The 125,682-nt window shown below is 37.2% G+C and overlaps 1 protein-coding gene across 4 annotated transcripts; it reads left to right on the forward strand.

The window, feature by feature from the left end:
• Positions 1-36,240: 36,240 nt before the first annotated feature.
• Positions 36,241-107,002, forward strand: ACVR1C (activin A receptor type 1C). 4 transcript variants are annotated; one of them, XM_057505562.1, is made up of 9 exons: positions 36,249-36,528; positions 64,391-64,621; positions 81,197-81,436; positions 85,782-86,012; positions 88,234-88,401; positions 89,972-90,128; positions 91,894-92,018; positions 94,099-94,229; positions 94,784-95,196. In XM_057505562.1, the coding sequence occupies exons 1-9, from the start codon at positions 36,471-36,473 to the stop codon at positions 94,871-94,873; spliced, it is 1,431 nt and encodes a 476-aa protein (XP_057361545.1). In that variant the 5' UTR covers positions 36,249-36,470; the 3' UTR covers positions 94,874-95,196. The 4 variants fall into 4 exon arrangements, with proteins under 4 accessions (XP_057361546.1, XP_057361545.1, XP_036740168.1 ...); XM_036884273.2 differs by lacking the exon at positions 94,784-95,196 and adding an exon at positions 97,867-107,002 and having other exon boundaries at positions 36,251-36,528; XM_036884275.2 differs by lacking the exons at positions 36,249-36,528; positions 94,784-95,196 and adding exons at positions 63,368-63,809; positions 97,867-107,002.
• Positions 107,003-125,682: the final 18,680 nt, after the last annotated feature.

A 125,682-nucleotide genomic window follows, 5' to 3' on the forward strand; every position in this document is an offset into this window, starting at 1 on the left:
GTAGCACAGATGTTGGGGTTTGCTTATTTTGTCAATGAAGAAAATCTAATTCAAATGTTCTCTTTGGCCACCAAGGGCAATGTTCCATTTTAAAAAATTTGAGGTCTAATTAACACAAGGCAAAATGCATGGCTTTTAAGTGCCAATTTTAATGATTTTTTTTCACCCGGATCAAAATACAGAACATTTCTATAACCCTAGAAAGTTTCAAGGCCATCCTTAATGGTGTTTTACAACACTGATTGCTGAGCCACCAAGGAGCTTGCTTTGGGTCGTTTTCATCAGGATGTCCACACCTGCGTGTCAGGACTGATCTTCACAAAGCTGCAGCTCTCTCTCAGTCAGGACTGGTCAGTTCTGGAATCAGGCTACCCTCCTGACACATGACTGCATTAAAATCAATCCAATCACCTTCAAAGCCAGACTCCACCCACCCTCGAAATTTGAACTTCATCTGAAATTTGAACCTCAGAGGAGACTGTAGCATAAACTAAGAGAACATCAGGCTTCGTTTCTCTGAGGAGATGGTCTGCAATCAACCAAGTTTGGATAATATGCTACGTCTTCTCTCTTGGGATTCCAGTTGAACAGTGGTGTATTAAAGGTACTGAGAAGTTCTGTGGTTTAAAAAAAAACACTAACCTATGTCACTCAAAGGAACTCAACCACAGAATGGTTCACTCATTTTTTTTTTTAACTCTAATTTCCAACTTAACATTTGGAAAATTGAACTCATTATTTTGTTCCACAGACTGGCTGTCTTCTTATTCTAACTTTCCCAGTGTGATAAAATTACTTCCTCAATTCTCCAGTTTCAAAATCTTGAAACTTCTATTCCCTATAAAGTCTTTCACAAAAATGCTATTGATTCTTCAATATCCCTCAGAATGTTATGTTTTACCCATTCTCTTTATTTCCCAGAAAAGTCTTAAAGGTACTTGAAGGAAACGGCTTCAGTGAATTATTTTTAGATCTCCTTCAAACCTTATAAAGATGTTTACTTGTGAAGAAGGTCAGGCTGTCATCAATGCTCCTCAGCAAATTTCATATGTTCATCGATATTGCTGCTACTTGTTAGCTACAGTAGCGGCTTAGCTAATGTAGCAAAGAGAGCCCTGGAACACTGTGGGTTAAATAAGATACTACTCTGCTCTCATGTGATAGTCCGGTCAGCCAAGCTTGCCTAGGCAGGCATGCTCTGTGAGGACGTGCAGGGATCCAGATTTCTTCTAATCATAGTTCCACTTGCCCCTCGAACATGGTCCTCATCCGCATGGTTGAAGCTGTGTCATGTCATGTCATGTCACTTACAGCCCATGGGAAGAGGAAAAGCCAAAGACCAAGAACACAGTTCAAGTTGAAGATGACGTGGTAGTGGCACACATCACAGAAACTGGCCTAAACTTGGTCACAAGGTCACATCTAGCTGTGACCAAGAAGACTGGGAGATATATTAGCTAGCTTCTTGGCCATGTGCACAGGAAGAGGAGTAAAATAGATCTTGGACAACTAATATTCTGACATACTATCTTCTGTGTTCTCTGGCCACAGAATATTTTAATCTTTCATTCATTTCTTCAACTGTTCATTCATTCATCCAGTCATTTATTTATGATTACATTTATTCATTCAGTCAACATATGTTTAAGTGCCTACCCTGTGTTATCCTGACAGCTTTCTTAATGAGGTCCTAATGAAATTTAATAAACAAGGAGCATGTTAAATCCCCTAAATAATTTTGGGGACACAGTTTTGAAATAGGATTACTTAATCTTTCTTAAGAGTTGGTTACTTTGGACGAGCTCTCACCCTCCCAGTGCACCAAAGGAGTCTACTCCAGTGGCTGGGAAATGCTGTTTGGAATGAAGCTTGCCGAAGGGGTGGGTGGAAATACTTTGGACGCATCCCTTTACTCCTTCTGAAATATGAATCATTCGAGAGAATAAAATGGTAGGCCAAATTCTTTAACAGCAATATCAAAGTATTGTTTCCATTTCATGTTCTAATGTCCCTTCCCCAGGAAATTGCTGTTTTTTAATTGAAATATTGTTGCTATACAATCTTATATTGGTTCCAAGTATATAACATAGTGGTTCAACAGTTACCCATATTGTAAATTACTATTTTATTTGCTTCCAGAATCTGTCATCTGTTGCCCAGGCTACAAGGCATTGGCCAATAGCTACACATGATTTAATGTAAGTGATTTGTCAAGACAGACACCCAGATGTTTCCAGGTCAAACAAACAGTCATATTCTGCTCATTTTTGAGGGGAAACTATTGATGCACAAAGGATGAAACCTCGTATTCTCATCTACGCATCCTCATTGCCTAAGTTAGACGCTAAGGTTGTCTCTAGCAAATCTGCTCCACTCTTGGAATCTACATTTGCACAATGAGGAACCACTAGTAATTAATTCTGTGATGTTAGTAATCTCCTTTGAGCACCCGGACCCTCTTTTTCTTTCTCCTTTACTTCCATTTCCCCTGTTCTCTTGTTTCTTTCTTTGTCAAGGCTTGGCGAAGTCCATGCCACATTTTCTCAGCACTGAGCCACTAACCATTATTGTCCAAACCAATAAAACATGACCATTGTGTGTAGTGGCCCGCATTTGAAAACATAATCCACATTAGTAATTACCATTTATTAGATACCTCATCTGCACTGGGTCCTGACATGACGTGGCACGGAGTAGGCCTACATCATTATGTGATGGTGCTTTACACAGATTTCTTCTAGCCATCCTTACCATCCTGAAAGACAGTTTATCTTCACTTTATAATTAAGGAAACTGAGGCACTGACAGGGTAGTCTACTTGCCGAGGTCACAAGCTAGAAATGTGCCTGAGAGTCTCTACTTACGAAATCTGATACCAAAGGAGTAGTTTTGTTTTTTAAGGAGTTTCTTTCTCAGTTGCACTTAATGTTCAGTGTTCACTAGGCTTCTCTTCTAAGTTGTTTTATTTTTTTCTGCCCAATCAAAAGTTGTCAGAGATCCTGATACCACACACTATGACCTATACAGGAGATCAGCATAACACACTGAATCCAAACGTTCCTTCTGACCCAGCAAACTTGTACTTTTCTAAAGGTGACGAGGTTAGTAAAACAACCGAGGAAGAAAAGTGGAGAGAGGAAGAAAATCATAAACGTCTTCTTTCCTTCCATCCATCCTCTCTTCATTCTACAAATATGTAAGGAGTCTATTACCTTTCAGGAGTTATGCTTAGCTTGGGGCCACAGCAGTAAACAAGATTCAGTTCCTGCCATCAACGGCTTCCAGTCCAGTGGGGAATACGGCAAGGAAACAGCTAACAATCCAGAGAGGAAGTGCCGGGAGGGAATTAACTTGGGCTGCTCTGGGAACATACAAGAGCATCTCTGATGCAGACTGTGGGGACAGAGAACAGCTCCTGAGCTTGCCCCGACAGGCTCAGGACTCTGCCCCACTTCTGTAAGATGCCCAGGTTGGCTCGCTGCCTCAGCAGAAGTTCTAATTCGAGCCTGAGTGGGACTCCTGCTGGGGATCATAGGGTGCCTGTCAGCAATAGATGTACAATAAAGAGCCTACTAGGTGCCAGGCTACATAGATACCTTTTATAGACTATGCATTTAATAAATGATAACTGTTCATAAAGGAATTCACTCAACCAAGGATGCTTATCTAAGAGGCAATAACATGTAATATGTCTCAAAATAAAGGAAGTTATCATTTTTTGCATGCCTTCGGAGCCTGCGAAGTTCATATCTGCTTAGTTTTAGGCCACTTTCTTTTCTCATACTGCACATTTTACATGGGAAATTTATGGTCTTAATTACCACCTGCCAGACAATGACCATCCAAGTGTATGTCCACCCTTTTCTCATGTATTTCAGATCCATATATGTAGCCAGTTGACTGTTAGACATTTCTATTGGGAGATTCCACAGCCTCTTAAACTTAATATGTACAAAACTTTATTCATAATCATTCCAACAAATCTAAAATGGCACTTGTGCTTCCTTAAGGACTGGTACCACTTATGGGCTGGTACCACTATAGTCCATTTGCTCAGAGTGGAGACCAAGGATTCATCTTTGACTCCCCTTCCTTCTTTCTCCTTGCTATGTCCCCTAATAGTCAACTTCATCATTCTAAGTCCTGCAGATTCTAAGTCCCGAGTACTGTTTGCTATAATGCAGTCAGAATAATTGTTTTGAGACACAAATCTGGTTAGGTCACTGTTTGCCCTAAATATTTAACAGCTTCCCATTGCCCTTTGTATACAAGCATATCTCCTTCATATGGTTTATAAGTCGGCTGACCATATGTCCCACTTTCCCAGAATAGTTTCAGTTTATTGCTGATTATTTCAGCATAATTATTAACAATTCCTCCTTTCCTTCACACATGTTTCTGCTTTGGTCAATAGATTATAATGTCACCCTATTTATTAGACTTCATTATTTGGGTTTTGCATACTTGTCTAGTCTTATCTCTCACCATCCTTGCTTAAATTCTGTTCCAGTCTCAGTCAACACCTTTCAGTTCTTCTGACATACACTTTCTTTTGCTTCCAGACAATTGCCAATACTCTCCCCTTCTCCTGGGCTACTTTTCAACTTTCAAACCTGGCTAATGGCTGCTCATTCTTCAGGTTACTGCTCAGTTCAGTTATATGTCTGTCCCATCATCTCTCGGAGCACCAGTATGCCTGCCCTCATGGTCACTGAAGCTTAATTATGTATATGTTTGTCTGAAACCATCATACCATAAATTCTGAGGGCAGGGATAAGGTCTGTCTTGTTCATGTTTTTTCTAGGAGTTCCTGTTGTAACTCCCAGTTACAAAATAGATGCTTAGTAAATACTTTGATGGGTAAATGAATGGATGTGAGTATAGGAGAATGCCTAGTAGAGTATTAACACTTCTAGGCTATCAAACGTAGAGTGCATAAGTTCAAGGGGTTTAACAGCTAGCAAGGCAAAGGGGCAGATCATTGGTGTTACTTGCACAGTGGATCTTACAGTCCATTGTGTGGTTTTACCTGTATCTACAAAAAGCTGGTGGTTGGGGCATAAGCCCACAGGATATAAATTTGCCCTATTCCTTTCCCATTCTCTGGTCCCTTATTCTGCTAGGGAAAACCCCAGGTGAGCATAAGGCAGGTTATATGTAATATTATGAAGTGATAAGGGGTTTAGTACTCATGCATCTCCACCTCTCATGTCCAGTCTGTTTAGGGCACCAGGCTAGGCTGCTGAAGGGAATTCCACATTTTCCGTGAGAATATTCAAACACACAGTTTTGCTTCCTGGTTGCTCTCTTGGTTGTGTTTTAAAAGTATTTTTCTTTACCTTGATTAGGCATGGGTAGAGCAGGGGTTCACAAACTATGACCTGTGGGCCAAATCTAGTCTGCTGCCTGTTTTTGAAGTGTTATTGGAACACAGCCAAAGACATATACTGCCTATGGATGCCATTGCTATGATGGCAGAGTTGAATCCTTGCCACGGAGACCCTGTAGCCCACAAAACCTAAAATAGTAACTGTTGCTTTTCAGTAAAAGCTTTCTGACCAGGTCTGTGTCTCAGTTTAGGTGATCTTGCGATGAATGTTAGAGCTTGCTACTCCAAGTGTGGTCTGCAGACCAGTAGCAAGAGCATCAAGAAATTTAGTATGAACAAAGAAATCTTCAGTCCAACTGCAGACCTACTGAATCAGAAACCATTTTAACCACATCTCCAGGTGATTAATGTGTTCAGCAATGTGGGGGAGCACTGATCTAGGTGCCTTGGGAAACTGAGGAGAATCCCCCAAAGAACTCACTCTTGAGAAGGCATTGCCGCTACGATGTACAGAAAGTTTGGACGGTGGCTTAACGATTATGGGTGTCAGGAGTACCACTGTGCTAACAAGCCATGTGTCTTAACCCCAAGGCATGCAACCTTAACAACGGAATCTTAAAACTCTGAAAACTGGCAAGGTGAATATTTTGAAGCCAGAGGGTATCCAAGCACTTCTCAAATCATACCATAAGGCGGCCACATGCTTTCACTCTGAAAGATGCCAACCCTGAGCAGTTTTTGAGCCTGAGAGCACTTTCTGGTAGATGAGTGATGCTGGTCAGAAGTGGTCGTTATTTTATTATATGCCTTGGTTCCCCATTTTATTGTAATGACAAAAATTCTCTCTGTCCACCTACCTGACTGTTTCTGATTTCTTTTCCCCTGTGGCTGAGCTGGTACTAATAGCTTTGCAGAAGACAGATCTGGTGAATTAAAAAAAATATGTTATTTGCAATCCATGATTTGTTTTGGTGGCTCCTTAATGGGAAAAAAAGTCATGCCAAACAAGGCTATTTTTCTATTGCTCTTGAGACATCACACTGGGGGCGATTCCTGGAACCCTGCAAGAATCATATTAAGCAGAAGGACAGCCTGATAGTGCCTATTTCAACACAAGAAATAAGTTGATTACTGTCAAACAATGCTTCTACGTGAGTGCCTGTAAGAGCTGTAGAATGTTCTGTAAGTTACTTGGTGAAGCAGTGAATGGGTGGGAAGGCAGTGAATGTTTCCAAGAGCACACGGTGTTCCTCTTATGAGCAGGAGATGTGTTGTGTTTACCCTCCCCTAAACAATCCAAAACAGAATCTCGAGTCCCGGATGCAGAGCGCTCTCTCGCCGTGGTCAATGAGCAGTTCCAGCAGGTCTACCTTGGAAATTTAATAAATGTCATAGGTCCATCACTGAAACATTTAGTCATAGTGAGGAACGTGTAAGAAGTTGATTTTGTTTGTCTATTTTTGCTGCTGGTGCCTCACTCAAGATTTTTATTTCACTAGCCTTGGGCTCAGAGTCCTTATAAAAGAGGAATACTTTCTACACTCTAAATGCATTAGTCTGTTAATTTGAATGAAAGTACACCTCGTACCTTTGCAACCTGAGAAGACTAGTCCCAATCACTTTCAATTCCCAATATAACAGGGGGAAGGGTTGGTTTAGAAACTGATTTTGATGTCACCTTTTTCTGCCCTTACTAAGTTCATTTCTACAGCTAGTAAATAATAAATGTGATTGATGTTGATGTAATTTTCTTTATTTCATTTTCTCATTGTCCTGATGCAGGTTCAAACATGTCAGCTAAAATAAAAATTGTGTCTAAAAGAAAAAAAAAAAGAGACTTGGATACTCCAGAATGGATATTCAGGCCCTTGACCTATGAAGCTGGTTATAAGGATTCATCACTCTAGTCACTCAGCTAGGCAGGCCTAGAGATGCTGGCCCAAGGGGGTTTACGGACCTAAACTTCCACTGTGTCCCCGAATGGCTCTGTGCCCCACAGCTCAGGGAGCAATTAGATTTAAGATGCTGGACTATTGCAAATTGTTCTCATCAAATCCTTTGCTGTTATAAATGTAGTCTCCATATCTGCAGAATGGAGATTACCTATAAATGTTTCCCTCTTTGAGGGAAAGTTCCACCTCCTCTTCCTGCGGCAGGCTGTTCTGACCCAGATAGCAGGACAGGTGGAATCATGCTCTTTTCTCGCCTATTAACTCACCTGAAAGTACCTATGATTCTAGTTCAGGGAATGGCACCTGTTCTGGGCAGGCCCTGGGTCAGGGCATGTTCTTTCAGTTACTCATTACAGTTCCTCTGTGCAACTGATATTATTACACTCAATTTACAGATGAGGAAACAGATTCACAGAGGCTAAGTATTTTAGCCATTACACCGTGCTGCATTGTGTCACGAGTGAGTTAAAAAGACCTCCTTTATTTATTCATTGTCAACGAGTAATGATTAAGGCAATTAATAGGTACTATGTATGCTAGGTGCTGTATTCAGTGCCAGGAATAAAAAAGTAAATGAGTGACTATTTTTCCCTCATGGGGCTCTATGACAAATCAGAAGATATGGAGTTTATTTTTCATTATGCATTTGAGTTGTTTTCTAAAAAACTCTTTTGTTGCTCCTTACTTGGCATTAAGAGCGTGCTTGCTATATGGCCCATGCTGAGCAGGACCTGTGTGAACTGGCTCAGGCAGAACCTCTGCTCTTTGAGTGTGTATATTTCATAACAGAAATAATAGATTTGATCTGTATCAGTAGCAGTCATCGATGCTGTCAAGAGGTTATCGCATCCTCAGTAATAATGATGACATGACGAAGCTGGTGATGGTGGTGATGGTGGTAAGGATGGTGATGATTTTATGAACTGGGCATTATGAGAGAAGATAAAGTAAAAATATTCATATATTTTTTGTGGAGATGATCAAAGAATTGTAAGTCAATGACAAACATGCTCATTAGCGACACCAACTCACTAATTCGAGATGCTCAAATTTTGAAAAATAGCATCCATCCAATAAGTAAAAATGAACCTCTGTGTTCCCATAATAGAAGTCACTGAGTCTATTTACTAAAGCTCATATATTTCATTTGCAGGAAAATAATTCAGGTCTTCATGTTGAGCCAATGTAATCTCACACAGAATTTTAACATGATTGGCTATCTGCTTGCAGTTTATAGTAAATTAAAAACGGAACTTGTTTATCCTTGGGCATTGGATGGACAAAAGAAGACATCAGATTACCCCCCAGAAAAAAACTTACAGTTTTGCTGAGGGCTGATTTTGCCCTCCTGAGCTGGAAGATAGTGTAGTAAATGAGTTTAGTAACACTGAAGAGTTAAAAGCAATTTTGACTTTCCTATAAAGACCATGAGTGATTTTAACAATCTGTTTTCCACATGATCGCCATACATTTTGCAAATAGCTGTATCCTTTACCCTTTTGTTCCATCCACTCTCATCTCTTAGCGGTTTGTGTGCGTGGACATGGCTCCAGCGTGCTGATCACAGCTCCAGTCAATTATTAACTACAGGGCTTCTGCAAACCAAAGGAGAGTGGCTTTTAATCTTAGACTCCCACAGTTTAACAGGGACAGGGACTTGAGGTGGAAAACATTAAGCTAGAGTTTCACCATCTTTTGGCAAAAGAGAACTTCCTGGAGGCCTGCCGAAGTTGCTTCATGTTGCCACAGAGGACAGTTTTCCTAACCAAATCAGACCACCTGGGCAGAGGGATTATGGGTCTTGGCATTAAGAACTTCGTTTCTAGGCAGTACATAGGTTACTTTATTGTCTAGTGAAGAGTCCTTTTTTAGTAGAAGTATGTGACTAAATATTTCTGAGAGTGAATTTATAAAAGAGTACCCAATGGTGGCTCTGTTCTTGAGGTAAAAAAAGAGAAGAAGTAAAAAAGGGTATCAGAAGGACATCATTCTGACTTTTTGAAGAATCGTACTGTTAGTTGCCTAAGGAAATGTGAATCTTTGAATCATAAGATGAAATATTAAGTGTTTGTTTTTCTTTGAATGATGTAAGAAAGGGATATGTAGTTTTCTTGCCACTTTTAAGAATCCTATGTGTGGAATTCAGAATCTTGACCAAGTAGAGTAAGAAAAATGTGGAGAGCAAGAAATAGAGGGCAGATGTCTTGAAGTGCATTTACATGTTCTACATGCAAATCCCATGTTTTCTTAACTCACTTAGATGAGTTGCCCACTCATCCAAATAACTGGGAAACATTCGTCCCTGGGTCAGGAGGGTGAAAGAAGCATCGTATGAAGAAGACCACTGGGTAAGAACAAGACAAGGAATAATAGACTCAGCACCACTCACAATAAGTCTCTATGTCTAATAAAAAAAGCTTACACTTGATTGTCTTTCAGTGCCTATACTTGAAATCAAATGGTCTGGCTTAATGTAATGTTGTATTTTAAAGCAGTTAATAGAATTGGGGATTAACCTACCCAATGACTACATGTCTAAGGCACAAATGGCCTTTGAAGTGGTAAACATAGGTGAGACTTCTATTACAGTTTTTAACTGAGTTTTTCCTTGGACCACTATATATGGTTATGTTTTGCATTTTCTAGGATTTTATACAGTTTGCAGATGATATGAATATTTTTACTTTATCTTCTCTCATAATGCCCAGTTCATAAAATCATCACCATCCTTACCACCATCACCACCATCACCAGCTTCGTCATGCCATCATTATTACTGAGAATGCGATAACCTCTTGACACATATCGCTCATTGATGACTGCTACTGATGCAGTATAGTAGATACTATTATTATTCTGGTTTTCCCAATGAGGAAACTGAAGCACAAAGAGTTAGTCATTTGCCCAAATTTACACAGTCAGTGCATGTCCCTGAGCTTAGTCTCTTAAACATTATTCTGTATTGTTGTAGACCTGGTGAGACTTAGGGGAAATTTGAATGTTAGCCCTTTATTTTGCAAAATGAGGAAACTAAGGACTGTAGAGAAGAACTAACGTTCCTTTGGCATTCAGCCAGCTCTTGACAGCCATTTTTTAGAAGTCACATTTTCTGATTTTTGGTACAGTCATCTTTCTAATATTATAATTTTCTCTTATTTTCTTAAAAATACAATCTTCACCAGAATGTTCACCTCATAGGGGAAAAAAGGGGAGAAAGCAAATTTCTTTACTCTTCCATAAATAAAATGTTTGGTAGGGGTGGAGATTTAGCCTGTTGATTAATATAGGATTTTTGGAATATTTTTATATTCATTGTTACCTGTAAGGCCCTGTTAACCTGGATATTATGTAGATGGCATAGAATATCATTCACTTGAAGCCTTTTAAGGAAGGCACTTTTTTTCACCGATGTCCTTAATTATGAAGGGCTGTAGTCTGGCATTCTTGCATCTGTTCTGTTTAATATCATTTGTAAATGAGTCATGTTGAGTTATACTGCAAAAACACATATCCATTCCTCATATCTAAAACAACAAAGTTAAACACCCACATCCTTGGAACAAGGTGGTATGGCACTTGAGTAACTTTGAATAGGTCTTGATTTGCCTTCTTTAGTCCTTGGAGGATTTGACATAAGCTCTTGACACATATAACTCATTGATAACTGCTAATGATGCTATACAGTAGATACTATTTTATTATGGTTTTTTATAGTAGATATTATTATTCTCACCTATGTTTACCACTTTTAAGGCAACATGCGCCTTAGACACTTAGTCATTGTCATTAGGTAAATTAATCCCCAATTCTATTAATTGCTTTATATATGACATTACATTAAGCCTAACCATTTGATTTCCAGATTGAGTTCTTTAGTCACATGCAAGATAAGTGACTTTTTTTGAAAATGAAGACTCATCATTGGATAATATCTTAAATACAGCTAAAGATTCAAGTACACAAAAGAAGAGTGGAAAACATGCTTTCTGCCTATTAATAGCTGGCATTCCACAAAAGTCTGAAAATGAAGATCTCATATGCTAAGGTGCTCTGTAGCATTTAATTGTGAAAACTTTAGAACATAAGCTTCCTTATAAACTCTGTTAATTACAGACAGAATTTCTGTATGAAAGTGAATTAATTTTAATTGCTTTTTATTGTCGGGAATTTAGATTATGAAGTACCCAAAGGACTTCATTATGAGGTAGCTTCACTTATAAGTATGGCATCAATCCACCCAGATTCAAACTTATGGGTAAAACACTCCCTTGGGATAAGGCAGATGCCTCAAGAAGTTGTATTCATAATTATTTAGAGCAACTGTTTGTGATTCATGAGCTAAGTGGGGTTATTTTCCTCTGGCTCAGCAGACCATCTGTAAATTAGCCTGACACTGGTCTTCAAAAGAATAAATACATAATAAAATTCTCTGAGTTAGAATTGAGGCTGTTTTCTTAACTGAATTTGAAGTCTCAGTGCTTTGTTTTTTTTTTTTTTTTTAAACCCAATCAAGTACCTTTTAAGACTTTTATCAGAAATTTCTTTTTATTGCGGTCTACTTGTTCACTATAGATTAATTTAACATATAAAATTTAACAAATAATTAAATATTTTTCATTTATTTGATATACATTTCCTAGTGTATGAATATACTGAGTATGTTCAGTAGAAAATATGCATGTCTAGGATACTCAGAGAAAAATTTTAAAAATTACTATGTAACCATCAGTTTCCTGACTTCTCCATCCTCCAAATACAAATAAAGTCTCAATGACTTTAATTACGAAGAGCACATATATTTAACGATAAATGTAACACATGACCTTGTACAGATCAAACTATTAACAGAGAGGTGAATTAAAAAACGAGAGTGATTATCCACTGTTACCTTGTATTTCTCAGGTATTCATAGAGCGCAAAATCCCAGGCCCTCTTTTACAAACATACCTAGATGTGTACATATATTCACATATAGGTAGTTTTTGTTTTATAAACATTGGGATCAGATTATACTTATTATGTGGTGACTTGTATTTTTTTAATCTTAAAAGTAAGCAACCATTTACAAAGAAAAAATTAATGTTCTAAAAACTGCATACTATTCCATGCAATACCTTTTAAAAAATAATTTCTTTGTTGATAGATACTGAAGTTGTCTTCAACATTTTATTTCTTTAAAAAACTCTTCCTGTTGAAGATATCCTTGTAAATTTCCCAATACTGTCCATTAATTATTACAATTTTAATAGGTAACATTTAAACTTGATTCAAAATTCAAAAGGTACACACAGTATATGACTTAAAAAACAAAACCTCTCTTCCAATCTTATTTTGCAACCATTCAATTGACTTCCTTTTCTCATGAATATTCCCACAGATTTTCTCTATATGGGTATATGTGTTGAGGGGGTGTTGTATACAAAATTTCCCCCCACATATGCTGCCATAATCAATATGCTCCTCTGGACCTTGCTTTTTAACTTAATAATAGAGCAGTCTAAGATGTTTTTTTTTTTATTGACTCTGAAGTATTCCCTTCCTTGGATACAGCATAATTTATTCACTCTCTTAAATATTAAATAGTCCCTTACTAAGTAGTTTTACATCTTTGCTATTACAATAAAGTGAATATCTTTTATGCATACCATTTTTGCAGGATCATATATCTGTAGTATCATACCTATGTGTGGAATTGTTGGATCAAAGAGTGTGTGCAATTTCATTTTGAGAAATTTTACATTTCAAACCTCCTGTATAGAGAGGTTGTAGCAATACACTTTTCAACCAACAATGTATGAGAAATATACATTTTCATAATTCACTTTACGTAATGCATTTTTCCTTAAACTCTGGCCAATAGAGAGTTTCTCTCTCTCTGTTTCTCTCTCTCATGGCCAAACTGGTTGATGAAAATGTAACTTTATTATGATTCTGTTTACTATTCTAAAAACTTACCAGCAGGGCTGAACAGTTCATGTGTTTAAGAACCACTTGCATCATCTTTGCTATTAATATTTATCTTCCATTTTTTTCAATGTGATTCTTGGACTCTGCTTACTGAGTTATGTGAACACTTTACATGTAAGGTCATTGGTCATTGATTAATGCTGTTGGTTGCAAATTCCCAATTTTTGGTCATTTTTGCAATGCGGAAAGTTTTTATATTTACATAGTAGAATTGATCATCTATTTTCAGTAGTTTCTGAGTTTTTTTGGGTATTTAGAAAGTTCATTTCCTCTCACAAGTTGTTTAAAAAAAATCACTTGATCTTAGTACTTTTATGGATTAGTTTTTTTCCCACATTTAGATCTATCCATCTGGAAATTATTGCTTCTTTTTTGTATCAACTTTTGAATCTACTTATGATGATTTAGCCCTCAACTTACATGATATAACCCCTACTGACTAGATTTGAGGACCAGCCACTGCGCTATTCTCCTTAGTTGTTTTTTGGATATTCTCAAAGGGTTATTTCATGAACCACCTGAGTGTGAAGCAGGATAATTCTTTAGCTATAATAATAGCCTCTGGACTGATTTTGTTTAAATTCTGGCTCTGCTATTTATAGGGGTAGCACTTTCAGAAAAGTGAGTAGATGCTGATGGTCATAGTAACAGTAATGCTTACATCATAAGGTTGCTGGGAGTTTTAAATGAGATGATATATAACATCATGGTACACAGTACTTAGCAATGTTAGGCATTATTATTATCATCCTTATTAATGCCATTTTTAATAATTAGTAATAATATTCTTATTATTGTTACTATCTATGAAGTCAGTTTGTCAGGTAGAGAGAGTCCCACTGAGGCAGTTTCCCCTGCTGATCTGGACTGGACTGAGTGATGACAAAGATCACATAGTGGGAACGTTATTGTCTAAAGTGCTGTCTCTGGACATGTTGCACTTCCCAAACCACAAGACTTAAGAGCTGGATTATGTTAAAAGGTAGGGAAAGGGCCTGTTCTCTAATTGTGTGCACTGTTCGTTACCACCTGGGCCCTGTAGAGCCTTGCTTATGTCCAGTGTCCACCAAGCTTTTCAAGAAGGCTGAAGACCCACATTCATCTAACTATAGTCAAATCCAGGCCAATAGACCTCTTGAGTAACAGGTGTAGAAAATTAAGGACAGTAACTTTAAAACCCTGAGTTAAGCAGAAACTTCTTGGGGATTCACAAAGTTCAGAAGGCATAAAGGAAAGCATCAACTAATTTTAGTAGTTAGAAGTTGAGAATTTCTATGCAATAGATGTCAAAGCAGAAATAAAAGATAATAGTTAACCTGAAAAATATTTGCAACACGTATACATAGAAAGTTAGCCTTAATTTCTAAAGATTTCATGCAAATTAAAAAGGAAAAAAACAATTTGGTAGAAATAATAAAAATGACAAATGGTTAATAAAATGTGAAAGATACCCAAATGCAAATAAAAGCAGAGATATATTTTTGCCCTTTAGGTGAACATTTAAAATATTTATAATCACCAAGAGCATGGGGACTTTGCAGGTTGAATGCAATTTGGGAGTATCTAAAAAATTATACTATACATACACTTTAAATTGGAAAATGCCACTTTTAGATACCTTTTCTACATACATGGTTGGACTGAGATATATGGTTAAGGGTACTAAGAGCTACATCATAAGGAAAAAGTGGAAATAGTCTAAATATCTATCAATAGAAGAATGGTTGATATGGAATGCTATATAAAGGTTAAAAATCATGTGGTGAAGTCTGATAAGGACAGATTTCCTAAGCATATTATTCTGTGAAAAAGCAAACTGCTGAACTAAACGTATAGTGTAATTCTGTAAGTGATAAGAAATCCTCCAGACAAAAGTATACATAGTATATGTAACTATGTAGAGAAATGTCTGGAAACACTCTCTCCTAATGTCCATGTAAAGCACTTCTGAGAAGGAGAGTGGGATCTGTGCGGTGGAGGACAGTAGAGAGGCAGGGGGGAAAGAGGGAAGTGAGTTCCACTTTTCCTTATCTACATCTCTGTTGTTTAAAAGGTATACAACTTGACTGCATTCACATGTACTTTTTAAACGAAAACTGTAGGAAAAAAACTCCATCATGGCTATCCTTACCCAGTTCTGTTTGCCAAGAAGTTTAATGGAATGATTGCTTCTGAAACCTCACCTAAGGTAATTTATATTTCCAGAATACAATTGGAAAACCAATTATGAAATCACAAATAATCCAGGCATATAACACGATCACTCACGAACCACTGTATTTAAGACTGGCCTCGCCACAGCATATATTTTAAGATAATGCCGAGGTCCTCATTAGAGCTGGAGTCAGGTTATAATGAGGTGATTTCACTGACAAACTGCCCCCAACTCCATCCTACTAAATTCTGCACTGCAGCAAGTAGTGTCACATTGCAGATGGACTTTCTCTGCTGCAATCCTACTGAACTTTTGCTCTCTAACATATAGGAAAAAATAGTGGCAGAATGAAACTTCCCTGGTATCATGAAAATTGTGAACCTGACTTAAAACAGTTGTTTGGCAAAGCACAGGGACATCATTCATCTTTCTTGAAATTTCATGAGAGAGAGACAGATGCTCTAATACCCTTGAATTTTCTGCCTCGAAGACTGGCTTTTTGGCTTGTCATTTGTTTTCCTGCTTTTGACAAAGACAAGGTCCAAAAAATCTCTCCCTTTCCCCTTCTCTTTACATACTATCCATGTAAGTAAAACAAAAGTGAGAACAGTGGTCAGCAGCAGCAATATTCATCTGCAAGGGCAGGGAGCCAGTGGGGAATGGAAAGGGCTGTGACAAAAGGGTCAACGCATGGCTCACCCAAAGGAGGAGGCTCGGCTCAGCTCCCGCTGGTTGTTACCATGATACAGTGGAAGCCTAGTGTTGCAAATTTTCTAATTTTTAAAGAGAAGCAGAAATTCCTGCTTTTATGTGATTTTCCCCAATTTTTAAATGTTGGGAAATACAAAATACACATACAAATATATATAATCCTGAGCAAAACCTATAAAACATATGGAAATAGGTTTAGCTCATGAGCCACCATTTTGCAGCTTGGCTGCATGTCATTCCTTTCGTCCTGAAAGCTCTTCATCATCGGTTCTCAAACACAGCAGTGCCCAAGGACTTCCTGTGCAGGTTATTATAAGATAAATTTTAGCCGAAATCAACAGGCAAAGAGAGGCAACAAAGGGCCAGGTAATTTATTTGAATGCCCCCTGGCAAGGTTCTGCAGTCTGGCTATCACAGGCTGGGGAAGTCACGCTAAAGTAGACAGGCAGCGAATTTTTAAAGAAGGTAGGGGGAGGCAGAGCTTAGATTTACAGCGGCGAGGATTGGCTAGCCTAAGGCACACTTTTCAGGTTGGGAGGGGGCAGCAGCCGGGGACTTTGGCACGTGATCGGTGTCCGACGTGCTCACCCCTCCCCTCAGTGCCTTCAACCTTAAATTTCAGCCTTTGGGTCATAATGGGCAACGACTTGATCTGGCTACTTCTGCCTGACAAGGGGCGTCGTTGGGGGGGGGGGTTTCATAGCATGTAGTTACATTGCTCTGACTGCAAACATCTCACCCTGCTTTCTTTAGAGGCTTTCATTTCACTCCGTCTAAGCTTATGGTTTCTGTTTAATTTTCTCTTCTACAGATAGAGACTCTAGCTGCTGCCAGGGAAAAGGGGCGATGACCGCTCTGGCTGCGTCATGCTGAGAAGGGGCACAGTAAAGGGTGCAGCTAGGTCTCTATCACTGGTCAGTTGAGAGGGCCTCAGAAAGTTGGCGCTTTTATTCTGGAAGGACAAATTTGATGAGATTAAGAATGCATGGCTAAATATGAGAACTAGAAATATGAAGAGTTTGATTGAGAATTATAGCCAGGTATTATGGGGAAATTAAAATTCTGGATTGAGTTTACATCTCAATGACTAGTATTAAGATTTAGCATAGATAAGACTGCATTATTGAAACAATACTTTTCTCTAAAATCACCCTTATTTTTATTAGAAGTAGCTAGATTTAGAAAATAATTAACACTTGGCTTTATTATTTGCATAAGTGCAGCAAGAAGAGTAATTGATTACATAGGCTCTTTTAAATGTGCTTTGCTGGACTTTTTTTGGAATTTCAGATTGAACTTTTAAAGGCCTCTTGAGGCCAGAAAGCCAAGCCAGACTTGCCATCAGGTTTTGCCTGCAGTACCTGTAGATTTGGGTGAATTCTTCTTTTCTCGAGGTCTCCAAGACATCCTGAGATTCCTGCACCTGCCAGGAAGTGACCTTCCTTACTCACCTGGTAAGGCTGCTGGGAACCCTGTAAGCAAGGTACCAGGCCAGTTCTTCCAAGGGGCTTTGTTGGCTTTATATAGTCAACCTTAGTTCCTTAAAGCTGTTCATATCTGAGTTTATGCATGTGTCTCTCAGGTATAACATTCAAGTCAAAGCCTTGGTAGTATAACCTGTGTTTTTAATTGGTCTTCTTACAAGGAAAGTAGGTTCTTATTGAACTTATGCAAATAAACATACTGCCATGAAATATAAAAATAGTCACTGAGAGTTTTTAAATTCTGGAGGGATCAGGTAGAGAGAAAGATAAAAATTTCAATTCTGCTTATAAAGGCAGTCATTTACTAAACTGTTGTCAGCTTAAGAGAAAAAGCTTAAAACACTTTATCAACAACATTTGAAATAAAAAGCCACCGAATCATCTTCCTTAGTTTACTTAATCCTATGTAACTAATACCTATTCTGCTGAAATCTAGTTTTTTTCTAGTTTAGGAGTAATAAAACAGTGAGTATAGATGACAAAAGACTTACAAATGACAATGGTTAAAGATCTGAAGAGAGCTTACTGTAAGACGGTTGTCATAAGGAAATTTGGATATTTCTGTAACACAAAACATTTAGTAACAAAGTTTAGCATCATTCCCTGTGACAGTGCCTTCTAGGTAATTAAGCAGGTAAATAAGCCAAATTAGCCAAATATTTTCCTCAATGAGAAAAATTCCTCTGACATGTTCCAGGGGCCCTCTGGAAAATATCAGAGTGAACTAGAGGTAAAAAGCACCTTTTTGAATTTGATTTTGGGAAGCTGTTAAAAGTTTTAAGGCACTTGCTTAAATAGTTACTCACATTAGACAAAGCTACACTTCACTTTAAGCATTTTTCTTTGAAAGATTTAACAGATACCATCAACTTAAATGACTTTAGATAAACTTAGGCAGCTGATAACAAGGACATGCCTGCCTCAGTCAAACTCAAATTAGCATTAATGCTTAACATTTTTTATCAGATTTCCTGGAAGTTTTAGAATGCCTAATTTTCACAAGCATTTGTTTTTAAATCAATTTTTATTAATACCATCCGGAGGTAGGAAAATATTTCTCATTTACACACCTAGACACACAAACATACAAACTGAGACACAACAACTACAGTCAGCAACACTTTTTACACAAAAACATATACACAGATAGACAAACTGATATAAAGACTTGAGTTACTGATATCTAATTGCTTTGTTTTTCTTCAGCTTCTTGTCTGTGGCTTCTGGAACTAGAGGGCAGGAGGAGCACGTTCTTGTGGGGGAAGAGGGTGGTGAAGGCGGAAGGAGAGGGGGAGGGGTGGTGCAGCCACTGGAAGAGGAGAGCAGGACAACGGCATGGTTGAGAATGCTGGACTTTAAGGTGGAGGCGACACGTGGGAAGACAAAGAACTTAAAGATGGTGGTGGAGAGAGGGGGAGGGGATTGCGAGCTGAGGGAGGTGGGCGACTAAGGTTTTCTGGCGGATCAGAAAAGGAAGGACTGGGCAGAGTAAGAGGCTGACAATATTTAACTGGAGATCAGGCCAGGAGAACCTGAGTCATTGAACAGTTAACATAAAGGTCTGGGCGGGGGTGCAAAGTCCAAAAAGCCTGCACATATGGGATTTCACTCTACTCTCCACTCTAGAGGCAATAATTAGTTAAGTCGGTGAGGAGATCAAAATCGAAAGTTCCCTCAGGGGGCCAGCGAGATTGGTTGTCCAAGGGATACTGAGGCCCAGCCTCAGAGTAAAGAAAGACTAGCTTCCATTTGTGAACTTCCTGGGACAAACACAGAGTAGCCAAATTAGAAATGGGACACCGCAGTGGGGTCTGAGCCTCTGCTTTTGAGGGCTGGTTCCCCATGTCTGCGCCCACTTCCCAACTAATCCCGCTGAGAGGAGTGCCCAGCGTCCCAAGTGCACCAAGTCAGGGGAGATGGCCTGGGATCCTGGGTGAGGGAAGTCTCCCCCACCGCAGGGCCAGGGGCGAGTATCCCGGATACTCGCAGTGGGTGGGCTGAATGCCCAGACCTGGACATATGCACGATTTCTAACGGACCAGGTGAAATGGAGTTAGGAAGGGAAGCAGACCGGGGGAAACTGAGGGACTCACCGGAAAATAGGCCACGCCGCGGAGAGCAGGCTGACGTCCCAGGTCGGGGAAGGAGGGGGCGGAGCCGCCGGTGGCCGTTTGGGGCCCCGCACTCACACTCCTTCCCGGGTTTCAGTACCAAATGTAAGATAAATTTTAGCCAAAATAAGCAGGCAAAGAGAGGCAACAAAGGGCCAGGTAATTTATTTGAATGCTCCCTGGCAAGGTTCTGCAGTCTGGCTATCACAGGCCGGGGAAGTCACACGAAAGTAGACAGGCAGTGAGTTTTTAAAGAAGGTGGGGGAGGCAGAGCTTAGATTTACAGCGGCGAGGATTGGCTGGCCTAAGGCACATTTTTCAGGTTGGGAGGGGGCAGCAGCTGGGGACTTTGGCACATGATCGGTGTCCGACGTGCTCACCCCTCCCCCCAGTGCCTTCAACCTTACAGTTATGACCAACACAGACTATCAGGCCCCACTCAGGGTACTAAGTTTGAAACTGTGGTTTTTGAACAAGCTCCCCTATTGAGTGTGTACAGCTGGCCCAAGAAGAGCTACTGGCTAGCTGTCCATCAGCTGTCATTGGCATGTGGCAGCCGGATGCATCCTGAATGCAAATCCCAGTCCATGAATCGGGACTCCCTAGAGCGCCGATCCGAGGACTGCCGGCCTGTGACAGGTGCAGTGGGGAAACACCAGTGATCCTCCGGTGGTGTCCTCCTTGGGCAGAGGCAAGGGGCAAGGTGGTACCTGTACAGTTTCTGTGCTGACCATGACCCACTGACAGCATCTATACTTTAAAAAATATTTAAATCCCTTCATTAGGTGGCCCCACCCTCTTCTCTGATCTCATCCTCCACTGTGTCCTGCCTCCCATGTGAGGAACGTCAAAGTGTTCCTACATGCTGCTTCCTACACGTGTGGCTCCGTCCCATTGCTCTGTGGCTTTCTTTCCCCAATCTTCCCTTTCTGGCTGACTGCTACCCTCTTTTTAGGGTTCAGCTTGGACATCTTCCAGAGAAGGATGTTTCTGATCTTTTCTTTTATTTCTAAATGGAACAAGTGCCTTGTGCTTCCTCGTAAAGATATCCTGAGAACACTTCCCTTGTAGCATGTTTCCTATTACTGACATGATTGGTTCACACTTGCCATTTGCTTCCTAAACTGGAATCTTTTCCATAGTGAATATTTTATTCATATATGTATAAATGTACAATGTATTATCAATTATATAATTAAACTATATCTGGTACTTTCGTGGTGCTAAATTAATATTTATTAAATTGAACTTCACCATTTTTATAATGTATAACCTTGCAGTGTATACATTTGTATGGGGACTTACCTTTCTTCCTGAATTATATCTTGCTTCAGGGTAAGGTACCTAGAAACATAGATGTTTCAAAGATGTTAAAGTATAAAAATACCTTAGAAATTACATGACTGATATATTTCTCTTGCAGTTGTATACAAGAGGAAAATGAGGTTAAGAATGAAGGGAAGACCAGGTGGTTATGCTTGGTTTCTGGAATCATACTGCCTGGGTTCAAACGCTGGCTCTATAACTTCCTAGTTATGTAAATTTAGCTGTAAATTCTGAGCTTTAGTTTTCTGATATGAGAATGAGGCCAGTAATATGAAGACCCTAAAAGGATAATATGTTGGTCCAGTAAGATAACCTCTTTTTAATGCTTAATAAAATTCCTATCTTGTTGCAAGGACTAAATAAATATCAGCTGTCATAATAGGCTAAGTAGTTTGCCCCTGAAATGCGTGGTAGTTTGTGGGAGAAACAGAAGGAGCATCCAAGACCCATGTCTTCTGACTCCATTCCAGTTACTTCAATAGTACAATTAATCCTTTTTGATAGCAGACTAGACATTTCCTAGTTCTCACATTGGCCTAGCCCCCAAACACGTAATACGTAGCATATTTCTTAGATGAAGATGTTTTGCTAGAGCCTTTAAAGGTAAGTGCTAGGTAAATGGAAGGTGTTAGCTTTCTCTAGCAAAAAAAAAAAAGTTTAGACTAACTGAATAGACAAATTCTTTTTCTTGCACATAATATATTATGTAAAGCATTTACATGGCCACTGAGTACAGTTTGAGCCAATTTTTTAACTGTAGTTTTAAAAAAATTCACCCAAGGTGGATTGATGGGAAACCTGTCCGGTTGTGTCCTCTCAGTGATACTGTGCTTATAAAATAGGGAGCATTTGCGAGTCTTTGCTAAAATCATGACAATCATTTGAGCTATAATTATTGTGAATAGTGCGAATAAATTATTCTTCTAAACGTTGTCTGTAGCATGTCATACTGTTGACATTCTTATTTTCAAATCAATTGTTCAGGATTCTCATTAGTCTGAAGAAACCAAAGAATATTTTACCATTATGGTAAGGTCACCAACTGTGCATCAGCTCTATATAGAATGTTCTGTTTGGTGTAATGTCTGGCTTCTTTTCCCTTGTCTTGCCTACAATATCCTCTATCTAGGCTTCTGGACATTATTTCATATTAGCTGTACTCACTGGAAACTGATTAGTTTGAGCACATGGTTTTGAAGAGATATTTCAAATTAATCAGTTTTAACAGACAGCATCAATGACTGGATAAGTCAAGCTTTGATACAGACAGAAATCAGTCTGCTTTTACTGAAAACAATAATGTTCAATTATAGATTTAGATCAATGTATGGTAAGAAACCAGATTCCTTTTTAAAAGGGGTATATGTTATTTGTGCAGGGTTGAGACTGGCATGGAATCCTGGTTCTGTATGAGAATGTGATCTACTAAACCAAAAGTCAGGACTGCCCATCTCCAATTTCCCCGTTTATGAGTAAGAACTGTGTCACATGCCAACCACCAGACCAATAATTAGCAAAGGGGAGTGGCTTGGACCAGTGAAAATCCACCCCATGGGGCTGGATACATTGCAGTTGGCACATCAGAAAGAAGGGAGTAATGTAATGAATCGTGGGGAAGGAAACAACAGTGTGTGCTACCTCACTTCTAGAAATCAATTCAAAGAACAGATCCTACACTAGGGTGATGAGTGTTATCCTTCTGTACCAAGGATGGCTTCCTAATGATAGGCGTTCATGTCCATTAACAGCTTGGAGGATAGTAACATAAAAGCTGTAGCTATTATGTGATAATAAGATGTATCCTATTTAAAGACTGTTCTAGTATCTACTCACAAAACAGATGTTTTTAGGGACACTTATTATTTCAAGCCACTAGCTGGTACTAGTTAAGGCAGAAGTTTTTGTTAACAGATAAGATTAACATTATAGCAAGTGGTTCAGTAAAAACTAGCTGTTCCCAAACCTGGCTATGAATCCAAATAACATGGGCTTTAGAAATTCCAAGGGATTGTGGGATAGATGAAGAACATTAGTGTAATAAATGGAATAGTCCAAGTCATTTTGTAATTTGAACAATAAAAAAGCTTACAGACATGTTGTGCCCTACAAGTTTAGAGTAACAATATGTAAAACAAAACACACCTGCCCTGAGCACATTGGTATTCTTAAAGGGTGAATTAAGTGTAGTCAGATGTGACTAGAAACCTTCATTAAGGAAATGGAACAAACCAACTTGTGTTTGTCTCTAGCCAGTGGTTTTTAACTTTCTTGGTTCAAGGGCCTCATTGAGAATCTGAACAAGGTTATGGAATGTTTCCCAGAGATGCACATTTGCATATTCATACAGTGTTTTGAATATTAATAACCCCTTCTCTAATGTTCTTGGTCCTCTTAGAAAAACTGAGGTAGCATAACAAATAGCTAACAACACTTACCATTAATTGAGTCCTTACCAGTTTTCCAAGTTCCACCTAAATCTACTGAATTAGAAGCTTCAGGGGCTCAACAATACACAATTTCGGGAGGTTCCTTCATTGTGTCTGATGAAATTAATTGAGTCCCTCTTGATTAATCAGAGAAAAAAAGGATTTATAGTCAGACATACTTGGGTTAAAAATAAAAACATTACACTCGGTGAACAAAGTCAGTCATTTAAGTTCTCTGAGCCTTGGTTTACCTCACCTATGAAATGGGCAGGGTCTCTGTTCTCACAAAAGCATGGTAAATATAAAGTGAGCTAATTTATAACAGCATCAGAGCACACCCCTTGCATACAGTAAGCACTATAAATACCTGTTCTTTATCATAGGTACTCATAAAGGGACTGATCTGTTTGCAGCGAAGATGTCCCAATATCAAATAATTATTTGAGCTAACAAATTCATAGCTGTAATATTTACATTAAATGTTAAAAACATCAATTTTGATACTAAGGGAAAGATAAAATAGAAATGGTATGAGCTGGAAGTGGCTGTATTTGAGCCACATAACATATAAACACATGGTCAAGCAAAGCTTCAAACAGCAAAACTCACTGGCTCCGAGGTCCACAGGGCTCATTTTTGCTCCAATCTTAATTTTCCAAGGCTTTTGGAAAAGTTTCAAATTCCTAAAGCTTTTACATTTTCATGCCAATACAGTAAATTCATGGATATGGAATAAGACTTTTTCAAGTGCCCAGAATGGTTCTGAAATGGGGGAAAAAATGAAACAAATTATGTCTTACGTCTGGCAATAAACAAAATAGAATCTTTGAGCCTCATACAGTAAACCCTGTGGAGGAGAGTTAAGATTGGGAGATTTATCCTGATCGATTGTTTGGTCAACGACGACAAAATATTCCTATTGCAAATGGTAGCTTTAAAAAGGGCAAAGGAAGGAGTCCGAGATAGACAAAAAACAAAGCATGGGGGACCTGAGGCATGAGGTGAAAAAACTCAGGGAATGGAAAAGGAGAGAGTAGCCCAAACCAGGAGAAGCAGTGATGACTGCTGGCAGTTTTGGAGGGATTTTAAAGTAATTTTGCACAGTTCAGTAACTTACCTGGGAGGTTTTCAATCATTTCTTATGCTAACCCAACTTTGACCCATTCAAGGACCTCTGGGGTGCATCAGGCACATTCAGGTCAAGGGCGGGGTGTCCAGAAATAGAATCAGATCAATAAAAGAGCTTAGTGACATGTAGTGGCCCACGGGGTCACTATTATTTCTTAGAGAAATAACATATAAGACAAATATGTGCCAAGAGCTCATGAGTGTCCTCTCAAAATGGAGACTGGGGAACAGTGGCTGTGAGTTGGTACCTCCGTAAAGAAAGGAGCTAACTTATGTTTGCCTTTTTGGAGTGGTCTTTGCACTTCTTTTTTCATGGACCCCATTATAAATCTGAAAAAAGATTATATGTATCCTGCTAGAGAAATAGTTTACATTTACATGTAAGCCTAGTATTTTGTGGATTGATCACCACTTCTCTAATTTTCTTAGTCATATAGGGAAATGGAAACAGCATAATTAGTAATAACAGTTTCAATTAATTATTGATTAGTTAACTAATGACAACTGATAGCTACTGTTAATCAAGTCCTTACTATGTTGAAGACATTGGGCCAGGCTCTCTCTATGCATTATCTCTTTAATCCTCACCTTGGCCATGTGAAGTAAATGATATTATTGACCCCATTTTATAGACGAGAAAACTGAGGCAAGTTAAGTAGCTTGCTTAAAGCTCCATGGCCAGCAAGTGGCAGGGCCTGGAATCAAATTGAAGTCTATTTGATGCCAGAGCATATGCTCTTAAGCACTCTCTCACACCACCTCTAACTTATAATATGATTTTTTAAATAGATTCCATATTCCAACCTGGGCTCTAAGTGAGTAGTGAAACTTTTGAATTTATGTATTACATTTTGTATATGCTACATTGTGTGTGTGTATGATGTTTTCCTGGAGATCCATAGCTTCCATAGATTCCCTTAGGATATCTTATCTAAAACAGTAAAGAATTAGTCATCTAGGTATGCCAGGTTTTAGCTTTGGATTAAGTTTGGCCATCACAGAGCCACCCACATATGTGGGCCACCCAGACCATCTTCTCTCTTCCCTCGCAGAATTGCTGTTATTGAATAGTGTTTGGCATTATGTCTTAGTCTTGAATTGAAGAATACTACCTGAAAACATCGTACAAAATCTGCTATAGCATTTTACTTAAGGGATTTTTTGAGTATATTTTAAAAGAAACCTTTCACTGTCTTCTAAACAAAACCCAAGCAAGAATACGTCTTTTTTATGTATAATAAAGAATGTAATGGTGCATCCCTTTATGCAAAAGCTATTATTTCTGACTCAAATCTTCAATCCAACTTTAGTACCTGTGGAGGGGTTATTGGCCCACGTGTTTTTTGCCTCTTAAGTTTCTTCAGTGATAGTCATCTATCCAATTTGCATTTTCCCTTGTATTTGTATTTGTGTGTGTATAAATATACATATATATCTCATATATTTATGATTATATACATTTCATTCATATGTTCATGAACAAATTATATTCATATATATTTTGTTCCATGCTTTCTTGTAAGGCATCTCAAATTCTATATGGAACACAGAGGAATATAAATTGAAAATTTAACTTTCTCCTTCCTTGTCTACTCTCTTCCTAAAAAGAAGTAGAGATTCAAAATCTTGCATAACTTTGTTCCTTAATACCTTGACTTCAGAGATATGTGGAAATGTCCCCAGTTAGGGCAATATAGCAGACTAAAATAATACAGTTTTACTGATTAACTTAGTATAGAACTACATCTTGCTTCCCTCCTCCCTGACAAATACTTAAATCAGGCAAAAATAGATTTCTTTCATTCATGATTAGATTTTCTGAGAAATGGCTGTATTGTAACTATTTCATGCTGTGAATTAAATGAAAGCCTTATGGCTTAAACCCCAGATTTGAAGGGGCAAAGTTCTCCTTCAAATGTGTATACTTGAGTAAATGAGTGTGAAAAGTCCCAGTCAAAAGATCAATACACCAGCACAGGCCAGTTGTTGTTGGCGAGTACATAGTGTCTTCTATGCATAGAGTCAACATTTTTATAAGGTAAGAACTTTGGATTTTCTTAAGCAGTTATAATAATTGGTTAGTCTAAACCTTGGCGGTCAAAGAGGATGATTCTTGAAAACATTTTAAATCAGGATGAACCAAATGTGAGCTTTGCTGGGAGACCAAAAAATTAGGAAAAACCTCAATAGAGTTTCACTGGATGTTTGGTCTAAAAACATGTATCCAGGAAATGTTATCCACAGGCCTTGTTTCATTTACTTCCTGCAGCCCAAGTGAGCTCTTATATTTTTGCTTCTAACCCAAACCAATCTTCTGAAGCTTAGACCTGTGTATCTATTGACTCCTCAGCTCTACTTGGCTGTTTCATGCTCATTTCAAACTCAGTGTCCCAAGTGGAATTCCCACACATCCGACCTGACTTCTCAGTGTTCCCTCTCGAGTAAACGGCATCTTTGTCCACTAGTGCAGACGTCATAACCCTGGGGAATACCTAGAATACTTTCTCCTTTCCTGCTTCTTCCTTTCTCCTTCCTTGTCTACTCTCTTCCTCAACACAGTTCCCTTCTTTCCCTCTCCCCTGCTCAAGTTGGTTCCTGCCAAAAATCCCACAGTGCAGATGACTGAATAATCCTTCCAGGTAGTGACCAAGATCTCACTCCTGCCTAGGCACAGCTCATTCTCTACATTAGTATCAATAGTGAATTTTAACACTTCAAACTGATTAGATCATTCCCTTTCTTGAAATTTTCCAGTTATTTCCCATTCCTTTAAAAATCAGGACCCAAATCCTTAATGAAGCCTAAAAGACGTCCACTTGATCTGAACCTTCTTCAGGCTCATCTCCAGCACTTTCCACATCTGGCTACATTGGCCTTACTCAAGTTCCTTTAAAACCAAGTGCCTTCTTGCCTTGAGTCCTTCACATGCATGCACACACGCTCACACACACACACACACACACACACACACACACACACAAACACACCCCTACACCTAATTTCTGCTTTGCCCAACATGGTTCCTAACAGAAACTTTCCTTGCTGTTCTGAAAGATTCACCACATCATAATTGTTATAGTACTTTGTATTAGCCCTAATACTTACAACAATCTAATTAACTATGAACTAGTTGTTCAAGATCTTTTCTTTTGTTTGGCATAAATTCCAAAAGTGGATGACATCTCTCTTTTTCATTCAATATGCCCAGTGTCTGCCACAGTGCATTGTATGTGATAGGTATTGAATAAATTAAGTGAAAACCAGGGTGCCACCTGCATGAGTTAGCTGCAAAACGCCACTTTAAGTAGTTACATGATTTTACCTTGTGGAAAGTATTAAGAATTAATGTTACAAACTACTCTTACTTCATTTTGAGAGAAACCATTTCTAAGCACAATTTTTTGTAAAAGCTTGGAAAGAAGAGAATGGGCATTTACATTTATAGAGTGCTTACAAGGGACAAGTATTTACAATGCTTTCAATCATCCAAGTGATACTAATTCTAACGTAATTTTCTCACAATAGCCCATTGAGCATTCATGAGAAAGGAAATGCAGACTTACCGTGGCTGCAGTTACATAGTTGTCAAAGAGCAGAATGGCACGAATTCAATGGTCTCAACAAAATAAGTCCACTCTTTTGAAACAGCAAGGTCAAATTGACTTCTTATGTATTATAGGACTATGGGATGACATATTTCATGTTATAGGTATTTAATAAATATTTCTGAATAACTGTGTTGATTTATTTATGTTTTTGTTAGTAAAAAGTATGTTGGGATCTAGGTCTGTTGGACTCAAGTGTCAAGAAACCTTTATCATCACATATGGTCACTCTATATGGAATGAATGAAGAAAAGACAGCTATTAGCAATAGTGCTTTGATATACACGCAAAAGGTATATTAATGGCCCAGAAAACTTAAAACATAAGTAAAATGTTGGGGCTTTGTGGAAGTAGTCTTAATCAAATCAAGATAGAAAATAACGAAATTTCTATCTGTTTCTATGCCATGTGCTATCAGATACTCTGACCTCTGAGATTTATCAAAGAGTAAAAAATATTCTTGCTCTCCATTTCACTTATCTCAAGGACATAAGAGCTTGCTAGATGTATCTATGTTATAGCATGACATGTTCTAGGACCTTGAAGAAGCAGATGACAACTGTTACCCATTTCTCTATTTTATTTTCTGGGCTTGTTCTCTAAGAGACAGCTGTAGCAGGAAAATGGGAGGGCCGCCTTCTTCAGGAAACCCATCTTTGATGCTTTGATTGCAGACTTGACTGTCAGTCATCCACCAAGAGGTAAGTTTGGGGCTGCAGTGAATTAGGTCGCTAACTACTGCATGTGTGTATGTGTGTGTGTGTGTGTGTGTGTGTGTGCAGGAATGTGTGTCTCTTTTGGTACTTTTTGCACTGGATTCTGATACACTTCCCTTGGGAAGTGGTAAGGCCACACCTGTGTGGGTGGAGTGAGGGGTCTCACTTTAAACAGATGGATATTCCTGGACTCAATGACGTGGTGAAGAAGATTCTTGGAAAAGATAAACATGTAGAAAGTGGGTTTAGAAAGGCAAGAGAGAATGTCTGTTGCTCTCTGGGGTAAGCCTCCCTTTGATAAAGATGGCCTGTGCTGACTAGGCCAGAGGAAGATAAGCCTGGAGCTGGGGACAAAGCCTCTCTAGGAGGCCCAAGATAAAATATGAGCAAACAATGTTTTATGAATTTTGTTGCCTGGCTGTATTTCTTATCTAGGTTTGTTTTTTCACATGTGAGCCTTAAGTGGTGCTTGTTTAAATGTTCCAGCCTTGTTTCAACTCTAGTACTAGAAATTTAGGGACCGTTGTGTTCCACATTTGAGCAAGATTATTACAGGGTGAACATTTTCTTCTATGTGTGTCCCTTGTGTCCCCAACCTCTAAGTCCATTTGTTGGTGGCAGAATTGATTATTGAGATGTTTATTCATCCACCTCTTCTCCACATGACAATATTCTCTCCACTGAAAACTCAGAAAATATTAGACTTGATTTATTGAGCAAGATTCTGGTCTCCTAAGAGGAACAGCCTTAGAGCGTTCTTCATGGTAAGATTCCAAGTTTTCCCATAGACCTCAGATTTCCCCTTAATCAGATTGCTATTTTCTGAAAATCATTAAGGAAAAAATGTCTTTCTTCAAAATAAAGCTTAAAGACACAGTATTCAAATACAGTGCTAAAGCAGTAGCCTGATAGAATTTTGTTCATTCTGAAACACAATTTATGAACTAAAAACATAGGATTTCATAACCTTTCTTGTTTGAATGGGAGGAATGGGTTGGATATTAGGAATATTAGGAGCTATTTGTGTAGGAAAGAGGGAGCAAAAAAGTGGGAAATAAGACAGGCTAGAAATGTCAAAGATGAGCTGGGGTTATTTTTCCTTTTTTCTTGGAGTGAGGCATATTTACTTTCATCTCAGGCTTGAGTCCTTTTGCTCTGTGCGGGAAGTGATAGCTATGAGCCAGCTTGGTTTGGAGTGACGGACCAAACATGGGATGACTTTCTCCCTCAACCACAATAGAGTTTGTTAAGAAGAATCTGATCCTCAGAGAGTTAATGAACAGAGGTATCATTGTATTTTACATCTCTACACAAAAGATAAGGAAAAGGTGGAGAAGTCATCTCAAGAGAAATGGATGGGTTGATAATGATGTGTGAATTTCTAAGAGCAGAGACACACTTGGGGGCCCTTACTACAAGCCCATACCCTACTGGGAACAGGGAAGTAAAACTACTGGATCACATAGACAATTCGATTGGAAATTTTTGAATTTGGATTTTGCTGAACTCTCCTGGCATCCTTCTCATCTCTCATGGTTGCATTTCTGGAGCTTCTACAAATATAGTGTTAGTGTGGGGAGAACAGAGGGACAGATGGAAGTACACTGGAAAAAGCAGGTTTAGGACAATATGATTGAGGGTTTTAAAGGCCATTTACTCATTCATTCGACAAGTCTTATTGAGTGCTTATTATGTGTCAAGCTGATTTCAGATATGTGTTAGAACTGCCAGTATTAGAAATGGCAATATCTCTTATGTCAGTGATATGAGCATCTTTGTGCTGTAAAAAGATTCTCCTGGCTGAAGGGTCGATGGGAATAGATTGGAGAGGAGTGAACCCCAAGGAAGGGAGACCAGTTATGAGGCTTTTTTGACATTTCAAGCAAAAGATGGTGGCGATCTTAAGTAGGGTGGTGGTAGTGAGGTGGAAGGAAAAGAAAAAATTGAGAGATTTATATAACAGAATCCATAAAAACTGCTGAGTAATTGGATGGGAAAGGTGAGAGAGAGGGATAAGATAAAGGAAAAAAAAAAACCAAGGTATGGATAAGCAAGACAGGAGGAAGGGTTGATTTGGGGAGCAGGTTCTGTTAAACACATGTAAGTTTTGATCACTTTTATAGGTTATATAGGTAGAGATGATAGTAGGACATGCCAATATGGAGTACAGGAACAAGATCAAGGCTAGAGACAGATTTGGGAGTCTTGAGCACATAACACAAAATATGAACACTGAAGTCACAGAAATGGAAGAGACCACCTAGAGAGAGAACAGAAAGATGGGCCAGTGCAACTGTTCTCAAGGTGTGGTTCATGGAGCCCCAAAGGCGCTCAAGATCTTTCGGGGGATCTTCCAGGTGAAAACTACATCTACTTCATATTAAGATGTATTTTGTCTTTTCCACTCTCATTCTGGCGCAAATGTACTATGGAGTTTTTCAGAGGCTCTATGATGTGTAATGATGTCTTTGCTTTGAAGGCTGGTGGAATGTGTGCCTGTGTATTCTTACGTTTGAAGACCTTCTTGATTTAACATTCCAATTAGTAAATGTCGATACATATAACCTACATAAGTAGAAGCTCTTTGGAGTCCTAGGAATTTTTGAAGTTCATGATATCAAAAATGTTGAGAACCAGTGTATAAGAGAATTCAGCTTTGATTCTGTAAGCGAGGGTGATGGTTAAAGATTTGATGGCAGGGAAAACATAATCAGAGCCACGGTAACAGGAAGTTGTTCTGACGGCAGCATTGAGGGTACATGATAATGGGGATAACATGAAATTGTAGAGGCAATTTTGTTGGTAATTATGCCAACTCAGGCATGAAGTTACTAGGGGCTTGGAAATAATAGTGTGAATGACAATGGAGAACACAAGAGAAATAAAGTAACTTTATTATTGACCGAATCTGGATTGCTATCTAACAGATGAAAGGAGTAAAAGACAACTGGAGCTAAAACTCTGTGTTTGGGAAAGGTCTTGCTTCTACTACCATTTTAAGCACTAGAAGAATGATCTTTGATATCTGATGAGGATTCATGAGGCAAGCATTGTCCAATAGAAATAGGAGAGCCATATCAATAATCCTAAATTCTTTACTAGCCAAATTAAAAAAGTAAGAGGGTGAAATTAATTTCAATTATACATTTCATTTAACCCAGTATATCCAAAATATTGTCATTTTAACATATAAAAAATACAAAAAGTTATCGAGATTTTTTTGGGGGTACTAAGTCTTTGAAATTCAATGTATAACTTACATATACAGCTCATATCCAATCAGATAATCATCCTACTAAGTCATCTTACTCTTTCATCTCCTTATGACCTCATTCCAGTAGAGTATAGTTGTAGACTCATTCTAAGGACGTGATCCACGTTGTGGTGACTTGCTACTTGGACCTGAATCTCTGACCTGCCTTTTACACATAAAACCTGTATTAAAGCAGCTAATCGGTTCAGCACACTGACATTGGTACATGGAAAGGAAAACAGATAAAGTTTGACTTACATGGAAAGATCCTATTAATAGTAATAAAAGGATATGAAAATCAGTGAAGGGGCAGCCATTTTGGAAGATGGTACAAACAGATAATCTAGGTACTTTAAAAAGACTTTAAGCTTTTAGCACTGACAGATGAGCTAAGAAACCATTTGATATCCCCCATTATTCATGTCCACAGAAGTGTCAATATTTTTCTTCTTTATGAGACCTGAGCTGCCCCATGAGGTAGACACACAGAAGGTATGTATTGTAGAATCTCTATAAAGGTCCTAAAACATGTAACTGTTTTCATGAAATGGGATTAACAAAGAAAGAAAAAGAAAAGCAGAAGAAAAGAAGTGAAGAGATTTGCACCGCCTAAGCAAAGATTTCTGGGACTCAGAGCTAAGATGAGCAGAGATGAGTGTGTCATATACTTCTTTAGGGAGAATGTGAGTTTAAGGAAGGAAAAATGCAGGTAATGAAAAACGACTGGACCTTGAGAGTACAGAGCAAATCATCGAAGTTTGCCCCCTCACCATACGCTCATTCTACGTTAAGTTCATGTTCCGGGGCACAGTGAGAAATTCAGACGTATGGCACTAGAGATTCTGGGAAAGACAATAATAAAAGAAACATGTATGATAAAAAAAACCCCAAATGACCACATCCAACAAATAGTCATTTTCAAAGTTCAGTTATTACCCACATTTATTTGCCTTATTGATTTGGTAGGTTATTCTGCAAACGTTTAAAATCTTCTCAGTTTGAAGTCCCTATACCTGCTTCCCTTGGTGATGTAATACTCATTCACCCAAAGTCTGTTTCCCTGATGGGTTATGAACTCCTCGAGTATAGGTTGCTGTTGTTTTCCTTTGATTATGAGAATCCAGGAGTCATGATGTAATGTTGCTATGGTAATGAATATGCACAAATAGATGATTAAGGGTGGGGGGAAGGTTAAATCTTGAGAAACACATTTGCATGTGAATTTATTTCCAGTAAAAGGAAAAAAAACTCACTTGTAAATTTTTTCCTGTTATGTAGAGAAAACATGAAAGATGTGTTATTTTATATCACATCTTCAGCAATGCATTTGCTTTGCTTATAGTAAATAACAGGGGCCAGTCAATGTTCTCTAAAGAGTATTTTCTTAATAATAGTTCATTTATAAAGATACTGGATTAAGGCTTGATTAATTTCCATAGGTGTGCATGTGTGTGTGTGTGTGTGTGTGTGTGTGTGTGTGTGTAATAGAGTACACTCTTTTAAGTAAAAATCGGGACAAATTAGAAGGGTGAAGGTCTTTGCTTGGTTGCTATGAAGGTGGCACTAAGGATTCAGGCACGTCAGAAATATTTATAATAGCTTGAGAACATACTTTGCCAGTTATTGTGATTCAAGACATTGAGGATGGTTAACTCCTTATTTCAAAGCTTCCCTAGTGTTGATGTTGGAAGAAGACGCACAAGAGGACAGAGTAAAATGGTATTTGAAGATGAAGTTTAAAATACTCTTACAGATTAAGAGTATTTTAACATATTAACTGCTTTTTGTTGTGTCAAAGAACTTTGCACCAAGAATTCAAAAGATCCTGATTCCTTTATTGGCTGGCCATCTGTTAACTGGCAAGGCACCTAACGACTCTTTTTTAAATAATGCCTAAGACAAAGGTAATGATGCTTGCCATCTGGTGAGAATTCATCAGACCAGCACTGTTCAATAGAAGCAGAATGTGAACTACAGATGTAATTTAAAAATTCCTAGTAGCCATATTAAAAAGTAAAAAAGAAAAATAAATTGAGTAATTTATTTTATTTAGCCCAATATGCCCAAAATATTGCCATTTCAACAACATAAAAAATTATATCACAAAATATATCATCATGATATATTTTACGTTCTTATTTTGTACTAAGTCTTTAAAACTTAGCATGTATTTTATAGCTGTAACACATGTCAATCAAAGCGTTGGGGTGTGGGATGTTTGTGGGACATTCAAGCATGACAGTGACCGTCCTGAGGCTCCAACATTTCAAGGGCTCCCTGTCCACATGTGGCTAGCAAATACCCTGGTGGGCCATGTACCATCAGACTAAGAGGACAGTGTTGAGTTGGTTTAGAATATTAAAGTCATTCAATTTCAGACTTCTTGGGATAATAACTTTGTGTTCTCTTAGAAGACGAGAGCTTTCCAACGTGCAGGGATGTTGTTCACTGCATTCAAGAGACAAATACACACGTGGAGGTAAATACTTGACATTCATACCATGAGGGATGGTTTCACAGTGCTTTCACATTCACTTCCCCTTTCAAACCCCAGTCACGGTTCTGAGAAATAGGGTCGGATGAAGTTCCATTTACTCTTGAGGAAGCAGGCCCAGAGGGGACACTAAATCCTGCTGTTTAAGCTCTAAGTTTCATGATCCAATGGTAGATCACAGCCTAGGCTTCAGTTGTGGAATAATAAGCAAGGCAAGTCAGCCAAAATATGTGTCCTAGCATTTTCTTGCCCTTTTTTTTAAAGCTTCTGTGTTGTGGGTGTCTGAAAGGGCTCAGGCTTGTCCCACATCTCCATTTGTTTGTTTGTTTGTGTGTTTGCTTGGATCCGGAATAAAATTGGAACAAAGTCTTTATGCTTAGGAATGTTTTGATTTATGCAAGAGGGTGACGGTGGGGGTTGGAGCCTCAGGCCTGTCACTGTCATGCTTGGACGTCCCACAAACATCCCACACCCCAACGTGTTGATCCTTTGATGGTGAAGTTAATTGTATACATCATTTCACCACAGGTCTTTCATGGACCTCGGAAAGAATACTCCCCGTTAGAGCTGAGCTGGGTGAATAGGCAATTCTTACTCTAAAGCAGTTAATTTATATGACAATCACTTTTCCAGGAACCTCCTAACAGTTGCAATAACCCCAGTACTGACTCTTGGCTTTTTGTGCTGTTCTGGTTAAAACTCTTCCACTTACTTTAATGTGTAGGCTACACACATGGACGGAATTCACGCTAATTTCTATTAATTGGCAAGGCTGCTTTTATATTTTCAATCACAATCCACATGGGGAAGCAGAACCATTCAATAACGAGCCTCCAGGGAATTAAACAATACTGAAGTTTCTACTATTATTTTAAATCATTCGTCTCCTCTCCTTAATCCGAGGGAATGATCCTCCGCGCCCCCCACCCAAGTGTCTCCGCACACCACCACCACACCAGTTTTTCAATCAATGAAACTGTAACTGTTGAGATAGATATCTTGCAGAGAACGGGTCCTCTGCCCCCAAACCTGGCGCGAGTGGCCCAGCTTTGGTCGCCATTCACAGGGTCCCCAGAAGGCATCAGAGAAGAGAAAGTTTAAGCCCAAACTACAGATAGCTAGGGCAGTTGGACAACTGATTATTGCCAGGGTTGAAAGAGAAGGTGTCCCTCCACATACGAGCACGCAGCCAGGACCTGGGGGTGGGACAAACCCAGCAGGAACACCCGGCGGTGTCTCCTGGCTCAGTCTCGGTGAAAACCTTCAGAGGTCTGGACTGCCAGCGAAGGTCAAGCGAGCTGGCCAGGTGGACCTTCGGGAGAGACCGCAGAGCGGACAGCCGGGAAGCAGCTGCTGCAGGGTTCTGTTTTCCTGAAGCCTCTGTCGGGTTTCCCCGCCACCCCGGCCCCTCTTCCGGTGTACGCAGCCCTGGGGCCTCCACCCAACCCGCTTTCTTGCCCCCAGCTCCGCCTTGCCCGCCCGCCGGGCAGCGCCAGGCCCGGGCGGCGGCGAGAGGGCGCGGGGGGCGGAGGCGCGGCAGGGGCGGGCTCCGCCCCCTCCGCCCCCTCCGCCCCCTGCCTGCCTGGCGGCGGGGCCCGGGGCGGGCGCGGCGCGCGAGCCCGCCGCGGGGGGTGCGGGATGGGGCAGGCGCGGGAGGGGGGCGCCCGCGCGGGTTAGAGCCAACCGCGCGCCTGCGAGGGCTGCCGGGCTGCGCTGGCCTCCCTCGCCCCGGGAACTTCAAAGCGGCCCGCGCCGCCCCGCCGCCCCGCCGCGCTCTGGGGGCCCGCAGCCCCGGCGCGGCCGCCCGGGGGCCATGGCCCGCGCGCTCCGCCCGGCTCTCCTGCTGCTCGCCGCCGCGGCACTCTCTGCAGGTGGGACGCGCGCGCCCGCCGGGGTGGGGGTCCGGGGCGGTTGCGGGCGGGCACGCGGTGGGGGACGAGGGCGCTCCGAGCAAACCGACCTTCCCCCGGGCGGTGGGAGGCGCCGGGTGGTGGAGGCGGCGCGGGGTAGGGCGCAGGGTGGGCGCCTGAGGTCTGGCGGCCTTAGGGGTACACAGGTGTGCTGGAGGTCCCCAGGAGGAAGGAGAAAGCGGCAGGGACGTGGGGTGTGGGGGTAGGAGTGAGGCGGATGACAAATCTAGGGGCAGGTTGCAGGGGAGGGAGTAGGTGACTGTGTGTGGGTCTGCGCAGGGCTGGGAGTTGGGTGGCACCGTGAGTTCACTCTCCAGTGACTTCGGGGACTCTCTCTGCTGAACCCCGAAGAGCTGAGAGAAGATTACTGCGTGGAGGTGGTGGTGGGAGGGTGACGAGTGGTGGTGGCGATTCCGTCTGAGTTTCAGGAGGCAGGGATCCCTCAGGAGCCGCTGGTGCCAGGCTAAGTAGGCGGGAGTGGGAGCTTAAATCTGCGTGGTTTGCAACGTAGATTGCTTTCGAGGTACGATCTTTACTGAGAGTTGCAGGGAAAAAAAATTTTGGCTCACGTCCCTGAGTTTTTAACAGGTCTATGCCTTGAGAGTCTAAATACAGCCTTCCGTCCAAACTAGAAAGCAAACGTATCATTATAACGTTTACTGGAACCTGGGGCAAATGCATCTTTGGTGAATAGTAGTGTTCTATGATGAAAAATCCCTTAAAGTCTGTTTTCTTTATAACACTATCCTGGGTTTGGGAGACCAGGAGCAGATTCCTTGGTAACTCACTCTTAAAACGTTCCAATCAGACATTTAAGACATTTGCATATAAAAACCTGGTGTTTTTCTAGAGACTGTGCTTTGTCCGAAGCTGATTTCGATGCATTTTTGATTCCCCAGATGACAATCTGTTTGACTTTAACAGCTATACTCCAGAGTGGGTAGTTTTCCTTTTAGCGACATGTGCAGGAGAATGTTTTGAGTACTATGATTGCTGGCATGTACAGACTCCAGTATTTCGGGTGGCTTGGGGGAATCATTAAAAGCAACATGCAAGTGAAAATTTGATTATTGGAAGTGATTAATTGATACAATGTGAGGATTAAAGCATTTTCAGTTATCTTTGAAAAAGCACAGCCTTTTAGGAAAGCAGTTAACCCAGAGACTAGCTGGAAGATGATGGTATAAAATGAAATACTGACATTCAGAGTTAGTAAATTCATCAATGGTAAGAAAATTGACTGTGGCAAAGTCTTTATAAGAAATTCACATAAACTCCACTAGCTTGGAATACTCAAAGTATTCTTTATGATTTAATAGAATTTACCCCCCAAAAGCCTTAAAGATATCACAGTTTTGTCTGGACACCTGTGAAATTTCCTCTGGAGGCTGTCTGTACAACCCTTTTTATTGTAGGGAGCTAACTTTGCTGCATTAAAAAAAAAATAGACTTAATTTTTAAAAAATCTAACTTCAAAGGTATATTTTGTTTCATGGCAGAAATTTTAGAATATTTCAGATATCATGAGCATAGCAACTGCAGGAAAAAATGCCCTGCTGTGTTCTTAAAAAGTCATGGAGACTTTTGACATTGAAATGTGCAAAGAAGAAAACAAAATGCATCATCATTCATATTTGATCGTTTCCTCAAATTTTGAAGGCTAGGAAAAATGCTTGATATGGAAATAATATGTCAACATAGTAGGGAAACAATCAAAATTAAACTTTTTACAATGAGCTTTTTTATGTCATGCAACTGTTTTCAAATATCTTTTAAAAACCTTTACCCTCTTTTGTATCCCACAGGAACAATGTTTAGTGCTAACTACTTTTTTTTTTCTGAATCTTAATTTTTATACAAATTTTTGATAATTTGGAAGAGGGATTCAAGGTAGTTTATTATTTATTTATTCTTTAAAAAATTTTTTTATGTGAGTACCTGCATTATCTTTGACCTCCTTTTACAAATTACATTGTTAATCAGATTGGTCATATGAAAAGTTTTTGCTGACATGTCATATGAAAAGTTGCTACTGACATGATGACATAGAAACACTGTGTGACGGAAAACTCCACCTTCCACATTGGCTCTGCTGAGCACCAGGCCTGGGACCTTAAATATCTGAAGACATCGATAAACTAATAAACCCTTTTTGCTTTGGCTGCTCTTCCCTAGCACGTCTGTCACCTACAGCATGTCATGCATTAACAGCAAAGTAGAAACCATCGCTCTCTGATAAGCATCTCAGAGGGTAACCACAGATGGAAATTTAGAGAAAATATTTATTGGTCTGGACTGGCTAAAAAATTAGACTGCTCTGAGTTGCTATAATTACCTAGTTTCTGGGCTCCTGGATATTTGATAAGAAAGAACTGACATGACCTCACACAATTTATTCATGTGTGCTGCGATTTGGCTATTATATGGATTTACACATTGCCTTCTTTACTGATTTCATCAAACTCCTTGGTTTTCTGGTTGGGAAAGGATTATGAAGAGCCTGGAAAGCTAGCTGCTGTTACTTTAAAGTGAAAAACTCTGTTTCGTTTAATCATCAGGGTGGGATGGGGGTTTCAGGTAGTGAGCGCACCAGGTACTTTAGGCTGTGCTGGAAGTGAAAGTGAAAGCCTTGGGCCAACTGAGTTTATAAATGCAAAAGATGTTGCCACCTTTGTCCTTGTTTGAGCACAGTCATTTATTGGTTGATCGACACAAATGTGGCAAGAGGCTCCTGGTTCCAAGGAAGAGATTTCTCTGGCCCAGGACAAACTCTGTGCAGAGGTCCTTGGGGGTGTACTTCTTCACTGACTGTAAAGCTTCCAACTTATCTGACTTCAAACTTACAGAAGCATAAAATAGAGAGTGCCTTTAATTTGCTTCAACCATACCAAAAAAAAAGAAAGGATCTGGGATGTGAGAGAGAGAAATGAAGGGTGACACCAAATGTTTGACCCAAGCCAAGGACGAATAGACCCTTCAGTGGTGTGAGGCCATTTGCAGGAGGAGCAGGTATGGGAGGTGTGGGGAACAGTAGCAGGTGGCTGGGGCTCTGTTTTGGATATGCTGAGTTTAAAATGCCTATTAGACACTGAGCAGGTATGTCAAGTCAGCGACTGTTTTTTTTTGGATGTGTAGTTCGGGGGATAAGTCTGGGCTGAACATAAAAAAATCAAGAGCCAAGAACAGTGTATCTGTGAAACCTAGATTTTCCATTGCTTTGGCCATCTGTGTTTTCAATTTTTCACAGCTGATAGTCAAAAATCTCAAGGTTTATCTTTACATTGTTTAAGAAACTGGGAAAATAATGGATACCTTCATAAGCGATACAGAAATGCCACTTTGCAGGGACCTAGGAACTCCTGAGCACTGCCTTGTCTCAGCTGTCCCTTCTAGTTTAAGAGGGGCACTTGGGGATATCTAGGAAACGGGGACAAAATAAAGAAAGTGACTCTTGTTACTTGGTAATTTAGTGCCAAATTCCTTGGTAGAACGCTAATATATTCCCATTTTCTAAACTTTTAACAATTAAACAGCTTAAGGGTAAAGAAAGAGGGGCCCTGATAAATCAGAATTCTGGATCCTGACACTAAGACTAAAAGGCCATGCCATGCAATGCTTGGCAAAATGAATCCAGAGCGCCAGAGCAGGCGACCTCTGCTTCCAATACCTTAATTTGTCCAGCCTTCAGGCAGCTTTGATGAGTTCCAGGCAATAATCTCAGGGGCCACTGCTAAGTGAGGAAAAGGTGGAGAGTCTGTGGAAGGAGGTGGCTCGTTCTCTTATACATGGAAGCAGGTCCTGCCTTTCCCACACTTGCTATGGAAACGAGGTAGAAACTGAGACCGTGATCATGAGCATTGTGTTTTCTGTGTCCTTTGAATGCTGGATCCCTAAAGGATGGGGGCCTCTCCGTTCCCCAGCATCGGAAGAATACAAATCACTACTCCTCTCACTTAGGGATCCAGTAAAAAGTAAAAGGGAGGGAGGAGGTGAGTAGGAGTGTGAAATAGAAAAGGGAGACTGCATTTCCAAACACTGCAGTTTTGCAGGGGAGGCTTCCTTGCCTTACCTTGTGCCTCTTAAATTCATCTTCTCTGGCCAGTGAGGCTAACAAGCCCTGCTCTGTCCTGATTCTTCACTTTTTCTCCTCTAGAGTAACTTCCCTTTTCTGTTGTTCTCTTCTGCCTTTTTAGAATAGGTAGGTGAATATACTGGGTCTTTTGAACTGTTTTAAATTAATCCCCTCAAGAATTCATGGGTGAATCATTCAGAATGACTCAAGAGTTGGCTTATTTATTTATTTTTTAACAATTTAAATTTGCCAGTGACTTATGCATCCCAAATTAGATCAATCTACTTTTTCATTAAACTTTTTCACATCAAGAAATGATTAGGATGCTCTAATTTTGAAAGTGAAACATATAATATTTTCATCTAATCTGTTTTATCATCCACATCTCGTGATAACGTAAAATGACATAGACACCACATCTCTGTCTATGTTGATTAAGTTTCTTATAAATTTTCATTTAACACCATAATTGACTGAAATAAGTAGTCAAAAACAGGATTAGAAAAGAATGTAATCCATCAGGATCTGGACAATGATCATTTTAATGCAAAATGTTTAGTTTCACAAATGAATGCTTATTTAAGAGATGTTAACTCAGAGGGTGGTAATGCAGATGAACACCGCTTTAAGGAGCCAGATTGTTTTAAAACAGAGCCAAATATATTAAAGAGTATTAACTCATCACATCTCACAATTTTATCTGATGACATTTTCCTGGCCTGTTTCCCCTAAAAGTGTTTTTTTTCTCCATGCCATGATTGCTCTTCAAGAGTGAAGATCTATTCAGTGAATATATGCCTGCTCTAATGACCAAAGTAACACTGCATTCTCAGATTCCACGAAGAATCTGTAGTGTGTATTTCCAAGAAATAGTACACTAAATGTGAAACACTGAATAGAGAATAATTCTATGATTAGCAGAATATTCCTTACAGGATAATAAATGCATGATTAAAAGAACCTCTCTCACTTTTTAATCTTTACTTCCTACAGTTGTTCTCTAGCTATATAATATTAACTATACTATATTAAAAGGCATTGCTTTTCTGCACAGAGAATAAAGTTAACTTCATTGAAATAATTGGACCTATTTAAAAGTACTGAAATTTATTGTGCCGAATCAAGATGAAGATGCTCCTTTAGAATTGATGTTACTGAACTCTGCTGTGGGTATTTGTGGATATTGGCCCTATCATAAAGGTCTTCAACATTGCCTTATCATCTTTTCAATATTTATAAGAATGGCAGTGCTGTCCCCTCTTATATTCCTGACATTGGGTATTTGTGTTTTATTTTATTTTACCTTGATCAGTCTAGCTGGAGGTTGATCAATTTTATTTTATTTATTTAAAAATTATCATAATTTTTATTTATTATAAAGTCTATGGTAATAATATGATGGTTAACAATGATCAACAATAGACATTTGGACAGCATTTATTTTATGCTATATACAGAATACATAGTCTCTAAAACATTTTTACTTACAATAACTCATTGAATCTGTATACCCACCTTACTGTGACTATTTTGATATATTTTTATTGATGTATAGTTGATATACAATATTATGTCAGTTTCAAGCATACAACATAGTGATTCAGCTGTTATCTACATTATTAAATGCTGACCTCAGCTAGTGTAGTTACTATGTGTCAACACAGAAAGATGTTACAGAACTCTTGACTATATTCTCTATGCTGTACTTTCAGCGCTGTGACTAATCTATATTATGTTGAGATTTTGTGTCTCTTTATCCCCTTCACCTATTTCAAACACCCACCCAGACCCCTCCCCCATGGTAACCACCATTCCCTTTTCAGTGTCTATGAGTCTATTGTTTTGTTCACTTCCTTTTGTTTTTAGATTCCACATATAAGTGAAATCATATGAGACTTGTCTTTCTTCACCTGGCTTATTTCACTTAGCATAATACCTACCAGGTTTATCATGTTGCAAATGGCAGGATTTCAATTCTTTTTTATGGATGAGTAATATTCCATGGTATATATATATATATATCCATTCAGCTATTGATGGATACTTTGGTTGCTTCCATATCTTGTCTATTGTAAATAATGCAGCAATAAACACAGGGGTGCCTATGTCTTTTTGAATCAAAGATTTTGTTTTCTTCAGGTAAATTCCTGAAAGTGGGATTCCTGGGTCATTTAGTCATTTTTTGAGGAACCTCCATATGCTTTCCATAGTGGCTACACCAGTTTACATACCCACCAACAGTGTAGGAGGGTTCCCTTTTCTCCATGTCTTTGCCAACTCTTGTTATTTCTTTCAAATAAATAGCTTTGGGTTTTATTGATTTTCTCTGTTCTTCCCCCATCCCCCCAATTGTTTTCTGCTCTTATCTTCACTATTTCCTTCCTGTACTTACTTTGAGTTTAATTTGATACTTTTAATTCTAGCTGGTACATTAGATCGAGTTGCCAATTTTTTCTTAAAAATTCAGATAGTATGTATTTTAGGCTTGAGGGTCATGCAGTCTGTTACAACTACTTGATTCTGCCTTGTAGTACAAAAGCAACTATAGATCAATGCATAAGCAAATAGGTGTTAATGTGTTTCAGTACAATTTTATTTAAAATGGGCTAGCAAATGGACTGTAGTTTGGTGACCCTTTCAGGAATCATTCACTTAAGACCTTTCTTTTCTAATACAAGCATTTAGAGCTCTAAGCTTCCTCCTAGGCAACTGTTTTAGTCCATGCATAAAGTTGTGCTATGTTGTGTTTCTGTTTTCATTGAGTCAAAATATTTTCTAGTTTTCCTCAGGATTTTGCTGGGACTTGTGGGTTATTTAGATGTCTTTTGTTTATCTTCCAAATACTTGGGTAATTTTCAGATTGCTTTTGTTAGATTTCTAATTTCAGTCCACTGTGGGTAGGGGTATTGTTGGTGGTGAAAGAGCATAATCTTTGATTTTAGTGTTTTGAATTAATTTTTACTTGTTTTAGAGTCTGCCATGTGTCTGACCTATGGAATGTACCAGGTGTACTTGAAAATAATAGGTATTCTGCTGTAATTGGGTAGAGTGTTCCATAAATGTTATTTATGTCAAGTTCCTTGACAATGTTATTAAAGTCTTTTATATCTTTACTGATTTTCTGTCTTTTTATTTTACTAGTTACTCAGGATTGTTGACATCTTCAATTTAAATGTGAATTTGTCTACTTCATTTTTAGTTTTTCCAATTTTTGCTTCATGTATTTGAAAACTTTGTTAATGGGTACATATACATTATGATTATTGTGTTGCATATTTATCATTAGGAAACCTGTTTTATCCCTGGTAATATTTATGATTATGACATGTACCTCTTTATCCCTAGTAATATTCTTTGCTTTAAAGTCTACCAATATTAATATGGTCAACCCTGCTTTCTTTTACTTAATATGTGCATATCTCCTTTTTTACTATTAATATAGTTACTCTAGCTTTCTAGTGCTGCGTGCTTGTATATCATAGATCCTTTTATCATAAACTATTATAATCCTTATTATGATCCCATCCTCTTATTATACTTATATGGGTATATATGTACACTTGTGTACTTAGATATGAATACATTTATATGTACATATAAACTTACATGTACACATATATATTTATTTAAATTATTTTTTTTGGAGACAGCATGTGGTTGGCTCCTGCTTTTTTATACAGTCTTACATACTTGTCTTTTAACTGGAGCATTTAGACTATATGCATTTAAGGTATTTATCAATATGGTTGAGTTTAAATTTGTCATCCTGTTTTTATGTTTCTCCTTTTATTTCTTATTTTTTGCTTTTGTTCAGTTTAACTGAATGTTAGTATTCTATATTATTTCTACTATTAGTTTATTAGCTACCTCTGTTCTATTTTTAGTGATTGCTGCAAGATTTATAATATCTATCTTTAAATTATCATAGTTTTGTTAAGAACCTTACTATCATATTCTTCCATTTGCATAGTTGTCCTTTACGCTGTTAATCTCATATATTTTACTTCACTTCTAAACATTTTATAAACCTTGAAACAAATAGTTATTATTTTGACTTTAGATGCTTAACTACCTTTAAGTGAATTAAAAAATTAATGTAGTATTTTTCACTTACCCACATATTTATCATGTCCATTCATTGCTCTTCATTACTTTGTGTAGATCTGAATTTACTTCTGGTGTCATTTTCCTGCAGCCTGAAGAACTTCTTTCAACATTTCTTGTAGTTCTTATGGCAATGAATTCTAATTCATTTTTGTTTGCTGGGAAAGTTTTTATTTCATTTTCATTTTTCTGTAAAATTTTATTATTAAACTTCATATACCAGAAAGAATTTTAAAGTTATCACCTATATGTCCACTAACTAGATTATACATTATACTTGCTTTATCATATATATATATATATGTGTGTGTGTGTGTGTGTATCCATTTATCTATCCCTGTTCATTAATACATATTATTATTGATGCACTTCTAAATAAATTACAAATACCAGTATGCTACCTTCTAAATACTTCATCAAGCATATTATTACATGAATTCAATGATCTGCTAACATTTTTCTTTTTTTGATGAAACATTTACACATATGACATTCACATTTTATTTGTGCACTCACGAGTTTTGAAAAATGCATTCACTTGTCTTTGTGAACATATTAATGATCAATATCACCACAATGAGTCTCCTCATGTGCTTTCCAGTCATTCCTCAATGCTGTATCCCCAAAGTCATCTGCTGTTATTTTTCCACCATACATAGTTTTGGCTGTTGAGTATATTTTTTTGTAAATGCGATTTAGGTATATTTGTTGATATTGTTGTTCACATCATCTATATATTTACTGACAGGGGTGTGTTAAAAATATCTAACTATACTTGTGGATTTGTCTTCTTCTCCCTTCAGTTCTGTACTTTTTTTCATGTGTTTTGAAACTCTCATATTAGGTACACACCCATTTACAGTTGCCATGTCTTCCTGATGCAATGACTATTTATTATGAAATGTTCCTCTTGATTTCATAAATACTTTTAGTCTTGAAGTCTGCTCTAATATCAGTATAGTTCTGTCAACTTTCTTATACTTTATATTTGCATGTATATTTTCCCCATCCTTTTACTTATAACCTCCCTGTCTTTATATTGGAAGTGCATCCTTTATACATAACATATAGTTGGTTCTTGTTTTTATCCTTAATCTATATGACAATATCTCCCTTTAATTCAAGTGGTTACACCATTAACATTTAGTGTAGTTGTTGGTATGGATTTAAGCCTTCGTCTTGCTATTTGTCTCTTTTCTTATTGTTCCTTTGTTTCTCCCTTTTCGTCTTCTTTTCAGCTAGTCACTTTTTTTAGTATTCCAATTTATTTCTATTACTGATTTCTTAACTCTCTTCTAATTGTTATTATTTTTTTAGTGGTTGCTGTAGAGCAAAGTGTATTCTTCCTTAAGTTAATGTTCATTTTGAGTCAATAGTGTACTATTTCTTACTTCACTCTTTACACCTGACACTTCATCCTTCCTATTTATATCCTTCTTTATCCTGCGACACCTTCCACTTTAGTCTAAAGACCTTATCATATTATGATTACATTTACCAATAATATAATTATATTAACCTTAATGAAAAATTGTGAGATACACAACTAATTGAGAAAAAAATCTTACTATGGGACAGGGCATTCAATACAAACTGATTTAGATATGCTGCAGATGTGGGAAATATCATACAGGGAATTTAAAATTACTGATTAAAAGCTGTAGTGGAAAATGTGGAAAAAATCCATGAAGAGATGTGGCATTTTAGCAAAAAGAGCATAAGAAAATGTCAAATGGAAATGCCAGCTATGAAAACATGTGAAAAGGAATGTTCTTGATGTTCTCATCTGATTCGATACGACCAAAGAAAGAAACACGAACTTGAAGATGGATCAGTAGAAATTATATTATAATTCTGCAATTATGCTGTTATAAAGTCAATACATTAAAGTGGGAGCTGTCAGAAGGCAAAAAGGGAATAGCGAAAAGAACCAAAACAGAGCATTTAAGTGGTGTGAGACAATCAAATGACATGTGTATAATTGGAATCCTAGATGGAAAAGAGATGGGGATAGAATAAATATCTGAAGAGATACCGGTGAATAATTTCCCAAATAAAATGAAAGACACATCACCAATCATAGGCCTCAGTAAAGCCCATGCATGATAACACCTCTCCTCCCAAACTGCACACCATAAACACATGTATTAATTGATGAGATTCAAAGATAAAGAGTAAATCTTGAAGGCAGCCCAAACAGACCTATTACATACAGAGGAACAAAATTAAGACTTACAGCAGACTTCTCATCAGAAACTATGCAAAATGAAAAATAATGAATTGATAACTTTAAGTGCAGAAAGTTTGAAACTGTAAAACTCAGTCTTACATTCCACATAAAGTTATCTATATTTTTGTACAGATAAAAACTGTGAGAATTCATTGTTCCTAGATTTGCCCTGCAGAAATGTTAAAGGGAATTTTTCAGATAGAATGCATGTAATATCAGAGTGATGTGCACAGAGAAATAAAGATCTCTGTAAGTGGCTAAAATGAAGATAAATATACATTATATTTTTCCTCAACTGTAATAACTCTAAAAGACCATTGACTGTCTAAAGCAAAAATTGTAGCAATGCTCTTTGAGTTTATAGCATATGCATAGATAGAATGTATGACAGACTTAGCACAAAGGATGGGAAGGAGGAATTGGGAGCATGCAATTGTTAAGTTTCTTATATTACATATGAAGTATTATAGTATTATTTGACATTGTACTGTGATTAACTAAAGAATCATATTTTACAATTAAGGGCAACCCCTAAAATATTAAAAGTATAAATTAAAATATTAAGGTATAAATAAAGACCCAGCAATGTATATAAAATGAAATAAAAATATTCAATTAACCTAAAAATATGCTAAAATGGTAAAGACATTAAGCACAGATGAAACAAATAGAATGCAACTAACAAAATGGTAGATTTCAATTCTACCATATTAAAAATTACATTAAATATAGGTGATTTAAATATAGCACTTACAAAACAGATTATCAGATCAGGTAAAAAAAGCAGTACCTAACTATATGCTGGCTATAGGAAACTCACTTATCAATATAAGTAATGTACTTTAACTATAAAGACACAAATAGGTTAAAAGTAAAAGTGTAAGAAAAGTTTTACCATGAAAACACTAATCATAAGCAAGCTGGAGTAGCAATCTTAATAACAGAAAAAGTAGACTTTGGAAAATAAAATGTTGTAAGTAATATACCATAATGATAAAGGAATCACTTCACCAAAAAGATATAATAATCTAAGTGTACAGAGCTTTGAAATGTATGAAACAATTGATACAGAACTGAAAAGAGAAATATAAGTCTATAATTATATTGTGAGTCTTCAGCTCTCCTCTCTAAAAAGGTATTAGAACTAACAAGTTCTAGTTCAAGTTCAAAGTTGCAGAATACAATTAATTCAAAAGAATCAATTGTATTTTTATATAGTAACAATGAAAAATTAGGAATTGGAAAAGAAATGAGCCATTTACAATAGTACCTAAAAATCCACGAAAAGACTTATGTAAAAATCTAACAATATATGTAGAAAATATGTATGCTGAAAACTATAAAGCACAGTTGAAAGGATTTTCTAGAAGACATAAATAAGTGGAATGGTATGCTGTGGTCACAGACTCAAAGGCTCAATACTGTTAATATGTCATTTGTCTCCCAATTGGTCTATAGATTCAGTGTAATCCCAATCAGTGTCCTATTCAAATTCCAGCTGGGATTTTTGCAGAATTCACCAAGGTGGTTTTAAAATTTATATGGAAAGGCAAAGGAACTAGAATAACCAAATCAATTTTGAAAAAGAACAGTTATCCTCACAGCAACTGATTTGAAGCCTTACAAATTTATAGTAATTAAGACAGTGTGTCGTTGGCAAAAGGAGAGGCACATTGATTAAGGGAATAGAATATAGAAACCAGAAATCAATCCATACATATATGGTTAATTGATTTTTTTTTTTTTTACAAAGTTATGAAGGCAATTCAGTGGAGAAATGGTAGTTATTATTCAACAAATGATGCTGGAGTGGACATCCATAGGCAAATGAAAGATAGGAAGGGAGGGAGGGAGGGAGGAAAGGAGAAAGAAAATAATAAGAAAGAACCTCAAAACATGCCTTGCATGTCTACAAGTGTTAGAATGGACCATGAACCTTTTAGAAAATTTGAAGCTTTAAAAACTTCTAAATGAAAACATAGAAGAAAACCTTTTGATGTTGGGTTAAACAACATTTCTAAATGAGAGCACCAAAAGCATAATCCATAAAAGATGATATTGACTAATTGGACTTCAAAATTAAAAATGTCCATTCCTTGCAAGATGCTGTTATGAGAATGAAAAGACAAGCCACAGGCTGGGAGATAATATTTGCAAGATACATGTTTGATAGAGCACTTGAATCAGCATATATCAAGAATTCTCAAGACTCAATAATAAAGAAATAACCAACTCAATAAGAAGTGGGTGAAAGATTCGAAAGGATATAAAGAAGGTATATGAATGGAAGTAATCACACCAAAAATGTTAAGTTTCATTAGTCATTGAGGAAATGCTTACTGAATAGATATACCCCTGCATATCTATTTGAATGGCTGAAAGGAACAAACAAAAACCAAAGATGACATGCCACGTGCTGGCAGGAATGCCAACTGAACTCTCATACTTTACTGGTGGGGAGGTAAAATGGGTAACCACTTTAGAAAACACTTTGGCACTTTTTATATAAAGTTAAACATATACTTTACATAAAACATAATAATCTCACTCCTAGATCTTTCACAAAAAGAAATGACATTTATTTCACCTAAACATCTACATATTAGTTTTCATTACAGGTTTATTCCTAATCAAAAACTGGGAAAAGAAAAAAACAAATGTCCTTTAGTGAATGGATAAACAAACTGCTGTACATTCATTCAGTGAACTACTGATGTATGCAACAACATGAATGAATCTCAAATATCTTAAGGAAATGAAGAAGCCATGGTAAAAGCTACATTCATTTGACATTGTGGAGTAGGGACAGAAAACATCATTGCTGGCTAGGGACTGGGATGGTGGGAAGGGTTCTAAGAGAGTGGGGGGGGGCAGGGTGATTGAACTTGTTGTCAAAACTCATAAAACTGTACAATAGGAAGGACGGATGTTGCTGCATATAAATATCTCAATAAACTGGCCCACCTCCCCAAATTGGAGGGCATGTATGTGAGCTAAGTCTTCTATAAATCAACAAGTCAGCAGATGTTTTAAATTGGCTAGTCAAGAACGAGTGATATTTTTAGTTAATGTCTTAAGAACAGTACCAAAAATAGTTAAAAGCACCTCTGGGAGGTGAGACTGGTGATATGTGGGTCACTAGGCAGATGCTTTTCATTTCAGTTCTTCCTATGCTTTGTTTTTTAAACCATGTGCATTTACAGCATTGATGAAAAAACAAAAATATTTAAAAATCACAAATGATTTGCTTTTGTTGTGTAACTCCTATGTAAATAAGGGATTTCTGTTAAAATTGTTTTGTGTTATCATCTAGTTTATAAAATGGCATAAAGTAGATAGAAATGAAATTAAGTTAGGGTAACTTAGGCTATGTTTGATTCATTAGCATGGAGTAGTGATTTCTTCTCTTAACAAAGGAAATTGCAACTGAGGGACATTATCCATGTATAACTAAAGTATAACTAAAGCCCATTGTAAATGCAGCACATTACTCACCTGCTCCTTTCGGAGAAAGCATTTGGTTCAATTTGAAAGGTCATTTATCACCTACAAGGGAGCACTTATGGGCTGCTTAGACTCTTTTTGTTAGTTTACTATAGCATTAAGTTTGCTTATGGAGAATTTTGCTTGCCTATGCAATCCATACACAGGCTCATTAAGGCACTAACAAGCCTTATTTTGCTGAGTCAGGTTAGAGGTACCCCTTGTTCTGTACGGTGTCCTGCACACAGTGGGCGGTCAGCGTTTTCCTGATTGTCTTCAACGCAGTCGGGGAAGGCTACTATGCCTGACCTATTTTGACCCTGTTCCAAGAAGAATTGAAAGATGAGGGGAACGTTATGGAAAGTTCATCAGGCTAGGCTTGTCTGTTGATTTATGTCCCAGAGATCAGGTTAGTTTCCAGTGCAGAGTGGGAGGCATTCTGTGATAATCTGATACTGGAATCTCAGGGACAGCCCTGCTTCCAAATATCCTAGCCAATTTTTAGACAGTGAATTCCAATTTTTGGTCTTAAAAATGGAGTTGCTGTAAGCTATGGGGTAAGATGGCAGTGCACATGTGTGTGTTCACCAGACTTCTCCATCAGTTAATTTTAAAGTCCTATGCCAAAGAGATGACTGAAGATATTTTTATGCTATCCTCAGTGACTCTTTGTGAATACGATATTTCTATTCATTCACAAGAAATGACTTTAACAAAATAATTTGTTGTTAATTTCTGATTATAGCATTAATATATGTTCATTATAGGAAATTAGAGAAAAGTGTTGTAAAATCATCTTCAGTTTTATACCTAAAAGATAACCACTATTAATAGTTTGATGCATTTTCTTCTACTCTGTTTCTCTGTACTTTACATGTAAATTGAGATCATAACCTATGTTATTTTATGATTCTTTTCATTGAATATTTACAGTGTGCAATTTCCATCTTAATTAAATATTATTACAAACAGTATCATATGTACTGTCAAAATTTACTTAAACATTTTGATTTGGGAGATTTAGTTTATTTCCATTTTTTACTTTTGTGAATAAAACTCCAAAATGGGAATTTTAAATAAAATGTTCCCCTGAATTTTTCATACAAAGGAAGTGGAACTACAACTCATAATTTTTCGGACTCTTGAGACAAAAACTTCAGGTTGTAATCCCAGAAGTTTGTACCAACTGATACTCCATGAACTGTGAATAAAGATAAAATTTCATTGATCACTGCTTGCCATTTCTGGGTGTTATAATTTACAAAATTATTTCCAACTTGGTAACTGGAAATAATGTCTTTGTATTAATTTTCCATTTTTAATCTTAATGAGGTTAAACCTTTTCATGTTTATTCAGTTTTGCTGTCTCTGTTCATCTACTTTGTTCAGTTTTCTATTGACATATTTGCGTTTCCTAAATTTATTTGTCAGACTCAAGAAATAATTGGTTGAGAAGGGAAAAAATTAATGTGGTAACTCATATGAGAATTAATGTTCTAGATACTGCTCCTCTTTGATCATGCTCAGATGCCCAAGTGTTGTTGTTTTTTTAAAGAAAAAACAAAAATGTCTGTTTTGCTTTGGAGGTGCTGATTTACCACCTTAGTGTGGCAGTGTCACTACCAAAGAAAAAGTTAAACAGAGCCGGAGAGGGTTGTCAGAAACACTGCAAGTTATTTTTAAGGAGTGTGGTTTGGGCCTTGAATGTTGAGTTCTGAACAGCTCATAACCTGTAATAGCAGGAGCTTAATTTTTAGTTATTTTTTTAACATCTGCTGTATGTCCAATGTTTTGTCTAAAATATCTCTTAATCACATACAAACTCTGTGAGACAGGAATATTATCTCTGCTTCACCAGTGATTAGCAGTTAGGGCGGTGGTGTAACTTCACGTGTTGGTCTAACACAGCTCAGGATTTCAACTACAGATGGGGTGTGTTCCAAAGCACAGCATCCTCGCACTGCTACACTTGCTGAACTCCAACAATATTAAACTCAAATGAACAGAACTATGAGAATTAGGTTTTTGGTAATTTCTTTACTGTAGTTTTTTTGTTTTGTATTATTTTGTATGCTGGCTTATCACAAGTGAAGCAGCAAAACTCACTTTTATGTCTTGAAATAAAATAGCTGCTATTAAAAGAGCAGTTATTTTGTTTAATAATGCTTTGATAAACAAGGAAAATGTAATTCCACGGAAAGCCATGTAACCCACCTTCTAAAGCAGCTATGTTAATCTTACAAGTCTGAGAATTATATATTTAAAAAAAACCCATAGATTTAAAAATTTTGTCCCCACTTCACAGCTGCCACTCGCACCTGTCTAGTTTGCAGGGGATGTTGTCCTTTTTTATGCCTGTAGCTCAATACGAAGTGTTCATATTATCCGACCTAACCTTTGAGTCTTGGGGTCCACGTTGGAAAGAGGCCCAGCTGGAATCAGCCTTCAAAACTTCCCTTCTAAGCCACTTGCCCTCCTCTTCCCCTTTCAACTCTTCACTTGCTGCTCTATTTTTAGTTAGATCAGCTTCTTACTTTGGGTAGTTTTCTTTTATTTCTAGATTGAGAATTATCTATTCCTTAACATATCTGATCATATAAATGCATAACTGTGGATCATGATAGAAATTTCTGACAAGTGAACCCCTGAGAACTCTTGAGGACTTTAACTTTTCAGTTTTCTTCTCTGTTTTCCTTCTACACTTGAGACATTTTTGCCTCTTTTTTCCATGTGCATATTCTTTCAGCCCTGTTTGACTGGTACTCTGGTCTCTTTTCTTTACTGGTTAGTTTTAATGGCCTCCTTTGAACAAGTTAGAGCTTCCTTAGCTTTTGAAACCTTGTGTCCTCTATTGACTTTGTATTTTATCCCATTTTTCCCAAATAGATTGACTATATCATGTGATCCTCTTCTCCTTTTGTCACCAGATTTTCTGTGATCCTCTCCTATTTGGTTTCTATCTTCTCTATTGCATGGGGATTGAAAACTCAAAACCCGACTAATTTGACTTAGTGGACATTGAAAGTATGAACACAGATTATTTACTTCAGTCTTTAAGAGACTGATAGAATCTTTGCTTCAACAGTTTTCTTTGTGAACTATGATCTAGGACAACATCTTCTTTGTTCTCTGGTATGCAGTTGCTCGTGTTGCTCCTTCTGTTACTGCATGGTGGCCTCTGATGCATTCATTTCTTAGGGTCATAGAACTTTACAACAACAGTTAGAGATCACCTAATTGAATTCTTTCTTGCACAGATCAGTTTGAGGGTACAGATGCCTTACAGGCCACATTAATAGAGCTAGGATTAGAATCCCAGCTCTCCTAGCTTGGACGCTAAGTGCACCAGACTGAATCAGAACTTCTGCTCTATTTTTTTCTTTGCACAGGTTCATTTCTCCATGCAACAGAATAGCAATCTCTGCTTATCATTACAAGATGTTGCTGGAAATTGTATCCTTCAGAAGCTGGTCACAATTTCCCATGCAAACTATATTAAAATTACATGGAGTGTTCCTGATCAAGAGTTTATATCATCAAGTAAATCATAGATTTGACAAGCAATATATTGAACACAGGGCTGTAATAAATCAAAAAGTGTCTGTTATCCCCCAAGTCCTGTAAAATAGATCTAAATGTTCAGGTTAATCAAATACAATGTTAAGATCTGTGCCCCAGTATGGGTGCAAGCATTGCAAGATGAATTTCTGGCAGGTGATCATTTTCCTACCATGAGCTCACTGAGTTGAGCTCAGAAGGCCCAACCGTTCCCTAAGCAAGGAAGTCCCTTGTTAGTAAGACAACTGATCTGTCATAGTACTAGCTTACTTTGTGGCTATTATTATTCAGCTTTTTTGAGTTTTCCAGAATATCCACACTGAGTTAAAAATAGCACTGGGGAAGATCGCTATTTCCAGTTTAGAACCTTCCTCTATGGATTGTGGCCACTGATTGTGAATAAAACAAAATACAAGAATGGTTGGACAGAAAGTTCTACTTTCTGATGCAGTTAGTCCCCAGAGTAAGTTCGTATCAGAAAGGACAAAATATGTAACATTATAAAAAACACTTATGTAGTTCAACATTTGCAATGTTTAGAAGATATTTTTGATCTTGGTAAACATTCAGCTCTGAGATTTATGTCCTTCCTTCCTTGGTCAGTATTATAAGAATAATTTCTTTCTTGAAATAATGGCAATAGAAGGTGCTTTTTTCTTTTTCCTCTCATCGTTCTTTCTTGGGAAAGCAAAAATGTAATTTGACTGTTGTTTGAGCATCAGAATTAATCTTGAAATTTAACTGGCCAGTGTAATCCCCAAATCTAGTAACCACTGTTACCAAGTATGATTTTTATGTGACTACTAACATAACGGCTACATGCCCAGTAAGACCAAAATAATAGGCAAATTGCAACAAGTATGTAGGGCTTAATTATCGGTTTTTCTTCTTATAACCTGGAAAGGCTTCACTAGCAATGTTTGGAAAGCTGGAATCTTTTGGTGCAAACAAGAGAGATCTCTCAATAAATTCAGACCTAGGAAGCAGTGGCTTTAAAGTCATTCTCCCAGGCAAAAGTGGTGATATTCAAGGGGGCTGGAGAGCAGAGGGCCACTTTTCCAAAAAAAAGCTCATTCTCCACTGCACTGATTTGTTTCCAGACAAGCTATACATTTTATTTCACAGTCTCAAATAACAGATAACTAAGGGTATGAGATTATCATGTTTTTTTTTTAAAGAGACACAGGTTTTAAAAATGCTACCCTAGAGTTGAGGTCTTCCTGTAATAAGTAGCCTGCAGCCTGTGTGGTTAGATGGTACCTGGGTGCATGGAGAAAGTAATCAGGGGGTGAAACCTGCCAGGGGCTAATGGAGTTCAGACTTCACTCATGCCAATGGTGACCCGAGGAAAAGGCTGAAAACTGACCAAAGAGGAGGCAGAAGGTCCAGGGCCCCTGGGGGAAGGCACTGAGCCCCAACCTGCAATTCAGGATTTTGGCCAAAACTTCTCTGGTGGCAGCAGGAACCCATTGGCAAAGTGGGAGCAGGCCAGTGCCCATACATTTCAGTGCCTCAATGGGAGACATTGCCTCACTGCTCGGTGGGTGAGGACTATGATGGCTCCTCCATGCTGGTGAGGGTTGGCTGGAGGGTCTTTGAGGACTGCTGAGAGGGTGAGGTGGGATTGGTACTCTGAACGGAGGAGGGAAGGGGGCTGAGGATGGTGCAGAACGATTGTGTTCCTCAAGACTCGCCTAAAAGATGCCTTCCCTGCCTGTGTCTTCCCAGCCGCAGCCCCCATGTCCCAGAACACAACGCGCACATCCCTGATGCATTGTACCACATTAACATAATGCCCTTGAACTCTACAGTTCTTTTAGGGAAAGGTCTTTTCTCTTTCTTACCTCCTTCTCTTCCTGAGCTCTTACATTGTACTTGACAATTTGTAAATTCTTGGGAAGGCTAATTTTGTATGTCAATGTGTCTAGGTCATGACACTGGATACTTAGTCAAGCATCAATCTGGACGTTACTGTGAATGTATTTTTTTAGATGATAATAAGATTTATAAATCAGACTTTGAGGAAAGCAGATTACTGTCCATAATTGGGTGCCTCCTCAAAGCAGTTAAAGGCCTTAAGAGAACAAAACTGAGGTCTCCGGAAGAAGAGGGAATTCTGCCTCCAAACTGTCTTTAGACTTGAGTTGAAACATAAACTCTTTTCTGGGTCTCCAGCCTGCCAGTGTACCCTGCAAATTTTGTAATTGTCACCCTGCACAATCCAGTGAGCCAATTCCTTAAAATAAATTCTCTCTGTCTGTTTACATATATGAAATTATACACACACATGCACGCACATCTATCCTATCGGCTCTGTTTCTCTGGAGTACACTAACTTACAACAATCTTCTTTAAATAATGATTTAAAACATTTTTGCATGTGAGGAATTTACCAAAAGGTAATTCCTAATCACCTGCCAAAGAGATTTATGTGTTATCACAAGCCACAATGAAATTCCACGTGAACTTAAGGGTTAAACGTATAAAAACAAATCAGAAAAATGGATGAGGGTTTGCCAAGCTTGGAGGCAAAGGAGAAAAGTGTTAAGTGAAGGACAGATAGATACAATTTTCATCTATTACAGGATTTTAATGGGAACATCATTATGCATAGGTACGATGTGAAATATATGATGCATAGGTGTATGTAAAACTCCATAGAGAGATAGTTAGAGAGGATGCTAACAATAGCCATTTTGGGGATATGGGATTAAGGGTGACTGATTTTACTTTCTTTCTTTATATTATGTGCATTCTTTTTGGCAAGGGGTAAATATTTTTTCAAAAAGAATGAAGATGGTACATAGGAAAAAAGCAAATAAATATGGAAGTGGGAGAAGTTATTTGTAATGCATATGACAAAGGATGTCTGTCTTTATAAAGAGCTCTTTCAAATTGAATAGAAATTCACCAAAAAAGATAAACAACAAGGACAAAAATCTAAGAGGAAGTCCAAAGGAAATGTTTGAAAAAAAAAACAACCTCAACCCCATTAGTAGGGAAATGCAAATTAAAATAATATGCAACTTTCATCTATTGTAGTATTAAGATTTTAGCAAGAATATCTAATGCTGACAAATGTATGCAAAATTGGTACCTTCACACAGGGCCAGTGGAAGTCTTAATTGGTACAGATTTTCTGGAAGGGTATTCGACAATGGCTAACAAGAAGATCTGATGTTGTAATACCACTTCTGGGACTCTAGCCTAGGAAATTAAATTTGGTTAAAGATTAATCCATAAAGATATTCAACAGTGTCATTTAACTGCAAAAATTGGAACCAACGGAAATGCCTGAAAGTAAGTAAATGCTGCATACTGTTCACTTACTCAAATGATAGGTCTACAACTACCATTACATGACTATAAAGAAGAGATTATAAAGCTCATGGTATAATCCCAACAGAATAAAAAGCAGCACCTATAAAGGAGTTTATAGGTAGAATTCACCTCTGAAAATATACCACAATGAGAATAGTTACAGGGTGTGAGCCTTTTTTTATGTGTTCGGCTATTTTTCATTCTTCTGTACTTCGCAATTTTTTACACTTTTTCATTTAATACTTGTTAGGTGTTTATCACATGCCATACCCTATTCTATTTGTTAGGGATATCATTATAGGTAGGACAGGAAAAGACCCCTGCCTTCATGGAGTTTCCATTCTATTGGGGCGGATACAGCCAATAAGCTAATTACAGATCGCAATAAATACCAGGTAGGATGGGGAGTTGCATATTTACCAAGTTTCATCATTTGTGGAGATTTCTCTGAGGTGTTGAAGGTGGTGGCTCTGAAGCCGGAAGAATTCTGAGAGGAAGTATGTGACCGACAAAGGGAACAGGCATAGGGAAGGCCGTGAGGTGGGAAAGAACTCATCATTTTGAACTATAAAGGGGAGATCAGTGTGTCTGGAGGGCTGAATTGTAAAAAAATGAGGTTCCATGTGTGGAAAGAACCTAGACCTACTAGTCTATTAGGTTATGAAAACAATTGTGGACTTTATTTTATTCTAAATATAATCAGAATCTATTAAGCATTGATCTTCTCTTACCTAGAAGGTGGCAATAATTTTAAAAATCCCAAGACTGAGGAACAGTTTGATGAGGAACTATTTAAGCTACCAGTGTAAGAACGTAACTTCTCAAAGGAAGTAAGCATTGTGTGGAAGTGTGGCAGAGGAAATGTGTGCTGTGATCAGGAATACTTTTTATGTTACCATGATGCTTAATGTGAGACCCCAAATCACGTGCTTTTCTTCCTTCCGTGGCTACAGTCAAAGTCTAAAGTTGGTCAGAGGACTCCAGGCAGTGTCCTCCCTAAGGAAACAATGTAGCCTAAGAGATGCAACACTGCTCTCAGAAGCAGTCACTATGGAACTGCTACTCTGCCAGCCTCCTGCCAACTCAAGCCTCGCCTTCCAGAGGCAGGAAAGAAAAGGCTGGTCTCTCCCATCTCAGAATTTTGCCACATTTTCATCTTTCAAAGGGACATTTTAAGAGAATTCACACACATAATTTGGTCATCATGCTTGTAGATTAGGTTATATCCTTTTATGGTTCATTTGCATTTGTAGGAGCTTAAAGGCTAATGCTAATAATAGTATTTTTGGAAAAGCCCTTCTTTGAAAAGTAAGCCTTCCAGTTAATAACTATGCTGATATGCAAAAATGTTAAACTCATCATTTTTCTCTGTTAAAAAGTTTCAAAGTTGCACTGAAAGCTTTATGACATTATGCCATCATATATATTCTTACTGTATTAGTTACAATTTTGAGGCTATATGTAAATGAACAGAATTCTAGCCAATTTTAAACTCTACTTTTTGTCAACCACTTAAACATTATTGGGAAATGTTTCTGTTTCTAGTCAGCGGGATCAGATGGCTAAGATATGGTGTTCTTTTGAAAAGCTTTGGTCTGGTGTGTGCCATTTCTGTGACTGTGTATATACTGTGGCTGAGGGATTAGCCAAAAGTCTGGAAGTCTAGCCTAACTCAGAGAGGCTGTGAACTTTCCCTTCACTTCCCCAACATACCATACTGGAAAAAGCGTTAGATTCTCATGTGACAAATGTAGGATGAAAGAATCATCTTTAATATCAACAGGAGTTTTTGTGGAATTTTAAACAAGTAGGATCCTCTCGTCCACTGAAATATCAGTGTGAATTTGAGAGTGCAGACTTATCCTTTGGGTGCTTTTATTTCTAACCTCTCTTTTATCTATCACAGTGAGGATAACCCTAAAGTTTCTTCTACTGAGAACTGAGACATGAGCTCAGAGCAGCAGAGGACTCTAAAATACTGAAGGGGTCTTTAGAAATCTTGGAATCTACTTCCTTATCATGTTAGGGGAGAGGCTGAGAAGCTTGTCTGAAGTCTTAGGTAGTTTGTGGTAGACGTGGGCTGAGACCTCAGATTTCACTTATTGCTGCCTTTGGACTGAGGACATTCAGAATGGCTAGTACTAAAATATTTCAAAATGTGCTCTGTTCTTCCTAATTTGAACCTTCCATCTGGACGCAAGATGCAGGATAGATGCTGGATAGAATCTTTTTGGGTGGTTCCAGTCCTCGGGTATAAGGGAGAGACCCTCTTGAACAGGGAACACAATTGCCACTTGGCCCAAAGGAACGATTTTCCTTTGCCCTGGACGTATTCTCATATTTTTGGAGTTCTGAATTTTCTTGGATAAAACCTGACAAATAGAATTATAAAAGTTGGATCTTTATGGAAAACTCCTTTGGCCAAAACGTTTACATTTATATTACCCACATTTTACTAATGCTGCTTTCTTCCTCTGTTACATTTTTCCTTACCATTAAGAAGGGCAAATGTTTTGAAATGACCGCTTGACCGGAAAATAAAATTTTGAAAAGGAATTGGGAGGAAAGAGAGATCTTTGCTGGGTTTTTCTTTGACGCTGACTGACTTTCCTTCACATTCCCTGGTGCTAGTGGTCCGGCTCTTTTCGGTTGCTGAACTTTTTATTTTTATGTTCAGCACACTGATAACCTTGAATTGTTCCCTTTTAATTCAGAAGCCTGCAAATGATGAAAAGATTACATATTCAGCAGGTCGAATTTGAGAGTTTTCTGAATTTAAAAAAAATGTGTTTAATAGCCTGCTCTAAAATTAAGGAAATGGAATCAACTTAGGTCTGGGAAAGAGGAAAGAGGATTTGTCAGAAATTTATGTAAGGCACCAGTCAATAGATATATTAGCATATAGACCTAAGATGTAGGATACCAACTTATTAAAAATAATATTTGTGTAATTCAAAACAACTAATATTTCCCAAACAAATATATGACTTTTTAAATAAGAATAGAACATACATGCAAATCGGTGAATCTAGGGTTTTTTTTTTGTTGTAGTCTTATGAGTTTTACATTTCTGGACACCAGGGTGTGCTTGCTATCACATGTAACCATGGATGAAAATTTATTTTCTGGTTGATTAGGAATGTGCACATCCTTTGGTTTCATGTGGGTAACAGATGTCTTGTGGGTAACAGATGTCTTGGCTTTTACAGACTAATTGGCAAAAAAGGTGGGGAAAGAGGATAATTAAAGGGGTGGGAGGAGACACAAGAAAAGTGCAATCTTCCTTGTGGGGAAAAATCTAATAGACCTCCTTATTCCGGGTAATTACCTCTTTCTTCAACTTCATTTGCTGTCCCTTTCCATATGATTCAAGTACATTAAAATGGGAAAGTGTAAAATAAAGAAACATAAGGCTGGACTACTGTCTGCTAACAAATGGATTTATCCTGCCATGGAATATTCTAGTATAATTGGCTCAATTTATATCAGTTTTTGCAAAAAAACAAAATATGAAAGCATAAGTCAAATTACTAAGGGCAACTTATGTTTTAATTGGCAGCACAAAGGTTTCTATGTTGAGGATGGTTGATATAAATATGGTTTAATTATATACCAAATATGACCTTAGAGTGGATTGGTGGGATATGAAAAATGCAAGACTGAATATGTTCTCTGTTAGATATGTATCTTAGGTTCCTTTTAGTTTGCTCTTTGTTCTCTGTCAATGCTATGGTACTGCCAATCCACCTGGAATAAACGAGAATATTTAGCAGATGTTTGAAGCCATTATCATCAACAAATTCTTAATTATATCAGGGTTTTCTGTTGTGCAACATTTAAAAGTAAGGTGGCATTTACTATGTCTTGACTTCGTCACCTAGGTGTTTATTATTCTACTGATTGGTTCCTTTTATTTTAAACTGAAGGAAAGTTTTATAGATTGTTAATCATTCAATGTCCACATTATTCCTTGATAAGAACTATTATGTAATTATTTTTACAAGCAGCTAACAGTGCTTTGAAGACAGAGTACCATGTTAGGTACTTCAAGGTTTATACCAAAAACAAAACAGACAACCTGAGAGGTAAGGTTCTTTATGCTAGCAGCAAGCCACCTGATGCTGACTTTTGTTTGACCACCTGTCTTCATAAAAAGTAAGTAGGGAGAATTTGTTTTAAAAATATCAACTGTGTTTCAAAATGTAAGTAGGACAATATGGATCACAATCGCAATCGTCAAGTGGTAATTATTCATTTCTTTCTTGTGTATTAGCATTATATTTTATTCACAATTGCTAGAAACTGGTGAGGTGGGAAAATGGTTTCTGTACCTGTGTTCTTTTTTTTTAAATACCAGCCTTGGTAGGATAGAAGCAGCATCACTTGAGCAGTCTAATAACTGCCATGTTAGCACAGTCACTGGATCTGGAGCCTCATGTCATTATCTGTACAATGGAGAGAGTGACAGCTCCCCCAGTTGCAAGGGGAGTCTTACAAAATGATAAACACACATGAAGGTACGTGTTTAATTGTTGAGTGCTTTCTGGTATCTTCACTCAGTGGATCCACAGTCCTCAGTGACTTGACCTGATTTCCAGACTGGACTTCTGTTGGAAATAGAAAATCCAAGGAGACTCTGATGAGGAGTCTAGGTAGAAACAAATGGTTTTGAGATTGTAAGTCAGGTGCATTATTCTTCCCAACTTCAGCTCCTTAAAAAGATGAGGATGAAGAATAACCATAGTGGAGTGAATTTCTTAATTGTCAAAGAGCTTTCCACATTTTGTAATTATACAGTTTCATGAATTTTAAATTCAGAGTCCTAAAATGGTCGTAGTCTACAAGATTTTTGGACCCACAGCCCTTACCCTAGTTCATTTCCCATTTTCAGAGGATGGTACTGAGACTCTGCAAGGTTAAGTATCTTCTCCAAAGTTGAGCAGCAAGTTACTGACAGAGCTAGACCTGGAGCCTTCCTCTTTTCCTGAATTCTTTATCTGGACCATGGCCAGACTCCACCCTGCTGTGTGACTGTCTAGGATCTAACCTGGGCCATTAAAAGAAGAGAGCATTCAGTTCACTCAGAGAGCAGAAAGAGAAGCATTTCTTTGTAATGACTTTTAGATGGTCTGTGCACCCTAGTTCACTCAGCCCTTCCTTTTATAGATTACAAATGTATTTTGCTTATTTGCATAGGACAACTAGATTTATTTCTTCCAGTAGGAGAAGACATAGGCACTAATGTTTACAATGCCTCCTATGTACCAGGCATTGTTCTAAGACTTGCATAGATAACTTATTTATCCTCCACAACAGCACTTTAAGGAGGTATATTCTTCTTCTTAAATCTTTCATATAAGGAAATGGAAGTGCAGAGGAGCTGAGCAATGGCTAAGATTCAAAGCTAGTATAACCAGGATGTGAAGGCTTTTGTCAGATTGGAAGACGCTAGAGAGGCGTTCCACATCAGAGACATCTAGGCAGACGGCTCCTCAATATATGTGCTCTCTCTTATGCAAGGAGTAACAAATTATTTTACAAACAACTTAGATTTTACCTATCTGTCAATCAGTGTAGATGATAAGATTCTGCCGAGGCACATAAATATCAGTAAGTGAATATATTTGCCACAGAATCACCACTGGAATAAACAGAGGCAAGAGCTATTGTGCCTGGTTCAATGTTGATAACGAAATAGTATTTTGTTTTATGATTGTTATTTCCCTTAACACATAGTAATAAAACTGTTTGCAGTGATGGTATTTTACTGGCCAAGAAAAATTATCAAAGGAGATAATTTCTGTTGATCAATATGTAATTTGTTCTTTCTTCTTATACACTCGGTTATATAGGAATATTATTCACATTTTTATATTGGTATTTGAGATTGAATATAAAAATTATCATTTATGTATCAAATAGTTTACAGGTATAAAACCAGCTCCAATTTGAGTAATTAGCAATTAAAAGGCTTTAATTTGAGTAAAAATGATTTTATGTAAAACTTTGTACATTCAGATGATTATGGGGAGCAGTTATGATTAAACAAAAAGTTCATTAAAGTAATAATACAAACAGCTTACTTAGTAGTGTACTATTTTAAAACAATGTAATTTAATAAAATTTGAATAAATTGCTCACAACCATTGGATTCTTCATGTGGACAAATATTTTACATAAGAAGAGAGAAATACTGCACCACTTTGAACATGAATTAATGTGTGTGTGTGGGGGGTGTGCAGTAAATGGAGGATGTTGAGGAAACCTGTGCAGTGAGCAGATTAATTTAGTAAAGTCTAATTTTTAAAGTTTTATTGATAAAGATAAATAAAAATCTACTGTTCTGCTTTATGGAATAGATGTGTTAGTTCAAGAAAATTGCCTGAAGGTCATGGTCTATGTTCAAATGACTCATTCTAAGATGTATTCCTTGGTGAAGAGGGGGAGGTACAATCACTCATCAATGCCTTAAAGGTACTATGACAATAATAAAAGGGTTAAAGTATCACAAAACATTACGTAAAGAAACACACTGTTTTTTGAGCTTTGTAAATATGTATGTTAGGTTTGTGTTTAGCACATTCACCTAAAAGTTTAAAGGAAAAAAGGTAAATGAGCAGAGCACACTGGATGGTTTGGTTACATAGCTGCTGTAACCACACTTCAATGTTCCACAAGTGATGGTAGAAGGTCCCTCCAGGTTGCTGTGTTACTATCCTGGCATTTCCTAAGATCTGTTGATTTAGGAATGAGCTGAATGTGCATAAGAAGGAGGGATTTAGACCATGGACAAGAATATTGTTTTAAAATATAGTAGCAACTGAATAAATTCACAAAAATACAAGCAGTCATAAATGGTGACCAGACAACCTGTTTAATAAAACACACGACTGAGGGAGTAACAGCATTAGCATTTGTGCATCCAGTGCTCTTCGTTTAAACCCTTCAAACTCTCAATTTTCATTAAGATCGAATTTCAACACTCAAATATTATGAAATAAATTGGTAGGATTGTATCTTCTGTATCTTAAAGCTTTTTGCCTTCCATTTTCCAGGGTTGAAGTGTGTATGTCTTTTGTGTGACTCTTCAAACTTTACCTGCCAAACAGAAGGAGCATGTTGGGCTTCGGTTATGTTAACCAATGGGAAAGAACAGGTGATCAAGTCCTGTGTTTCTCTCCCAGAGCTAAATGCTCAAGTCTTCTGTCACAGTTCCAACAATGTTACCAAAACTGAATGCTGCTTCACAGATTTTTGCAACAACATAACACTGCACCTTCCAACAGGTAAGGGGTGTGTTTTCCTTCACTCCAGGTTTAATTTTACTTTTGGGAAATGATGTGCATGGTAGAAATCAAACTCCTTTATGTTTCTTTAAATAAGAAAAGCTGTTTTACAGTTCTCTCCTGTTGTTGACTGGTCCAACTCTAGCACCTCGCTGAGATTGATTTTTTTTTAATTACACAAGACTGTCAAACCATTGACAACAGTATAATAATTTTGAAGAAATTTGTCCATATGAATGGTATTTTTTGAAGTGATTGATGGACCTAAAGTAAAATATAAATTTTTATTGATTCTTTTAAAGGAAAGAAATTTAAGTGTATACCAAGAAAGTAAGATGTAAAAGAGCAAAACTAAAAATAGTAGATTACCAACATTTATGGAGACAGTCTTTTAAAAAATTTTTTTATGGGTACTTTCTGCATGTCTCCTTTGCCCACACTCAAGTATAGCAGTCATTCGGGATAGAGGTAGAATGGAAATTGACCCTTTATTATTGTACAGACATATTCCCGTCTTTCCCCAATTTCATGGAGTTTTACCTTAATCTACTGAAAGTTTTCATCTCACTTTTTATCAGTAATCTGGAATCTGAAACTTTGGGGGATATTAAAGTGCAAGTAATTCAAATTAAAAACTAATTTATGACATGAAAATGTCCTGTTGGTGAATTTTCTTTAATATTTATTAGTATAGTAATAATTCAGTACTTATTCATACGTTAATATCTATACATAGATACATGCTCTTCCTCACACATTAACTTTTTAAGGTTCTGTTATCCAGTCTCTGGTGTTCACGTATCACCATAGAAATATTCCACTGGAGTTCTTTTTCTGTAAATTAGCTGCTCCCCCTTTTTACTGAAAAACATTTATTTTATGCAGAAACTTGACATCATTACCAGAAATCAAAAACCAGTTTACCTGCCATAAATCGAAGATAACTATGAGATTAAACAAAGACATCTACAACATTCCAGTTAGGTATTTTGTGTTTTCTTTTTGTTTAAAAAAGAGAAGAAAGTGGTGTTAAAGATATCCACATATGAAATGAAGCTTTTTGATAGATAATCAGAAAAACTAGGAGACTTAGAGAAGAAATCATCTTGTGATTCAATGTATTTAATATCATGTTTAGTTACTGCTCCAATTCATGTCAAGAACCTTTCATGTACCACCCCTGGTACTTGTCCAGTGGAACGTGGAAAACTGTATTCTAAAGCATTATCCTGTATATTGCACCCTCAGGCGTCAGACTTGGTTTACTTCATCCTCCAAAGCTATTTGCAGTCTTGGACTTCAGACTATACTTATTTTCTCTGTCTCAGAGCCCATCAACTTCCTTGGTTTGGTAGTGATCTGGCATCTATTCTGGACATTTTTTCCCCATATATTATCTTCCCTGGCTATCTGTGGATCAGAGGCATCCTGAAGTGGAGTCTTGCTGTATTTGATGCTGATGTTCCCATGACCAAGATCCAAAAGGTTGATGAAGAGGAGGGGAGTCTCTGCACTTGTCTGTGGCCATGGCCCCTCTCCCGTGTCTGCGCAGTAATGGATTATCTGTAAGACCCCATTCAACCAGTCAGCAGGGGTACAAGACAAGACTTTGACTGCAAAAAGGTCTTGGAGAACAAAATGATTCATATGTAGTTGGGCAAATTAAAGGCATTTAGTGCAGCTAGAATGTAGGTCCTTCCCAGGCTAACTATAAATTCTAACTGCTAAGAAGCCAATCAGGAACTAGTTTCTTTTTGAAAAACCAGTTTTATTGAGGAATAATGTAGGAACAGTGAAATGCAAACATTTTAAATGTACAGTTGGATGAGTCTGACACATACATACACCCTTGTTAACACCACCACATTTCCATTACCTCAAAATGTTCTTGGTCAATCCTAACTTTCACCAGGGCTGGACAACTGTTCAGTTTTCTATCACTGTAGATTAGATTTACTTTTCCTAGAGTTTCACATAAAAGGAGTCTTATAGAAGATATTATTTTGCACTTGGCTTCTTTCACTCAGCATGTTTCTGAGATTTATTCATGTTGTTGGGTATATCAGTAGCTCATTCCTTTTTTTATTGCTGGGTAATACTCTGTTGTATGGATATACAGTGGTTTGTTTACCCATTCACCCACCAGTGGATATTCAGCTTGTTTTCATTTGGGGGCTGTTGCTAACAAGGCTGCTATGAGTGTCCATGTACAATTCTTTGGATATATGCTTTCTTTTCTCTTAAGAAAATCCTGAAGGGGAGAGTTATTAAGTCATATGATAAGTATATATTTATTTTATAAATATAATCTCCCAAATCGTTTTTGAGCTGCTTGTACAATTTTACATGAACTACAGAAATGAATGATAGTTCCAGTTGGTCCATGTTTTTGTCAACACTTGGTATAATCAGTCTATTAAGAATCTCATTATTATTTTAATTTAAAACTTTTCCTTTTAAAAGGCCTTTGAAAACTTCCTTATCCATTCATTTTTAATGCTAAATTGGATTAGATTTAAGTCAGATTATTTCAGATCATTGTAAGCAAGATTTGATATAGATCAAATATAAATTCAAACATTTGCCCTTAAAAAATACTTTATTCTTTGACATTGCATGTGGGTTTAATTTTTAAGAGTTGATAATTATTCTTGATAGAAGTAATTTTATAGTTTGGCAGAAATATAATATTAGAAAACTTGCTCCCTTCCCTGAAGTTTACTGAAGTTGATATCTTTGATGTCACTGGAGCAACCTTCTATGTTCAACTGTTATCACAAATATTTAGAGCGTTTTTTTTCTATGTAAAACTTGAAGGCAATAATCATTCCCCAAAACAGCCATTTATTCAACTCATGCTTTGAGTTCATGTCTCCACTAACAGCAGATATGTTATTTTCAAAGAACAAGAATTGTACTGAATATTTAAAAATTAAACATAGACTATGCAATATATAGTGTACCCTCTCTAATTCCTTCTTCCTATGTATTTTTAGACTAGATAAGAATAGCTATCTTCAATCCCACAAATATCTGCCCACCTTTCTGGATGCTACTTTCTTGCTCTGACTCTAGTGACCTTTGACCTCTGAAGCTTCAGAAAATATCCCGTACAGAAACTCATGCAGATTGTCAACTGTCAGTTTCCTCTGAAATTGAGAGAAACCACTTTAGTGGGAAAAAATTTACCTTAAAAGTAAATGATATATTCTTACCTCTTCAGGAATATTTCCAGTTCAAAAATAAAAGACCTATTTACACAAATTAGTGTGTGTTTGGTGGGGGTAGGGGTGTGAAGGGGAGTAGAGGATACAGATCCAGGTTAGGGTTAATGAAAAGTTCCATTCATATTGGAAGATGTTTTGGGTGTGTGTCCCTATGGTGGGTTCTGTCTATGATTTTCTAATAAGTTCTCTTCAGTTCTTCTCACAATTCCTTCAATGATTTTGCGTAAGTTGGACCTTCTGTGTCTACTCTCCATGTCTCTTAAACTCTTTTCCCCATATTTTAAAATATTTGAATCTCTGATAATTTCACTCTCTATAGCTTCTGTGAGTTTGAATCTGCTGTTTAATATTCTGCTAACTCATATTTTTGATGGCTACTTTCCTTGTGTGTTTTGTGATTTTTGTTTGTGAGCTCATGTTTTTGGGAACCATATCTGGATGAAACTTTTGATGCCTGTGTTTAAAATATGTTCCTCCAGAGATTTACACTAGCTTCTGCCAGGTATCTGGGGGGTGTACTAAGAGAACCCATTCTGCAGTTTGATTAGGTTTGTTTTGGGCCAACACATACCATGAATTCTGGCTCTAAGCCTGCCTATGGTGCACATTTGTGATGAGGAACTCTTAAATTCAGAGATTTAAACATTTTTTTCTGCTATGCTCAAAGTCAAGATGAGACAGACAAATAGATAAGTATACACACTGTTTCTCTCTGGAGAACACTTTCTATTTTGTTTTGTTTTCAGTGTAGTACCATTCATAGTTGCCTGATTTATGCAAGGATCTCTGATCTGACCTTTCACTATTTCAGGAGCCAGGTTTAATCTTCTGACCTTGTGATACAATCTGGTAAGCTAAGCACTTACCACCAAAAACTGGTAGATGCCCTTAGAGTAAATGACAGCCCCAGTACTCGAACACTCTCTGGATTTGCACTTTATTTTTGGCTGCTGAGCAATTCATTTATTTTCTCATCAGCTTAATCACATAATGGAAAAAGAGTTTTCCATTTATATTTTATTCAGCATTTTTGTGTTTGCCATATCAAGAAGGGCTTCTGTGGACATCTAAAGTGTAACTTGGCAGAATTGGAAATTCCAGGATAGTTTATTTTTGAAATGATGCTGGCATATTATCTATCCATCTGGAGGAAAACAGGGCTGTACTACAGTGTCATACCATATACAAAAATAAATTTACAGCTTGATTAAATATCTAATTGTGAAATATAAAACAATTTAAATGTCAGAGGAAAATTTAGAAAAAAAAGATTTTCATGACTTTATAGTATGGAAGCTGTTTTTAAGTAAGACAGGAAATCCAACTGTTATAAAAGGAAAAGACAGATATAATTGACTACATGCAAACTAAAGTAAAAATGAATAATAAAAGATAACAAAAACAAGACCAAAAATAAACTAAATATGGGATAGAAATATGTGTGGCATATATGACTGGAAAAAAGCTAACTATTTAAAAGATAAAAAGCTTTTTGTGTGTGTGTGTGTGTGTGTGTGTGTGTGTGTGTGTGTGTGCGCGCGCGCGTGCGTGCATGGGGAAAGGGAAGGAAAGGGAGTGCTAAGTGAAAGAAAATGGGCAAAGAGACAACAGAAATTTTATAGAAGAGAATACTCAGAGCACTAAACTATGAAAAGATGTTCAACATCACGAATGGCTGTAGAGATGCAAATTAAAACAATCATTTTTTTTTACTATTAGATCAGCAAAAGTTAAAAGAGTGATATCGGTGATGTTTTTAGCTAAAAGTGTCAGAACATTTGGTAATAATATAAACAATAAGCAAGTTTACTGCCTCAACATGACAGGAAATATGGAAGTAGTTTGGTTCTATGATTTGTTAACAAGGAGACTCAATAATGGCACAGCGTACTTGCAGATTCACGTTATGTGAATCAGTGAACGCCCTTATTATTTAAGACGTTATTATCTAACTTTCTGATACTTTTTCTCTCATGTGTGTTTGCTTTTTCTAATAAGGAAAATATTGGGTTTTGTATCAGGGATCTCAATTCAATGAAGATAAGAGTCAAGAAACATGTTTGCCCAAATTGGATCGTCTAATAGAAACCACCATGTTTAGCAGAGATACCCAAGTCTCTTTCCTCATTGCAAGTTTAAACCAGATATAAACCCACCTCCTTCTAAGCTCAGTGAGGAGGCTTGGGCTTATTACTTAGCAAAGCAAGGAAAAAAAGAAATAAAGCCAACAACAACCTAAAAACAAACAAAAAACTTTGTTCCTGAGTTGCTGTGAACAAAGCCTGGCCATCACATGGCCTTAGTTTCCATTGATTGCGTGGTATAGGGACTTTCCAGAGGAAAAACTTTCTGTAAGATAATCCTAGATTCTGAGTGCCCTCCCCTACCCCCACTGCCTGCCAGAAGAAAGTACAAACTCTCTAGAGGAAATCGCTTGGACATTAGGCCTCAAAGAGACACAAACACTTTTGCAAGGACATGAGCGGTAAATAATGAAAAGTAAGAACCCTGGGCACACCAGGGTGTAAGACAGCATGATCATGAGCCAGAAGAAAAGAGTACACAGCAGAAACAGATCACAAAGGTTTCATGTATTGGAATTGTCAGACACTAATTTATAGACCAAATGTTCTTCTAAGTTAAAAAAAATATAAGTCAAGTTTGGAAATATTTTTAAGGAGTAGGAAATTGTAAATATGTGACCTACAGATTTGAATAATAACAAAACTATTTAAAATTAAAAATAACAAAAAATTTTAAATGGATAGGTTTCACAAAAATTGATATACAGCAACTATAAAAAGAATTAGGGCTCAGAAACACAAAAAATTATTTTGTATGCAGTAATATAGAGAATACATAATGGGAAATATGAAAGAGGATAACAAATAAAGCATAAGAAGGTTTATCACGTGGTTTTGCAGAGTGGTCCATAGGGGAGCAAAAAAAATAATTGGGTAAAAGCAGTATCTGCAGAACAAACAGCACAGAATTTTTCAGAATTGATGAATACCAATCTACAAATGCAAAAAATTCGGTGACTATCAAGAGGAGAAATAAAGAAATCCAAACCTTGACCTGGCATTGTAAACTACAGAATGCTAAAGACAAAGGAAAATCCCAAAAGTTGGCAGCTGAAAAGGTAAATGAAATTCAAAGGAGCTACAGAAGAATTGATACTGTGTTGTCAATCAAAAAATGTAAAAAGAGAAAAAGAACTATATCATCATCAATATTCTAAAAGAAAATAACTGGTAGCTCAGAATTCAGTACCCAGTAAAAATATCTTTAAATAATGAGGCTAAGGAAAAGGCATTTTCAAAGTAACAGAAGTAGGTGAATTTGACATTATCAGACTCCTTGATAAAGGAATTTCTAAAGGATGTACTTCAGGCAGAAACTAATACCAAAGTTGTGGCATGCAAGGTGGGAAAAAAGGCAAAGAAAGTGATAAATATGAAACTAATTCTAAAATTCATCAATCTGCAACAATTGTTTCTTGTGGGGTTTTTAAAAATAAGCAAAAACAATTCAATATAAAATAGCATATTATATATGTCAGGGGAGCAGTAAAAATAAAGGGCCTTTTTTTTTTTTAGGAAGAGGTTGAAGATATTGTTAATCTTTATACTTTGAAATGTACCTGTTGTCATTTCCAAGTTACTTACAAAATAATAGAATGTGGCTGTGTTCCTTCTAAGCTACAATAGTGAAAAATGGAACAATAAAAACAATCCAAAAGAAGTTTAAAAATAGAGAGAGGAAAGCACATAACAGATGTGACAAAAAGAAAGCATCCAAATATGTCAATAATAATTAAATGTAAATAATTTAATGTAAATAGTTAAAAAGAAAGATGATCAGATTGGAGAAGACAAATCCAATCATGTGTTAAGATTTATCTAAAATGAAAGTTTATAGAAATGTTGAAATTATTTTGATGGAAAAGGTATGCCATGCTGCATATATCAAACACACAAAAATGTTGGTTTATATTAGTAGCAGACAAAATAAGCTTTGAGGCAAAACAAATAGAGTTGACAAGAGTCACTCTGTAATGATTAAAGTTCCAATTTACCAGGGATTCCTGATAAATTTCAATTTCTGGGTACTTAAGAACATGGTCTCAAAAATAATGAAAATATTTAAACATTCTTTTTCTAATGAAAAAATATAATGAATCAAAAGTCTACTATGACTATAAATCAGGATTCCAAAAATATCTAGTTTCTCCCAATGCCCATTTAATAGCAGAACCTAGACTTTTGGCTGGCTGAATGGCTGTCCACCTAACAGACCATATTTTCAGTCACAATATTTTCCAGTCAATATGTGTCCATATGACTAAGTTCTGTCTATGAGATGAGCAACAATGTTTTGGAGAACTTCTTAGGGGACTCATTAAAACAGGAGTGGGCATTATTATGCCATCCTGCATCATACTGCCTGGATGTAAAGGCTGGAGTTGTGGCAGCTTCTTTGGGCCATGAGGATGATGGTGGCTACACCATAGGGATGGCAATACGAAACTGAAAGAAGCCTGTCTAAAAACTTCATGGAGCCACCCTGCTACCATTGGACTGCCTATCCTCAAATTTCTTTTACATGAAAGAGAAAAGGAGATTTCTATTTGTTTTCCTCTGTTATTTGTAGCTAACCCAATTCTAATGAACATAGAAATAACAAAACAGGTTGTCCAAAGTTTTGCAAGCTGGCAGATTGTATCTGGCCCACAGATAGGTTTATTTGATCTATGGTTTCTGGAAAAGAACAGTGAATTTATTATGTTAAAAATTAAGTCTTCATATAAAAATCCAGGTATCTGGCTTATCTTGAAAAATCAGATTCGGTGTCCTTGAGGCCTTTTTCATGCCATCTGTCGGCTGAAGCTGAAGCTGGGTGGCCCCTCCTGGGCACGGGCTTCCCCTGGTTCTTCATTCATTCAGTGTGTATGGAGTTTGTATCCACTGGCCTAGAGTTACCACTGTCAGCATTTCAGCATATTTCTGTTTTAGCATACTTGAGTTACTCTGTTCAATACAATTTTATATTTTACTTTTCTCCCTTATTATTGAAACACGTCTTTTCCTTTGTGAAGGAATCACATTTTGTTCCTCGATTCTTTCATTGCTGGATTGCATTTCAGTTTGTTAACAGAAATGATATCAGAGACAGGCTCAGAGAAATGGCTGTGATGGTAGATAACATCAACAGCACTCTAAAGTCTTCCATAAAAATTCATTCAGGATAAGGTCAGGAAGCCCCAGCCAAAGAAGCTGTTTATTTATTGGGTTAGTCATCAATCTGCAACAATTGTTTCTTGTGGGGTTTTTAAAAATAAAAAACAATTCAATATAAAATAGCATATTATATATGTCAGGGGAGCTGTAAACAAACCTACAAAGGTTTGTTTACAAAAAAAAAAAAGAACCTACAAAGAACATCATTCTCAGTGGTGAAAGACAGAAAGCTTTTCCTCTAAAATCAGAAACAAGGCAAGGATGTGGCTTTCACCACTTTCATTCAATATAGTAATGGAAATTTTAGCCAGAGAAATAGTCAAGAAGAAATAAAAATCATCCAAATGGGAAATGTCTTTTGATGACAGATTAAGAAACTAATGTCTGCTTGCATGCTTGCACTAATTGCCACCCTTCATTGGAAATAGAGTATTTGATAAAAACATTCAAGTTCCACGTACCTTTGCTCCATTTTGCTACCAAGGTATACAGTGCTTGTAAATGTAGTAATAGTTTTTTATTTTTCCTTCCAGATTTCAATGTACTATTTTAATAATGCTATTATATTTTTTGCTTTTCAAACAATTGGTTTCAATAAAGAAAGTTCACACACAACATTAGACTGTGGATGCTTTATTAACCTCAGTACAATTTCTATCTTCCTGTTCTGTTCTCTGTTGTGTAAACAGAAAAGGGAAAATTGATTATATCAGTTAAGGTGGGTGAACAGTGCATATTGGTTAGGTACATGTCTAAATTAGACTTTAAATCAAACTGAAGGATTGTCTCTGAAGGAAGATGAAGTACCAAAACATTAGACTTTACCAAGTATTAATTTTAAAGCATTCCATAATTATAAAACCTGTAGACTCAGTATTATTCTTTTGGTACTTTAAAAGTCTTGTCATCTTCAATTCTTTAAAAAAATTCATTGTTGTTTCCTAAGTTTCTTCTAGTTTTCTAATTTGAACATAAATCCATTGTTCTAGCCAGTGTAAGGGGACATCTGCGTGCTGAGACAGACTCATGGGACCCCTTGTGGAATTGTTCTGCCATCACATGAACAAATCCATTTATATCTCATTCTCTGAGGATTCAGTGCACACCTGGCAGGTGTGCCAGATAGAGTTTTATTTCTTCTCTCAATAGCTGAAAGGTGCTATGATTTTTATATTCCGGAAAGCGCTATGAAACATAAGCATACAAAGAAGTCAAATTTGTGCTTTAAAAGTTAAATAAAGGAAGGATTTCTTATCTCAAGAAACAAGTACGTTGATTTCAATTAGGAAACTTTGTTCATAGGGATGCAGTGGGAAGTTACAAGTAAAATGTATAACCAAGTCTAACTTAGGGTATTTTATTATGTAAGCTCCTACTCTCTCAGTTATGTAGCTCTGACATTTTAAATTATTTTAATTATTCTGAATTTAAATTATTTAAATTAATCTGAATAATTTAAATTTATAATAAATAATAAACACTAGTTTAAATACTGAAATATTTTGAGGGGTGATTATGATGTAGAGGACAATCAAAATATGACTGTTCCAAGTAGACAAACTATTTTGTGTGAATGTTTTTGCTATGGGAGAATTGATATTAGTGTGAACTTCAGGACAGAGAAGAGTAACTTTTCCCTTGTCAGTATTTTTAAATGCCTTCTCTGAACAAAGTTCTGCTGTGAGCTGGGGACACAGAGACAAAAGATGTGAGTACTGCATCCTTAGAACTTCCATTTTTCCCAAGTAAAAGATTGGTTTAAGTAAAGTAAACTAAAATATCTGGAATAATTACTGTCTAATTTCCTTACAGATATATACCATTAGAGGACATGTCTTTTGATGACAGATTAAGAAACTAATGTCTGCTTGCATGCCCTGAACTAAGAAAAACCGTGGAGCCTATTTAAATTCTCCTCCCTGTGTTTTATTAATCTCACTTCTGCTTGAGTCAAAGTTCTTCATACCTTTTATGCCAAAGATTATATTCTTAAATCTAACATTCCTATCTCCTTCAAATATAAAAACAGTATTCTTAAATGCAGATGCTAATGGACACAGAAGATTGAAGCTTCTCAGTGTTGCTCATATACTCGCACAATACCAGCGGCACAGGGAGAACTGTCCAGGAATGTTTTTATGTGGGTGTGACCTGCCTGCCATAAAATGATGAAATCAGGCCAGATGTAGACAGTATATGCAAATGGCCATTTACAGGTGGAGCACCGAACAATGGAGTGGCCTGTCAATAGCTCATCTGATTCAGCTAAGCGGCAGACGCAATTCTCATGTTATTTCTCTCACTGTCACTGCTTGGTTAACTCTCTAGGTTAGAACACATTCTGCTCTTCTTCAGTACCTGAGATTCATGTTGATCAGAAATGATCTGTTTGACATGATTATTTTCACTCCGTGAAGAAGGTAGATCACTGGCTTTTCCTTATGGTGGAACATGTTGGAAGGAATCTAACATAATTAAATCCTAAGTGGATTATTAGTTATAATCTGATATCTGTAAGGGTTACTGTGAAGACGCAGTAGGTTAGAACAGGCCTCAGGTGGTGAGGGGCTGCCTGCAGACAGTGAGTACAGAATTCCATGAATGTTAGATGAAACCGGTGTTTTGTGACTTAGCAAGTCAGATACATTCTACTTCACGTGTGTACTCACATATGTAAGGGCAGTTACACACTCTTATATTGGATTTGTTCATCATGAGTGGAATTTTTCATGATGATTTCTTACTTACCTTCCACTTCCCTTGATCTTACATAAATTTTTCTCCATATCTTTAGTTGTGAAGTTGCTTTGGAACTGTTCCCTAGATGGATCATGTTTTGCTTAATGGACTTTAAATCCCATAGGGGTGTGGACTGTGCCTCACTTTCTGGCATCTCCTCCAGAGAGTTGTTTGCAGTGCAGTGTTGTACAGAGCAATCTATTTGGATCCTTTGAACCAATTCAGTAAAACCAACAAGACATCAATTAGAATTGTATTTTCATTACCATCAAGCAAATGCTGGAAACAGTAGTACCCACATTTAAGGATGCTTTGAAATGGCAGGTTAAAGGAGGTTTATCATGAAGATTTGGGAAATTTCTCATTTCGCATGCCACTCTATTTTTGACAAAATAAATTATTCCTGTTGAGCTAATTAACAAGGTAGCTTTGAATGTCTTAGAGGTAATGTATTCTCTCTTCTGTTTTAGCTGCATGTATTATTTCCACATTTTCCCCTAGAAACCTGTGAAATAAACAAAGGCACTTTGATTGAAGTCACAGGCCTGTGTCATAAAAAGTTTATAGGGTGGGTGGATGGATGGAACATCACCACTGCCTTCAGTGGGTCCTGGTGGCATTTCTTCAGGTGCCAGGACACAAACAGACACGTCAGAAGGTGCCTCAAGCACCATTGTCTTTTTTGGTTGGTTTATTACCTAAGAACATTTTAAAGCCATTAGCTGGAGAGAGAAAGGTTTCCTTATTTTTCAGCTGAATACTTAATATTTACACCTTCATGGGTTCAACCTTGCAAAACTGTATCTTTTCACTTGGGCAAAGCCTTTAATAAAAGAGAGAGGGATGGTTTTAATATTAAATAAATTACTCTGGTTCTTTAGGGATGTTGTGGACCCTTTTAGATTTCTATAGATACTTGCTCAGCAACTTCTGTGAAGGAAGCACCAACCTTGTAAAGTTTCACGAAAGTGCACTTTGTCTGGATGAAGATTTTCTTTGTCTGAATTCATTTTTAGGTAGTTGTCCCGCCAGTATGTATCTCTTCAGTTACTCTATCCTCAAATAGTTTCTATGCCTCACTCCTAAATGTTTTAGTTTCTAGTCAGCTGAATGTCATTCAAATATGGAGAAATATGCCTTTAAATGGAATATAGGTATTATACTACAAGTTTGTTGTACCAGTCCATATGAGTTATTTGAAGCAATTGATCAAGTCCTTATTTCTACTTTGTTGTAAGGCATCTACTAATAGCATATACTAAGGAAATGAAAATTAAGTCAAAGGTCATATAGAGCTCATAAACACCAGTAATTTTGCATACTTTTAATACAGAGAAGAGGTCAGCAGGGAAGGAAACATGGGGATCATGCCCACATTTTCTTATCTTATCCTTTTCATCTTGTGGAGTTTGCCTTCCTAAAGCCAAAATAGGAAGTGGCGAGGAGGAAATGGAATTCGTGAACTTTCCTGGGAGAAGCTCAGACGTTTAAAATAGTTCTGAATTTTATTTGAGTGGTGGCCACCATCACTGACTTTCACCATCACTTGTTCTAATCAGGTCTCTAGGGAGAGTTGCAAAATTTCCAATTATTTTTTATTCTTCCTTTCTTCGTTCTTCCTTCTGCTTTCTATGTTGCTGTGCTTTGTCTTCTATTACCTTCTTACTTTCTTTTGCCTTTCACACAACTCTCTCCAGCTATGCAGGATCTTCTAGCCCATGCAGGTCAGCATTCTCTTGTCCCTGCCTGGTTAGTATTTCTCCTGCCCTGTCCTGGTTTCATGTACTGTAGAGCTTATAGAGGGACACATTTGTGAACTAGGCTCTCAACCCTCTGGGCTAGTGCTTTTTTCTCTTTTCCTCCATCCTCTTCTATTTAATTTTCTAATGAGTGAAAAAACTTGAATTAGCAATACAGCACTCCCCAGACCTCAATTTTGGGATTCACATATTCTCCCATGCATTCTTATTTCCTGGAGAATGCAATTCATTTGGCACAGACAATCCCAGAAGTTGGAAATTATCAAATAAGAATAATTCTCCTATGATAAAAAATGTGAAGCCTAATAGAAAAATTAACCTGCCTTCATCAAAGTTAACTTATTAAAATGTATTCTGAACTGCACTACTGTCTCCTTCTGCCAGGACTCACTGGGTATAAGCTACAGTTTTTATTCATTTGTCCCCTGTAGAGATTACAATCAACATTTGGTTTAGAAGATAGTTTTACAAATGTTGCTTTAAAAATTGCTCAGTGTTCAAGGAGCTCTTTCTGAATGGTGTTGCTAGCTTTCTTTCTAGCTGAGTAATCTTTTCTCTTATTAACTCATATCAGTAGATTTGTTCACAAAAGTAGAAACATTGCCCATCTGTAATAAACATCCCTGAGAGCAGTAGCCCTTACTAGAGCACTGCACTTTTATAGAGATTATTCTATTTTTGGGGTTGCTGACCTTTTGCTTCTTTATTCGTTGCCATGGTGATGAGCTGAGCTCTACTTAATAGAGCATTACTAAAATGCAGACAATCAATAAGCTTTTCAGCTGTGATGTCTATATTGATAATTCCTAAAAACATACATCAAAATAGAATTTACCCCAATAAATGTATTTAGTAGTGGAATTTTATTTTTAAAAACATCTTTAAATAGACGTTTATGTAGGTTGTAAGTGATTAAGTGCTTTCTGTGTCTTTCTTAGATTCCTCAATACCATTGTGAGGATTCAAAAATAGAGATTCAACTTGAAATTTAGATTTGAGAGATCATTGTGCAATGGGTAATAAAACTCTTTTGGAATAGTGAACTTTAGAAATTGCAAGTCCCACGGTTAATGTTTTCTAAAGCAAAGTTGAGTCAGAGAACTCTCAGCAACTTGCTGAAAGAATGCTCAAGCCCAAGCTCTCCTCATGTGCACCTGTGCAACTTGTAATGCTTCCAGAGGAGTCCTGAAACCCTCAGGAGAAGGGAACTGGGTGATCTGCCAGAAGTCACTGGCAGAGTAGAGAGCATGGATTATGTTCATTTCCAAAGTTCAGTTAACAATTTGAAATCATTTCCTCCTTGAGAGTAAACAGACTAACATTTTCAGGATTATAGTGAAACTTCTGGGAACACATTTTTGAAACATTCGATTCATTTTTCTTTATGATTAAATCATACTTGTTTTCATATTATATGCAAACATCTTGGTTGATGTACTGTAAGTAAAATGTAAGCACGTTTGATACAATAAGCTCTCTAGGATTGCCATTGCAAAGAAAGAAGTCTAAAAAAGGTCCTCATTCACAAGGTCCGTTATCACTGTCATTTGTTGAGATTCTAAGGTGCAAGCATTGCTCTATAGCTTTCCATACGTTGTTTCTAACCCTCTCACTGGCTATGTGCAGTCACCTGGGAAGGGGGGATTCAGTGAGCCCAAGGCACAATAGCCAGTTATCAAGAAAGTGGCTGCCTTTGATTGGAACCTAGCTTCTCTCTTTCCAAAGCCTGCATTTTTCTACTTCTCCTTTATGTCTGAAAACTTAAGACTCCAGAATTCTTTTCCCATGTTCTATCCAGTACTCCTTAAGGTTTATGAAAAACAAAAATCAACATCCTTGATGGTAAGACTTGGGAATAAAATTAAATTGATGCTGAACATGTCTTTAGTGAATGAGAAGAAAATGAACTATGTGCTCATTTCAAGTGTCAAAATAACTTCTTCAAAAAAAAACAAAACAGGAAGTTGTCATCATAGTTTTTTCATGCATCACTGTTTTTTTCTAAACTAAAAATATTTCTCTTCTAACACATAGGAAAATATGCATTTTAGAGTTGAAGAAATGTGGTTCATGGTTCAGTGCAGATGTAATACTGTTAAAATTAAACTTAGAAAGTTCTGATGGTAACTACCCTTATCATGGTGAGCATTTTGTAATGTATTTAATTGCAGAATCACTATGATGTATGCCTGAAACTAATGTCATATTGTATGGCACCTATACTTCAAAAAAATTGTTAATAATTTAAAAAAAAGTTTTCTTAGGTGCAATGTGAACTTTAAAAACATTTGGCTATATGTTTTAAAATTATGTCCTTGTGTTATTTGGTTTCAGTGATCATATTTATCTTTCTAAAATTCTTATCTTTTATGTATCAAGTACCAAGCTAGTAGAACTTAACAGTGGTTCAGCTATTTGGTAGCTGTTTATTGGTCATCTACCACTGTAAACACTGGGAATATAGTTTGGGGACAAAGTAGGCAAATTTCTTCCTCTCATAAAACATGCATTCTTTGGAGGGAATCAGATAATAAATAAATGAATATATGATGTGCCAGGTTATGATAAGGTCCAGGAATTAAACAGGAAAAGTGTAAAAGGGTATACAAAGTGAAGGGGAACATGTGACTGCGGATAGGACACGCTGCTGGCCGCCAAGATCGCCTTCTCCTGCCTGGATTATGGCGTTTGGGTTCTTCTTGGTGTCTTTTACTTTTGCATCTCTAGTGTTTATTGACACAGTGGCCACTCAGAATAAAAGATTGAGTATTTTGTCTGTTTCAAACCCTATGACAACTTCTACTTAGTTCACAGTCCTCCTTTTAGCCTAGAAGACCTCGCGTGATCTTTCTCTAGTCCGCCTCCCTGGCCCCATTTCCTTCGATCTTCTTCCCGTTCACCACGCTGTGGGCATGGGTTGTTTCTGAACACCCCAAGTGGGCCCGCTCCTCAGGGTCCTGCCGAGAACACGCTCTCCTGACACACCCACCCTGTTGCTCCCTGACACCTCACTTACCCTGGCCACTCTATCTAAAGAGGCCTTAAGCATTACTCTGTATCTCTTTCTTGGCTTTAAAAATAATTTTTTTCTTCATAGCACGTACCACCTCTTGCTTTTATACTGCATGTCTGTCTGTTTAGTGTGTGTATGGGAATCTAGGTGCCAAGGGAGCAAGGGTTTGGTTCTCTCACTTACTTCTGTATCGCCAGCACCTGGGATAGGGGCAACACACTGCAAGAGCTCATCAGTTATGTGTGGCATGAATGAGTGAAGGTGCCGTGAGGATGAAATGCTAAAAAAATGGGGAGAAAACAGTAGAAAAGTATGTCAAAGGCTTTGGAGGCTTTCAAAAGGATCCTGTGTTAGTGCTTTCCGTGATCCAAAACTTCTGCTCTCCGTGGTCACCTGGCATAACCATTCTTAGCTGCAGCCCAACCTCAATGCTCCTTTCCCATCTTTGCTTATGCAAAGAGAGTCTTTACTAACTAACGAAAGTGTGTAGCTAGCTGCTCCTTATAGAGGTGAGATTTTAGTGATTGCATTTCCGATTCCTAAAGTATTTTGAGCGGGATTATTTATGGTCCTTTTCTTTCTTTTTCTACCTGAAGCATCACCAGATGCCCCCAAACTCGGGCCCATGGAGCTGAGCGTTGTTATCACGGTGCCCGTTTGCCTCCTGTCCATAGCTGCGGTGCTGACCGCGTGGGCACGCCAAGGTCGACAGTGCACGCACAGAATGAGAAAGAGGCAGAATGTGGAGGAACCCCTCTCTGAGTGCAATCTGGTAAATGCTGGGAAAACCCTAAAAGATCTGATTTATGATGTGACTGCCTCTGGATCTGGCTCCGGTATGTGCCCATTTTTCAGTCAGAAAACTCTTATATAAAAACAAAATGAATTTTTAACAGACAAAGGCCCAAGTGTTATGAACCGCATCATTTAAAATGCTTGATGTGGTATATGGTAAGCTCCGCTGTGGAATATTGTTTTAGGATTGATGAAGATTGTTTTAGGATTGAAAAAACTGTCTCATTGCCCTAAGAATGAAGTCTTTCTCAGTTGCCTTTTGTGACTTTAGTTATTCAGATCCTCGTTTTCAGAAGTCTTCAGAATTTATTTCTGAAGGAAGAAAGTCCCTCTTCTCTCCCTTCCCTCCCGTTATGCTTAGTAAGAGTCACTGGTGCTGTCTTGGCGATGTTTGGGCGTCACCAAAGAGTTACTGTATTTAAGGAGTTGAGTTCTGGGGAAAGGTGTCAGTTATGCAAAGCTGTGTTCTTAGAGCACCTTTGCGTGTAGTTACGGAGGTCTTTGGGATCTGTAGGTCCCTCCTGGGATATGTGTGTGAAGTTAACAGGCTGCTGCCCAGAGATTAAAATCAAGAAAGTGTCCCGACAGCGCAGAAACTGCGGATGGGAAGGGGCTGCCCAGCACTCCTCTGCTGCCTGTGCGATGACTCGCTTCGCCTTTAATGCACCTCCAGAGCCCCTGGTGAGACAGTTCAACGTCCCAGGCAGCATTATGGCCTAAATGAGCTTCCCTCGCAGCACAGAACCTCTGAGGGCTATTTGGGTTTCCGGGGACAGGGCAGTGAGTTTCCACTGCAATTACCAACTCCCTAACATGGAGAAGGCTCCCTGCTATCATACGCTTCTGGAAGTCCGGTCAGCACGTGGTGTGCAGAAGTGTGAACTTCAAAAACCCGTGCATCCCCTCTTGCTTTGAAGGATCATTAAGGATGATTACCTTAAACAGATTTTGAGGAGCTCCAAGGGCCTAGGGCCTTGAGGGGCATCCAAGCAGGCACAGTAAGGGGGCAGATGACAGAGGGGCCTTGGTATCTAGCGAACATCCACATTTAACAAAGCAGCTTTGGACTCACCAGGAGTCCGTAAAAGAGCCCAGCTAGTTTGTTTCTTGTGGGGGCAAGATCACTTGCTCTCTCTCTTGCTGACCAAAGTTTTAATGTTTGTGCTATCCCTGCACAAAGTAGGTGGCATGTTTTCAAAGGTGGAATATTGGAAAGAATGTCTCCAAACCGCAAAGTTTATAAAACTGAAATCCAAATTAAATTATTGGGTAGAAAGCTGACATTCTTTCTTTTAAAAGTAAAGCTTGTTTGGATTCAATGCTTTTTCTTTCCTTGAGTATTACATTTTGGGGCCTACTCGCCCTAGTTTCTTGAGTACTAGCAACTTACTAGGGACAGAATATAAGCATGGAGGGCACTGACTGGTGCCAAGTTCCTTGCAACCTTATATGATTTCTTTAAATGGTTCAAGTGATTGAAGAACCATGTATTTAATCCCCACCAAAATATTTTAGTTCTTCTTGAAGATGTTAGGTTGAAATGTGTCTTTTCGAGGTACTCCTTGAATAGATTTAAGATGACCAAAGATTTCCTATTCAAATAAAAGTAGTACAGATATTTTCCTTTTTTAACTGTAAGCTGGGTATTCAGTTTGAGCAAATAGTCATGAGATAGGGCATAAAATAAAAAATTATTGTTCAGTTTTTTTGGTGTTCCTGTGCATCTTTAAACCTAAATCTGGATTTATTGACTGCTAGACTCTTTCCTCTTTAAGAAGATCCATCTTAAAAAGAAAGTCATAAATGTCTGCAAACACAGATGATTTATCTAATGACCAATTTGAAAGAATTTTCAGCACTTTTTCCCAAAGCCGGCTGCATCGGTTTACAGTGCCCACTGGCTGAAAATATCTGAGGGTGACACTGCGTTCGATAATCAGAGAGCACGGGTCTGTCTGCAGTAAGGAGGCTGCCACCAGAGCTCATCCACAGAGAGGAACTGAGGCGGTTCTCTTTCCCCTCTGCTTCTCTTATGTAACCAGCGACATTAAATAAGAGGCAGTTTTGTCAAATGTTGAGAAGCAAAAATGGTGAGGCTTATCCCTGACCTGGTCGGGGACAAATTTCAAAGAGACACAATGCCTGCAAGACAGAACAATAGACTGAGAGTTTGTTGCACTATTTTGGAGAGGGGGACCGGTGACAGGGGGCTTCTAAGAGATGGCATAAGTTGCTCCTTTCCTTCGGTGATGTAACACTTCTGATGGATAGTGACGTTACGTGCTGTCAGACAGGCATCAGTTTCTACCACCTCTGGTAAAATAAACCTAGAGGGGGAAGGAAAGGCCATCTATTGTCCAGTGAGGTCTCTCATTGTATAGTATAGGAATTAGATTATCTTGGGTGGTTGCCTTGAAAAATACTGAAGCAGCTTTTATTGAGTTTTACTGTCTCGACTTAGTGGCTGTGCTGAGACCCTTAGATGATGCTGTCTTCCTTTGTCCATGGGCTGGGGCATTGATCATGCACTTGATCAATTTGCAGTTTGAAAACATTGCCTTATCTGGTTCTCTAGCCAACTGTTGTGTTGTTGTTAGTAATGGTTGTGAATATATGTGTGTAAGACGGGAGGAGGTAGGAGAGAGATTGAGGTTGCAGTTTGCTGTAATAATTGTTAGTACAACTTTTATTGTTTGGTCAAGTGGGAAACTTGACTGACGCCTGCAAAACTAGTTCTTGTGGTTTGCTGCTAGTAGTCTTCCAAACGGGAGCGACTGCAGTTGTGTACAGTGAAGGGTGAGAGCAGGGTTAGAGCTGTGGGTCTGCCTCCCACTAGCACCGTAGTCCAGGGCCCATCTTTGCTTACCACGGGGCCCAATTTTCTCATCTCTAAAATGAAAAAGTTGAATTAGATTTCAGAACTTTCTGGCTGTGGGGCTTTGTGACTAATTGTTGAGACCCATAATAGCAAACCTTAGAGTCTGTGCTTATTTAGGCACAGTGGGTGGTTCTCATGAAGATGAGAGTGTCTGAATAAACTGTGGTTCATTTCAGGAGCAGAGGCTCATTACAGGGCTGTTGGTATGAGGGTTTCCCAGCCATCTGAGCACAATGACAATAACTAAACATGACTTCCCAGAATAAATTTATACTAGAACCTCTCGAACTATTTTCCTCTAATTAAAAGAGTAATAAATACCCATTGTAGAAATTAAGAAAATCTACAAAACTGGAAAGAAGAATATCACAGTTCACTCTCATTCCATTACATAGAAATAATTATCATAGCATTTAGCATATTTCCTTTTCTGTCTTTTTCCCGTGCGTATTTTGAGTAGCTGGGTTCACTTCTTTAGGTGGATGGAATTTACTGTTCTGTTTTCATTTAATATTATAGCAAATGTATTTTCCCATGTCATTAAGAAATACCTCTTCTTAAGCAGCGTCATTATTAATGGCTCCAAGTAATCAATCTTAAGATATAATATTAAGGGCTAACCATTATTGAGCATGTAATATGCTAGACATACTTATTGATTCTTATATTATCCCTATGAGATAGATAATATTATAATCCCCTATTTTTCAGACAAGTAATCTGAAGCTCAGAGAAGTTCAGTAACTTGCCCATGGTTACTATGTGGCATAACTGAAATTTGAACTCAGGTCTTTCTTATCTATGGTCTTAATCTCTGTACTGTACTTAACAATTTTTCTATTATCTGACACTTTCCCTTATATTTCTTATAAACCATATTAAATGTAACAAACGTTTTGGCATGAATTTTTCTGCATTTTGCCTTGAATTTTTAGGATAGGATTCTAGAGGTGGAGCTGCTGGTACAAAGAATCTACACATTTTACATGCAGTCAGAATACATTTTCTTTCATTTTTTTTGTTCCTTGACTGTATGCTGCTTTTAGTTACTGAATTTGATTCTTCACTTTATAATTTTCATTTGTTTTTCTAAAATTTACAAAGAATTATTCTGCTTCCCCACTTGCACTAGGAACTATACATTATATTTTAGATTTTAACAGCTTATATATTTTTTAAAGTTTTATGTATTTAGTAACCTGACTGGCTTTAATGTGCAAATCATGGGGATATGTAACAGCTCTGGAAAGTCACCTATCTGCAACAGCAAGCTGTGTTCGAGAAATTTTTATTTGTGAATATGGGAAATTCATGTTAAGAATTTAGAGTATTTTTAGCATGCCTTGACTTTAAAGTTTGGTATAATAGTACTTGTATCTTCAAAATCAGTTAAAGCTATTAAAGTGCTTAGATGTTTGCTTTTGTGTATTAAAATAATGGCCATCATGACAGTTGTTTTCTGGCATTTACTTGTTTTTAATCACAAATTCCATGTTTTCTTTGATCAGGTCTACCTCTCTTGGTTCAAAGAACAATTGCCAGGACGATTGTACTTCAGGAGATTGTAGGAAAAGGTAGATTTGGTGAGGTCTGGCATGGAAGATGGTGTGGGGAAGATGTGGCTGTGAAAATATTCTCCTCCAGAGATGAAAGATCTTGGTTTCGTGAGGCAGAAATTTATCAGACGGTAATGCTGAGACATGAAAACATACTTGGTTTCATTGCTGCTGACAATAAAGGTATTTTCAATCTAATTGGGTTCAGCAAGTAAAAATGCCATGTCTATTGTCAGATAAGAATAAATAATTTCATTGTTTTAATAAAACCTACATAAAAGTCTAATTTCTTTCTTGAGGAAAGAAAATGCTTTCCTCTTCACCACAGATATACGTACATGACTGTACAATAAAGGGCAAACAAGTGATTTGAAATCATGATGATGCTATAGCTAGGTGATATTTAAAATACTTGATGACTCGTATGACACAGAAACCAACAAGTCGGAACAGAAGCTTCAACTGGAATGGAGTTCTGGGAGAACCCTGCCATGCTAGGTGTTACCTCTTTAGTTGCTGGTTCATGAAGAGATATGGAGGCATCTTGGGAGAGGTGGGAGAAAGTTGCTTTAGGTGTCTAGGGCAAAGGAAGGTTATTGGAAACTTTGGATAGCAGCTGTTAACCCACCAGGACAGAAATATTTCACTGTTTCAGTAATTGGGGATTGGATATGAAATTGGTGGATTACCTATGCTCACTTTTTTCTTTTTGCATAGCTTTTACTCATTTGAGTAAGTGTTAGTTCCCTTAACCAAGGGAAACAAGGCACAAAAGTGAACTAAACTTTATCCAGTCAATATATTTTAATTGAATCTGTTATACTCATGAAGAACTTTGGTGTGGTAGAAATAGTAACCTCTATGTAAAGAACAAATTATCTGTGGATATCAGGGAGCCACTATTACCTAAGAAAATTAAAACCTCTATTATAAGCTTGATCAGAAAGCATTAGATGGCAAAAGAGAAGCTTAGCATCATTTTTTAGCATCATTTTTAGACTTAGTACCTTTCTTTGCCATAATTATGCATGCTAATGATTTGTCTTTTCTGATTTGCTAGGTGTAAACTGAGTAAAACCACAGATGACCTTTAAAAAAAATTGCCCCCCAAAATTTTAATTCCTTAAACTTTGAAAATACATCTAGACTCTTGAAAGCAAGATATTTCTTAGTAAACGAAGAGCTTTTTTCCTTGCCAAATACTGAGATAACGTACCTACTGGTCAGATTAATTAGCATCGTTGACTGTAGTTATAGGGCTCATCTTGATGGGGCTAATTTAATCATGACATTTATTGGCTTATGAAGCAATAGGCACAGGAGAGATCACCCTTGAGTCTCTCGTCTTCAGTTTAACTGGTCTCCCTCTGTCAACGGCTTTCTTGTTGATGGCTTTGTGTGTGATTCCAAATGGCCTCTCATGTCACTTTCATCCTCATGCATTTCTGGATCTTCTGCAACAGTTGTAGTTTTTCTTTTTCACCAACTGTCTGACAAAGACATTGATATGAGAGGACAAAGCTAGGCCCTGGTGTTAAGCAGGGAGAGCGGTGTGAGTAAGGGTTAGTCTATATGTGGTAAGTATGTTAGTGTCCTTTATCACATTATGTTGATTGTTACATTCCTAAGAAGTTTTATCACTACTGGGATTGGAAATTAAATATTTGGATAATGAGGAGCTCTTGTACTTAAAGCACTTGGTAGAATAAATGCTTAACAATAGCTATTGTAGGCATTTTCAGAAGCTAAAGCTAAAGCTAACTCTCAGGACTCTAATACCTAGAGAAGTTTTAGGCTAATTTCTCTTCTGCTAAAAACCTCTAAAAGTTGGATTCATTTTTTGCTTGGTGTGGTGAATTATTTGACAATGTCTAGTAACTGTGTTTGGCTTTTAATATAGGCTTTTGGGGAAAAATAATCAATTTCATATTTTGAAAGGTGAACAACATGAACATTCTTAGAATATTAGAGCATTTATGATAGTAATAACACTGTGTGTAAATTTGTTATAGTTTTGTTTTTTATTGGAACAATCTTTCTTAAAAGCTCAGAGTAATTTATAACACAGCACTGAGACTCAATGCATCTCTCAGTAGTTTCTCTTACAATGTGGTTATAACATTGGTAATATGATCATGTAGAGGGAACAGGAAAGGAGTTGTGCAGTTACGAGAATCACTTCCCCCAGCTCCTATAGAGAGGTGGGTACAGATACCACGTTCTAGGGTATCGTCATCTTCAGGAATGCATTGAGAGTTTTTACTTTACTAAATCGACCTGTGAGTATCGGCCCTGAAGGGTTTAACTTTGTTAACAGTATATATTTAAACACTGACATTTGTTAAAAGTTCTGGTTTCTTTCTCCTCATATATTTACAGCAGCAATATACTTTTTTCCTGTTAGATAATGGAACTTGGACTCAACTTTGGCTTGTCTCTGAATATCATGAGCAGGGCTCCTTATATGACTATTTGAATAGAAACATAGTGACCGTGGCTGGAATGATCAAACTGGCACTCTCAGTAGCCAGTGGGCTGGCCCACCTTCATATGGAGATTGTGGGCACTCAAGGTATGTGGGTTTTTTTTCCTCTAATTTTTTTTTTTCTTCTTGAATAGGAGGATAGAAACACTAAGTTATAGTTTAGTGCTTAGTTGTATTTTAGTTATGACAGATAATTGACAAATGTAAAGAAACACCAAGAGTACTTTATAAAGCTGAAAATGCTGTCATGATACGGCCAGTTCTCATCTACATCCTCATCATTTTGTACGTTATCCATAATAATATTTTTATTCCTAGTGGCTCCATCTTTGTCATTTAGCAACTGTACCTGGGAGATCTTGCCTTGGTGGCAAATGCTTTATATTCAGTGAATATAAATAATTTACATGTTTACCTTTGATAGTTTAAATAATTGGAAATGGTAATGTGATTTTAAAAATTCATCCTCATCATTTTGTACGTTATCCATAATAATATTTTTATTCCTAGTGGCTCCATCTTTGTCATTTAGCAACTGTACCTGGGAGATCTTGCCTTGGTGGCAAATGCTTTATATTCAGTGAATATAAATAATTTACATGTTTACCTTTGATAGTTTAAATAATTGGAAATGGTAATGTGATTTAAAAAATTATATATCATGTATTTGAAGGCCAAATAATACGTCCTATCTTTTCTATTTATTGAGTTAATAGATTACTGGCTCTAGAAAATCATTTATCTAGTCAGGGCAGTGGCTCTGAAATTTGGATTTATGATCCCTTTAAACTATTCAAAATTATTAAGGACCCTGGAAGTTTTTGTGTATATGGGTTCTATCTATTAATATTTACCATATTAAGAACTAAAATTGAGAAATATAAAAAATACTTATTAATTTACTTAATAATAACCAATTAAACATTAACATAAAAGTTTTTAAAATTAACATCACTTTTTGTAATACAGAACCCATCTGGTGAACATAATGGTTTTGCTTTACATTTTTGCAAATCCCTTTAATGTCTGGCTCCATGCCTGGATTTCCATACCTGCTCTTCATTCAGTTGTTTCCAATGTGTTGTTTTGGTTGAGGTATGTGAACAAAAGGTGATGTCACATAGATGATGTAATTAGAAAAGAGCCATAAGGATCCCCAGGGATCTAAGGCCACATTTGAGAACTGCTGGCCTAGGGTAATAGAAATCTGAAATTTGTTTTGTAAGAGAATATTTTATGTGTTTTTATGAGGATCTCGCAGTGCTAATTCTTTCCCTATCTACTCAGTGAATATTTATTAGCGGCTACTAAACTTCACTTAGTATTCTAAGCAATCATTAGTATGGTAATGAGCAAGACATAGTCACTGCCCTTCTGAGGCTTCATAGGGAGAGACAGATAATTAAACACACAAATGAATAAACAAGATAATTGAGATAGTAGTAGGAACTGTGCAGAAGGCACAATGGGACACCGATGTATCCCATCCGAGTATGATGTGGGATCATCAGAGAATGACTTGGGATGTGGAATGTGTGCTCAGGGAAGACCTCTCTCAGGAGGGACATTGGAGCCAAGTTTTCAAAATGCTGCTTTTCGGAGGATTGCAATCTTCAGTAACAAAAAAAGTAAATATATATTTTTTTATGCTTCATAGGTAAACCTGCTATTGCTCATCGAGATATAAAATCAAAGAATATCTTAGTGAAAAAATGTGAAACTTGTGCCATAGCAGACTTAGGGTTGGCTGTGAAGCATGATTCAATACTGAACACAATAGATATACCTCAGAATCCTAAAGTGGGGACCAAAAGGTAAAATACTAACTTTGGTAGCACACTAAGCCCTTATGACTGTTCCCTAAACGTGAATGCCTGGTATGTGTGTGTTTGGTGGGCGGGGGAAGGTCTGAATGGAAAGTCATTAGGCCCAAGAAAGCCAAGAAGTCCTCTCTGGGTCATTGAGAAGACAATGGCACAATGGTTATGGAGCAAGCAAAGTGGGCATCTTGCTCATATAGACAGTAGCCATTTGGGTGCAGAATCCAGTGTAGAGGAATAGAAGGGATGGTGGTATATTATTTTAGTATGCCACGTTCCGAGAATATATTCTCCTACAGATAGGAGGAAAAAAACACCAGCAGGGTACAGCTCCTACAAAGACTTTATACCTCATAAATGAACTAAAACTTGGGCTAATTCAGTATGTCTAGGTTCTAAACAACAGATACAAAATCAATGTGTTGGCCTAGGTAACTATTATATATAGGTACTCAATAGATAAAATAAATCCATATATATGCTACTGTATTACCTTAATATTTAAAAATATTATGTACCAAGGTTTATATTTACCTATAGTTGTACTTATCCTTAAGTCTCCCAAATTGATGAGTTTGGACACAGTTCCTACTTTCAAGAAGAGAGTCGCTGAAGGTCTGAAGAATAAGCATGATATACACAGAGCATACCACACACACAGCACGACGATGGGCCAGTTAGTAATGGGATTTCTGGTGTTTTCTTGTTACCAGCAGCCTGTGGCCATATGGCCCATCAGACTTCCACTTCCTTTTATTTAAATATCAAACTCTGTGCTACTTTGGCATAATTCTTGGGTTCCTGACCTTAAAATCAGAAACAACTAAAACATTTTCCTGGACTTGTTAAAGGGCCTTGAGAAGAGGAAATTTCAAAGCTGGTATAGTTGGCCTCCAAAGCTGTATTTGAGATTCCAGCTAGTCCTTCAGTCCTTCCCTTGGTTGCCTGGGACAATTTACTGAAGCCTCAGGAGCACTTCAGGACAGTTTTTTCAAATTGGGTGTCCTAAGGACCTTTTTTCTACTATAATGAGCAAGCTTTCATTTGCCCATCTGACTATCTCCACACTAGGGACCCTTAGGAAAATCTTGGCTGCCAGATATCCTTTAGAGGATCTAATAATACTTTTCAAGGAATTTGCAGGGCTGTAGAATCCTCACCTTAATATTCTGGGAAATCGTTAAAAATTTCCCTAGGACAGTTAGACTCAGGCAGTTTCCATGGACTATAGATTTCTTTGATTTAGTCCTGTTCCAACAAGGTTGTCATTTTCTTGGAGCCAATATATAATATGTGTATATATCTCGAAGCCAGTGTATAATAAAATTGCTCATGCAGAGAAGGTAGTTATGGAATATTGCTGAGCCCTGTGTGGCAGTACTGGACCCACTGTGATTTATAAAACATACTCTGCCCTGTGCTTTCCATGGTAACAAACTGTTGGTGGAAATTGAGTTCTATCTCTCCTACTAAGTCCTTTGCTTACAGAATTTCCCTCTAGCTTGTACTTTCTAAGCTCCGGGCTCCTGGCACATGTGCTTTAATAGAGTAGAATGACCTCCAGTTGTATTTTAAAAGGTCTTAGATTTATGATTGGTCAATAATGGTATCATTTAATTCTGTTATTGTGGCTTAGACCTACCTGTAAAATTCATGTAAGAGATCTTAATTTATATTTTGTATCAGTAGTTACAAAGATTGTGTTTTACTGGACTGCTATAAAGTCATACACGAATCTGAAATGTGCATGTTTTTGAAGGTATATGGCTCCTGAAATGCTTGACGATACAATGAATGTGAATATCTTTGAGTCCTTTAAACGAGCTGACATCTATTCTGTTGGTCTGGTTTACTGGGAAATAGCACGAAGGTGTTCAGTTGGAGGTAAGATTTTAGAAATATTCTTGGTGTCTGTGTTTCCTTGATGCTCTAAATGCAAGATATAATTTTCTATCCTTTTTTCTCCTAAGCACTGTTTTGAGTCATTTCCTAGTATTTAAGAGAATACCTTTTGGAGAAATCCTTCCAGTGGCAAAAGTGAAGCATCCTGCATATAACGGAGAGTTTGTTTTTTGGTAGGAGAGAGTGACAGTTCTGATCATTCTGATTTCCATAGTGCTACTCTGCCAGCACCTGACAAAAAAGTTTTTAAAAAAATTTGTTTGCCATTAGCTGTATCCCTACTTTATTCCAGAAAAGAAGCCTGAAGAAGTTAAACTTGCCAAGGCCACAGGACTTGAAGTCTTCTGTTTCTTAGGCTTTTCTTGTTCTTTTCTTTCCTGTGATGATGAAATGTGTGGGGGATAAAGTAGAGGGCAGAGGTGAGCAAAGACTAACTTCTTGACTCTACTGCTCCCAGCAGTTGAGATGCTAATAATGAGAGGAAGAGTTTGAAAGGATGAAACCCTATGAATGCAATCTGATGAAATTGTATCAGTGGAGAAAAGTTAAATATTGGTAGAAAATGGTTTAGTTTTCACTTTCAAGTGAGACAGACTTAGGACTAGTCTAACAACTTCATAACTGACTTTAGGCAAGTTATTTGACCCCACTTTTCTCATCTGTAAAATAAACATAACAAATGGATTCCCTAGGTTCTGAGAATTTAATGAATTAATTCAATTCATGGAATGCTTTTAAGACAGAATGTTAAATAGTAAACATTCAATAAAAGAGCTATCATTAGTAAACCACTGTTAGTTTCTGCATTTTGTACTGAGGTCATTTTGCCTTACATAAATCTCATTTTTTAAAAAATGAAAAACTTACAATACTACAGTTTTATTTGAATGAGAAAACATATTTTTCCTTTATTCAGAGATGAGATAGTAAAATATTCAGGAAGTTGAAACTATTCATGGAAGCAGTAGAATTATAGTGGTGCAGAACATGGGCACAGGAGTCCCTGACACTGGGATTGGGTTCCACATCTGCCATAGCTGTGTGACTTTGAGCAAGTTAATGACACTCTTGTGCCTCAGTTTCCCCATTCTGTAAAATAGTGATAAGATGGTGTTTTTGAGGAGTAAGTACTTAAAACATACGGAGGGCTTAGGCCAGTGCTTGGTAAAGAGCAAGATTAAACATATTTGTTATAACTTTTTAAAATTTCATATTGATATTTGTCTAAATTTGCTTTTAGGTTTTTGTTCTTAGTTTTTTTCCAACTGTTGAAATTGCAATTTAGTTAACATGATTTGAAGTTCATTGTGTAATATTATGGCATGTCTAAATATTTTAAATTAAAAGGACTATAGTTAATCCAAATGATTTTATAATTAAGATCAAGTCTTTGTATATGAGATTCTATAAGTATTAAGTTTCATGTTAACTGTCCGTCTTCAACCGCCTCTGGCTGTTTCGATGAAACATTCTCAGGTGTAGTGCTTCTAAAATGCAAATCTAAGAAACTCAGCTTTTAAAAGATTGTCTCTCAATTTTCAAAAAGAGAAAGCTATTTGTTTTGAAAGGTTATTTAATGGAGAAATATACTTCATTTGCAGGGCAGTGAGGCCATGCTGTAAATTTCACAACTAGGTTACTTTTGAATTGTACAGTGACATTTTATAAAATTTACATTATTTTTATAATCATGTAATTTCAGAACAAAATTTGTTTCGTATAATTACTAAAATTATATAAATATAATATTTACATATTATTACATATAAAGTATAATATGATATATATTATATAAAGTAACTAAATGTTATGTTTTGTATAAAATTTACCAAAATACATGAATTTTCATAATGTAAGATGTCATAAACTTACATAATAACTATGTTACTGAGTGCTTTAAATTATGTCCCTGGTTTTATAGTAACAGATAATTTTAATAAACCTGACTTTCCAGTTTCCTAGGGTACCACTTGTGCCTAGAAGTCTCAGTTGGTATTTTTTTGAAATAAGCATCTTTGCTTATTACTTGCACTAGCAAATTAATTGTGCAAATTTCTTATAGGAATTGTTGAGGAGTACCAGTTGCCTTATTATGACATGGTGCCTTCAGATCCCTCAATAGAGGACATGAGGAAGGTCGTTTGCGACCAGAAGTTTCGACCAAATATCCCAAACCAGTGGCAAAGCTGTGAAGTAAGGCTATGTTCTTATATAAATTTTTCCTATATAATTATCAGTGATTATTATTATTAAGTATCAGGGAGGATTTTCAGAGACCATATAGCTCTTAATCTAGACCTCCAATTCATTCTATGTATGTAGTTGTATGTCTTTGTATAAGTCTTCAGAAGGATTGTGTTCCCTTTAGCTGTTATGTCCCCTGTAGGACAGACAACTTTTAATGGCATCTGTGCCTCTTGGGGTGGTTCAGTAGTCCAGGTGACTTTGATCTTGGGATGCTGTGACCTCAGCCTAGAGTTTCTAAGAGACTAGGTCAGGAGAAGAGAGGGGTTTCAGGATCACACACTGGCTCTTCAACGCTTGGCTCCAACTGACTCACATCAGTTCTACTCATGGTCCATAGCCCAGAATTAGTCCCATAGTGAGGGGGCTGGGAATGCAGCCATATTTGGTGGGTAGTCAGTGTCTGAGCCACACAGAATATCACAATTTCAGTCATCCTTATATTCAACAAACTATTTCAAATCCCTAACCTGCTGAAGTTTGAGCTTATTGTCTTTCATCAGAAACATTTCCTCATGGTAGACACCATTGCTGTTCATCTCTTCATCCCCAACAACACATGTCGTTGCCATCATCTAGCGGACACACAATAAATGGTTACTGCAGTGCTTGTTCTGCCTTATGTGAAGATTGCAGTTTTCTAGCTCCCACAGGAAGAAAGAAGGGAAGGTGGGGGAAAGACTAAAGCCATCTGATTCCAAATTATTTTAATGCTTTAACCTCCCCCATCCCAGTAATTACTATGCATCATCTGCCACATTTAATGTAGTATTTGAGGTCTTTTTAAAGTGACATTTTTTAGTCTGGCTTTGTCATGGGGATTATTTTATACAGTTGTTTTTTCTTCCCATCTTTTCCCATCCTTTATGTTTCACTCAACTTTTTCTCTATCAAGGCAGGACTTATGTCTCGCTATTTCTATTTTGTGTACATATCTTACCTCCTATTATAGAAGGAGAATTTGTGGTTTTTACAACCAAATTTAAATTAACTTTTTATAAAAAAAGCATTTATAACATATATGTAAAGTTTAAAGTATAATAATGAAATGAAACCAGTGAATTTGCTACCAAGCTTAAAAAATGAATATTTTAAGTATGTTTAAATATTTCTTACCCCTCCGAATATTATAATTATTTATTATTACCTTATTTTTCTTTAGAATTTTGCCATATATACTTAAAAGCATACTGTTTACTTTTTTGCATTTGTGAAACATACTATTGAAACTTACTATAGGCATTTTTCTTATTTTTTTCACTTTTCCTTAAATATGTGGAGCTATAAGCTGTTTATTTTCATATTTGTGTAGTGGATATATCATTGTAGATTTCTTTTTACATTCTATTGTTGATTATCATACATGAGATTTTTAGTTTTTATATGTATGTGTATACAGTATGTATATGTGTGGAAAAATTTCTTTGTTATAAAACTATGGATTCCTTTGGGGTGTCCACATAGACAATCATATCTCCAAATAATGAGAGTTCTGGGGCCAGTCCTCATGTCAGTTTCCAGGACTTCCAGTAAAATATTTCCTGGAAGAGATGATAGTGGATATCCTTGTTTTGCTCCTTAAAACTTTATTTGCTTCACCCTTGAACATGATATTTGCCATAGGTCTGGTTTGTAAAAAGCTTTGATAAAAGCTTTCTTCCTATGAGGTGATGATATGCATTTCTGCTATAGTCTCTTAATGATGTGAATTGCATTTATAAATTCTACACTGTCAAAACAATCATGCATCCCTAGAATACACCTACCATAGTCATTTTTCATGTGGTCAGTTTTGGACAATGCTGATACATGCAACTTTTGTCCATTTTTTCCCAGTATTTTAGTTCTTTTTTGGCATCAGTCCCATGTGTTAGATATTGTTGTGATTTTATACCATCATTGTTTGTTTAGACTTATGAACATGTTTACATTTTCTTTGCTCAACATTCCTTTTTGGCCCTTGGAGTTTCCTTCTAAGATCAATTTCTGACTTTCTGATACACATTCTTTAGTATTTTACTTAAATTGACTTTTTAATGGGGATCTAGGGGTTGCAAGTTTACTGTTTGGTTGTTTGAAAATGTCTGTTTTATTCTCAATCTTGAACAAATAGTTTATCTGGGCACACTTTAAGAACTTACCTATGTGTTTAAATAAAATATATAAAAATTGTATATTTACTATTCTACAGTTTCTCTATGACATATTTGTGTAGGTGTCTCTTGATTAATATTGCTTGCAATTTTTGGGCTTTTAATCCTAAGGATTTGTGACTTTCCTCAGTTCTAGAAAATTCAAAGCTATTATCCCCTCCAATAGCTCCTCCTCCCATTGCATCGATTACCAATGTTTAGAGACCTCATTGAATGCCCCTTAGACCTTTGATTTTATTTTGCTTGTCTCTTATTCTCTTTTTCCATATTTGTGTCTTTATGCAGTATCTCTTAACATTTATCTTCCAGTTCACTAATTGTACCTTCAGATGTGTCTAATCTGCCATTTAACTCTTTGATTTAGTTTTTCATTTTATTGGTTATTTATTTCATGTCAAGAATGTTTTTTGGTACTTGTTCTTTTTAAAAATATACTCTTATTTCTTACCTACTTTTGAGTGTCCTCTTTGCTTTTCTAAAAATGTATTTTATATACTTATTTTATATTTTATATCATTTAATTCTATCTAATGTTTTGATGAGTTTTATTTTACTATTTATTGTTTCAGTTGACTTTTGCTTGTGATACTTTATTTCCTCATGTGCTTAAAATTTTCATTATGAGCTCAAGCTTACTGCAATGTTTTAAGGCCTGGGCTTGATTTTTGTTTTACCAAGAGCCAAGATTTATACAAATTTCTTTATAAAGTTCCTTCTAAGACTGATTCATCCTGATACTCAGGACTTTGCAAACATCTTGATCTGATACCTTCCGTGTGCTTTTGACTTTATTTTCTGTCTTTCATGTGTGGTCAGTTAATTCTGAAATTCTAGGCTCTGAGATCAGCAGATGCTACCAGAGTGACCACTTGCTTTAGTGATTTTTTTATATTGCTCTGGGTTCATGCATTCTCATTGTTTTCTTCTCTGAGTTTTTATCTTATTTATTTAACAGTTCATAGATTCTTTAAAAAATTCAGAATTTTTTATATTTATATTTATATTATCATTGTGGCATAATCTACATATGGTAAAATACACAAATAATATATAGCATGATGAATATTTTTTAAAAAATGGATGCACATGTGTATGTAGATCCAGATCAATATATAGGGAATATCCAATATCCAACCCATCCCATATTTCTTTTTGTCTTTCATGTCCCTTCTTAGAAGATTTTAAAAGATAGTCATTCTACTACATTCCCAGAAGTCAGTTGACTGAATTTTCAATTGAAAGTTAGCCTCTGTAAGGTTAACATGTTTATTTTGACAGGATTTTTAAAGGGTTTGGACTTGATCTCCTCATATTAAGTTTACTATTTCTTCATCAGAGCCTAGCATCTGTTCCTGGCTTTGCGGTTTTGCTTCTCTTGTACTGTGTTGTCTGTGAGTGGCTAAAGTCTTTGATATTATTTTTCTCTCTTAAAGGCACTCCGAGTCATGGGGAGAATAATGCGTGAGTGTTGGTATGCCAATGGGGCAGCCCGCCTAACTGCCCTTCGTATTAAGAAGACCATTTCTCAACTTTGTGTCAAAGAAGACTGCAAAGCCTAATAACAATAATTGTGTTAAAGAGAAATCTCTCACAGCTTTCTTTCTCATTTTCCCTCTTTGTGTGAATGTTTTTGCCTTTTATTGTTGTAGTTGTTCTACCTCAAAGATAACGTAGTACAGTATTTAAGTGTCCAAAGGCAGCATGACAAAATAACTCTAAAGTCAAGCATGGGTAGGAGTTGACTCCATCCATTCTCTATGTTGTCTTTCATTTTATTTTGAGAAGCAACACATTGACTCATCTTTTTATTTAATAAGAAAGATATTGCAAAGTGTAAAATAAGCTATATAAAAAGTAATAAAGGTCACTAAGGTTTTATTTTACTTGAATCAAGAGCACATGAATGAATAGGAATAATGAAGGAAAACATAGTCATTAAAATGTGAACGAGAGCATGTTCTATCCAAACAAAACTTTGGATCATACAATCAATGGTTTTCTCTATCATTCTTAATTAAGCAGGATCTTTTCAAATATTAAGTATTGCTCTGAACTTTAGTATATGGAACATGTAAAAATGTTGCTGCTTGGTTGTAAGGTAGAAGTGAGGTCAGAGCAACCGCTGACTTGGTCTCTTCTTCCCCCTTCTCCTACTCTTCATATCCAGTACTACGATAGCCCCGGACGCATGCAACATGCAAGCAACTCAGATTGTTACTTCTTCTCATTTACAAATAAGACACCTGACATCTTGAGATATTGATCAATGTCTGAAAGTCACCCAGCTTGTGGTAGAACTGGCAGGAGGTCCAAATCTTGTGGTAATCCGTATTGTAGACGTAGCTAGCGTCCTACTTTCCCTTTAATTCCATATTTCTCCCTAGGCAGAAATATCTTTCATGATGATATTTGTGGTTTAGTCAGAGTGAGTTGTTCTGCAGAATCATAATAGATCTGAATGAACTGTTAGGAAAATATCCATTGATATTTCCCTCAAAGAAATTTCATAGGCACCCTATTTTTAGTCACCCTGTTTGTTATGAGTATTAATATTTTCTGAGTATTTCCAGAGATGCATCAGGCATAAAGATCCTTTGCAGAAGATGCCTTTAAGAGCCTTTCAGAGGTCCCCACTGCATTTCTATATACAGATTTAGAAAACAAAAGAACAGAAGAAAAGGAAGCTAGGAGATATTTTGAGAAAAATTAAGAAAACTCTTAAATGAAGTGTAACAATCAGACCCTATAGAGGGTACCAGTGACTGTAAATATCTACTCTCCTACCCGTTCAAAATGAGTGAGCAGTGCAGAAAATGACTCATGATAATTTCGCCTTTATTCTACTTCCTTTGGACACAAAAGTGACGAATTCTTAATACTACATGGGACATTAAATATTTCCTTCAAATCTATAATTCTGCTTTGGCGGAACACTTATTATGCTATCTCTTATTATTCTAAAACACTGTTCCCTAAACTCTGTTCCTTAGAACACACTTCTGCTGAGATAATTCAAGGCCAAAGTGTTCTTTGGTAGATTCTTAAGAGTGCTACTGGCACATTACCATATAATGTGCTTTTAGAAGTGTAGCAGTAAAGAAATATTACCTAATTTCTTTAAACTGGGTTTCCCAAATTCTTTGACCCTGACCCCTTTTATTAAGGCCGAGGAAACCTTTTACTATTCTGCATTTTGGTGTTCTACAAAGCACAAACTTGGCTCAGTGTTCTAAAGGATATACACTTATGTATTTTCATGGAGAGCACAATTTGTGATCATACTTCATTTCTCTAGGGAATTGTGTTACTGAACCCATCTTCACTTGACTTAGATGAGGTATCAGAGGCAAAATACTGACAGCTGTGGTTTGCATATACTTTCATTCATGCAGCTATCCATTCATTAAATAATATGAAACACCCCATATCTTCCTTGCCACAATATTGGGTCCAATAGGGAAGGAAGTCAAAAGATGAATAGTTCTGCCCTCAGGGATTTTAAAGTCTGATTTGGGAATGGGAACAGGGATGTGGGTATGTGGGGGAAGCAAGCAAATTAACAAACAGATTTAATACTTGGTATATACAAAGTAGGATGTCTTGAGTCATGTATGACAGTGAGTTTGAAGATTACTTTCAACTCACAACACATTTAGATAGTGTCTTTTTGGGCTATTCCAGACAATCTAAATCACACAATCAGTTTTTAAAAATACCCACGTGAAGGGATTATCTTGCTTGTGCTTGTTACCTTGATTTATCATAGATTGTTTCTACATATATAAGAATGAAATTATTTATTTACTGTGGTTGTACTATAGTTTCAAATAAATACGAATAATATATCCTGTTTAATTCACATGTTGGGTAAATATACTTAGTTTTTAAGAGAGCATATTTTAATATCTCCTTTTTCCTTGATGTTTTATAATCTATGTGAGCGTGTCAAAATATAATTTCATGTTTTTATTAGTTCAACTTTCATCCTAGAGAAATCTGTACATTTTGAGATATTTTTCTTGTTTTTGCATTGGATAACTGTAACTCCCAATTAAATAGTCTTGTATTTCAGTTACCAAGTATATTTCTTAAGAAAGGGGTTTGGTTAACAAAAATATGTCAAAAGTTAACTTATAGTTAAAAGTTAGGAAAAGTTTAAAGTTCGACTTTTCCTTAATTCTCAACTTGATTATAAATAGAAAATGCTCACTTACAAAAATAGGATAAAGTTTAGAGCATAAGACATACTGTATGTGCCCATGCTGTTAACTTCATATTACTTGTTTTTGATGGAGTCTCCTTGTGTAGTATTTCTTTTGAATTGTTATAAGCAAAAAATACTAATTTTAGGCTCAAAGCATCCGTTCTTTGCTCCTTTCAAATTTTGGCTTTGGGTAAAACATAAAGCTTGGGAAAATGCTATTGATGAAATTTCAGTACTCTATAAAGTAGTGGACAGATTTATATGCAGCATTGCTTCCTAAAATAAGGGAAGCATTATTTATTGTCAGCATTTCAGCATGAACTTTTTGCCTTATAAGCTATGCATTTAAGTGTGTAATTGGTACAAATTCTGTATGAGCTTTCTTCTGTGTCTAAAATATTTGGCATGTCACATCTAGAATTCTTAATTTATGTTCTGACTTGAAAGTTAAGTGAAACATGACTGTGTCGTGCACTATTTTTGGCGTAGCACTTGCTTTTCATCTTTATGGTTTCAGTTAACTTTGCATTTTAAATTTCCGTGATTGTGTGAAAATAGTAACCCGATGGCAGTGTCTGAAGACTTCAAAATCAACTTTTGTTGTAAAATGAAAACCTACAATAGGTACATTTGGTGAGAAATTCTCTCACTTATCATTGTTAATACTTCTGCTTTAGTAGAATTATTCAACAAAACCAATCCACTTTTACTATGCTAGAATTTTGCCACCATGTGACTTACTGAGGCAGAGAAAACTCAGGACTGTCTTAGATTTTCTGCAAAAGTACCAGGGAATCTATTTAACAAATCATCTGAAAATAGGGAGCCCACATTTGCCATTATACAGAGTTCTACTTAAAATGGCTTATCATGTATTGATTAATTATTTTAAATAAATATGGAAATGTATTTTGATGAAATAAACTTATTTAAAGTGTGGAATCAGGAAATTAAGAAGGTAACAGTAGCAAATGAGTAAAGCTGATGACAGTTGATGTTTTTAATACATTCTTTTAAATAAATTTACAAATACAATATTATAAGTTATTTAGAAATGTTTAAGAATCAGTGTCTTAAAACGGTGTCATTATGGTTTTCGGAGATATTGTAAAACGTCTTTTCTTTTGTGAGATATACTACTTCTGTATTTAATGGTGCTTTGTATTAGCACCCTCCGTAAGCTAATATCTACATGGACTTTTTGCACTATTTCGTGAAGACAGTAATCTTTCTGCTCCTGAGGGCTTCTTCTAAACAGGAAGAAATGTCAGTTGGAATAGAAAAATTTCATAAAAATGTTAAATTAAGTAGAACTTCTATAATATAGGTGGTTTTTCAAAGTGTTTTAATGAAAACTTTCATATATTTGACTTTCTTCCCTCTAGCTTCTCCTTTGTTTCATTATTTTTCTCACCTCCTTTTAAACTGTTCCTTCGCTGTCTTCCAAAATTATCGTTAGCCCCTAATTTTAAAAAATAGCTATTTTTATTATTTAACTAACATGTATTATTTAACATAATCATACTAGTATTTAACCTTCTAATGAAAGACAGTCCCTTGTGGGCTAAAGTATTTTAGCTGTGTCACAAAAACAAAATCCGAAATTTGGAATTGTAAAGGATATAAGAGGTTTTATAATTCAATTGCCATATTTATAGACAAAGAAACCAAGGATCAGAGATTAAATGACTGCTAGTTATTAGCAGAACTGATAGGCGAACCAGTGGTGACACCCACCACAGTGTCCTACCATATCCAACACTTACCAATTTAAAAATAATTAGCATGCACCTAAACCTACCTTGAATGTACACTAACATAAATGTGCCATTTAATGGTGATGATAAAATCCCACTTCTCTTTTTATTTCTGCTAAAATAATATGTTCATTCCTTTCTGTAAGAATTGTTCTTTCTCTTTATGCACTAGAATGGGAATGAAAGATGATTTGGTAATTTAATTTGGGACCATGTCTAGTAGCATATTAGTGACTTTATTCTCAGCGCCTCTTGTAGTGTCTCATTAGTTCATCTTTGGCTTCATTTTCTTTCAATATATCAAAAAAATATCTGCTGAATTTCATAAACTACAATCACTCTATAATGCCTGTCCTTCTAGATTGTTCTGCACTGACCTTCCTAAGATGTTTTCATCTCATGCCTCCTCTGGTAATTTTTCATTTGGCCTGATGAAGAGGGTAGTTGTTAATAGCAGAGAAGACTTTCTTTCAAATTCTAAAAAGTTATAGATATATTCTAGCTATATTCTAGTTACAGTCTGGTTATATTCTAGCTTTTACCTCACATAAAGAATGTCTACTTTTGCCTTGTGCCTGGGCTACATGAACTTGAATGTTGACATAGGCACTAAGAATCTTAATGTATTAGGAAATCAGCCTTGTTCTGCATGTCACCAGGTCCAGCTGGGCATGTTGTGCCCCCGCACATATACTTCCAGCTGAGGGGCAGGTAGTGGTTGAAATCCAAGCAATGGACTCCTCAACTCAGAAACATTTTTGTATTTTTCAAAAAAACACTTTATGTGCTTATGTATCTTCAGAAAAGGGCCTTGCTTACATGTCTTCAGAAAATGAGAGTTAAAATTTTTAAATGGTTCTTGACATCTGCAAATTGAATAGAGAACTCAGAAAAAAAAATTTTCATCCTAGCATTCCCAGGATATCAAGAGATGTGTGTTTAACCTGTTGATTTAATTTTTCAACCCAGACAATCTGCAGCAAGACCCTTGTTTTGAGTTTTCATTCCATTTGAAACCTAGTTATTGACTTTGCCTATAAAGGAGCAGTTACACGTCTAAATTCTAACTAATGCAGACATAGCATGAAATTTACCAATATCTTCATTTCCTCCAAATAAGCTAAATACAAGCCATTAGATTTTTAAAAATCCCATTCTTTTTTCCTTTTCATGTAAATTAAGGGTATATAAGCCAAAATATTCAATTCTAGTTTTTTATTTTCACAGTTATTAGTGTCAAGCTCTTGTAATCTTCTGATCCTAGACTGGAGAAAATCATTCAAACAATCTGTTTCAGGTTTTTAAATGTCCTAAAAACAGAAAGTTAGATTCAGATCTCAAAAAAAAAGGTATTTCGGATTGACTTTCAAAGTACTAATACTAATTATACTTTTCTTTTGGTAGTGTGACTTCTCTCACACCCAAGAACATATTACATAAATGTCAAAACCACTGCTTTTTGACATTGTAAAACATGCCTTGAACTCTTGAACTACTGTGAAAAGAATTACTGTTGTAAAGACTTATTGTAACAAGCTAGCTGATATTCTTAAGTATGTAAAAAGATTTCCTTTCAACAGATAGGCCCAAATGAATGTATATAAGAAATATGAAGAAAAAAGTTAGGTTTTAAAATGAGAATTGGGCAATAATTTGTATTAAAAATATGCAGATGGCAATTTTAGTAGTTGCAGTTTAATTGTTGACAGTGAGGAGAATTCAAATTCCAAAGAGAAATGAATGATATTCAGATGTTTCATTAATTTCTAGTCTGTGGAAATATACATTATATACATATATATAATGTGTATATATATATATATATATACTTATTTTGTTTAGAAATAGTAGTATTTTAGAATTTAGTAAGAATTCTGATAACCTTCATACCAAAATGTTTTAACTTTATCAACAGTAAGTCATAAAGTATTTATTTTAAAGCTTTCTAAATATTCTTGCATAACTTTCAGCTGCCTCCTGATGTAAATACTTATCTGCTTAAATGTTATATTTTTATGTATGCATTTTCTGAAAATGTTTTGTAAAGTGGCAAAGATAATAAATTAATCACTCCTTGCTCTTGTTTCTGTGAAGCATATAGAACTCTATTTTAAATAAAAAGAAAATGTATCATATTTTGGTTTCTATACAGTTATGTTCTATTATTTAAGCATTTTTATTTGTATTTGTATGCAATATGTGAGGTTTTGGAATGTAAATGTTGGCTCCAGAAGGCACTAGAGGAATTGGCTTCTTTCCTTACTGGGAGAGACTCGTGCTCCTTCAACAGACATTTCTGTGCATGACACTTAGGACAGTAGTCTTTGTTTTATTTTTCCTGTAATCATTCTTTATACTTATTTAAACTTTATTGAAACACTGTTGGGTAGGCACCCTCAGACCTAAAATGGCTTCCTTCGTATTTAAAGTAAAATCCCAAACACTCACGTGGCCTATAAGCACCTCTGCCTGTGCCACCTGACAACCTTTCTGCCTTCATTTCCGGACTCCTCCACAACCCCACCTGCATTCTTGCTTCCAGCCCCAACTGTTTACCACACTCCTGCTTTTTGCTTTTCCTTGAACTTGGCAGACACTCACCAGTCCCAGGGAGTTTGCTTTAGTCCCTTTGCCTGGAATGTTCTTCCTTCAGATATTGTATGGGGTAGGTTTCTGTTAGACTACTGTCACACCAGCAGGCCTTTCTTGTCACCCTTTCTGGAGTCGCACCTGTGTCGTTCACTATCTTCTCAGCCTGTTTGAAATTTCCTCTTAGCACTTAGCAGGAACTGGGTGTTAGAGCGTGTGTCTTACGGTATGGAGTATCACAGTGACTAAGTCCTTGAACGTTAGAAGCAGGGGTCACATCATGTAAATTTGAAAATGCAGTTTTAAAACATTCAGAGTAATATCTTGTTTTGTACAGTGAGAAATAACCCTATGGAATTCACCACTCTCCTCCTACCCACCAAATGTCTGTAATAAAGCTCAAGAAAGAGTTATAAACCCAATCGAGATTAGTTTAGCCAAATTCATAGTGGCTATTCCAGAATGACATTATGGGAAGATTAGGTTGTTTGGTTTATATTTCCAACCCTACAAAGTTGATGTTTTCTAGGACTTAGCGTAAGAGAATACGCCAGTGGTTTTACTTTTAATATGTGCTCTGAAGCTCTTTTACTTTTTCTTCCTTATTTTTCATTTTGGTGGCAGTTTTGTTAATGTGGCCTTAAGTGCCATTAAGTGGGTACTTAAGATTCACAAGCCAAATGGTCTTGCTCAACAATCAAGTCAGGTTCTCATTTGGCTTCGTCATTAACTGCTTCTTGTAGTCATAGAGAAGGGCAAAATACGTATTTTACACGAATTTAAATTGTGAAACCTGTGCTTGAAATCAAACAAATGCTTTAGTTTCAGCAGCACTAGTAGCAGAGTTTTTTCTTCAGTTGTAATTTTGTGGTAACCTCAGCATTTTTATTTTTTTAACACTGATGTGTGCAAAAGCTGGTGAACATCCACGCTGCTGAAGTAATTAACGTAATGCCTGAACTTAAAATTGGATAGTCACTTTTTTCCCCTTAGGATCGATTCCTGGAGACTGGGGGATCACTAAAGCCAGTCTGTTTTATAGTGTTCTGGAAGTGAGATTTTTAAGAAACGCTCTATGACTTTTATAGTAAATATTCATATATTGTAGTCAAGGAGAGTTATTAAAATTTGATTTGAATAGTTTCTTTAATGTTTCTTCAATCACTTCTAAACGAAAATAGGTTAAAACACTCTTTTCTCTTCAAATATTAGTCAACAAATCTTTATCAAACATTGCTGCGAAGTGCATTGTATCGTAATCATTGTAAGTGGTGTTAAGAAAATACTAAGTTCTTACATTTAAGAAAATAAACTATTTAGGAAGATAAAGCATGCACATGAATAGCTATCTAACCTTAGAAGCTGGTAATACAAGAGATGTCATAGGAAGAAAATTATTAAGGCTGAGTGTGGGTACAGATATTAAATGATAAAGACACAGAAATGAGGTATAAGGTACAATGACTTGGAAGAGTCAAGAAAATTAATGAGTTAATGTTGTAGGATGGGAAAGATTTGTGTAAGTGGAATAGACAGGCAAGAAGTCCCTGGTAGGAAAAATCTCCAAAACAAAAGCAAGAATGAACATGGCAGTTAGTAACCTACAGAAGTAGAATGGAGGGTTTGTGTAAAGTTCAGATTGGAGCCTTTAAACCTTGATCCTGCCTTTGAGGGAGGCTAATGACTTTAAAGTAGCAGTGATAATGTTAAGCTTGTATTGAATGAAGGCAGTAGAAGAGCTACCTTCTGAGGGGGTTTATGAAAGAGACCTGAAGATTCCACCATTACGTTCGTCCCTAATTGATGGATATTTAGAGAGAGCAACTGGTGAAGAATTCCAAGTTGAGCCATACAGTTTGTGTGCTGCTGGTCTCTCTTTTTTTTATTTGCTGGTATCTTTATATAGTGTTTTTTTCTACTCTCCAAGGTGTCATAAAAGCAAAACAAAATTAAGATTTCATCATTTTTAATAATTTAGTTCAATCACAAATGTGACTCAGGGAATTTTAAAACACACACGCGCACGTGCGCGCACGCGCACACACACACACACACACAATCATTTAGAAAGATCTACCTTGTAATGCCATCTCTGCATGAAAAATTTCCAGCTACGACTGAACTGTGCACAGTAAATTTCAAATATAATCAAATTGGATTTAGAAATACTAATGGTGATTTCATAGAAGAACCCTTGCTTCAGCAACTTAGGAAATTACACTTGATTTTCTTTTGAGTGTTACTCAATTGTGCTCGAAATTGTTCATTTGAACTCTTTTAAACAAGAAGAAGCAGGTGGTTAAATGTGGGCACTGTTTAACATTTACACAAAACATTCCAAGCACAATGGACTTTTTCTCTTGAATGTCAACCAGCTTTCTCTTCTTTCTCATAGCCTGTCCTTCCTTGGCCACTTGGTTTGACCTCACTACATCCCTGAAAGGAGAACTGGTTCAAAAGTAGTTAACTGCTGGGAAGCATTAGGTTATTTTTATAATCTTCCAGCTAAAGCTCTTAATGTGGCAACTGCTGGTTACTGAAGCAGTTTAAGGAAAAGGAACTGCCGAGTTTGCCTTTTATATTTAAATGAAAAAACACAAGGTGACACAATCGCAGGAGATGTAGGTGAACCACGACAGCGAAATACAGCTTAGTTTCCTGCACAGAGCAAAAGCAAGACTTTGCAAAACACATTTCAATTCTATACCGCAGTTTGAATCTTTGCTTTTGTATGAAACTAGTTTAAGAAATGCACTTTTTTCTAAGTCAGCTTTTTCTTTACCAGAAATACATGGGTGATACCATAGACCACTTAACTGCTAGTCCACTTGCTTCAAAGTGCTTATTAAATACTTCAAATTTACAAGCAGGTAGGAAGACGGCATTCAGAAAATATATAGACTTTGCTGTTTATTTCTTCTTTCCTTTCTGGAGCAAACTTTTGTAGAAGTAGGGTACATTTCCTGTCACCCACGGCTCTCTGCCCACTCACTTCTTGATCCACCACAATCGACCTTTGGCTCTAATTGCTCCTCTGAACCGCCTTCTCTGTGCTTACAAATAACTTTACGTAACCCAGAGCAAAGAGCATTATACCCTTTCTTTCTTAGTCCCTCTAGGATTTTTGACACAGAATGTCCTTCTCCTCCAGAACAGAAATTGGTTTTGTTTTCTGAAATAATACTTTCTTCTGGTTCTTTCCCTCCTACCTCCTGTTCTCTTTCTCAGCGTTCTTCACATAATTTTTCTTTCTCTGTGTGTGTGTCCCTAAGATGCTAATATTTACCCTGGATTCTGGCTTTGGCTCTCTTCATCCTAAACATCCCTTCTTGGTGACCTTATTTACTCTTTTGTCTTTCACAAACCTACATATTTGTTCCAGACTTCTCTTCTAAGACCCAGTCCTAATTTCAGGTTGCTTCCTGATGTGTCCACTTGGATATATAATGGTTACATCAGAGTCAAATGTTGAAATGTATTTTTTTGTGAGTCTCACTTCTTTTGCTCATCATAATTTTTGAGATTCATTCATGTTACTAGATGTATTCACAGATTGTTCTTTTGTATGGCTTGGGACAGTTCTATTGTATTAACATATCACAGTTTGTTTATCTGTTCATCTGTTGGTCATTTGGATGTTTTCACTTTGGAACTGTTATGAATAAATATGCTATGAACATTCACATAAAAGTCTTTTTTGTGGATTTGTCTTTTCATCTCTCTAGCTTGATAGATAGGAGTGTAATTTCTGGGTCAAATGATGAGTGGAAACTATTGTCCAAAGTATTTGTACAATTTTACACTCTCACTATCAAGGTATGAGAGCAATAATTGCTCCAGACTTTTTCATTTTAGCCTTTCTGGTGGGAATGTAGTAGTGTCTCATTGTCATTTTACTTTAGTTTTCTTTAAGATAGCAAATCTTCTCACTAATATTTCCCCCTTCTTATTTCACCCATACTTCCAACCACCTCCCCTACGGCAACCACCAGTTTGTCCTCTGTGTTTGAATCTATTTCTGTTTTGTTTGACTTATTTCACTTCGCATAATAACCTTTAGATTCATCCCTGTTGTCTCTAATGGCAGCATTTCATTATTTTTCCTGGCTGAGTAATATACCATTATATATATATGTACCACATCTTCTTTATCCATTCATCTGTCAGTAGACATTTAGGTTGTTTCCATATTTAGGCTATTGTAAATCATGCTGTGGTAAACATAGGCATGCATATATCTTTTTGAGTTAGTGATTTTTTTTTGAAGTAAATTCCCAGAAGTGGAATTACCAGGTCATATGGTGTTTTTATTTTTAGGTTTTTGAGAAACCTCCATACTGTTTTCCATAGTGCCTACACCAATTTACATTCCCATCAATAATGTATGATGGTTCCCTTATCTCTAAATCTTCACCAACACTTGTTATTTCTTGTCTTGTTGAAAGTAGCCACTTTGGTGTGAGGCAATATCTCATAGTGGTTTTGATTAGCATTTCCCTGATGATTAGTGATGTTGAGCATCTTTCATGTGTCTGCTGACCATCTGTGTGTCTTCTTTGGAAAAATGTCTACTCAAGATCTCTGCCCATTTTTTAAATTGGATTATTTGTTTTCTGGGTGTTGAGTTTTTGGAGTTTTTAATGTATTTCTTGGAGTCTTTAATGTGTTGTATTTATTTTCTAATTACTTACCAAAAAGCTCATCTCTTCTATGGACTAGGTCTTTTAAGACTGAATGGCGTCAAATGTAACAGAATAAAACCCTAAAACAGCATTTTGGATATGTTCAGCTCATTAAAACGTGTTTGTAATATACAGAGTGACTGGGGGACAGGGAATGAGATCACAGCGGCTTCAGAATCATTTGTTCATGTTGGGGGTTGGTATGGACAGATGGTGGGAGACGGTGAATAATAACTTTTGAGGGGAGGACTACTTGAAAGCAGTGCAAACATTTCCAAAATTGTCCCTGCTATGTTCAATTTCACTGTAGACATAGCTTGAACATATTTTGTATGGTACCTATATTACTTGAATCTTTAGTGTTAGTTCTCTATAAAATTTGCAATTTTTTCAGAACTCTGGAACAAAACCATTGATTATTATTCTAAACGAATGTAGGTAATTATATATACTTCTGACACTTCTATCTTATTTCTGACAGTGACAATGTTTTTCCCTCTGGAATGGTGGGGATTGAAGTGGCAGGTGCTTGACATGCTTCCTAATGTGACATTTATGCCCTTCTTTCTTACTATACCTGTTCTTCTTTTACTTTCTTATTGTGTGTATACTTCCATTTCCCATTCTTTGTTCCTCAAGAAGCAGTAGATAATGGGAGTTGCAGTGATGAAGACTGGCTCAGAGCAGGGAAAGAGTTTTGCTTCACTAATTCCTCCTTCACATGGCTTGGTCACCTCTGAATCATGATGCACATATATCTAGCTTAAAGTCTTATGAGGCTAGATTCATGAAATCAGAGCTTGTTTATTTAAATCTGAGAAAGAACAACTCTAGGGGCAGGTTGACACAGTCGCCAGTGGCTTTCAGTACTGTCGTAATGCACCTTCTTTGATGCCCACTCTAATGAATAGGAATACTGAATTACTGCAAATTGATTTGGGTTTTAGTTGAGAGAGCTGATTTAAGGGCAGGATGTAGCAAAGAGACAATATGTGTTTGCTCAAGAATATACAATGCATATTGATTGGATTATAAAAAAGATATAAAATCTTATTTATTTATTTTTTTCTATCAGCATTCCTTTTTCCTTCTGCTAATTTCTCCCTGGGATGCATCTACAAAACTGACCTTCGGCATTACAGGAAATAGGCACCTTTTCAAAAACATATTTTAAAAATATTCTACTCTATGACACAGACCATAGCAATAGTTCTTAATCATATTTTTCCTGGTCACTGATATTTTGAGAATCTGATGGGCTCTTTCCACATTAAAAACATTAGACACACATATACACTCACAAGATTTTATATTCAATCCAAGGCATCCTTAAAGACCAGAATATACCTCATGTTAAGTCAATATTATAGATGAAGATAGAAAAGAAATGTATGTTTTGCTTAAGGCAAGGAACTGACATGTGTTGACCGTCTATTTTTTAAAATGTAAATTACTTTATTTAACTCTTTAAAGGCAGACTGTATTTTACAAAAATGGTGACAATAATATTTTTGCTCTCACGTGCTTTTCCATAAACTTGCCACTTTCCCATCTGTGGAATCAATTTCTCCTTCCCTTGAACTTAAAAGGCACATGTGACGGTCTCAGTGAAAAGAGTGCAGCAGAAAGGACATACATGACTTCTGAGACTAAGTTATGAAAGGCAGTAAATCTTCCTGGTTCTCTATTTTTCTCAAAATATTCACTCTTGGTATTCATTCATGTGGTGGACGCTCAGGATACAGGGATTGATCACGTGTAGGTGTTTCAGCCAACAGCCACAGTAAAGATCTCAGCCCACAACCAGTATCAGCTGTTAGACTTGTAAGTTAATAAGCCCTCAGATGATTCCATGCTCCAGCCTGAGAATTGTCCATGGACTTTAAGTCTACCAGCTGAGGTCCCAAAAGTATCATGGAACAGAGACAGAATGTGAATTCAGTTGTCAGAGCTGCCTCTGCTAAGGCTGACTTGAGCATTGATGAGCAACCCCACAGAATCTTCTCTAATTGCACATTTCTGAGCAAAATAAGTATCGTTCTTTTAGGCCATTAAGTTTTAGGGTGGTTTTGTAGGCAGGAGTACATGAAACACATTTTGATTTCAGGAGGTGAAGTGCAGCCAAAACTAAACCTAGTATATGTGGCAGCAGCTTTATGACCAGAAGGCAGGCAGAAATTGGAAGCATCTTTAGAAGAGTGTTATTGAAATCCTAAAATCCTAAAAGGGTCAAGGAAAGTCTTAGAGAGGAAGACTTGTGGACCTTGACAGCCTGTCGGTGAGGACTTAAAGGAAAGAGAGGAAAATGGTATTGGAAGCTGGAGGAAAGGGGACTCTTGATATGTAGTGACAGAAAGTTTAGCAGCAATGTCTTCTGCATTAAGATGGAAAATAAGAAATATACCTATTTTCTAGCTAAGGAGATTTGCAGAAAGAGGGCTGAAAGTGCTTTGCCTCCTGTCTGCTTCTAGCTGCCTGTAGTAAAATGTAAGGAAGAGAGAGGAGCTAAAGAAAGAATGGTTATATATAAAGTCTCCAGGACTTTCTGGGTTGGAAAAGAAAACTGTTTCTCATTCCCAGCCTCTCCAGATGGCAAATGATGCTAAAATTAAGATGTGGCTTCTTAGCAGAGATCAAATCCAGGGTACTGTCAGGAAAACATGGTATAAATATAAAACTGTTTGTGAAGGCATCGTGAAGTTTTAAGATCGTGCCTTATAGGCCATTTTAAACAGATAGAAAGCCCTTTAATCTTAGGGCGCTTCACTGATTCTTTCTCTATAACAACAGGGTTCCTGGGAATCTTAAGGTGGGCGTTCTTAAAGGGAGACCGAGTTATAAAAGGATTTATCCCAGTGAGATTTGGACATATAGCTTTTGTCTGATGTGGTAGATTTATAAATTGATTCATAGGAAACCCACAAAGTGTTTAAAGGAATTTTATCACCTTGTCCTGAAAAGGATAGAGGTAGTACAAAATTAAAGGAGGGATTTATATCCCCAAAAATCTATGGGCAAGAATTAGACCAAGCAAACCACTTTGCTGAAAGATGACCTACCTCATATGGAATAGAAAAGATAAGTGAGTGGGTTGAAAGGGCCCAAAAAGCCAAGGAAAGAGCCCTGGAGAATTCCTAGGCCGTAGGCCTGAGCCCTAATCAAGGAACTGGTACCATATACCTGGCTGTATTTTGGAATTTTTGTGAACCAGCTATTGCTGTGTTTCATCTGTTTCCCCTTTTTTGAATGTGAGTTTATATATTTATTGGTTTTCTTCCATCTATCACATCATTGTTTGTCAGGTATGTGTGGAGTAGATGAACCATCTCTTAGTTCACAGGTCTATGAACTCCTCTTATATTTATGAGCTTTGGAGCGACCTTGAGCAAGCTATGTAATTTCTCTGTGTGTGAGTTTCCTCATTTGGGGAATGATGATATAATATCTGTTATGCAGAATTGTAAGGATTATAGTTGTTGTATGGAAGTAACAGAAACTATTATTATTAGTCTGAATATCTTAATGCAGTCATCTGAAAGTCCTGCTGGAATATAAGAGGCACACATCCATTGCTCTCTGACTTCTAAGAAAAATGCCAATGCAGATCAAGAAGACTGGCATTCAAGGTACTAAACCCAAACCAGACCTAAAGAACCTCATTTGATTTAGATGACAAGATCCTGGACCTCAAGCCTAAGCCCGATAAGCTTGGGAGAGGGTTCTTGGGGAATAAAGTGAGCATATTTTGCTTGCAGAAGAGATGAGAATTGGTGTGGCCTACAAGTGGACCGTGGCAGATTTTAGTTTACAAGAACAGCCTCCATAATACTTTTGGTTCCAAATGCTCTTCCAGAATTTTCCCACTCCTCCACTAATTCAATACTCCTTCAAAACCTGAGTAGACCTTAGAGACTACCTCAAAGTATAGAATGCCACAAAAGTGATGCTGTATGGCTTCTGAGGCTAGAGCATGAAAAGAAATAGAACTTCTCCCTAATAGCTCTTTGTCTTCAAATGCCGTGTTGTGAGGAGGCTAAAACACTATGGAGAAGCCACGTGTACCTGTTCCAGCTCACAACACCAGCTAAGTCACCAGACAGCACCCAGAATCGACTGCCAGACTTGTGAGTGAGCCTTCACATGATTCTTCCCCCAGACTTCAAGCTGCCCTCGCTGACACTGAGTGAAAAGAGATGAGCAATCCCTACCAGACTTTAATCAAATTATAGAATTACGGGCAAAATGAATATAAAACTTCTAAGCCACTAGATTATGAGGTGGTTTGTTATGCAGCAATAGGTAACTCAACCAATCACCAAGAATACTGTAAGCTAGTACAATCATCTATTTTACAAGTGAAGAAATGTGCTTACAGCTACATAGCATGTAAGTGGCAGAGCTGAGCTATGGAGCCCAGGTTGTCTGAATCCTTCCAGTCTTTAACCCGCTCCTATAAGAGGGCATAGGTTGACCAGAGTGACATTGAGTTGACCTAGAAAATACATTAACTTCTAGCCTGAGAAGACTGAACCCAATACAAGGAAGATGAGATTTGTAGCCTGCCAAATGTAGGGGTCTTCCTTGAAAACAAGGCACATTTTGCAGTCAAAAAAATTTATGGTCAAATTCTCTTATATTTATGAGTTTTGGAGCAACCTTGAGCAAGCTATGTAATTTCTCTGTGTGTGAGTTTCCTCATTTGGGGAATGACCATATAATATCTGTTATGCAGAATTGTAAGGATTATAGTTGTTGTATGGAAGTAACAGAAACTATTAGTATTAGTCTGAATATCTTAATGCAGTCATCCGAAAGTCCTGCTGGAATATAAGTGGCACACATCCATTGCTCTCTGACCTCTAATCATAATGCCAGCGCTGAATTTGGCCATTGCCCCTTTCTGTTTTGAAATCCTGTTGCTACCTGACATTTCTTCCCCCAGTTTCAGATACTCACTGCCCTCAGGGCCTTTCGTTATCAGGTGTCTGCCTGATAGCTCCTCTATCCTACTCCCCAAAAAGGCTTTTCCTATCTCCTTCCTCTGCTTTGAATTTGAACTAAAATCAATAATTTGTTTAATGACATTCAGGTACAAATGTGGCTTTACCCTGTGAGAACTTTGCACTTTAAAAGAACAGCTCACTAACTACTATGAGTCTTTAATTGATAGAATTAGTGGGAGAGGCAGTCTTGTTCCCAGAGTTCTTTGCCTACTCTCTTCTTCCTCCCACAATAATAAAAAATATCCCTGAAAGCGACTTTTGCAATCGCTCTGCACCCCTTTTGGAAAACACTTGCTATCCCAACAGGGCCCAATGGAAATGCTTTTGGTACCTGAGGAACAAACTGAGGTTGGCAGGAAAACACAAAATAACTATTTAAAAATAGCTGCCACATCATGATATTTTTCATATCTGCCCCTTCCTTTCTATTCTCATTACCACCTAAGTTCAAATCTTCATTTGCTAGGTGTTGCAATAATCTCTTAAATAACTGGTGTCTCCAGCTAGTCTGTCATCTCCCCAAGAATGCCTCTGCCAGGTTCATCTTCCTAAAATAGTACATCACACATGTCCCTGTGATCAGTAACTGTCCATGTACCCCAATCACCATCAAGAATACAATTAACTATCTTTAATCTGGCATGTAAGGCTTCTACATTTTAACTTCTACTTATCTTTCAGTGTGCTTCAAGTCCTATCTGACTTCGCACTAGCATGTAAATCTGATGAATCTTTGTCTTAGTTTGGGCTGCTATAACAAACTACCATAGAGTAAGTAGCTTAAAAAACACAAATTTGTGTTTCACAGTTCTGAATGCTAAGAAGTCCAACATTAAGGTGCTGGCAGATTCTGTGTCTGGTGAGGGCCCTTTTCCTGGTTTGCAGGTAGCTGTCTCCTTGCTGTGTCCTCACCTGGTGGAGAGAGAGGAAGCTCTGGTTTACCTTCTTCTTTGTATAACGGCACTGATCCCATCATGGAGGTCCACCCCTATGACCTCATCTAAACCCAATTATCTCCCAAGGCCCTACCTCCAAATACATCACCCTGGGATTAGGGCTTCAACCTCTGAATTTGGGGGTGACAAACATTCAGTCATAACACTTTCCTTCTTTTTACAATTATTATTTAAATAACTTTATTATTAAAAGTGTTTTGTTATTTCTTATTAATTTTAATTTCTTATTAAAATGCTTTCTTCCTATGATTTTTTTGATATCATAAATTCTTTTTTTTAAACTTTATGTTGAAATGATTTCAGATGTACAGAAAAGTTGCCAGTATAAAGAATTGCCGATTACCTTTCACTCATATTCCCCGTGTTAACATTTTACAGCATTTACTGTATCATTTTCTTTTTACCTCTACATACTTCAGTATGTATCGCCAAAACCAAGAACATTTTCATAACCGCAGTACAATGATCAAAATAAGAAATTAACATTGATCTAATACTGTCCTCTAATCCACAGAAAATGAAAAGGCAAGGCACTAAATGGGAGAAAATATTGGGAAAATATATATTATTAAAGGCCTTGCATTGAGAATATATGAACACATAATTCAGTTATTAAAGGTTAAATACTCTCATTCCCACTGGGATAGCTCCCAGAAGACTGACAAGTGGTCAGTCAATACATGAGGCGGTACCCAGTATTATAAATGCAATTAAACCACAATGAGATTCTATCACACACTCATTAAAATGCCTAAAAATCCAAAGACAATATAACAACCCCGAATGTTGCAAAAATATGGAGCAATTCGAGCTATCATGCAGTACATGTGGAATATGAAATCACTCAATCACTTTGAAACACTGTTTGGAAATTTCTTAAAAGATAAGCATAGATTTTTCCCTGTGACTCATCAATTCCATGCCTCTTTAATTATCTAAGAAAAATGAAAACATATGCCCACAAAAAAGATTATACAAGAGAATTTATTACAGCTTTTTGTATAAAAGCCAATAACCAGAAACCACCAAAATTGTCCATGAATAGGAGAAAAGATCAATTGCAGTGTATTTAACAATGGAATGAGACTCACAGGAGACATACTACAGATACAACTATATAATGAATCTCATAGATATGTTGAAAACAAAAAGCAAGACACAAAAGAATAAAAACGATATGATTCACTTTATAAAAAGTCGAAATAAACAAAAGTAATCTATGTTGATAGAAATCAGAACAGCGCTTGCCTTGGCAAAGAGTGCACTGACTAGAAAGCGTCATGAAAAAATTATTATATGATGGAAATGTTCCATATCTTGATTGAAATGTGGAATTTCCAGGTTTGTATACATTTGTCAAAGTTGATCGGCCCTTGTACATTTCACCATGTCAATTATAACTTGATAAAAAACTTTAAACAAAGTTGTAAGTAGGGCACAGTTGAATTACAGGGATGTATAGGAATCTAGGTCTATTAGCATTATCTCTAGATGGGAAGGCCTGGATAGGAGAACACATTTCCAAAATTCAAAAGGAAAATTTATCTACACCAGGCCAGTGAACTGACTTCACTTAGCGGCACAGACAACCTGTGGTGAGCTTGCAGGAACGGAGCCAGTGAAATAAACAACGAGAACTCAATTATCCTCTACCCTTGCCTTTCCTGTCCAGACCCTCTATTGGCTGAACCATTTGAAAGCCAGAGGGCATGGGAACTCTATATGTGTAGTCCTTATAAGTCAGCTTCCCAGGACATAGCGTGGAGAGGTGAAGGAAGGAGACTGGATTTTAAGGGGAAAATAGAAGATACCTGGCATCCACCTGTTTTTAACACAACTTCAAAAAATATCATTTAATTGTCATAATGGTGGCTTGGCCAAGAGATTCTACAGATGGAAAGGGGCCTATGTGAGTTGAGGGTATATGAAGGGGAGTTACTGCAATAATTAATTCTTGAATCCAAGCTGTTTAATCCTGAAAGTGGGATGAAGACCAGTGCAATTGCGGTAGAGTCGATGGAATGCAGGTCGTAGGGTCAAAGGATTATTGTAGTTGGAGTACTAGAAGGGGTTTCTGCAAATGAGACGATGGGAAGATTTCAGTTAATCGTAGTGAAAGGTCAAGTATATGTGCATGGGAATCAATGGTTAAGGTGGCATAGAATTCAAAATAACCAAAGGAGAGGAAATCAAGGAACCATCATGGAAGGATGATCTGCTTATACATTGAAATCAAGAATTATCACAGACTGGAGAGAATGAGAGAGCTAGGAGCTGAAAGTTTCAAAAGAATCTCAAGGAGTAATGATGGGGGTGCTATAGAAGACTGCCAAGGTGAGGGGAAGTGGGTGGCATAGGCTGGTAACTCGATCATCCTTGATGCCTTTCTCTCAGCCCCTGGGGCCAACCAATCATTAAGTTCTGCCAGTCTATTGCTTTTCTCGGTATTAGCACTACTCCAGTCACCAGTAGAATTTTTAAAACATCATTTCTCCGTGTTTCAGAGCATCAGTTTTCTAATTGGTCTTCTAGTAGCAATTCCTGCCAGTCTGTGTTCTTTCCTGAAGTCACAGTAAACTTTTCTCAGTAAATGTGATCATGCAACCCCTCTTATCTTCATTTAACCCAGTGGGTCTCCATTGCTTTTAAAAGTAGGAACAAAATCCTTCAGGCCTTAAAGGACCTGGGCAATCTGGCCTCAGGCCTACCTGTCTAGTCTAGTAACATGTTCCCCCATCATCATGCACCAACATATTCCCCCATCATCATGCACCGTGCACACACTAGCCCATTGTTCTATCCTCCTTCAGGGTCTTTGCAAATCCTTGCTTTGTGTGGGAGGTGCACTTCTTTACCTCCCTGTGTTTCACCCAGTTAATGAGTAGTCATCAATCAGAGCTCAGTTCAAATATCACCTACCTAAGGAAATCATTCCCAACATTTCCCAGACTGGGTTTATGTGGCTAGATCCTTTGTATACGGAGCAGTATGAGTGCCTCTTCAAGGAGACATCCAAAGGACTACGTCTTATGGGAGATATTTAAAATTTATGTTGTTTTATCCTTTGCCTAGAGTTATGCTCAGATGGTTGCTGGGACAGAAAGGACCAAATGACATAAATAAGAGAATACCTTTAAAGGAGTCACAAGTGAAGTCTTGTTTAATGGCATCCTTTCAGCACAAGAGTCTAGTAGAGTAGAACTGATTTGGCAAGTGTGTAACTTGCTGGAACCTCCTAAGATGCAGTTAATTCTGACTCCACTTTGAAAAACGAAGACTGATTTTGAGCCTGCATGCTTTTGTTCAATGTGAAGCAGGTTCTGCTGGATCTAAACTGGTAGGGGCACTAGAGTGTAAGAAAAGCCTAATGCCTACAGGCAACAGAGTGGGCCTTTAATAACAACTCCACATGGTAGCAAAAAGCACCAACAATTGTGGACCATTTAGTGGTCTTAAATTCTTGGTTGTTATTAGAATGACTTAGCAAGCTTTTAAAAGATACCAATACTGGTGATGTTTGCACAACTCTATAAATTTACTTAAAAACTTATTGAATTGTATACTTGGAGTATATGAATTTATAGTGTAAATTATACCTCAGTAAAGTGAGAGAAAGTATTAAAAAATGATATCAGTGCTTGGCCCCACTCTTCAGCTAATTATATCAGAATCTTTGGGGATAGGGCTTGGTTATTTGATAGGTATTAAAATATCCTCAGGAAAATTTAGCATTCTCTAACAAAGGTACATATGCATTTACCTTTTGATTCAACCCCTTTTCTTGGACATTATTCTGGAGACAAACCTGCAATGCAAATAACATAGGCACATTATTATTCATTGGAGCATTGTTTATAAATGGAAAATATGTAAAACCATCTAAATGCCCTACCACAAGAGAGAGTTTGAGTGAACTATGGTATAGCTATACAATAGAGAATACTATGCAGCTATAAAAATAAAGGCCTTTCCAAACCAACATACAGTGGTATCCAGGAAATACTTTAATGTGAAAAAAAGCAAAGTGCCAAAATATATCCACAGTATGGCACCCTTCAAGAAAAATTAAGGGGTATATGAGAACATATACATGTATCTGCTTATCTGTACTGAAAGGAGTGTGGCAAGAATAAATTGGAAACTAATGTGATAGGCTGTCTACAGAGATGGGTGGGAATAGAGCAGAAAGAATAAAGAAGTGGGAATGGGTGGAAGGCATGAGTAGGCACAGTTCTCTAAGCACAGCTTGGAGAACCTGGTATAATTCTGACATTTGGAACCTAGTGGTGTTTCACATATTTAAAAAAAACATAATTAATATTGACCAGGATGTGTGGGAAACCCAAACAGTGAAAAAAATAGTAACCAATGAATCTAACTGTGCTAGAAATGAGTAACACAACCATCACATATGGATAAAAAAGAAAATGAGAAACCTAAGTTATTTTGAATATATTTTACAAGGCCAAAAACAAAAGAGCTGTACACAATATTACACTCGTTTTAGTAAATCTGTTTTTCACAGTAATATGTATTAGTAATGCTGAGACTACTTAATGTATGTTCAAAAACTGAGTAAATACATAAAATAAACTGTGGATAACGAGAGCCAATTTATCACTGTCAGAGAAGGGAGATACAAACGAAGAAAGAGGACAGGCGAGAATGAACCCATGGATCAGAATCATAGGTGTCAGTTTCAACCACCAGTTTTTAACATATACACATACATAGGGAGAGAGGTATATACAGATACAGATGTGCATGTATGTGTGTATGTACATATATATTTATTTCCTTGCTCTGTTCAATTACAAAGCCTAGGAGCCATGATTCCCTAGTAATATGAGTATGCCTAATACCCAGAACTTGGTTTCTAAGTACTATTTTTCAGTAAAATGGCTGAATCAAGGGCTGGGTGCAGAAAGTACAGAGGAGCATGGATCATTTCGTAGTGCAAGAAATTAAATGTTTAATAAATGATGGGAGACTTTTGAAAAGGCTAAACACCAGCCTGAAATAGCTCCTAACTGCCAAAGTTGGCACCATTGGGCAGCAAAATAAAGAGTGGTAATATTGAATTATATTCCATAGAATAAAATAAATATCCACGAGACTATGCTGATAAAAACAGATCACTGAATAAATAAGTAAATACAGGAGAAAGGGCTGCTCTTCTTTATAGTAGAATTCCAATGAGTAAATTCAGGAGTGGAGGAGATATAAAATCACCAGTTGGCAGATGCCACCATGAGAACTGTTGTAGGGAAGACTTAAGTGGATGCTAAAATCAGTGGGGAAAAATATAATTAGAAACAAGATACTTGCATAATCTCACAATATCTCACTACAAGATCATAATTACAAAAAGAACGTATTATCTTCAGTGGAGAAACTTGGCGGACACTAAACTTAACCAAGTGATCAAAGTTAACACCACCAGTAATACTACATGTTGACGTCATGGGCTTCCTGATAGGATGCACTGAGAAAGGCATGACATCATTTTGCTGGTGTTTTTGCCCAAAATCTGTAACTTTTGTTTAATCATGAGGGAACACCAGACAAACCCAGATTGCTTATTTGTACCAAAAGGAGTGTGGCATGAATAAATTGGAAACTAATGCAAAACAACTGACCAGTATTCTTCAAAAGTGTCAAGGTCATGAAAGACAGAGAAAAGGTAACACTGGGGAACAGTCCAGACTGGGGGAGAATGAGAAGACATGAAAACTAAATACAACGTGGGATCCTAGGTTATAACCTGTTTGGGGGTTTGGGCAAGCTTTCTGGACAGCCAGGGACTATTAGAATAGGTGACTGCTTGAGTAATTAAAGAGATGAACCCAAATGAATAATTTAGGAGGTGGTATGAGTCACAGAGTTTAAGAATGCTCTTGTAGCACCTTGTACTTCTCCAGTGTAGCATTTATTAAGTTACATGTCTGTCTCCTCCACTAGAACGTAAACCACTCTGACCTACTGCCCACTGATTCAGTCTGTCCCAGTGCTCAACACATTGCCTTGCAGGTTGTGCTCAATAAATGTGCGAAAAACATAACGTAATCTTCTTTTGCTGGTCAAGCCCATGCACCCACATTTCATGGCTCACCTTTGCTCCGAGTACCTCTGCTGGTTGGAATGCTCTGTTTGCAGGTGACCGAGGGCTCTCCCCTTTATTTAATGCCTCCCCTTCCTTCAGGGTCAGTGCAAGCTCCATATCCTAGTGAAAAGTGTCTGGGGCTTTAGAGACTGGATGTAAGGGTTCCAGTCCCAGTTTTCTCACTGTCCTGCCTGTGACCCACCTCAGGTCTTTCCTCCTTTCCAGGCTTGGTTACTTCAAGAGCAAAGAAAGGCCTTTGGAGTTTTGAGCAAATTTTAAAATTTGATTTGTAGTTTTCTTAATTATTGATGAATGGATTATTTCTCTGTTTTTTACAGGCCCCCTTTCTTTAAGAGAAATCTTTAGTTACTACCCAGAGGTGTACGTAAATAATACAGGTGTAGCTCCAGGAGGAAGGGTTCTGTGCCTGGGAGAAGTTCCCTATGATTTTGATGAGACCAAATAAAGGCAAGAGCAAGAATTTGGCAATTCAGGGGTTTATTCTCACAGGCTCCAAACACTGGCTGCTCAGCTCTCTCCCTCACTGCTGGGAACTCCCAGACAGTTCGCTTGGCACTGTCTCCTCCCCCTGCCCCTGGCCGACAATTGGAAGAACTCAGTGGGCAGGTCCCTGGTGACTGACGGACGCCTGGCCAATTATATACCAGGAACAGAGGAGAGGAGAGAATGGGTGCTTCCTCTCCACCCCTACCCTGGGTCTGCAGTCCGGTGATTCATCAGCTGCTCTGGCCCAGGTAAACATTCCGTAGACGTGCAAACAGACTCATATATGTATGAACAATGTGTGCTATTAAGGCCAGGTGGAAATCCTGGTCAGAAATATCCATTTGCTCCACAACAGCTAAATGGAACTGTTCTCACCGGTTTGGGAAGAGGGGTGGGATGGGGTATAGGTAGGGAAGTAGTGCTGAACCTTACCAATCTACCACCCCTCCCCTAGACCCCATGCAATTCAGGAAGACTTTGAGGTACAAATGACAAACTTCTAGTCCCTACTTTGAAAACTCTAGAATAGGCGATTGCTACAAATTTTCTGCCTCCTTTAGAAGCACTGGTCGGTCTGTCCTGTGAACTATGGCATTCGTCCTTGCCCCCTTCCCTTTTGCATTTACCATGCTACAACCTGGACTGGAAGGAATCAACTATGGCTTTTTAGACCCAAGACCTGGTACAAAACTTTCACCTACTGGTTCCGTTGGTGAAAGTTTCTTGATGATCCCAGGGCTGGGATCATCCTTGAGGAAGTGGCCCCTGAGTCAGGCCTAGAGAGGGTCAGCAGATCTGAATTAGTGGGCAGGAGGTCATGACCCCTTATCACGGGGGCTGTGCAGTGATGTCAGACAGAGGAGGTCATGCAAGGGGGTGCCCTTAGAAATTTTGAAGGACAGAGAGAAATATAGTTGGTGCTGGATGGACTGAGGTGCGGGACCCAAGACAGGGCATCTGAGAGTAATAGCCCAGCTGTGTCCCAGGATGGCCTGAAACCAGAAACAGAAATGATCATGCCCTACCTTCAGTTAATTCCCTAGTGTAGCCTCCTCAGCAAGATATTCCAGGAAGATAATTGGAACTGGCTAGTTTCCAGGTATCTAAAGATCAAATCCCAAACAAAATGTGGGCACCTCCAAAGCGAAAGTTTTCCTGACATTTCCCAGGCCACGTCCCACAGCCGCTATTCTCAGCTCAAGCCTACCTCCGTTTGCAGGTGCCGGGGAGGATATGATGATTGCTCTAATGCTGAAACACTCTCCTCTAGGTAGTTGTGTGGGTTTAGCTGGTGGTGCCAGCCAGCAGCCTGTTGGTGGGAGTATCCTGCCCTCTGCTGGCTTTGACAGAATAAAATGAATTTGCATTGCCTGTTAAAGAATTAAGATGGAAACCTTTGGGTTTTCTCCGAAAACAAATATTTGCTTGCATGTTGATTAGGTCTAATGAATCAGGGAATGCATCCCCTAAATGACATCTGGATTCTTAGGAGATTTCTAGGTATCTGGGCGGAAAAAATCACTGTGTATCGTATGTATGCATCTCAGTAAACTGGGATGCAAAATATACAGTGCAGGCACTTAAAAAGAAATACAAACAATCAAAGCTACATCTCTAATAATTTTTAAAGTTTTCACTTAGTATGATGTGATAGAAATAACCTCATAGTTTATGTATTAATTGCTTGAGTATAGTAATTCTGTAATATACTAAATCTCTCTGAGACTCAGTATCTTCATTTGTAAGGTGTCATATCCACTTTAAAAGGTTTCTGTTAGGATTGAGTAAGCTAATAATCTATGTGAAAGTATTTTACTATACCCTTTAAAAGTGTGAGGTTTTAAATGTACATGCTATGCTGTGCACAGGTTCGCACCAGAATACACACTGCGTGCACACAAGAGGTTCACCCAGAAGTATAAAGCAACATTGATCAATTTTTGACTTCCTGAAATTTGTTTTAGGTAAAACTAGAAAACATATCAATATTTCAGATCTAGGAAATGAAAGGAACCTTCCTAAACATATTGAAAGAAGGTAAGGTGCTGTAAAAATAATTTTTCTTAAAGGTTCTGGATACAGAAAAACTTTTTTATTAAGTGGTATTTATTCTCTATATTATATTATTTTCTATACTATATTGTAATAGTATTTATCTTCAACTGCCTATCTTTATGTTCTGTACAACCTATAAGAGCATGTATATTTCTTCTTTTCATAAAGAAAAAAATGGCAAAAATGAATTCTAAGGATAATTTTTTAAAGCATCCCACTCCCTTTGTTCTGGGTTCTTCTCTCTCTCTCTCTCTCTCTCTCTCTCTCTCTCTCTCTCTCTTCTGTTTTCCTTCTGTGTGATTTGAAACCAGAAGTAGGTTGTTTCAGCTCATTCTGTTATTTGCTGGCCATGCCTAGCTGTTTTTTGCCCACAGGGACAAGCAATTCCATAAGCATACTCCTTTCTCTTCAGTGTTAATATTGTAATTGGAGTAGAATATGTTCCCACCTCATAAGTTATTGGTCATCTAAAGCATGAAAAGCTGAAGACAGTGGTATTGATATTAATGTAGAAGCTCTTTAATAAAGAATAATAGATGTTTTTAACTTAGTAATTTATTTACTTGATTTTGTTCTCAGAAGCTCTGCTTAATAAAAGGTTTTAAAACATCCCATTTATTAAGGGAGGGGAGAAAAAAATCTCATTTATGCTTCCAGCAGAAGTAAATTCAAGTGTAATTGATCCCCTTGCCAGTCTCAATAGGTGCTATATTGATGTTTTATAGAAAATTCAATTTCAATAAAGATTGCATACTAGTTGCTAAGTTACAAAGGAATAAGATATGATCTTTATACATGACTTATTCAGGCTTTAGTTAGATATCTATATAAATAAATATATGATGAACTAGTGGTGTGAGAATGGAGGAAAAAAATTAGAAGTCAGCTGAAGATCTTGAAGAAGGAACAGTGTTCCAGGTGGGCAAAGTGTATATCCATGTGTGCATGTGTGTGTGTGTGTGTGTGTGTGTGTTGGAGGGGGCCAGGGAGCAGCTTCAAGGCAGAAGGTGCCAGATAATCATGATATAGTTATGGAAATCTGTGCTGCGGCTGGGGAAATAGGGAAGCTGAGGCTGAGGCTTGGAAAGGAGGTTTGGGGCCAAAATAAGATGCTATTTATCTGCTAAGAGAAGGAGCTTGAATTTCACCGGTATGTGTGTTAACCAATACACTTGAGCAGCAGGTCAATATTATACCTCTATTATATTCTGTTTAGGCAGGGAAGTGGTTATTAGGGAGGGAAGCTAGGTTTTAAGTGGTATAATTCCCTACGACTTTCAAAATATGTGCAAGTTGCTGAGTGAGAACTGAAAACAGCCTCTAAACTGGTTGTGCCTAAACTGGGTTGGGCCAGTAACTCCCAGAACAGACTAGAAATCCTTAACCTCGCATC

Source organism: Manis pentadactyla, chromosome 8 (genome assembly GCF_030020395.1).
Source record: "Manis pentadactyla isolate mManPen7 chromosome 8, mManPen7.hap1, whole genome shotgun sequence".
Lineage (NCBI taxonomy): Eukaryota > Metazoa > Chordata > Mammalia > Pholidota > Manidae > Manis > Manis pentadactyla.

Excerpts from the sequence above, each read along its gene's own strand:
- ACVR1C (XM_036884273.2), top strand. The coding sequence starts at position 36,471 with ATGGCCCGCGCGCTCCGCCCGGCTCTCCTGCTGCTCGCCGCCGCGGCA. Across the intron at positions 64,622-81,196 it reads AACACTGCACCTTCCAACAG|CATCACCAGATGCCCCCAAA; the intron begins GTAAGGGGTGTG and ends TTCTACCTGAAG. Across the intron at positions 88,402-89,971 it reads GGAGATTGTGGGCACTCAAG|GTAAACCTGCTATTGCTCAT; the intron begins GTATGTGGGTTT and ends TATGCTTCATAG.